The sequence below is a fragment of the Dipteris shenzhenensis genome, chromosome 8, assembly GCF_047967505.1.
Source record: "Dipteris shenzhenensis isolate YYH24624 ecotype China chromosome 8, Dip_SZ_1.0, whole genome shotgun sequence".
Classification (NCBI taxonomy): domain Eukaryota; kingdom Viridiplantae; phylum Streptophyta; class Polypodiopsida; order Gleicheniales; family Dipteridaceae; genus Dipteris; species Dipteris shenzhenensis.
In genome coordinates this window covers 6,164,256-6,308,434 of record NC_141603.1, presented here as the reverse complement: position 1 = coordinate 6,308,434, position 144,179 = coordinate 6,164,256, and the positions used below count along the sequence as shown (strand labels likewise).

The window sequence follows — 144,179 nt, the reverse complement described above, 5'->3', positions numbered from 1 at the left end:
ACCATTAGATGGGTAGAATTGGTACCACTTGCCACTCTTGCATGTTATGAATTTGGTTTCTAGGTACCCAAATGGTGGAAATTTCCAAATAGGCAAAAGGGCATGCTAGCTGGTTTGATGGTGGTCTCCATTTAAAATATACATAAGCCTTATTTCAAGAAAGTGCATGGAAAAAGAAACAATGATATAAATAAGTTAGGCATTATTATGATAACATAGCACATGTGTGAACTTTCTTTATATGTATTGTTTGCTCAATTAGGTGAGAATGTGAACTAAACCAATCAATTTGTAGCAGCATGAAATAGCTAGCTTCTTGTAGAGATAAGGAATTTGGTAACCTTTTAACTGTAGACAAAAGTAGAAAGATATATAGTGTACTAGCACATATGGTTGTGTAATTGGAGTGCTACATTATACATGTCGCCAAGATTTATAGCACCTCTACTTATAAAAACACAACCATAAAAAATGATATCTCATGGTCTTTTCCTTGTATTTCTGAATAGATTTGCTATTGAGCTTTCTAATGAGTACTTAATTGCATATATTTGTTTACAACATTTTGATTCCAATGTCCTTTATAAGATCCAAGTCTTATGTTTCAATGTCAAAATAGTGCTTGGAACTATTTTCACGGGAAATTTTTGAGATTTAGGTCCTAGATTAGGTTTGTGTCAACTTATTTAGATAGAAAGTTGGTTACATTCCACCAATGAATATATACACAAAAGCTTAATTAAAATGGCTATACCCAAGCTCATTTTTACTCAATGGAGAACTAACTTGTCTATACTACTACACATAAATTCATCCTCAATGTCCCCAAGACAATTTTAGGATTTAATGATGCATGAGAAGTATAAGATACAACCACAATTTATAAGTTGTGATTGAAAAAGACATTATCATTGCCATCTATATTTCTTATGCAAAGATCATATTTTGTGCGACCTTTCTAGTTATATGTTTATGATATCGTAACTTATTAGGGTTTTTAATATATTCAATCTACGATTGATACATTTAACCCTTTAGCTCTATTCTCAAATTGGGGTTAAAAGGTGATATATAAAAATTTCTTTCAACTTGGGATTTCAAAGTTTGACTGGAATCTCATTTATTGCCTTTTGATATCACTATTCAAATATATATGAAAAGCTTTGAAATAGAGCCCACATTTTCTTAAAGCTTCATAATGGAGTATGGCTCATTATTCTTAACATGGACAATTCTTTTTGTTTAGCAACAATTGTATCATATAGGACTTTTGAATGATTAAATTATGCTATTCAAGGTTGACTCTACTGGATTAGTGCATGTTTTTGGTTTGATATGGGGCGATCATTGTAGAATTTATACGTTCAATGGTCATACATAAAGATGAAATACTTGAGAATAAATTGATAGGATGTAATTAATGCATAGGTTAAGGGTTTGTCTATGTCAAAACAATTGAGTAAACACCCCGCCGCATCTTTCTTAAGCAAACGTTAGACATGATTTAGTCAATAAGACATTTCACAAGGGTGAGATGATTGACACGCATGTGCAACATAGATTTTGGATGTAGGTTATTAATATTAATAACTTATTTGAGATGCTTCCCTTTTTCATGAGTGGGACTTGCTAAGCATATTTGTGGGTTTTGTTTTGCTTGAATTTGGGTCACTTCATGCATAAAATGTGAGCATTTGAATTAGTCTAATTATTGTTGGAATTGGATTCATCTCAAATTGTGTGCCCCTATATGGATATAAGCACCCCTAAACTATGGAGGGTATGGAAATTCTTAAAATCCTTGCCCGATCCATAAGCCTGTCAATTGTGAGGCTCTTATTTACTTCTAGTGCAAGATCTCGAGAAATACGATTGACGTGTATGACAAAAACACTTAGGTTGATAGAAAATATGTATTATTCAAGATGAAGAAGAGAAAAAGAAGCTATATTCCCATCTTATCTTCATTTTCCTTATCTTACTAGTTGGAAATTCAATGAACTTAAGCCCCATAATGTTAATTTAAGTAACTTTCTTTATATATTTCATATAATTTTCCATATAGGATCCCAGATAATTTATAGATTTTATATAATTTTCCATATAATTTTTCATATAGGATCCCATATAGAAATTCCTATGGTATGTTCACTTGACCTAATGACACCCTTGGTGTATTCATGTATACTTCTAGTCTACCTATTCTAAAGGCTCCTAACCTCAACAAATTATTCCACACATATAACTTGGACTAAGGAGAAACTTAATTGAAAAAGGCCTTTATCTTTCAATGGACAAATTCAAGCGATTTCTAAGGTGAAAATATGGAGATAGACCAATTAATCTAAGCTCAAAGAGATACCTTTCACTGAAAGGGGGACTTGATTCAAGATATTTTTTATCCACTCATAGGTTCTTCCCACTAAGATACATGATCTCATGAAAAACATGTAGCGAAAGGGTTTTAAATTCTTACTCGCATAAATAAGACAAGTTGCATCCCCCCCCATCTACGACAGGTTAGTAACCTGGTTCGCTGGGTCTCAAGGTGGGATCTTAAAATGTCAATAAACAAAAATTCATATAACGCAAGCTACTCAACAAATGCAATTAAATTTATTAGTGGAGCTCTATGCAGATCTATTGTATCTTTTTGAATTTGTTGTCTTTGCTCGATACTCAACCAACACAATTCAACTTATTAGCTGAGCTCTATGTGGATCTATTAGATCTTTCTAAATTTGGCTTTGGAGGCTTTAAGAATTTCTTTTGTATCAGTGTGTTATTTTGGACATCATTGTGATGAGAATCTCTCTCTCTCTCTCTCTCTCTCTCTCTCTCTCTCTCTCTCTCTCTCTCTCTCTCTCTCTCTCTCTCTCTCTCTGTACACACACACAAACACACAACACACACACATATATGTTCATTTCTCTCTTGTAGCATACATATGTGATACAAAAATGTATATATATGTGCTTATACACACATATATGCATATGCATATAGCAAGTGCCCCTGCCCCTCCCCCCCCAAACACACACACACACATATATTACATAGAGAGAGAGAGAGAGGCTCCTTTTAGCACATTTAATCAATTCACCTTGCATACTTGGATTGGCTTTTAAAATTTGGCTACTTCTTAACCCATGGCTCTAAGAACTTCCATCTCCTCCTTTCATTCCATTGACCTTCCATCTCCTCCTTCCTCCCAAAGCTGAACTTCCATCTCCTCCATTCCATTGACCTTTTGTCTCCTTCTTCCTCCCAAAGCTGCCTCTTGTCTTGCCACCTCTTCCCCACTCAAAGCCTGCCTCTTGTCTTTCTACCTCCTCCCCTCTCCAAGCCTCCATCCAAGAGCTCCTTCTTTGTGACACGTGGTAGGCTCTTCTCCTCCAAGCTGCCACGTGTCCTCTCTTTTTTTCCCTGCTATCTGTGGTTAATAAATAAGATGGGAGGAGGCCCCTCCCCTCCTGAATAGGGGGACGTCCACATTAATCACTCTCCTCTCTACCCCCTCCTCTCCCTTGTCTTTCCCACCCCTCCCCACCTCCCTTTTCCAATAAGTAATACATTTTTGAATTATTTTCAATTGTGGGGACCTATTATGGGACGTGATGTTGTACACTATTGGCTTTAACAATGCCTCAAGAGTGCATGCACGGTTTTCACTATTTATCACACGCTTGTGTGTGTGTGTGTGTGTGTGTGTGTGTGTGTGTGTGTGTGTGTGTCCCACTCACCTCCACAGATGGATTTGATGATAGAGACATGCCCAACAATTATCATAATAAAAAATACTTGTCCTTTGGGACCAAGAACAATGGAGAAGAAAATTATTATTGTCCCATCTAGAATATAGACTTGCACACCAAAAAGTTAACATGCATATAGTTTTCCCACAAATCCAACGTGGTAACAAGATGGAAAGGGTATGGATTCATCCCCCCTCCTCTCTCTGCCTTTCTTTCTCTCTCCTTTTCATGATAGAGAGGTGCTCAACAATAATGGTTCTAATGAGCACATAGTTTTCCCACAAATCTAATATGGTAAGGGGATGGATTCACCTCTCTCTCTCTCTCTCTCTCTCTCTCTCTCTCTCTCTCTCTCTCTCTCTCTCTCTCTCTCTCTTTTGACGAGTAGGGTAGTAGCCCATTCAATGTTCTCTAAGTGCTTGCGTGCACATGTCAATGTGGGGTGGGAGGGGGTGCCACGTTAAATTTAAAAGGTCTCCCATTGACATAAATCTCTCTCTCTCTCTCTCTCTCTCTCTCTCTCTAAAGGAAAGAGCAAGCAAGTACTCGTAGAGGGTATTCATGTGAATAATATGAGGATTTGCATTGGTCCACGTCATATATGTGAGAAACCTCTTTTTCCAAAAGAAAGAGCAACGAAGTATTCCTAGAGAGTATAAAGGTCACTTCATGTGGATATTATGAGGACTTGAATTGAACCACATAATATATCTGAGAAATGCTTGTCTTGGAATTTTGAGTTGTCCTTTCTTGCACCTTTTTTAGGATGGAGAGACATGTAGTATCTTTTTGGCTTGTGGGAATGTACATATAGCTTTTACCTTTTGCAAGATGTAAAGCTCAAGATACTTGCAATGACTAGGCTTTGATATCAGAGACGCGCCCAAGCAACTATTTAATTTATGGATTATTTCCCTATGGAACCAAAGGCAATAAGCAATTGAATAATTGTTGTCACTTTCTTTATATACATAAATGTGGCAAATTGGTGGAGCTAGGAGGACATATTTCTCACATACATACATATATTGGTGGTTTCCCTTTCCATTTGAATTTAATAAGAGGGTTGCAAGACATGTCAATTAAAAAAGGTGTCATTAAACTCTCTCTCTCTCTCTCTCTCTCTCTCTCTCTCTCTCTCTCTCTCTCTCTCTCTCCCCATATGCCCATAATTCTTATGTGACAATCCTCTTTTGTAGATGCTTTCATAGATAGAGATAGCATGAGTTGGAAAGTGATAAGTCTTAGTGAGGGTCAACTCAATGCCAATATGAGGAGTCAATTTTTTTCCCATAATGTGCTAATGCTAATGCTAGGTAAAATAATGTGCTAATGCTAATGCTAGATACAATAATGAGGAGTCAATATTTTTCTCCTCATAATGTGCTAATACTAGGTAGCATAATGTTGTGATCACCATGTCTGAGATTCTCAAGCATTCGCCTTGTGGTTGACATGCCATCGTTTTGCATGAGATGGAATGCGCAATGGTGGTAGTTATTCATCCTTGGTCTTGTGGTGTTTTGTGGGCAATGACCTTGTTGCCATTACTATATACATGTGAGCATGAAAGCCTTCATAATGAGAAGGATGCTTGTGTTATTGAGTTGGATTCTCTAGATCCAAGGAGATTCATATGGTTAGAGATGAGTGCGATTTCTATGATGAAGATAAGGTGGAGGGGTTTTGATGGGAAATGGTAATCCATTGTTAACAAAGAATCAAGGAAACAAAGTAAACCACATAACTTGCTCTGCTCTCTACACATCGTGTAAAAAGAGTTTCTCGCGCGAGTGCTAGTAGCACTCGTGGTGGGGTTTAAGTTGGACAATACTAGTTGTGAGGGCTAAGTCAAACAATACTAGTTGTGAGGCATAGCAAGCCTAGGGACAAGAGAGTTGTCTACTAGTAGTGCTAGCGAGTTGAATGGCACAATGTTTCCAGCTTGCATGTTAGCCAAGAGGTGTGATCTCAACCCCCAAGCACCCTATTTTTTCCTGAAGGGCCTCAATCAAGCTCGCTATCCTAGCATTGAGGCCATCATTACAAAGGTGGATGTGGGGGCATCATAATGTCATGTTTAGTGTATCCAATCAATGTTGTAAGGGGGGCTTGTATGTCATGTGTAGTGTAGCCAATCAATGTTGTAAGGGGGTGCATCGCAACATCATGTTTAGTGTAGCCAATCAATGTTGTAAGCAAGTTCCTATGTTGGTGAGAGCTCGCCGACACAAAGAATAAATGTAGTGGAAACAACATTCCTTACCCACATGGGAAGGCTCTCTAATCCACATTAAAAAGGTGGATAAGAGGGGAACATCACAATGTCATGTTTCGTGTAGCCAATCAATGTTGGAAGGGTTAGTGTAGCCTATTAGTGTTGTAAGGGGAGTGTGGGGAAGCAATCTAAGAGCATGTTCCCATGTTGGCAAAATGAAGGTAGTAGAACATGCAAAAACAGAGTAGAAACAACATCCTTCATCCACATGGGAATACTCTCTACCAAAATTCAATTGCATAGCTATCTAACAACTAGTGTCTTGATTGAGGATATCTCTCAGGCATCCCTTTGTACATTCAAGCAATCAATAATGTCTAATGCATGTTCGGTGAGGAGGGAAAGATACACAACAAGACAAGAAGAATATTTGTGTAGAGACTGAAGAGGTTGGCATAATATGGAAGACTAGGAAGCTATCATGAATTCTAAGCCACTAACAGAAACCAAGGTTTCTCATGAGTGCCTCCAATTAGTTTGAAATCACCCATGGGAACCAAGTTTTGCCCACAAACCAAGGTGTTCCCATGGGTACCTCCAAAAGGAACTGGTGCACACACTAGGAATTGGATTGCTGCAATGAAGATACGAGTTTGGGCTCTACTAAGTGAGCATGTTGCTGGTCCTTGCTTTGCAAAGGATGTTGAATTTGTTCTAGCAATAGAGGTGCAAGTTTTTGACTATCAACTTAAAGGTCTAGTTGTAGAGCTGTCAAGAATGTCAAGCCTATTAGGGCTGCGATCTACTAGAGCTCTAGGTAAAATTTGCCTACTCAACCACGAGGTCCTACTTCACCACCATTATGGCCTTCTCACCACTTGTTTAAGTGTTACACCTTGGTGCCTAGAGAAAAGGATAGTCATTCAAGAAGAATTCTCAATAACAAAATTGCCTCATCTACAGTCACTACACCTATGTTCTCTCTCTCTCTCTCTCTCTCTCTCTCTCTCATAATAACAAACTTGCTCACCTGGATATTAGGCAAGATTCACACATGTTCGAACAAGGGGAGGTTGAAGAGACCCTGAATCTGGATGAAAATAAGCTAGTATAAATACTCGTGAGCACTGCCTTAGGTTCTGCTAAATGCAAATGATCGTGAAGATAAATGGATGATTACTTTGCAACATTTGCAATGGAAGCATGTGTGTAGAACCATTGGAAAGCTTGAGTATTATGATGCAACTGCTTGCAAATGCAAGGTGGGGATCCCACTATGGCCCTGCCTTTTGGAGTGTCATTATAAGTCTAAGAGTAAGTAGCGATAGGTGTAAATTGGAAAAGAGAAAAAGCAAGTGAAGGTGAAGGAATATCGAGAAAGGTAGATGAGTGAAAGAGAGGAGAGAAAAGAGGAGAAAAGTTGTATGTGACTTGTGTGTGGTGGATGGGTCATTAAATAAAAGTGGGGACGTGCCTATTTTGGCAAGAGTAATATAAATGTGGTGTTATACAAGAGACAAAGAGAGCCTCCATCTTTACAAAGAAAAGCTTTAGGATAAAAGGCAAAAGCCTAGGACCTCCACTAGCAAACAAAAACCTTAAACCCTAAACACATTAGAAGCCCTTAAACTTCTACTAACCCACATTTAAGCCTCATACTAACCATAATTTGCAAGGTCAAATTGACCAAATGAACAACTTCAAAACTATGGCCCTGATTAGCAACTCACTAGAAGCCCTTAAACTTCTACTAACCCACATTTATGCCTCATACTAACCATAATTTGCAAGGTCAATTTAACCATAATTTGCAAGGTCAAATTGACCAAATGAACTAACTTCAAAACTATGGCCCTGATTAGCAACTCACTAACCAAGTCATCCCTTAGGACCCTTGCAAGGCCAAAAAAGAGAGCACATGATATGCTAGATAGTATTGTCTTAATTATTTCAAATTTTTTAGCTTTTATGGAGCACTGGAGTATATCAATAAAGGAGGATAATGCTCATGAGTTGAGTGGGGGGAGGGTAGAGAGAGAGAGAGAGAGAGAGTTGATTAGGGGAAGGGGAGAGAGAGAGACTAGAATAGAAAGTAGTGAACCAAGGCATGAGGGGTCCCTTAAGACCAATTTGATCATGTTAGCAATCCTATTTCACCCTCCCGAATTCAAAAATCTATACAGAACAAACTACACAAAATCTTCATGTCGGATCAATTGCATCGCACTCCTAATTTTTTAGAGAAAATTATCGTAGGCTCAAATTAGGAGGCTTACAGAGGGAGACGAGAGAGGTAGAAGGACCTCCATGCTCCTTCCCCATCACCTTACCCTCCATGCTCCTTCTCCATCACCTTACCCTTCAGCCCTCGATTCAACCTCGCTCTCCCCCTTCCCTCTCCCTCCGCCTCCCCCTTCCCTCACCCAACAGCCCTGGAGTCCCTTCTCTCTCCCCCTCTCTCCGTTCCTTCTCCCTCCATGTCCCCCTTGTACACTGGATTGCCTTTTTTATACCATGCACGAGGCGGTGCAGAATGGGGACATGTGGCAAAACATCGAGATACCAATCAACCTTACCTAATTTTTTTTCCCTTTTATCCGCGCGTGGATTTTTTGTATCATAGGGTATCACAGGCCTACCTATTGGGAGGACAATTTTTGGAAAAACTCTAGTGCTAACAAATGCACGAACACGAATTTCGGCTCGGCCACACATGAGTTCTTTGCGTGCTGCACAAGGCTCTTTGGAGAGCGATGATGATGATGAGGGTGAGGATGCCGATAGCTCAACGGTCTCCAAGCTACCTTCCTTCTTCCTTCTTGTGACGCTCCACTGCCCTTTGACCCAGTCAGTCCCTTTGTCCAGCCTGAACCGCCGGCAAAGCCTCTAGATCTTCGATATTCCCAAAGGAGATAGAGCGAGAGGCGCGAGTTAGTGAGAGCCAGAGCGAGAGAGAGGTGCAGACCCAGATTCTGAGACAGAGGTCCGCGGAAAGAGGAACCTTGGCTCGATCTGTAGGTAGAAGGGGGAACACCATCATATATAGGAAGACCAAAGCTCACAGAGAGTCTCTGCGCTAGGATTGGATTCTACTTTCTCCTTTGAGGAAAGAAGAAATGTTGCGTTGCTCTTCTGATCTGTGATCCTCGACTGACGGAGAAAGAGAGAGAGGCAGGGACGATCACAGCTAAAAAGGGGGAGAGCGAGGGATAGAGGGCGAGAGGCGTTGGAGTCCGAGGAGAAACTGGTTCCTATGAATCACGCACGCTTCTCCACTCCCGGAGGTGAATTCCAAGTCTACGATCGGTACAGGCCCATCGCCCCCATCGGCACCGGAGCGTATGGGGAGGTTTATGCATTCTCAAACGTGGAGACGGGGGAACGAGTGGCCATCAAGAAGATCCCCAACGCCTTCCTAAACAGTGTCACGGCCAGCCGCACTTTGCGAGAGATCGTGCTTCTCCGACACATGAATCACGAGAATGTTCTTTCTATCAAGGATCTCATCATCCCTGCTCGCAAGGAGGATTTCCAAGATGTATACATTGTGTCAGAGATCATGGACACTGACCTTCAGCAGGTCCTCCGATCCTCCACTCTTGGCGAAAACTACTGTCAGTTCTTCATCTATCAGCTTCTGCGAGGCTTGAAGTACTTGCATTCTGGCAATATCTTGCATAGAGATTTGAAGCCCAGCAATATCCTTGTGAATTGCAACGACTGCATGCTAAAGATCTGCGATTTTGGGTTGGCTCGAGCTTCCTCCGAAGCCGAATTCCTGACAGAGTATGTTGTGACGAGGCCATACAGAGCTCCGGAATTGCTTTTGGGCAGTAGAATGTATACTGCTGCCGTGGATATCTGGTCTGCGGGCTGTGTCTTTGTGGAAATGCTCACCGGGCAGCCGCTTTTTCCTGTTCGCACTCGGCAAGAGCATCCTGTCAATCATCTCAAGCTTATTGCGGAGCTTCTGGGCTCGCCCGATGAGAGCGAGCTGAGCTTCCTGTCTGAGACCACTGCCCGGAGCCAAATCCAAGCGTTTCTCTCTGGGCATTTGCGGCAGCCGTTGGCGACCAAGTTTCCAAGCATCTCCCCTGAAGCATGTGATTTAGCCGAGCGCATGCTGCTTTTCGATCCCGCGAAAAGAATCACGGCTGCCGAGGCACTGGATCATCCTTACGTTTCCAGTTTGCATGATATCACGGATGAACCCACATGCCTAAGTTCTTTTGACTACGATTGTTACAATCCGTCCCTGACAGTGGAACACATCAGGGATATGATTTGGAAGGAGGCTGTGTCAATGAACTCTCTAAGGCTTTTCTAGCAATTTCATCCTAGCGTTGCACTAGAATGGGAAGTTTGTCTTGCCGGGAATCCGATCGTGACCCTGCATCTGGGGCCTTGTGTATATTTCCTCTCTTGTGAGGGGTTTATTATGCCAGTAGTATGTGATGCTTTAAAGGTGCTATTGCCCTTTTGTCACCTTTGCCTCTGTAAGATATGAGATCGAAATCATCTTAGACCGCTTTATTTTTATTGCAGTGTGTTGCATGCTTATGAGATTTGAGATTGGGATAATCCAGCGACCTTGCTCGCGATCACGAGTGGCTGGCATTTTCTTCTATCCACTTGGTGAAATTGGTGCTAGGATTTCAGGTTGAGCCTTATTGATATGCATGTTTCGCTGTGAGACTTTCCTCAAGCTGCACCTTGAGACGTTGCTGCTGCTGGGAGGTCATGGAATGTAATGTAGTGTTAAGCTTCTCTGAACTCGATAAAAATTTATTTGAAAACAAGTACACCAAACAAATCCATTTGCTAGTTCTTCTGAGTTTTGACGGGTTGCTGAGAAAATGTCAGGTGTGACTTGCTTACCGGGGTCACGTGCCTAGGTTTTTCAGCTTATTGAGCGTTTGTACTCACTTATTTCTCTGTACTAAGCATTTCAAAAGCAATTGTAGCTTGAAAGAGAGAATGTGGAATACTTTTTACTAGCCCACTTGCTAATGTAGTGTTCTTCTTCCTCCCTTTGATCTCCAGGGCCCTGACAAATTCTTGGTACAGAGACCCTTGTATGATGCTTATGTGTGTGTATGTGGGCATCTGTGTATGTGCGAGAGCATATTTTTAAATTATGATCTACCCCACCGTTGGGGTTTAATGAAATAGCTTTTATGTATTATCAGCACGATGGATTGTGATCTTGTGGGTGACTATCATGATTGTCTTAAGGAAAAAATGCCTACATTTTCTGCTAGACATGGTGAGTTTTTGCACATTCATCTAGAGGTATGTCTTTACATATATTTTAAGGAAAAAATGCCTACACGCTTTTGGAAGAAGCGCCTTTTTCTCAATGGTTTACTGCAAGATTTGTTTTTCGCTCTGCTTTACACTTGGGACAACTTTTAAATTGTGCAAGATCAGGCTGGAATGGACTCTGCGATTGTATAGATAATGCTAAACAGATCCATTCGTAAATCCTCTAATATATTCTCTGGCATTGACAGAGTGACAGATGGTGCAGCAGTGGAATCTGACATGTTTCATTACCATCAGTGCTAGACACATTTCTGCACTAATGCACGCATATGGTTAAAAATGTATCATGGAGTAAATCTGCTATTTATTATTCACAGCTTACATATTGTTTGCAAAGTAAATATATTTAAAATTGTACACGTGTGCATAGATTGAGTTGCTGGTTGAATCTTCTCGTGCAACATGTGTTCCATGTAACTAGTTCCAAGGCCCTTGTAGTCCTATTTCTACACTAGCTTCCATGTTTAATGTGATGCCATGAATTTGAATTATTTTTACAAGCCTTGGATATTCTCCTTTTCCTGCCATTAATGCAATCACGCATTCTGTAACGCCCATTGGAAGAACAGCAATACACAAGCAGTTAATGGCATGTTATTATTTACAGTGCCATTGAAAAAGACAGCATAAAACACAGAGGACCAACAACTGACATTGCGTATGCAAAAAATGGTACATAATTGGAAATTGAACCCACCAGTGACACCCTCAACATTCAAGATCGGAAAGGTACATCAGACAACCAAATTACATGCCGGAAGCCAAAGTTGAAAGACTATGGACAACATGTAAACGGACTACAAGAGCTCTACATGTATCAAGGGATCAGGTGGCACCTGGGACGACCTTAGCTCATTCGTTGTAAAATGAATGATACGAATCAAATATTACCATCCCCTCTTCCCTTGTGTACTGCTATGAAATGTGCTTTAGACAAATTTGGCAACAAACCGCTCCATCCCCCCTTCCCTTGCCATGAAATGTGCTGTATACTAGTAAAACAAATTTGGCAATCAACTGCTCCAGCAAAATATAATTGAGGGCATAATCAACTCCCTATGGTTTTGAGATCCTCGAAGACAGCATCTCACAAAACGATGGAATGTACAGAAATCCTTCTACAGCTATAGTACTTGACTCATCTAGAGATTGAGATGAAATGAGCTTCATCAATAATCATAGGAATCTCAAACAAGAAAGAGTTGCCTGGCAGCAAAGAAAAATGGAGCATTCTCTTGCTATGTAACTGGAGAGTGTTTGAGACAATCAGTCAAGAAACTGTTTAGGGTACACATTCAAGAACAATGGATAATATTTCCATAGCTAACCATCAAGATTGAACCTCAACAAGTGTAACACACTACTGTTTGAAGTCACCCTGTCGATAAATACATACAAACTTTGTGATTTTTCTCCATTGTTGTCAGCAACAAAGATGAAATGCCTGTTTGTTCTGAAACCTCAATTATTTGTAAAACATCACCTTGCCCTGTATGGGAAATGAACACCACCTTATTGTAGATGCAAGCTGTCGCAAAGAATTATTGGAAAGGTTGGCCCGCACATCCAACAGATCTATTTCATGAGAATTGTGATAGGCAAAAAGTGTCCCAGAGGATCTCACATGTGGAGCAAGCAAAGTTCTTTTTTAACCCAGCGCACAAAAAACAAAATCATTTTTGAAGGTACTTAGCTTTAGCATACTTTAGGGAAGGGTGAACACTTACATTGGATCATTTAGTTAAATATTTGTTCCTCTCTCCTTGCAGCATAAGTGATTGCTTGGGGTGCTTTACCCTTAGTGAAAGGAGATACAGCCAGAATCTGCGAACCAATTGAAGTTCACTCGGTGCTCCACTGCCCAATTTTCGTTTCTACAAAATTGATAGCAAAGATTATATCGTCTAGAGGAATAAAGGCACATCTAATCCAGAAGTGATAAAACAATTAGTCCCTGAGGTGTTGGTATGAATTCGAAGTCCAAGCCTGTGTAAGATAGGCCGTTGCCTGCAAACCAGTGTAGGGTTTCGTTTTTAGGATTGGTGTAAACTTGGGCCCCGTAGTAGAAATGCAATCTAAGTACTTAACAAATCAAGGGAGGCACATTGAAGCTCCATAAGAAGGCATGTTTTCAAACATACTAACCTGCATTTAATTACATATTCTGTCTTTCTCCAGCCCCGGCCACATGTCCATGAAAATTTCATTAGGAAAGAGGTTGTCCCTTGTGTAAAACAAAATTCTATCCTTTCCAAAAAAGGAAGTCAAACGAGTAATGAAAGAGGAATGCAAACCTATATTCACACCAGCCAAGCAATTATGGCTACAAAAGCGGCGAGCACTCACCTCTTGCAAGTGCTGTGAAAACAAAAAAACTCCTTGTCAACGTTTCAAGGCTTATGCTACTCTAAAATGAAGGCATTTTTGCAGCCTTACCCTCCTCCAGAATTTGACTTCAAAATCCAAACAATTATTTTATCCGCCTGCAAGACTCATGGCGAGATTGAAAGGGCCTTTTTCAAATTGTGCTCGTTTGAAAGAGCGATCACAAGCATTGGATAACCTGACCCCTCTGTGAAACCAGAAGAACATACTTCTTCTCCAAAGATTGACTTATGCTTCTATATCTAAACTTTCTAACAGATAGGGAACCTAATATAGAGGGGATCACTGCTGATATTGGACAAGGTGTTGATCTTCTCACTGCAACTCGACTACTGATAAATTAATTGGTGTACACAATTTCAACCATTATTTAGATGAGCTTCAATGCCTTGGATTCTAGACACCAAAAGCTCAGAAAACTGATGTCCGAACACAGAAAACTTTGTACCTTAGGTAGCTTTTCTTGGTTTCCAAGGACATAGACAATGCATTCATGGAGGATGTGGTTTTTTCACCATAGATGAGTTAATCACTAGAGCCAATGTTAGAGAAGGTCTTGTGACTAGCTTGTCACTTGGGTTCTAATTCTTATCCCAATAGCATATCAGGTTCTAATTCTAGTGCCTAGCCTGTCACTTGGCTTCTAGTTCCTATCACAAGCTCTGCTTGTTATTTGGGAGAGAAGCAGCATTCCAAGAATCTAAGGAGAAATCCTCCAAGGGTATTTGCAAATGACTTGGGCAATACTTGTGCACATTTGATGTCAGTCGTATAAAGAATATGACTAATTGTATAGAGGCTAGAAACATTTTCGCATGACATGTTCTGCAACTGCACGAGCACTTTGCAGCTAGGAGACATGCTTGTATTGTTTGAAATTTACCCCTGGAACAATATGTTCCTAACTTCAGAGGGACAAAAAGTATTCTTTAAAAAAAAAGATGTACAACACAATGCACAGTCTTTGCTGAAGTAAAACCCCTATTATACTGAGTCATTTCCAGTAAAGAAAAAACGTTCTAACGCATATTTCCTATACTCGTTTTAAAGGGAAAACTTGCATTTATTTTTCTGTTATGACAAGCTTGCATGGATTTTCTCTGCTTTTTTTTTTTTTTTAAAGCTTGCATGAATTTCCTATCTTTGAATGCACTGCTCTAATACTACGAGCAACAGACCAGCCCCTCCAAATAACGATCTAATATTAACTTTTCTGAGTTTGAACCAGCTACAGAGCAACCAGGATCATACACAAATTATTCTATGACTCGGAGATCTGCTTTCATGAAAAAAAGACCTAGTGCATGCTCAAAATTGATGAAGTGAGTAGATAATGGGATGTTGAATACCCAGGGTAGACCTGTAAAGGAGACGTTTTGTTGAATATGATCCCAATTGTTCATAGTGATGGGCCAGAAAACATAAGCATATAACCACAATCCAAAAGGCATTCCAAAGAGGGAAAAGATGGCCCAAAAGGGTCTCGGGTGCTTGAAAATGTGTCCAAGTTACGAATGATAGTAATTCACAATGATTATTATTAGAATTAGGAGTATCATTGCATTCCGGGCACTCTTGCTCCAGGTTTAAAAGATGCATAGTTGGAGCCTAGTTGGAGTCAGGCCTTCCAAATAATGAGGCAATCAAAGGGTGCCTTGCGTGGTTCTAATTGGGACCAAACTATGCATGGTGGTGATTGACAATCTTGAAAAAATTGTCATTCCATTTGGGCCTTCTTTTTGCCTCTCTCATCTATCATAAGAAAGACTCACATAAGCCTAGGTTTAAGAGGGCTCCAAACGCATTCTAAAGAGGGATTTTTTTCTCAAATAGGGTCCCATGTGCAAGTGGGTGCACTCTGTGCTACATTTTCCCATCTTCCCCTACTTTGCAAAAGACCTAACACCAACATTGCCCCAAATGCACACCTATTAAAGAGAAATCACTTCCATTTGAGTTTAATATTGATGAAACTATTTATGGTGGTACACTCAAAAGGCAACAGATGATCAAAGGGGATTTAAAGTGATTCTACCGAATGTGCATGGAATTGTTTGACTCCAAACATCCACTAAGTTTGATGGCATGTGAGACCTTATCTCCCCTTTCTTTGACTAATTTTCGTCCAAAGTGATTGTGGAGCCTTGGTTCCAAAAGTCTTCTAAAAGTGGGTCCCATTATTGCAAGATGGTTTGTCATATAGTCTTTATGGTGAATGCATGGTAAGGTGGACCACAAAGCAAGTATTTTCCTCGGATTGTTATCGCTTTACCTAGGAATATAGACAACCAAATGGATTCTTAGATAATTAAAAAACAATTTAGCCACAAGTGAAGTTTAACTCACAAGTGGAGTAAGGAGCGAATGAGTGCATGGGTTAAGAAGGGATTCAAGGAGGTATGGGACGATTAATGGGCTTGCTATGTGGGGTGGTTAAAAAGAAAGTGTAAAGGGAAGATTTCACAAGGGTACATAAAAGAATAATTCATAGTTAGGGAAGTAATCATGTGTATGTGTGTCTGTGTGTCTTTGTGTCTGTGTGTAAAGAAATAAGTGTCTGTGTGTTTGAGATACATTTACTAATCAAAAATTTTATTTTATTTATTTATTTTTTTTGTGTTCCTCTATCTAGTGTCTTATATTGAAATCTTCTAATGTTTGTAATTGCACGTTCCCTCTTTGGGGACTACTTCTTGTAATATAGAAAGACATGGATTTCACTTTTTTTTATTTTAAATGTGTGTGTGTGTATATGTATATGTATATGTATATACTTATGCATATGCATATGAATATGTATGTGTATATACGTATATACCTATGTATCCACATATTCAATAATATAAATTTAAAGTATAAATTTAAAAACATAACTCTCTAAACCTATATTTAAAAAATTAGTTGAAATTATATAAATCTATAATTTTAAAGTTATCCAAAATTTGAAATTTGAATTATGAACCCCCCCGCCCCCTCTCTCTCTCTCTCTCTCTCTCTCTCTCTCTCTCTCTCTCACTATCTCTCTCTCTCTCTTTCTCTCTCCTCTCCCTGAGCAAGACCATGTGCTAGCTCACATATGGTCCTCTCCCCTCGAGCCCTGCCCCCCTCCCATTCTCTCTCTCAAACCCCTCTACCTACCCTCTCTACTAGCCCCTCCATTCCCCCCCTCCAACCCCCCAAACCTCCCCCTTGTCCACTCATCCCACCTTCCCCTCCTCCTCCCTGCATGCGAGCTGGTTGTGTCACCCCACAAGCAAGTAGAGGAGGGGAGGGAAAACCTTCCCCCTCTCCACTCATCCCCCTCCCTGCGCATCAGCATGGCCGTGGTGCCATGCAAGGAGGAGGAGGGGACGAAAATCCTCTCCGATCTCCATTGGTGGTGCATAGATGTGGGTAATTTTATGCATGGTATCATTCTTCTTAGCCACAAACTCTCCATTTGGCATCTTATCTTTATGAATGAACCACTCTCCATGATAAGTCATATGATTGGTGGCACTCGAGTCAATAAACCAATAATCACTTTGTGAGGGGGCTAACAAGCTGCCCATAATATGCTCCATGCCTTTTCTCATAATCATACTCTCTTTGGCCAACATAATTGTTATACTGATGTATTCCACCATGGACTCTATGGTTGGAATTTTGCTTGGCATAGCAACCTCTCTCATAATGACCATATTTTCCACAATAATGGCAATTTCTAGCTTGCTGCACATGGGTGGCCCTTCCTCTACCACAGTTTGGGGCTCTCCCCCTTCCTCTTGGCATGTAACCATGGCCTCTCGACACATATTCATCTCTGTCCATAGTGTGTTCATGAGCATATGAGGCTCTCCCAAGGCCTCTTGGGGGTCCACTCCGCCCTCTCAAATCACTTCTACCTCCCCTATGGTAGAATAAAGTGTCTCTTCCACCACTACTTGATCTGTTGAGCCCAAGCTTCACTTCTTTTGTCATCCATTCAAGGTAATAGATACTCAGTCGTCATCCTCCACATTGCAATTGATAGAGGCCAAATCCTTCTTGATTTGCCTAGTTTTTGCAACATATTTTGTAATACTTCTATTACCTTTCCATCTGCCATGAAGCCTTTGCTTAAGCTTGAACTTTTCTTGCTTCAGTGGTTGTATCATACATTTTTTTGAATTACATCCCAAGCTTCCTTTTGAGTGTTGGCCTTCTTGATACGTGGAATAAGTGTGTTTTTGAAATGCATACTGATATCCAATGCAACACCTTTCTTGATTTATTAGCTCGAGTTCTATATGCGAATTTATCCAATGCAACACCTTTCTTGATTTGTCAACCCAAGTTCTATATGCGAATTTATCCTCATCCAATGGCCCTCCCACATCAATTCGGAGCATTCATCTTCTCTTGTAAACAAGCCCCATAGTCCTTTGCCCATAAGAAAACCTTCCTTGTGAGATAAGAGCAAACACTATTATTGTCTTTAGTCAATTTCTCACCCACAATTTGCATAACTTGAGAGGTTTCACCCATGCTTGACTCCCAAAGCTTATGCATACACTTCTTCCAAATCCAAATCAGTAATATCCAAAGTTTAAGCACTTTTTTGAATTTTCTACAACCCAAATCCACTCACTTTGTGTGAGGCATAAAGCATCGAAATATGAGATTTTCCCCTTTGCAACAAGTTGATAAACTTGCTCTATTTTTGGGCAATCAAGAGCCTTAATTTTTGGCATCCACCAAGCCACTTTTGGGCATCCACTCATGCATTTAGCAATGCAACAATACTTTTCAATTTTTATAAATGTGCATGCCAGAGAATCAAATGTCCCTCAAATGCATCTCAAACTTGCACTTGTAATGGCTTACAAATCTGAAATGTATTTCATTGTTTTGGGCATCAAACAATTCCAAGTGTGGGCATTCACACCCTCATATGCATCCTCTGACATTCATTTCAGCATTTGGGCAATATTCACAAGCCAACCAAGCATTCAAGCTTCTGGTATCATACACCCTTTTTGCCCAATGATGTAATTTTTTGATTTTCATGAAGTATTCCTACAACAAGCTTTACTCCCAAGGCAACTTCTTCCACCGTGCTACCCACAGATACTATGCCAATTTTTATAATAAGAGAAATCACAATTTGTGCTCACATAGAAGCAGTACGCACTTACTTGGTCTCCCTCAAAAAAATAACCAGCACGGCTCTATTACCTTCCAATGACAAACAACTCCTCTTTTTGTTATAAGTAGGGATCAACAACACTTTATCTCCCTTGGCACATTGAGTACATCAACTCACCTAATTTTTAAACTATGCATTGTTACAAAGGGTAAAAAATGAGCCATGCATGTGGCACCCAAGAGAAAAATGCTTAGACCTTAATAAAAGAGCCTTTGCAAATCTTTGAGAACTAAGGAAACTTGATGAACCTACTTGTATTTAAGTAGCCACACCCTTAAATAGTGATGACAGATGACTGCAATCCATACACTTAAGAGGATGACAGCAAAGTCTTCATTTTCACTCCTCCACACTCTTAATTCTCACTTCATTTCTTTCTTCAAGATGTTGTTGCCGCAATCATCTTGAAAGTTGCAATAGGACGGCTCTTATACTATGGATTAGATCTCGCTTCAAGGTTTTCACTTTGTTAAGGCTTAATTCAATAGAAGAGACACGACAATTGGTTTCATGTCACACACCATAGTCATTTGAACCCTCAAACACAACACCAAATAAACGAACCACTTGTAGACCTTGGCCTCCTTCACCTAGACCGCCTTACAATATCAAATGGCATCCTCTCTTGCAGAATTATGAAGCAGAGTGAATCACAAACACCCTTGGCCATTTGCACTCTCCTCTCCTTTTCCCTTCTCGTGCACCTCTTCTCTAACTTCATTGCTTTTCTTCTCCCTCACGCTATATGTCATTTGCCCTTCCTTGAATCCAAGTCGTTGGATAGCAATTAAATATTACGAGGCAAAGTGTGTTCCACCAATCAAGGAGGAAGAATGCATCATGCAAAAAATGAACTACCAATGTTATTCACGTAATTGGATCTTGGATGCTTGATTTGCATCTCTAATTTATATAAGCTCATGCCTGATTGTTAAACTATTGTAGCCAAATCTTGATCTAGTCCTATTGCTCCCCCTTCTGTTGACTCTCCTTGTGTTGCTGACTTCAAGATGTTTTCATTGTTACTAATGCGCTTGACTCTGCTACTATTGATTCATCTATGCTCTGTTGCTGTTCATGAGCTCTTCCCAGTTTGATAGCCAGGCCTTATTACTCATCTATAGAGCTCTAATATTGCTTCTTTGTTTCTTATAGCTCCCTTTCTTTGTTCTTATTTGATGCTCACACAGGTCTCTAAAACATTGCAACACACCTCATTTCTACAATGCTATTAACATTTGCTTCTAAGTCACAAATGCACTGCATTTTGTTGGAGCTGGCTGAGCTCTGCAATTATTCCAATAAGCAACTCAAGATTTGAGAGCTTCTGTGCAAAATAGCCATTACTCAATTACCAAGGGGCAAAGATATAAGCATTCCAACTCTGATACTGCTGAAAATGCAAAGGGTAGAGAAAGCTACACACACAAGGCTCGTGAAACCTCCTCCTTCATTACGGGGGAGAGAACATTTCTTCACTTACATCTTCTTACATCTCCTAGACAAGGTGATCTCAAAATTCATTTACATGGTGTCCTTAAATATTCCACATCATCTAAATAGAACCCACACTTTATATCCATGTATGTTCATCCATACAACATTGTAAATATTACATTGTTGTATAAAATTACCATGCATAAATTACCCACATTGTAAATATTCTATTGTTTGATAAAAATGGTGTTGAGACCACTTTGGGGGATGTGTGATATGTTCCCACCATTACTAAGAATCTTGCATCAGTTGATCAAATGGCTGACCAAGATTATCAAGTGAGTTTAAATAAGTTTGGATGCTTTGTGGAGGAGTTTTACAATGGGGGAGTTCGAAAAGTGGTTGTAACAAACTATAAGAGAGGAAGATTCTTTACTTTTGATGACTTTACATCAAGGTATGTTTGCACAAAGTGGCCACAAACAAGATCAAGAAGCTGAACCATGGCACAAACGGCTTTTCCATACCAATTATAGAAGATTGAAGGAGATGCAAATAAAAGAACTAGTGAGAGGGTTGCCTATTTTGGTCATTTGGATTTCAGCCATGTATGCCCAGCATGTCAGTTTGCCAAAAAAACTAGGTTTCTATTTCCAAAGAGAAGGAGGGTAAGCAAATATCGTTTGGAAATAGTGCACTCTGATATTTGGAGTCCTACGGACAATGTAACCCTCAGAGGAGCTAGGTACTATATTACCTCTATTGATGATTTCAACCGCATAATATGGGTATACTTTTTGAAAACAAAGAGTGATGCTTTCAAAGAGTTTTACCATTATTAAAGCATGGTTAAGAAGGATCTTGGGTCTCAAATAAAATACTTTCACTCGGATAATGGCAGAGAGTATATGTCTTATGAGTTTGATGAGTTCATGTATGACCAAGGCATAAAGATATGGGTTACATGTAGTTACACCCCTTAGCAAAATGCCATTGCAGAAAGGAAAAATAAAGTAATTGGAGACATGTCTAGAGCCATGTTGGATGAAATGAATATTTCTTTGCCATATTCTTGGTAGAGCTGATAAAATGCTTGTTCACGCTCATAATCCCAAATGAATTCAACTCCCTTGTTTAGCATCTTTGTCAATGGAAAAGTGTTATCTACATAAGGTTGGATAAATTGTCTATAACAGCCCACATGGCCAAGAATATATTGTAATTCAACCACACTTCGTAGAACTTATAGTGTTAAGATATTAAGGTCTTTCCTAAAATATGCAATTAAACCCTTCCTTGAAACCACATAGACTAGAAACCACCCATATGGCACCACAAACATGCTGTTCTTAGGGTTGAAGGCAATATGGAATTCATGACACCATTCCAAGCATTTTTGTAGATGTTCCAAATGAGTTTGCTTGGAACAATACATGCAAAAATCATCAAGGAACACCTCCATGAATTCCCTCCAATTAATCTTGGTATGCAATTGTGACCACACACTAAAATGTGGTGTAGCATTACTCATCCAAACGGCATGAGCTTACATGCATAGATTCCCCATTCCATGGCAAATGTACTCTTTGGCTAGTCATCTACATGTATACTCACCTGATTGTATTTGATAACCCATACATGAAGAGTATAAGTATTTGTTGGCTACATTATCCAAAACCATATCCATAAATGGCAGCCAAAAATTTATTTCTTGGTAGTAGCATTAAGCTTACAATAGTCAGCAAATCTCCACTATTTTTTTACATAATAACTATGCATGTAACCCACTCACTATACAAAATAGAATATACAAAATCAGTTTTGGCAATAGTTTCTCAATCTCTTACTTGGCTAATAGGGTATATTTTATAGGGCCTCTGACATGCAAGCATGACATTGTCCTCTACATGGATCCTATGTTAACATAGCTCATCGATTGGAATACCCTTTAGATCCTTATAGGACCTAGCTAGCTAACCCATCTTTAAATTCCATGAGCAGTGCTACGTTTCCATCCCTTTCCCTAATACTCAATTGCACACCTAGGTTGACCAATTAATGTTCTTTCTTTGTCCTAAGCTAACAATCATAGGTTTAGAATAATCTTCCTCTAAAGAATCATGCATTAGGGACCCTTGAGCAGAAGCAAGACATTATATTAATTAAGTTTCTCTATAGTATGCTCCAAGAAGAAAGGATGCTAATATTTGGTTCTATTTCTTACCCTGTGCTTCCCTCACAACACTCTATCTTGTCTTTGGAAACCCTGGCTAATAGCCTTAACATTGTTAGGCTTTATACTAGGAAATGACATAACTGCAACTTTATCAACCACTTGAGTTGACCTATTTGCTTACACCAAGCTATGGGAATCCCAATCTTTGACAATTGTTACAGTGCCATCGAAAGTGAAAGGCTTGTGCAAGTTTACTAAATGCCTCAGTCACATCGGCAACCAATTTACAAACCACTAAACTTGTTGTTTTTGCATAAGAAAACTAAATCTTCTATAGCTAATTTATTAAAGATTTGAATATACTCCCTAAGAGACTCTTTGACCCTCATGGTCACATTTAGCAAGTTTGCTAGTGCCTTAGCGTCCTGATCCTCATCAACTAATTCCATGGACTCTAATTCTACAATGTTAACCCTTATGTCCCCTTTTATGGGTATGCGATCAACTCAAGAACCTTCAGCCCTCTATCCTTCCTATATACTACAATAATAGATTTACATATACTCTCTAAGATCTCCACTCTTTTTGGCATGATGACTATGGGTGATGCCCACTCACTATACGGAATAGGATATAAAGACCAGCTAACAATACTTTGTCAATCCTTTGAGTAGGGAATAGTTATGATTCAACTATATGCCTCTAACATATTGGCTTTGGCATTGTCTTCTACATGGATCCTCTGTTAACATAATTTGGTGGAAATACCCTTTAGATCCTTGTAGGTCTAAGCGAACACATCCTTAAATTTCACCAATAGTGCTATATATTCATCCCTTTTTGTAATACTCAATTATGCATCTAGGTTGACCAATGCCATTCTTTTTTATCCATAAATTAACCTCTTCTACAACCATGGGTTTTGAGTAATCTCCCTCTAAAGGACCATGCACGAGCGCCTTAAGCATGAGTCGGTTGTTTAATTAACTTAACTTCCTCTATAATGTGTTCTAAGAAGAGAGAAGAATGACCCTTGGTTCTATTTTCTACACCTTGGTTTCCATCAAAACATCCTTGCTTGTCTTTGGAAACCCTAGCAAGTTCTACTTCTATAGCCACATTATTACTAGTCTTTTTACTAGGCAATGACAAAGCCACAAAGAACCAATCACTTAAGATCAACATGTTTGCTTACATTGATCTATGTGGTAGGCCTAGAATACTGAGTGCAACCTCCTATCCCAAATTGATTACAAGCCTTAGTCAACACATCACAAATGACCTAAACAATCCTATCTACCTAACCATTGCACTTAGGATGATATAGTGTACACTTCTAATACTTAATGCAAGAGGTGGCAGTAAGAATTTGAATTGTCTCATCTAGAAAATTAGTAGCACAATCTAAGACAAAATTACGTTAAAACCCCTCCTTGAAACCACGTAACCTAACAACAACAACCCATAAGGCACCATAAACACACTTCTTAGGGTTCAAAATGATATGGAAATGATGATAGTATTCCAAACATTTTTGTAGATATTCTAGATGAGTTTGCTTGGAACTATGCATGCACAAATCATGAAGGAAAATCTCCGTGGCATCCCTCATATAATCTTGGCATGCAACCTTGACTACACGTTCAAAAATGGATGAGGCATCACTCATCCAAAATGGCATAACCTCACATGTACAGATTTTCTATTTTGTGGCAAATGTACTCTTTGGATGCTCTTTTGGATGTATTCTCACCTAATTGTATCTTTCTATACCATCCATAAAAGAGTACAATTCTTTTTTGCGACATTATCCAAAATTTATCCATAAACTCTAGTGAAAAATGATATTTCTTGATAGTAGCATTAAATTATAATAGTCAACATAGACTAAGATTTCCACTCTTTTTGGGAACAACAATTATGGGTGATACCCACTCACTATATAGAATCGTACAAAATCAACTGCCAATAATTTGTCAATCTCTACCTTCAATAACAGGGAATATTTAGGATTCAACCTATATGGCCTCTTGCATACCAGCTTGGCATTGTCTTCTACATGGATCCTATGCCAATATGATTCAATGGGGATACCCTTTAGATATTAATAGGACTAAGATAACACATCCTTAAATTCCATGAGTAGTGCTATATATTCATTCCTTTTCCTAGTACTCAATTGTGCATTTAAATTAACCAAGTGCAGTTCTTCTTTAGTTCATAATATAACCTCTTGCACTAGCATGGTTTGACCTTCCTTTAAAGGATCATGAATCAGGGATCTTTGAGAATAAGTAGGTCATTTTATTAACTAAATATGTTCTAGGAAGAAAGGAGGATGATCCTTAGTTCTATTTTCTACCTCCTTGCTCCATCAAAACATTTTGGCTTGTCTTTGGAAACCTTGGCTACTCCTTGTCTTTGGAAACTGTGGCTAGTTCTACTTCTATAGCCATAACATTATATTGGTTTGGCAAATAATGAACAAGTCCTCAACCATTAGTGCAATGCCCTATCCTTCATGCAAATAATGTTCTTTTGTATTTCCTTTCAAGTAAGATACCCTTTCAAACTATTTCCTTTTATGCCTTTTTGACCTGCTTCAATTTCTAAATAACCCTTTCATGCTTATAATCATCTTTATTTCATTCCCATGTACATAGGTGTCATTCCCAATCAAAGAGCATCCATCACTTTAGAGTTAAAGGCTTGTAGGGTAGGCATCAGGTTGATTTGGAGTCTATCTGGCTGGTTCAAACAATTATTTGTAGGGCAATCCATTGATTCAAAGTCCTACTTATTTTGTTGGCCTTGAATACTCGGCAAAGGGGTCCAATCTATGTCTCTATCTCAGCCTAGTATCAGGTTATTCAACGGGGTTGAAGGACATGAAAAAAAGATGAGCTTCTGGTTGTTTATGCAAGAATGAAGCCTGTGACCCCCTTAGTATAATCACATCACTCTAACCTCCCATGTAACCCATGAACCTCCTCAGGTTCCATAGTTTCCACTCTTCTAGGTTTGATTTTCTTAAGCTCATACATTTAGATCCATAACTTAGATTGCATTGGTCCAAAAATGACAAACAATACTATATTGCAATACTAGATGCACCCTTACTGACCGAGAGGACCAACTCAAACCACATGGACTGTAGAGCGAGCTATTAGCCTACCTAATAAATTGGCTGAGTGCACCCCCACGAGATGACACCTGATTTATCCATTTTTGTATGGATTGACTCGCAAAGCCATGGTCACACACCCCCTTATACTTCTTGCATCAATGCAATTGCAAACTTTTATTTAACACACCTCCACCTGGTGAATACGCAGACATGACAAGAACACCAAATACAATTAAAACTCATCTTGCCTTTTGTGTATTTGATTAAACTGACTACTCAAAAATTGTTCATGCTTTAGTGACCTTGCTTTCAGCAATTAAATGCGTTACGCAACCAACAAAAAAAGAAACACATTCAAAATGTTGTTCTTAAAGCAACAAATTGAGTAGCATAGTAATTTATCCAACACATAAATGTTCCATGGAGATAAAATTCAAAGTGATAGAAATAGCCAACTCATTGCATAAGATGTTCATGCTTCTAAATGTGTACTTACTAACGCCACCAAAAAAATAATCCAGACTTAATGTCTCTTGAATCAATGCCCTTCTACTCAAAGGAATGCCTTTAGCTACAACCAACACACGCGTTGACCAACTTTTGCTTAGTCTCACCACTAGTAATTGCTCACAACCACTCGATCCAACACGATGATTACAATAGTAAAACGAATGCAATGCACCCAACTCACTCACAAACACTCGAGACTATTATGTCTATTACATAGTACTCACTACTCTTTCGAGATGGCCTTCCTAGCTCAATATGGATTACAATAGTTGGCACCCATCTTATGCAAAGATAAGAATGCAACACAACAGCATACAACCATCTTGTTGTTCATGCAAGAGAGAGCAAGACAAATGAAAATGACAAGAATGGCTAGAGAGATGAATAGTCGAACAAGCCTCCTTCTAATGGTGGGTTGAACCACCTCGCTGCGCTCACCAACATCTTCCCCTTTCCAATTGCATAGAGACTAAAGAGGGTGCAAAAATGTGAGAAGAGATGACCCTTCCAACCAACCAAGAGGTTGCCAATGTAGTCAATTCAATGGACTCACGGATGACTCTTTGCACTTGTACAAAGTTTGAAGATTGAATAAGAAAAAACTTGGTTTGGAGCAGCCAACCATGGCACTGATTGCATCATCACTAATGTAGATAAATCCATGAAGTGCCTTGGATCAAAACCCATTGTAATGTGTTTGACCCAGGCTATCCTACTAACCCAAGGTGACCATAGACAATCGAAACCATAAAAATGGGAAAATGCTCATAATCGCTCACAAGTAGCTCACATTGGGGTGATCTCCATCGATTGGCACATAAAATTTGACTCATTTAGGTGAATAGATTCCCCTTCGCTCATAAACACATGGTTACTAAAATAACCTAATCGATGCCACATCACTTTAAAAGGCAAAAAGGCATCAACAAATCCAAAAACTGGAACTTAAGGCAACAACACCTCCAAACAAAGTGCATGGCCTCTCTCACAAGAGCGTGAGTATAAAAGGTATAAGCGCATGGCTCCATCCCATGAGTGTAAGTATAGGAATGTGCATGGTCTCGCATAAGCGAGTGCATCGACACAAATATTTGATTAGGAGGATTGGGACCCCCATTAGGGTAAATCCCCACGAAAAGCTTCCAACATAGCAAAAATGCTCACAACACACTCATAAGCATGATTTCCACAGATTGTATTTTTGAACTTCACTCTGATAAACCAAAACCCCTCGCTTAGCTTGCTGACAAACATATGCATATGCACCCAATAAAATAACCCATAAAACATGTGCCATAGTGCCCAAATATTGAACAAAAATGTGCTACCACTAGTGCAAAAGCAAATGGGCAATGCAAAGGCCACGTCGATAACTACAAATCAAAGTGAGCACAAGTGAATCTAAACAATGCTAAACCCATCGATGCCCTGTGGATGCACAACTTCTCACTTCCCTATAGGTAGAATAGAGGGCCTTACGGAGAAAAACCCCATACCAATATACTATCTACACCTACAAATCCTTACCCCACATGTATTCCCTATCTCATTAGCAATTGCAGATGAGGGTTAAGGCTATTGAGAGGCTAAGCTTGCTTGTGTGTTTGATATTTCCATGGGTAGCCCATGAGGGTCTAGTTCCACTTGTAAGGGGCTACCATCGTTGTGAGCTCAGTAGGAAGGTTTGCTCACTATATTAAGCACATGCACTGCACTTGTCCTATCACTATATGCTTGGATATTGCTTATCAATTTGCTATGATGCTTAGTGCTAGAACATATGAGACGGTCAATTGTTTTGGGCACCAAGGCAGCTATTTCATTGTTGGGGATGTATTTATGGGAAGCTCAATAAACATAGGTTCACCATTGAGTGCCAAAAGGGTGCTGGGATATTGCATGAGTGATGGTAAGCAGTCCTTGAGAGTAGCTCAACTAAAAAACTCCATTTAATTGCAAACCTCAACAACACCAGCAAGAATCACCACCCACTCACACATTCAAGTGTAATCAATGGAAATCCCAATACCAAAACCCATAAAACAAAGACAAGTACAAAGGGAACACCCTTACTCAAACATATAATTAATATATACTCAAATCCAAAGGGAACACCCTTACTCAAACATATAGTTAATCTTTATCAAGATCCAACTAGAGTCAAGATGATCTAGTGGTGCCATTGTGATAGAAACTAACATAGGAGTGTCTCTATCTACTAGCTTACCACTGAGGCATGAGTACTTAAAAGATCTCCTTACATGAGAGTATATTTTCCAATCTCTTCGTCTTTCTTTTTCTATGTTGGAGTTCTCTCTCAAACTCTTCCTCCAAGCCCAATGCTCACAATGGTGGGTTCATCCGATGGTGCCATGTGTTCTATAAGGGACCTCCTCTTTAGACCTCTCTTAACTTAAGGGCACCCTAAAGTTAATGCCTAGACATAGGGGCTCCCTATGTCTTAGCCCTCAATTTTGCAAACACTATTAGGGCCTTTGGTTTTCTGCCTCACCAGAACCAAGCCATGGGCTTCCATGAATATGGCTTACGTAACATTCCCTTCCAATGAGAATGGTTTACATCCTCAAAAACAAAATTGGGAACCCTCCTCTAGAGATTGCTTACCCTTTCCCATGTTGAACTCTCTTAAGGTCTATCTTTCCACTTAACCATACATTCTTGATATATTGTATGTCTTGTTCATTTTTATTTTCTATTTGAAAATTTCCCTAGTTCAATGAGTTTAACTAGGATTTCATTACCAATTAGATTGTCATCATCACCTAACTTCCTTTTTAGCCTCCTTACATGAAAACCTACTTACACTCTACATACTTTTGCTAAGGCTAATTTGTAATCAATCTCTTTAGTTCTCTTAAGTATTAGGAATGGTCCAGAATACCTAGGAGATAAATTTGGAATTTTTATTGTCTTTAGGGTTTTGGAAGATTCTAGTACACTAAGATACTTTCTCGTTTTCTTCAAACTCCAACTTTCTATGTTGTGGTTTTGCATAACTTCTTACTCTAGCTTGATCTTTCTAATACTATTATTATATCATTTAAGCATTCTTTGGCTACTTGAATCTTCCTTTTTTCGTGTCCCACTGCAAGTGGGGCTTTATATCCATACAACATCATGAATGAACAAAAAATTCTTAAATGTTTGACTCTATTATATGCAAATCTATATAGGCAACTACTTTTCCTAATTAGTTTTCCTTTTACTTACAGATGCTCAAAGCATATCCTTAAAGGCCTGATTGACCCATTTAGCTTGACCATCCCCTTGAGGCACCAACTCCCTTTAGTAAGCAAACCTATTAAAATATTGAGTATGAGATGAATTTAAAAATATGTGTAACATGGTTGCGTTCTATACTAAAAGGGCTTTAAATATGCTTTACTCCTTGAAATTTGGGCAACACATGAAAAAGTTACATTAATTTGAAAGGAGATGGGTTTCCATATTTTAGTGTATTTTTTGTTTTACCCCCCCTCATCCAAAAGACACCCCCCCTTGGGCCTTACATATTATGAAAAATATGTACAAATCTTGAAGTCTTGCATATATTTCAAGGTATAATTCTTATATTTTGTGGGAGGGGGGACATGAAATTTTCATATTTTTCCCTTGCATATTTGAAAATTTTAAAGGAAATCCATGCATCTTCTATATAGACCATGTTCCCCCATATCCTGAATTTTAGATGAGGGTAGTAACATATTACATATTGAGTTGGTGCCCCAGGACCCCCTCTGTGGATGATGCACAATAAGTTAGTTTTCAACTTCACAAATATAACCCTCTAGAAATGGCTATTTGATTTTCTATCCAGGTTAATAATAATAATGGTTGGTAGGCCATACAATCTATAAATACACTCCACATATAACTTTGGTAATTTTGGAGCTATAAGCTCTTCGTTGGTTAGAACTAATTTAACCATCTTGGTCAATCAATCCACAATTACAAACACAGAGTCATGCCCCCTCTATGTCCTAGGTAATCCAATCATAAAATCCATGGAGATACTTTTTGATTTGTCAAATGGATCTTTAAAGGATGTAGTAGGCAAGCTACCTTAAGATGCTTTACTTTATTGATGTGATAGTTTTGGCGTTTTAATACATAATCTTAGACATTCTTATCTTTCAAGGTCAAAAGACATCTTTTCAAAAGTGAACATGTCTTCTAAGTTCCTGAGTGTCTAGCACTAGGGTGATCATGATGCTAAAGAATTGGCACCACCTAATGTCGCTAATATCTAAGACACATCTTTACTTTTGTAGAGTAGGTAGCCATCTTCAATACTATATATTTGGAATCTGCTACCACATCAAAATTTCATTTTCGATATGTCAGTCAATCAAACTATTGTATTAATTCAACCCACCTAGCCTTTCTTTCTTTAAGCTTGGATGTTTGCAAATCCATTTGATAATTCCCTAAACCAAAACAATATGAAACTTAGCACCATACAAATAGCGCCTCCATCCTTAAAGCATAAATTATAGCATACAATTCCTTCTCATATATCGAGCAACATGCATTACTTTTTTCTTTCAAAAGCTAATATTTGACCCTTTTGTAACAGTACCGATGCAACAACAAAATTATTGGAGTCTACTTTAGCCCACAAACGATTCTTGAGGATCCACTACCTTTAAGGCAGGAGATGTAGCTATAGCTACTTTTAATTTCTCAAAACTCTTTTTTTGAGGTTCATCTCATATGAACATACTTCCCTTTTGCTCAGCATACTATTGGATGAACCTCCTATAAAATCCAAACAAACCTCAGTCTATCTATATCTCGACTAGGTTTGTAGGATGTGGCTATTCCAAATTCACCCCTTACATTTTTTGGATCCATATAATTTATTATTGACATCTAATATTTCCCAAGTACTGTACTTCCATTGCAAAGGATTCACACTTAGATTCTATAACAAAAAGAGAGTTATCTCTGAGCAATTGGAACTCTTTTCTCAAATGTTCCATATGCTTTTTTCCTAGTTTTACTATAGATAAGGACATTGTCTAAGAGTACTGTATAATTTTTTTCCCTTAATATGGCTTTAAGACACTGTTCATAAGTGTCATAAATGTTGCTATAGCATTTGCCTTAGGGACATCTCCTTGTCTAATTTGTACTTGGTGATATCCAAATCTTAAATCAATTTTAGTGAAATGTTTATCTCCTTGAAATTGATCAATCAAAGTGCTCATCAATGCAAGGCATATGATACTTATTTTTTATTGTGATTTTATTTAAAGCTCGATAATCTATGCATAAACACAGAGTACCATCCTTTTTTTAAATAAGTAATATTGGTAAAGACCATCATGAGCTACTTGGTTGGATTTGGCCCTTTTTAAGATATTCAACTAGTTGTCTTTCTAGCTCACATTCTTTCACATGTCTTTTAAGGGGGCAAATATATAGGGTTAGATCCAAGAAATATGTCTATCTTTGGATCAACTTCTCTCTTAGGGGCAAAATGTAAGGCAAATCACATGGGAAAACATTTTTAAATTCAACCATTAAATCATGAAAAGAAGCTCTTATCCCCCATACATGACATAATGCTTATCCCATGTAACCATGTTTCCATGCTCATCATACTCTCTATGATCCCTTTTAGACTCCAACTATGGAATAAACCTACCCTTATCTCCTTACCTTGTAGGACAACAAGATGACCAAACTACCACCTTGCTGCAACACTTTAGCTGCTGCAAAGGTTAGGACATAATCCAAAAATTCTACAAGAGGGATGGTTAACGATCAATTGTAACCATGAAACTATACTAATAAACGTCAAAATGAGACAAGTAACAACACAAAAAAACATGATAACCTCAAATGCGATCAAGATATCAACCTATGTACACATGAGATGCAAAAAAATGGAACTACGAGGTAGCTAAACAAACCCTAGCATCTATAGGGAACTCAAAGAATAGTGGGCTAAAGACATGCATAGAAAAGATTCCTCATAGCATAGTTAATCCATGGAATGACACCCATACAAAGATAGACTGGTAAAAAATGCAAGCTACATGGGGCATGATAGTGAAACACAAACTAATTAGTTTTACACTTACAAAACAACACATAAGCCAAGATCTAGTAGTGAATCATGATTCAATATCATCGTCAAAGGTGATGGATGAATAAGAGATCAAAGAGCCACAATTGTGGTGTAGAAGAGAAGCCACAAGACATGTAGAAGTACAATAAAAAGATCCCATGTCGTCGTGATCTCTAGGATGTTTCACAAAAAACCCTCAATACCACATCAGATTATCTAAGTAGAGCTTGGAGTGTCCCCCATGGTTGTAGAGGCCATATTTCTAACCATTTCCTATGTTGAGTGCATTAGAGACATTGAGTGCATTAGAGACATAGGTCTTAGATAGACAACCTCGTCGAGCCTTGGAGTCATCACACAAAGTATTGCTCCCCGTGGCCACACCTATCATGGTATGCCGCAGCCCTTTAAATAGAGATAGGTAGGCTACCACCCTTTATGATGAGGACTTCATTTTCCTCTTTTTACTCTTTGCTTTAACCTAGGATACATTCTCTCTCTCCCTCCCTCTCTCTGTCTCTCTCTCTCTCACACACACACACATACTTTTCCTTTTTTCCTCTTGACCACACTAATTATTTTGTCTGCCCTTTATATTCCTTTGAAATTCCTTTAAAGTTGCCTTTCCCCTTTTCTCTCTCTCTATAATTTATTCCTCACTTACCCTTCTCTCCCCTCTTTTTCTCCTAAATCCCCCCCCCCCCTAAAACATCCCAATTTATCCCACTCTACCACCTCTTTAGTTTTCCTTATTTTTCTCAAATTTTCCTATAATTTTTTAATTATATTTTCTCTTATTTTTCTTCATCTGCCAAAATTGTTCATTTTTTGTTTCTTATTTTCCTAAATTTTCCCTACTACACCTAATTTTTCCTCTTTTTCCCCTTTGCTTTCCACTAAATGTTCCCTTCTCTCTCTCTCTCTCTCTCTCTCTCTCTCTCTCTCTCTCTCTCTCTCCCTCCCTCCCTCCCTCCCTCCCTGCCTCCCTCTCTTTCTCTCTCTCTCTCTTTCTCTCTCATATTTTTTCTTATTTTTCCCCTATCTTCCCTTAATTATTTCCTTCTTTCTTAATTCTAATTTATTTTCTTAATTTCTTATTTTCTTTCCCCTATTTTCTATACTCCCCGACCCTTCTCTTCCTTGATTGACCAACTCCCTTACCTAACTACACTCCCTAACCTAACCTTATTCCTAATCATTCACTCCTCGCCCCTCGCCCCCCTAACTACTTCTAAAACTACTTACTATCTTCCTCCTCTAGCTACCTCATTCCCTAAAATTCCCCTAACTACTATATACCTTAACTTACTCTTAACCCTAACCTACTCTTACCTCTAACGCGACTAGCTCTCTCTGCACACTCACCCACCTTTCCCCCTCCCCTAACTATCTATTTTCTCTATCCTTTCCTAACTTCCTACCCAACTCTCCTGACTTTTCTCACCTCTCCCTATTTAAACTCCCTCTACCAGGTACCCCTCTCACTTCCTCCAAGCCTCTCCCACTACACAGTCTCCAGTGACTCTCCATTCAGCCTCCTAACCGTGTAATCCTTACTCCCCCTACCTGTGCAACCTTCACTCTCTCACCCGTGCGCTCCTTAATGAGTCCTTACACTTCAAAGATCATATCCTCACGAGTCACATCTCCTACTCACCTACAGTCTGCTTGGCAGCGGTACAACCCCCTTGCTCCATACTACGCCATAAACATCCTTCGCGGGCAGCCTCCTCCATGCTGTAGCTGCCAGTATAGTACACTACTTAGACCGCCTTCGATGCACTCTGACTTTGCTCAAACATACGCACAGTCCACTACTACCACCTTTATTGCCTGTACTTTGCCAGCGAGTAATGGATAACCAGGTATGCCTTCTCTTTTGCATGTAGGACTCAGTAGTACCGCACACTCTTGACCTCTCCCTTCCATTTCTTTTTGCCCTTACTTGGGTTCCGGTCTCCCATGAGCCCCATCTACAAGCCCACCACTCTGAATTTATGTGCTTGCACTCCCATCATCCCTACCAGTCCCTAGTGGTCCTCGCACTCACGCTCTCTGTGATGTGCTGCCAAAACAGACCCACTCCCCCCTCTCTTTTCACTAGTCGTTTGTTTAAATTCAATATTTGCAATCTTTATTTCCTTCTTTAATTTGTGAAATTTGAGTTCCTTTTACTAGATCTCCTTTTTAAATTCCCTAAGTCTAACCCCCTCCCCCTCTAAATTTTCCTCTTCCAACCCCGTCGCCACCTCTCTTGTCCCTCCCCATTCTCTATCTATTCTATCCCCCTTACTTTCCCCTTAGATTTTCCCTTTACTTCCTCCCTTTTTAAATCCCCTTTAAAATTTTCCCATATGTTACTCCAGCCTCTTTGTTCTTATTATTGATTATTGTTCTTACACCTCCCCCTCCCCCTCCAATTCTACCTGGTGTTGGTTTAACCCACCATACTTACTTCAAGATGTTTCACCCCATTCCATAGTCTATAAACAACCCCCCCCTCCTAAAAAAAAAAAAAAAAAAAACCCTTTTTTCCTTTGTTTTCTTTCTATTAATTTGTATTAAATTTCCCTCTCAAGTTGTTTAGTTATTCAATAACTATATCTTCTAGCATCACTATTTCTCACCCACACTTCTTCCATAAACCCCTCCCCTTCCACACTCTTCTCATCTACACCCCTTCTACAATGGTTCAATATTCCTCACACACGCACTTGTACACACCCACACACACCCAAAATTTTCTCACACCCTCCTTTTCTCGAGTTCCTTTTATGTGGGAAATATGTATGCTTGAGTTTTCTATCATCTTGGATGGGACTTCACTTCAACTATGCAATGATTAATCAAGTCACATAAATGTGTAGCACCCACCAAGTCTCATTGATGGGGCTTTGCAAAAGCCTATTGCCAAGATTGATACATGAGGTATTGCTTTAAGGTTGGTTCAACATCTAGACCTAACCTAACAAGATGAACTCAATTTCGCAAAGTGTGGTGCTTAATATATGTTGATTGATTTGATAGGGGGAGAGAGATGCATAGGCCTAAGCTTATATATCTGATAATGCTTTGTATGTTCCATGATTGAAAGAGAGAGAGAGAGAGATGAGAGTAGTAGTGCACACACTTTTGCTATAGAGATGCATGAGCGTTAAGGTTTTGGATATGTACATGTGAGAGAAAGGCAAATAGAGAGAGGGGGGGCGAAAAAAAAGGCAAGCAAGCAATTCTTTATATAATTTGTATGTATAGCGTTTGAACCACGCACAAAAACACACGAATACACACACACACAAACAGGGAGAGGGGGCGGGGGAGGAGAGTGTGTTGTGCTAAGACTGACTCGTCGCTCCTACGCGCCACAATCGCACGTCAAGCTTTCAACTTCCATGCCATCGCATCGCCATAGCCACATCCTCCAAGCTTTTTCCAAGAAAGCCTTTTCCCTTTGTCCTTTTCCCTCGCTTTGATCGTCCCGGCGCCCTCCCAGCATCTCCATGGCGGAGAAGCTCCTCGATTTCACCCAGCCTTTCGACGTGCCTCTCCTCGACGCTACCGTCTCTGCTTTCTACGGTACCGGGTCCAAAGATGAGGTTCGTAACCCTTGCTTTTCCTTTTGTACTCTCTTTGCTTCAGCTCGAAAAAATGTGGGAGCTGCCTCAACGGACGAGGGGTAATGGGGAATGGGAGGGGGAGAAAGAAGGGGCAATCTGTTCATCTTGGGATGGGCCGAAAGCTTGAAAATGAGGAAACGAACTCCACTAGTCGTTGTAAAGAGTAAAGTGGAGATTTGGGCATGTGCACTACGATGATCTGTGTTTTTAGACATGCAGCCTTTCTCCTCGAGTCTCCCCGTCCTGTCAGTTGGGAGCTGTCGCGTTGAAACAGAAACTGGCAAAGAAAAACACTTTTCAACCTTGCGCAGAGATGGATTGCATGCAAAAGTGAACGTAGCAACTTGTGGTTGATTCACTTCGATAAGCATGTACTTCTCTTTGATGAAGGTCACTCCATGAGTACCTAAAGATCTTCAAGTTTCAAAGGGCGGCGATTATGTCCACCATCACACGAGGAGAGTCAAACACGTGGAGCAAGGTTTTCTTGGAAAGATGCCTGTCTTGCTCTAACTCTAGGGTTCCTAAAGTAATAGCAGACGACGGTGGCTGCAAAAGTGCGATTCGCTTTTTGCCACATTACAGTTCCTGCCTTAACATCCTATATTGTTTAAAATGGTTTCTGTCGTAGAGTTTCTTCTGGAGCAATGCAAGGGAATTGATTTATCCATGAAAGCAACAAAACTCTGCAGTACATTTCAGCCAGGTATAGAGAATCATTACCCACAGCTGGGTTCATCAGAGGGGAACATTAGGTAGCCGCAGCAGCTTTTCCTGGCACGCTATTATTCAGGATGTCAAGCTCTGCAGCACAGCTGTTTGAATACTTCTGCAGCATTTATTTATCGGTGGGAAACAGATAGAACTGGGACGGCGAGAGAGTGAGATGATGATGGTCACAAGAAAGGCTACCATTCTTGATGAACAATGTCTGGATTTAAGGAAAATGGATTGTTCATTTCAAGTTTCATCGGTGACTATGAGGGAAAAACCATCTTGTCTGTAGGGACGTGTAAATGGTTCCGGGCTGACAATTTTGAATTCTGGATCTGGTTAACCATCTTGTCTGTAGGGACGTGTAAATGGTTCCGGGCTGACAATTTTGAATTCTGGATCTGGTTAGCTCAACACAACGTGAACATCTGGTTTTGTTCCTTGGCCATACACACGAGACTTGTGTTTTTTAATGGGCTCTTTTTGGATCTCTGTTTTGCTCAAAAGGCTATCCAAGGGCCCGTTGATATATCTATGAACTATACTTTGTGTGTGGGTTGTGTGCCAGCAGCAATGAATTCTATGGATGGTGGGTTATTGTTTTGAGGATAGGCTAATGAAGGCAGTCATCAATCATTTAATTACATACTTGTGAAGTTGTTTTGAAGTAAAGATATAATCATTTCTTTTGAGTTGCTCACGTTTCATGCAAAGGTGGCTCAGATAATTTCCTGTATTTTGTGATGCAGAGAGCTGCTGCTGAAAGAGTATTAAGACAGCTTCAGGAACACCCAGATACATGGACTCGAGTAGTGACAATTTTGCAAAACTCTCAGAGTTTGAATACAAAGTTCTATGCACTGCAGGTGAGTATTGAGAGGAATTATTTTGTTGAAGGCTGGTCCCATACTTTGTTTTCTGTAGGATTTGTTGCTTTCTGAGTTAGGTACTCAATCTAGCACGGTTATAGCTACTTGTAGTCTCTTGCATATTTGTCGTTGAAATCCCCAATTTTTTTTAACCCCATTTTTTTTTTGAATCCTATAGAGACCTTAAAAGAAGACTATAATTCTTGGGTGGCTGGCATTTTTGAATTATGTACTCTTTCAGGCTTTTATATGTCTAAGGTCTTCATTTACTCTTCTTGCACGAGGCTTGCTGAAAGTTTTTAAAATGTTTTTAATTCTCAAGCAAGAGAAGTTTCTATTTTGTAAGAAAAAGCGTTGGTGATCACTATGGTCAGACCGCTTAATCTTGGTTCAAGTTCTGTAGATGGCTTGAAGGTATGAATACACTCCCTCATTGCCTGGTATGCGGAACGCAAGTATTCCATATTCAAAAAACAAGTCAAAGCTTGAAGAAGGTGTTCTTTGTATTGTGAAGTCCTCATTCAATAGATAGCAAATAATTGCAAATGAACACATACAGCATCTGCTGGATGGATGCATTCGCTATGCTAGGAATGCATCATGTCCGGAGCCAGCTCATAGGGGCAGTATAAGAAACTACTGGAAGGTCACAGCAAGGCGGCATACAAGGGGCAATTAGAAAAGCATGGAACAGTAATTAGAACCAAAATAGAAATTGGCATAGAAGGTGCATCCAATGGACTTGTATGCTGGTAGTTGTCCCCATCAGCCAATAAGGTTGACTATGGGCTGCTCATAGAAATGTGATTAACTTGGGGCCGTTTACTCAACTAAATTCTCCTTTCCTGGTTGATATTCAATATTTGGTTGCCCAAAGGATAATATATTCAGCCCATTTGATTTGTCTTGAAGAAACAATGGGCTGAGAAAACAAGTGCTTGATACTTTGATGGTCAGTCTTAATCTTGAAAGCAGAACCTATGGATAATGCTTCCATAACTTCAAAGCATGAATGACTGTTAGTAACTCCTTCTCATACGTGATATATTTCAATTCAGACCCTTGAAGCTTTCTACTCTCATAAGCAATGGGATTAGCTCCTTGCATCAACACTGCCTTCGCATCCATACATACAACAAAGAACTCTTTGTCCATATCCAGAAGTGTTAACACTGTGCACTGACCAATGTTCTCTTAAGCTCCTCAAAAGCTACTTGGTGAACCTCTCCCCACTCATACAAGGAATGCTTCTTCAACAAATCTGTTAGTGGAGAAGCAAGACGTGCAAAATTCTTAATGAATCTGCGAGAATAACTACACATCCCTAGGAAGGATCTCAACTCATGTATATTTTTGGGTATTGGCCATTCAATTATGGCCTTGACCTTTTTAGGGTTAACCCGAATTCCCTCAGCAGACACAATGTGTCCCAAACACTCTATTTTTGTCTTGAAGAACTCACTCTTCTTGGTATTTTAGAAACAATTGATCCTTCCTCGGGAGCTCCATCACCTTAGCAAGGTGATCCTTATGCTCTTCCTCAGTCTGGCTGAAAACTAAAATGTTGTCAAAGAAGACTATGACAAAATTTTCCAAGTACCCTTCTTATTAGCGTACTAAAAGTTGCTGGAGCATTTAGGCCAAAAGGCATGACCAAAAACTCATAATGTCCAGTGAGAGTGCGAAAAGCAGTCTTATGTTCATCTCCAGTTTTCATCCAAAGTTGATGATAACTAGATTTCAAATCCAATTTACTAAAACTTTAGCACCTTTAAGCATATCCAATAAAGCGTCCACTCTTGGAATCGAATACCAGTTCTTAATTGTAAGTTTATTCAAAGCACCGTAATCTATACACATACGATATGATCCATCCTCCTTCTTGACCAATAATACAGGTGCTCCAAATGGAGAACTGCTTGGTCGAATCATTCCTTTTTGCAATAGATCTTCAATTTGTTTTTCTACCTCCTCTATTGCTATCTTGTTCATCCTATATGGAGCTCTACATGGAGGAGAAGCTCCTACCTCTAAGTCTATGGCATGATCATCTTCTCTCCTTAGAGGCAATTTGAATGAGTCTTCTCTTGAAAATCCATCCTCATAAGCTCTAAGAAACTCATTTCTCTTTTGGTCTTCTTTCGAGATCTAAAGATGTCGTGAATCCCATATATACACAAGATTACAATCTACTACCAATATTTTTGCTTGAGTAGGAGTAATCCATAGAATTGTATACACGTCTCGATCCCCTATAATCCTTATGTACAAAGCAGCAATGATGAGTATGAGGATGAATAGCAGGGTCGAAATCATACAGTTTACCTTTGGATATATTCTAGTCTTACAAAGGTATAGGCCCTAGTCCTCAGCTAAACTAGCCCTAGAGATAGCACCTAGGAGCAAAAGGACAGACCATCATGTAATCATGAGTATCCAAATCATAATCACAATGAGAGTATGTGGAAACCTGTGGGTATCCATGACTTGTGAGGGGCTGCACAAGCAAAATTCTTGTGATGGGCTGCACAATCTACAAGCTAGGTAGAAGAGTCCTAGGTCAGCTTGGAGCAACTTGCAAGCAGGCTTAGCTGTAAATGCTGTTCATTAGATTGCATTCAAAGTATGAGATGAGTACGAGGTGCAACATGGCCCCTTTTTATAGGTATAGGCTTGGGCAAAATTTTCCACTGTGCTTTTGGGATGCTGCCCTAGGATGCCACATGGCAACATTAGGCCATCCTACTAAAGTACTGCTTATTTACAAAGCCATTGAAAGGATGACCTTTCTTACAGTCCACCCTACCCAAAGTAAATTTGTTCAACGGTGCTGTAACAAGGAATTACAACCACAGAATAAAGTAGAGAAGCTCATATCTGGTCATAGCATGTATGTAACAGTGAGTCCACCTGTCAATAGTCCCCTCCAGCACATGCTAATCTGCAGCAACAGTAATGATGGGGTGATAATGGCCATATCTATCCAAAGCATCAGCTGAGCAAATAAGGATATTGATCCACTATTGAAGATGGCTGCCATGAGGACTCATCATCTAGTAATCCCCTCCAATTGATGTTATACTCAATGTAGGGTTTTTTCTGAGAATATATCTTGCAATCCAATAATCTTCTCGGGTAAATATTGTATATGGCCTTCTTCATCCATGTGAGGAAGCTCTTCCATAATTTGATTTGTAGGTCCCAAGTATTTCTTCAAAAGGGAGACATGGAACACATTATGAATCCTTGGTGAAGGGGGCAACTCCCGCAAATAGGCCACATCCCCAGCTCTGTGTAACACCTCATAATATATGTGTTCCCTTTCAATTACACATATCTAGACTTGTGGAGCTTGAGGAAGACATGATCCCTTCTTCAGATGCAAGTTCCCTCCAATGATCATCTGCATATGCCTTCATGCATGCTTGGGCTTTCACTCTTTTGGACATAAAGCGTGGCCTATGTAGGGCTGTTCTGAAAGCCACGGGCTATCAAATATGCATACGACTTAAGTAAATGAGGCAGCCCACAGCTTGCTGATAAAGGGTGGCATCAAATGGGGTACTCCCATCTTCATATGAGATACGGAAGCCAGGCTTGAATGGTGTAGAAATTAGCTTGCAATCCTCAAACTGGAAGCGGTCTAAGAGCTGTCCAATGTAGTTGGACTGACTCATCATTATACCCCCCTCATCATATTCAAACTGGATGCGCAAGTAATATTGCAATGAGCCCATGTTTGTCATTGCTAATGATTTTTGCATATCAGCCTTGAAATCTGCAATTTTCCCCATATGTGGCCCAGTGACAAGCATGCCATCCACATAAAGAATGAGAATTAAAAATTCTGCGGTCCTTGCATTGCCAAAGTAGGGCTGTCATATATACATCATCAATGGCTTGCTGGTTAGACATAGCTCAATCAAAAACAGTAGTGGGAACATGAACTTTGTACCCATACATGGCCTCAAATGGGCTCATCCCTATAGAGGTGTGCTTGGTGTTTTATAGCAAAACTCAGCCTAGCATTGTGTGATTCTTAGGCAATATTGTTCTGTTGCTGCGGGAGTGTTAGCTACAGCAAGCAACCTCAGTTTGTGGGTAGTTAGTTGTCTTTGGAGTGAGAAGTGTACCCATTGCCTTGAACAATTCTTGCCAAGACTGGCCCATGAATTTGGTATCTGTGTCACTTACTATTTCGTGTGGCAGTTCATGAAGTTTGAACACATTCTTCATGTTTAGCAACCATAGAGGCTGAATATTGTGTCTTAGTGGGTTTTAAGTGTGCTGCCTTAGTGAGCCTATCCACAACAACGAAAAATACTATTCCAGCCCTTATCTGTCACAGGCAGACTAGTTCTGAAGTCCATTGAAATATGAGTCCAATTACTCTTTAAGGCTGAAGCAAACCTGCTGGCCTGAGTTTTGGTCCCTGTTTTGCTGACAGGGGCCCGCAGCTTTGAACATGCTTGTAGACATTTTTTCATAGTCCCCTCCATATGAAAATCTGCTTCACCCTTTCATAGGTCTTAGCCATGGGAGAGGAGTGAGTCGCCTGCAGGACCAGCAACTTGTAGATAGAATTCTCCACAAGAAAAATCATCCCTTTGTGCCAGAACAAGCCATACAGTTCGTAATTAGGATGGTCTTCACAAGAGGGATTTTGCAAGTCTTGGAATCTGACGGCAATCTTAGGATTTTAGAGATACTCCTCTTGGATTCCATGCATCGACTCCTTATATACCTCTGTAATGGAGCTTAAAGTGCAAGCCCACTACTTCCCGCTTTGTAATCAATGTCAAAATCATAGTTTTGTATTATGGCAAGCCACCTTCTTTGCTTGGGAGAAAGTGTAGTCTGAGACAGAAAATACTTTTGAGTGTCCTGTGGTCAGTCCTTACCTTGAAATGGCTTTCGTATACATAGTGATGCCACTTTTTAATGACATGTAGTGCTGCCAACATTTCCTGGTCATATATACGATAGGTAATCTTCTTGGCATCCAACTTTCTACTCATAGGCAATCACTCCATGTGGCTATTTGAGGATTCCTTCAATACCTCTTCGAGTAGCATCTGCTTCAATGATGAAGGGTACGGAGATTTCAGGGCATACCAATATAGGTAGTGCTGCAGCTATCTTGGCAAAGTGCCTAATGAATGAATCTCCTATAGAAGGAAGCAAGGTCAGACTGTGGTCATTCCATGATACATTTCACCTCGTTGGGATACACCCTTATTCCATCCACCTCACTTGCCTCAAAAATCTGCTTCACATGTGAGAGATGATCCTCCTTAGTCTTGCTATAGATGAGTATATCATCAGAGGTAAGGTTGCAGAATTTTATTCATGAGGGCTTGGAAAGTGGCTGGAACATTGGTGAGGCCAATGCCATCAATTTGAATTGGTACAGCCCCCTTTCAGTTCTGAAGGCTGTCTTTGGCTCATCCTCCTCCCTCATCCTATCTATCCAGATCTGAGGTCTATCTTAGTGTGAGTACTTGGCTCCCTTCAATTCTCTAAGAGTACATTGAGTCTCTACTTGTGTGGATGGTGTACATTGAGATTCTACTTCTGGTGCAATCGGGATAGACTTAATCTCTTCCTCCTTTACAAGATGTGATGTTGTAGATGCACATTGAGTCTCCACTTCTTGTGTAGGAAGAATGCATTGAGTCTCTAATTTAAGTGTAGACTGTAATGCTTCTACTTGAGGCTGTGATACAGAAGGAGACTGAATTGTCTCTTGTTTTTCTTTGGCTTCCTCAGGTTCTTCATTGAGTCCATCATGTTGTTTCCCAATGGTAGCAGTTAGATAGTGAACAGTCTTAGCCACAAAATCTTGTAGCTCGAGCTTGGTATATGTTTCTATTGAGACATGTTCAAAAATTTCATTGAGATACAACATGAAGTTGTAGGCAATTCTCCACCCACTACTAAACATGTCTTTCTGCTCCACTGCGAGGCGTGTCTGGAAATTTGGTTGGTCTTGATGCTCCCTGATTTTCATAATCGCAGAAACTAACTTGTTTACAGACCTGTCCATCATGACATATGACAAAGTGAATTTGTGTAGTAAATAATCCTTCTTCTTCACCAATAGGACATGCGAGGCAAAGGGAGATTGGCTGTGGGTGATAAACTCTCTATCCAACAACTCCTTCACTTGCCTAGCTACCTTTTGACAGCTTGTGTCATGAGATGGCACAATGAATAACCACCCAGCCATTCCAGCAAGCTCGTCACACTCTCACGTAAGAAGTACCTGCATGCTGAATACCAAAGCCCACAATTCCCTAGATGGATCTAGTATGCCACATGTCTACATTTTAGGGTACCTCCTAAATGCATCATTTACCCTTCTCTTGGGATATCATTGAAATCATTTGCCCCTTGGCACATTTAATGCATTTAGACCCCTTAGCCTTAGATCCACCTAGTCTAGTGCCATGTCACCCTCAATAAGGGCCTTGACCTTGATTCCTTTTTGATCATTTACGTGAAGCCCAAACAAATGTAATACAAACATTGATCCTTTAAAGGAAAAGGTCTACTGACCCTTTCGAGGTCATGTTGCCTCAACTTGAGCGTAACATTCCTTCCCTCTTCAGGCATGAGCATCCTCGATGATAAAGTGTGGGAACACTCTCTGTAACTGGTATACAGATTCCCAGGTAGCTTCTGATAGAGGTAAACCATGCCATGCAACTAACACCGTGGGTATCTTCCGATTATGTGCTTGCATTGTTCCTCGGTCCAGGATTCTTGTTGGTTTGTGTCCTGCATTATCCTCTATCTCTTGAAACAAAACAACACCCTCGATTAGTGAGTCACTTGTATGTAAAAATTTCTTGAAACGAGAAACATGAAACATGAAACATTGGGTGCATCTTACAACCCTGTGGTAATTCTAATTTATAGGCCACCTTGCCTATTCTTTTTAGAACTAACCACAGTCCACAATATCGGGGTGATAACTTAGTACACTCTCGTGCAGTCAAAGACTTTGAGTGTGAAGGAACTATGAGAAAAACTTTTTCTCCTTCCTTAAATTCTCTAACGGATTTGTTTTCATCCGCATATGTCTTAGCTCTATCCATAGCTTGGCGGATGTTAGCTCTTGCAAGTGCTAGCATCTCCTGCATCTGAACCACAAAGTTCGCGGCACTAGGCACTTTCTGAGGTACTCCAACTGTTGTTCGATTCGCTGGTCTATAACCATAGTTCAGCTCAAACGGACTGAACCCTGTAGAGGAATGTTTTCTATCATTGTAGGCAAATTCTAACAGTGGCAACTACTTGTCCCATGTATGTTGCCTGAATGACACACATGCTCTAAGCATATCCTCTAAAATTTGGTTGATTCTTTTCGTCTGACCATCCGTTTTTGGATGATCCCCACTACTCATTCCCAACTCAGTCCTTAGTGTCTCAAACATTGCAGTCCAAAAATGACTGGTAACTTTAACATCCCTATCTGATACTATGGATTTACAAACGAAATATATGTTTAATAAACAAATCTGCCACTTGCGGGGCACTAACAGACTCTCTAGTTGGAGTGAAGTGAGCCATCTTGGTAAGACGATCAACTACAAAAAGGATATAATCATATCCACCTTGTGTCGTAGGCTGACTTACAATAAAATCATTGTAGGCAAATTCTAACAGTGGCAACTACTTGTCCCATGTATGTTGCCTCTTAGTGTCTCAAACACTGCAGTCCAAAAATGACTAGTAAATTTAACATCCCTATCTGATACTAAGGATTTGGGTAATCCATACAAACGAAATATATGTTTAATAAACAAATCCGCCACTTGCGGGGTACTAACAGACTCTCTAGTTGGAATGAAGTGAGCCATCTTAGTAAGACGATCAACTACCACAAGGATAGAATCATATCCACCTTGTGTCGTAGGCAGACTTACAATAAAATCCATGGAAATGCTCTCCCATCTACCTAGTGGTATTTCCAAAGGCTGTAAAAGTCCGGGTGGCTTCACCCGCTCTGCCTTACTTACCTAACACGAAAAACGACGTGTCATATATTCATGAAGATGTTTTTTCATTTTCGGCCAAAAGAAATCTCGTTTCACGAGATCATACGTTTTCTCGACTCCTGGATGTCCCGCACATGGGCTATCATGGCATTGTTGAATGACTCTCTGCCTGAGATCATTTTGATTAGGTACAACTATCTTGCTATTTCTTTTCAGCATACCATCTCTTATGGTATATCTTGCATAAGTTTGGCCTTTTCTGGATGCCAGGTCACCCTTTTCCCCGGGTTCGAATACATGAGCCTTAGGCCAAAGGCTCTGGACGAACTCGTCCATCTTTTGAGTTTCTCTTATCTCGGTCACTAGAGCACTTTCTAATACCGTGAAACTCATATTATGCATAATGCGTGACAACGCATCAACAACTTTATTATCCTTCCCTCTTCGGTACCGAATCGTCAAGTTAAACTCCTGCATGAGTTCTGCCCACCTAGCTTGGCGACCTCTCAAGTTAGGTGGTTTACAAAAATGTTTCAGAGTATCATGATCAACATCAACATAAAACTTTGACCCATACAAATAATGTCTCCATGTTTTTAGAGCATGGACAACATCATACACCTCTAATTCATGAGTTGGCCAATTTCGTTGAGAGGGAGAAAGCTTCTTGCTTTCAAAGGCTACTGGCCTTTCCTCTTGGAGGAGAACTGCTCCTACCGCAATGCCACTTGCATTGGTTTGAAGGAAAAATAGTTTCTGGGGATCAACTATTTTTAACACCGGTCCTAAGACCACAGCTTGTTTTATGGTGTTAAAACTCTCCTCTTGATTCTGTTCCCATATAAAAGGTACTTTATCTGAGGTCAGATCAGTCAATGGCGATACTATTTCGGAATATCCTTGATATGCCTTCGATAAAATTGGACAAATCCTAAGAATGATCGCAAAGCGGTCAAACTCAGAGGGATTGGCCAAGTCGGTATTGCAGCCACTTTCTTTGGATCCATTTCTACCCCCTCAGGAGTAATAATGAATCCTAAATATTCAAGTCTTACCATACACAGTATAGTTTTTTTTTTATTTACATAAAGACTGGCTTTCCTCAAAGTATTGAACACTGTTCTTAAGTGTTCGTGATGCTCAGCAATACTTTTGCTGAACATAAGAATATCGTCAATAAAATGTACTATAAAGTTTCCGATATATGGAAGTAGTAAATCATTCATAAGCATGACGAATGTAGTTGGAGCATTGGTAAGCCCAAACGGCATTACAAAAAACTCATAATGTTCAAACTTGCTTCTAAAAGCGGTTTTATGCACATCCTTGTCTCTAATACGGTTCTGATGGTAGCCACATTTAAGATCTAGCTTACTGAAAATTACGGCCCCATGTAACGCATCTAGCAAATCATCGATCCGAGCCATCGGATACCTGTGCTTAATAGTGATATTATTCAATTTATCTGTAATCTATATGAAAAGTATCATCTTTCTTTTTTTTAAAATATCACTGGCGAAGCAAAAGGTGAGAAACTGGGTTGAATTTGTCCCAACTTGAGGTATTCTTTCAGTTGTCTTCGCACCTCCGTTTCTTTGGTAAAACTTAACCTATAGGGAGGTCTATTTACAGGTTCTGCCCCCGGGATTAGTTCAATCTTATGCTGAACATTCCTCTCTGGAGGTAACCCATAAGGTAACTCATTCCTAAAACAATAAGAGAACTCCTCTGTTATTTGATGAGCCAACTTAGCCATCTCTTCATTTTGGTTAACATCAGTGCTAGCTGAAGGACCATCAATCGGCTCTACCGATGCTGTACAAAGAAACAGAAACTCTTCTTGAGCTTTTCGAACTTCCATTACAGAAACCAACAGTCCTTAAGGTATATCTTTTTCACCTCATAAGACATACATCACATCATTCATCCTGAATTGATAAATGTGCTTTTTCCAATCTATGGCTGGATTCTTCCTAGAATGCCAAGCCTTACTCAGGGCTATGTCAGCGTGAGCAAGCTTTGTCATTTCAAAATCAAGCTTCTCAGTATAGTCATGAATTCGAAGTTCCAACTGGGTAACCCTTTGGTCCCATACTTCAGTTGAACTTCCGTATGCCATTCTGACTGTATATGCATAGTCAGATGGGCTAGTCTTTAATTTCAGCCTCTTTACAAGCTTGGAGTTAATTACATTGTGCGTTGACGCTGAGTGAAACAACACAATGACATCATGATTGGCTACTCGTCCTTTCATCTTAATTAACTCCGTATCGTTAAAGATTGTATATCCCGTTGCTGCGGGCTTTGATATGACATTATCAGGTGTACTAGTTACTAGCTTAGCAACAGATACACATAACAAAACAGGTACTGACCTTTGAGAAGATCCCGCTAGCTGAATCTGCATTTGTTCTGCTCTGGGACTTCCCTCCATTTCCACGTCGCATTCTGAGATCACCATCTCAGCCATCCGACGATCCTTGTTTCGTGGACAATCTTTCCACTGATGAGGCTGAAGGCATCCAAAACACAAGCCTTCTCTCCTCGCTTTTTTTCTTTGCTCTGGGTTCAAAGAAGACTTCGACTAAGCCCGGGCTGCCATTGGTGTTACTTTTCTTTTCATTCCAATGGTGGTACTTGATTTAGGAGTCTCAACTGGCTTCACCTGCTTGGCTTGATCGCTAAGCTATGAGGTACTCCCTTTGCTAATCCACTTCTTCTTAAACCCAGTTTTCTTCGCGTACTCATACGGAGTCCCAACCTGCACAAACCCACTTGGTCTGTTCCCTTTTCCATCCTCATAGTTTAGGGCTATGGCAATTGCTTCATCTAGTGTGTTCGCATACTTAGCTCGAACTTCTATCTTGATTCGATCATTCAGTCCAAAGATAAAATCTTTTACCTGGATTAACTGAGGTAGAGGTTCATGAACTTTCATTACACTTTCTCTGAACTTATCAGTGTATTCCGCCACTGATAAATTTCTCTGACGAAGGTTTCGATACTGATCCCAAGCTCGAGATGCTTCGTCAAGAGATAAGAAGTGTTTTCTAAATTCTTTTTTAAACCCCTCCCAAGTAGTGCATGCCACTTCATCTTTCTGCTATTTTATCCACCACCTATGCGTTGCCTCATTAAACATATGGGTGGCCTCGCGGATTTTCTTCATATCATTTCCTGATTTCACAAATGGCAAAAGCCTCTTCCCATTTGTGTAACCAGGTTTCTATGATATCGGAACTACGGTCAGACATCCGACCAGAATACTTTTCTGGCCTATAATTGGCAATATTAGGCACCTTAGCCCTCCTAGGCTCGACCGTATGAACACTGGTTTCATGTTCCATTAGAGATTTACCTTTCTTTTCACGAGATGGTCTAGCAGACATACTATGAACCATTTTCCTGAGCTCGGATTGCCCTACATTTGCTTGTAACTGTTGCGCTAAAATATGTTGCAAGGCATTCCAATAAGGTAATCCTACCAGATTTAGATGCTCGTTTGGGAGAGACTAAAATGAAATCGTTTAGACGTCACAAGCAGTTGTAGCTTGAATGAAGAGATTTGGACTACTTTTTGATTAGCCTTCTCCTTTAGTGATAGTCGTCGTCATGGCTGAGTTTGCCCTCTGATATCCAACGCAGCTCCTTTCCACCAAACAAATGGACCTTGGTATCAAACTCCAGGCGCCCTTCAAATAGCACATGCAAGTCCTGTGACGACACAATAGCCCTCTGCTTGCAGTCGTGAACTTCTGCTTCCTTGCCTTCAAATCGTCAACAGCTCGTTAGATTCCCGTCACAAAGCCCACGCACAGCTTTCGTCTTTGACTCCGATCCCGTATGACTTTGTGTGCATTTCTTCTTTGCACTTTGAGTGAAGTATCGCTCCAAACTCCCATAGCCCGATACAATCCCGTGACCAGGGCTCTGATACCAAAATATAACGACTAAAAACTACAGCTCAATCAAGACCTTTAATTGGACGGATACAAATTAATAGGTGATGGCACAATGAATAACCACCCAGCCATTCTCTGGTTCAGCAAGCTCGTCACACTCTCTCACGTAAGAAGTACCTGCATGCTGAATACCAAAGCCCACAATTCCCTAGATGGATCTAGTATGCCACATGTCTACATTTTAGGGTACCTCCTAAATGCATCATTTATCCCTCTCTTGGGATATCATTGAAATCATTTGCCCCTTGGCACATTTAATGCATTTTGACCGCTTAGCCTTGGATCCACCTAGTCTAGTGCCATGTCACCCTCACCAAGGACCTGACCTTGATTCCTTTTTGATCATTTACGTGAAGCCCAAACAAATATAATACAAACATTGATCCTTTAAAGGAAAAGATCTACTGACCCTTCCGAGGTCATGTTGCCTCAACTTGAGTGTAACGTGCATGTTGGCCTGCATGTGGGTAGGACCCTAGGAAAGCAAGGAGCAAGGTCCTAGGTTGCTTGGAATTCTAGAAACCCCTAGCAATTAATGCCTTGGGGGTAAAATGGTGGTTGGGTCCAAGAGGGGGCAAAAAGCCCTAAGGATCCAAGGTTGGGGCATTGGAATGGACCCAAAGAGAGGGCAAGGGGCATTGGTGGGGTTTTTAAAAAGGTCCCACTAGAGGGGGCCTAGGGGCAAATGAAAGCCCTTGGGGGCTAACCAAGACTTGGGCTGCCATGTGGCATGCCCATGCAAACCAAAAAAGAAAGGAAGTCCATGGATCAGCGTGGGGTGGCCGACATGCAAAAGGGAGCCGTGACCTTGGAAAAAGGTAGCGGGAACACACGTGGAGAAGAAAAGGCATCGATAGCTTCTTGAATCCAAGGTACGGCTGTCGTACAGATTGGCAGTGGTGAGCTGTACGGAAGGTACGGGCTGTTGGATACATCTGCTGCGGTACGGACTGTACGGACAGTCCGTACGTGAGCAGTTAATGCGTATGTGCATGCGTATGATCTGATTGAGCTGAGTATGGAAGAGACCAGCCATTAAGTGCGGGCTGTACGGAGGAGTTTCCCTGCTGCGGTGCGGGTTGTGTGACGACCAGGGGCTGCAAGATCTTGCAAAGCTGCACGGGCTGTACAACACCCATTCATTACTTTTGGAACGGGCTGCTGCCAAAGTGGTTGAGTGAGAAGATTCTCATCTTGGCAGGGCGTCCATGGAGTCCATGAATGGTTTGCACTAGCTCATGAATGAGCTTGGCTGAGCTCCGTGCTGGTGAAGAGGACATGCAAGACTTGTTGTGAATGCCTTCAGCTGTGAGCTGTTTTGGAGAAGCTTGGTTGGCAGAGTGGTTCACTGTGAATGCTTGCATTTTGAGTTGTTGCTTCCGAGCATTGTGGGAAGATCAGTCATGCTTTCACCCATTGTTTGGGTATCTCAGTGAGTCAGTGGACATTTGTGATTGCTTGGGAGGTGTGTGGTCCTGCATGGGCTGCTGGTAACAGCTACCAGGAGGTTTTATGCAGGTGTTTGCACTGATGGATGCCTATGGTCATTCGGGTATGAGAGCAGGGCCCACCAGCAGAGCTAATGTTTGAAAGTCAGATGCCTACTAAGAGTGGGAAGAGCACTGAATGCAAGTGGGATCGAATTCATTGTGTATCCTATTTGCTAGCTTTGGTAGGTAGCATTTTTCGTGTGGGAATATGTTTTTGGTTTCTCTAGGAGATAAATCACATGCAGGCAGTAGTTGCTAGGTAGACGGCACATCTTTGGTACAGCCTCGTTGCTGAGTAGGCAGGGGTTGGGAATCCAGGCTTGGAATGTGAAGTATCCCTAGAACCCCGAGAGGGATGGTATAGGTGTGATTGCCATAGTGTTTGCGGTGTTGTGATGCTAGTTCTCTTATGGGAAGCAAGTTGATGTATTGGGATATGTGCGACCCATAGGGTGAGAGACTATTGGTCATGACAGTCTTGGACAGTGCAGAAAGCTCCTGTATGCTTCCTTCTATGCTTTGAGCAGATGGATGACTGATTCGGCACTAGTGACGGCTGTGGGGAACTGAGTGCCTGAGTGGGCTGCTAGTAACAGTTTCAGGTTGAGTGCTAGTCCCTGCTATGCGTGATGGAGTTTATGGTTTTCAATCTTATGAGTAACTCTCGTGAGATTGAAACTGCACTATGTTGTGTTTTTAGAGGATGAGTTTGGGAATGTTCCTGGATTCATCTAGGTATATGCTTCTGCTGTATTAGCGGACATGCAAATTTCACCTTGTGAAGTTTTCATCCAAGTTGCGGCCTGCTGGTATTGCGATAATTCTTTCTATCTTAAATGGTGCGTTGCCCTATTAGCTAGATTTAGATTTAGATGCTTGTTTGGGAGAGACTAAAATGAAATCGTTTAGACTTCACAAGGAGTTGTAGCTTGAATGAAGAGATTTGGACTACTTTTTGATTAGCTTTCTCCTTTAGTGCTAGCCTTCGTCATGGCTGAGTTTGCCCTTCACCTCTGGAGTGCCGACAGAAACTCAGTACGAAGACTTTGTATAAATGGATGCACAAGTATGTGTGGGTGTGTGGATTTGTATGTCTACACCCACTGTTGGGCGCTGATGACGTCAGTGGGGATGTCATAGTAGCTAGTCCTTGCTATGCGTGATGGAGTTTATGGTTTTCAATCTTATGAGTGACTCTTGTGAGATTGAAACTGCACTATGTTGTGTTTTTAGAGGATGAGTTTGGGTGTTGTTGTAGTGTTCTTAGATGACATCTTGGTATATAGCAGAACACTTGAGGATCACATAGGACACCTCCGGATTGTCTTAGTTATTCTAAGACAACATAAGCTCTATGCCAAGATGAGTAAATGTGACTTCTTTATGAAGGAGATCATTTACTTAGGACACAAGATTTCTTTTGAAGGTATTAGCATTGATCTGGATCGTATCCAGAAGGTTTTAGAATGGCCTATCCCTCAGACTGTAAAACAACTTCGTTCTTTCCTAGGATTTATGGTATTTCTACGGAAGTGTGTGCGTGATTATTCACATATCACGGTACACTTGACAAACATATTGAAAGGTCGTGGACGCAGGTCTACCCAGCCGATCTCTTGGAATGATGCAATGAACAAGGCTTTTGAAACCTTGAAGTTTTCTATCAAGGAAGCACCCGTTCTTGCATTACCCGATCCTACCCGGCCTTATGTTTTAGAGGCCGATGCGAGTGATTATGCGATTGGGGCAGCTCTATTCCAAGAGAGCAGACCTGTAGCTTTCGAGAGTAAGAAGCTAGACGACACTTAATATCGTTGGCCCACACTCGAGAAGAAACTTTATGCTGTAGTGTATGCTCTTAAGGTTTGGAGACACTACTTGTATGGTTCAAAGTTCCTTGTATTGACTGATCATCAGTCAATTAAGTATGTGTGTGATGGATCTGAATTGAGGGGACGGAAAGCTAGATGGGCAGAATTAATGCAGGATTTTGATTTTGAAATACGTTATCGTAAGGGTTCGTTGAATAGTGTTGCGGATGCCTTAAGTCGAGTTAAGTTTGTAAATGCTTTGTCATTTACGGAAATATCCTCAGACCTATTTCAATCCTTGAGAGGGCTATACGCAACTGATAGTTATTTCAGTTCTTATTGGTAGAGAGTCCAGGATGGGAGCTCCATGGTTGACCAGGACTCAGGGATTGTGCCACCTACAGTATAGGCGGCGCGAGGTCAGTGGATGATTAGGAACGGCTTGCTGTTCCGGAATGAAAAGATTTGTGTGCCAGATGTTTCGGACCTTAAATCCAAGATTCTTTGGGAGTGTCATGATGCTCCTAGTGCTGGACATCCGGGTATACATAGGACTCTGTCTCTTGTGAAGCATACCTTTTATTGGCCTAAGATGCGTGCATTTATTGAGAACTATGTAGTAGGTTGTCGGGTTTGTCAGGTTACTAAGGCAGAACGCCTTAGAAGCACGGGTTTATTACAGCCATTACCGATTCCAAGTAATAAATGGGAAAGCATTTTCATGGATTTTATTACTGGTTTGTCTCGAATGCGCAAGGGTCATGACTCCATTTGGGTCATAGTCGACCGTTTGACAAAAATGGCTAGATTCCTACCTACTAGAACAACTATTTCAGCTGTTCAGCTGGCTCACGAGTTTGTGGACCACTTGTTTAAGGTGTATGGTTTGCCATCTGACATAGTCAGTGACAGGGACTCAAAGTTTACAAGTAACTTTTGGACACTTGTTTTTGAGAAGTTAGAAACTACTCTAAGTATGAGTTCCTCGGATCATGCACAATCCGATGGCAGTACAGAGAAGGTCAACCAGTTGGTTGAAGACATGCTTTGGGCATATGTATCTAAGAGACAGTCTTCATGGGAAGATTATCTACCTATGATTGAATTTGCTTACAACAGTGCAAAGCATTCTAGTACTGGTTACAGTCCTTTTATGCTTATGTACGGGTTTCAACCTAAGTCACCAGTTATGGTTGGATTAAAAGGGATTCAAAATGATTCTGCTAAGAACTTCTTGCAAGACATGCATGAAATGTTGCAGTTTGCCAAGGAGTCTATTAGAAGTGCCCAAGATCGGGACATATTTTATGCTAATAGACATCGTTCACCCAGAGAGTTCTCTGAAGGAACGATGGTATATTTGCGAATTCCTAAGGAATCCAAGAGCCTAAGTACTGGTTTGGTTCCGAAATTATCCCCCAGATACTGTGGTCCGTTCAAGGTCATTAAAAGAATTGGACCAGTTGCATATTGACTAGAATTGCCTCCTGATGTTAAGGTACATCCAGTCTTTCATGTCAGTAGACTGAAAGAAGTATTGGGTGCAGATGATCAACTTGTTTCTTCTCACGAGATAATAGAAGTTACAGATTTGACTTTTATTCCACACGAACCTGAGTGTATTCTTGAATTTCGTGAAAGGCAGATTCGAAATAGAACTATCACGGAATACAAGATCAAGTGGAAGGATCGTGTTGAGGAGGATGCAACATGGGAGACATTACAAAACCTCCAAAAAACATTTTCGGGTTTTTTAGCGAACTCAGGAGTGAGTTCTTAGAGGAGGGGGAGTATGTCATGTGCACGGATTGGTATCTGACGTGTACTAGGTACACAGGACTAGCTCAGGTTAGCCTGGGGAGGCTTAGAGCTAGGCAGGCTTGATTCTCGGGTTGAGTGGCAAGGGTACGAACTATTTATAAGTCTTCGCTATTTTTGGCGCTCGGGGCCCGAGTCTATAAAAGGGGCCCAGGGGGTTCAGTTCTCAGTGTGCAGTTGGGAGCAAGTTTCGTTCCCAGGTGCCAGGTCTGTTCCTGGATTGAGTCGCGGACGCGCGCCTGCATCTTAGTGTTGCCCAAGGCCCAGTGGCAGATCCAGGGCTTCACAGCGCCACCTGGTGGTATGGGACACCAGGCTGGTTTGGATCTGATTGAAAGTTCGTGCCAGTAGCTCAGCTCATGGCTCGGAGGGGGCATCTCCTGATTCGGGATCACATCCCGTAGATGTCATGGTTGGGTGGTGAGCAGCCTGCTCAGTTCTCACGTGGTGTGTGTTTGTTTTGCAGATCAGGGGTTTCAGGAGTGCTGGGATGTGTCACGTAGTCCTTCAATACTATCTCTGGCATAGATTGCACAAACACTTTTTAGGTCTCTTGCCAATTTTCGTGAAGAAATGATAGTCAATTGAGGTGCTTTATAGGCCTTTAATAGCATCTTTGGTATAGATTGCACAAACACTTTTTAGGTCTCTTGCCAACTTTCTTGAAGAAATGATAGTCAATTGAAGTGCCTCATGGCCCTTCAATAGTATCTCGTTACCTTTATGCAGGAATCTCATATACACGTGATTACCATGGTGATCTCACCAAGGGTCCTCAGCCAATCATAGCCTAGAACAATAAATGGGTCCCATGTCCACAGCAAATAGATCTCCCTGGAGAGTGTCATCTGATGATAGCAATAGTACCTACTGAGAGAATGCGCCGCTCGTACTTGAGCCATGATTATTTACTGTAGGGTGTAACCTTACTCCTCGGACAGATTTATAATTAATGAAGGTGTGGGTGCTCCCACTATCAACCAGGATATGAACGTGTCTACCATTGATTGCCCCTTTAAGTCTAAGTGTTTGGGTTAAACCTTGTGAACTGTTGCCGGGACTTTCGTCTCGCGGAGGGACAGCCCGAAAGCGTGCCGACCGTACTAGCTTCAAATGCAAGATCAAGCAACGGTGGTAACTCGTTAGGCTTGTCGTAATGCAGGTTCAAGACAGGTTAAAAGCCCAATGCTCTACCAACTGAGCTATACACCCGAGTATCATTGTTATTATTAGTATGGGCACTTTGAGCACCCATAAATGCCTCTGGAGAGATGCTGTACAAGACAGACTGAGTGTCCCAAAACAGATCATTATCATCAACACAAGGGTTCCCATCTGAATCTCTGCCAACATCTATGTATTCATCAATAATCTCAACTCCTCATGGTTGGCATCTCCTTGGGAAATTGGGCTGGCAGTTACCATTAAACATGGTGTTACATAAGGTAGACCCACCTGGGTCAAATGGAAAAGAGAAATTTCTTTTGGATCCATGAGTAGACTCAACATCACCCTGGCCTTCACCCTCCCAGTCATGAAATCCTGGCTTTTGTGGGGTCATCAGAAATGGGGTTATCTTCAATTTCAATGATCATACTCTGCTTCACACTTGCCTTGGCTTTGCACACATTCCTATGCTCAGGTGTCCACTTTTCACCACATAGATAACATAGATCTTCTTCTTTTCATCCTCAATGATGGCCTGAGATAAAATTTTCACCACTTTATCCTTATCATTTGGCTCCTCCTTAGGGCTGGGCCTGATTGAAGCCTTTGCATCCTCAGCCCTTAGGGTTTGTTTCCCACCTTGCTGCGATAAACAGAGGGATACCTGGGAATGGGAGTGGTGGTTGTAGAAGGCACCACTTGCTGGAGGGCTAGGTTTATTGGCAGGCCTGCTGTCCAAGTGACCAATATCCACACCCTTCTCCTTCATATTATACTTCGGTTCATATAATTCAGCAAGTCTCATAGCCTCTTTAAGGGTGATGGGGCTTTGATCTGATTTGTTAGCAGCTATGTTGGGATGGAGACCAGGTATAGGCCTGAGCAGCTTGCTCCTATCATCGATGTCATGGAAAAACAGGGATAGCTTCCAGAATTTCTTGATGTAGTTTTTCACTGGAGTCAACTCATACCATTCACACACAAGCTTGTCTCTACCAAGGGGAGAGACAAAAGTTTGAAGCATCTTCTGCTTAAAGTCATCCCATGTGATGCTAGGGGTCCCCTCTTGTTGGGGGTGCCTCCCCCTAGTATGTGCATGGGCGAGGCAGTGGCAAGTGTCTCGGACTTAGGGATTGGCTATAATGAAGAGAGAAAAGCATGCAAGTTGTGTGATCCCATCGATCGACTCTCAATTGAAAGGCTATAACGTCTAGAGATGTAGTGTTGATGAAGAATCAAAGTGGAAAACATAAAATATGCAAGAGATATTCACACTGACTACTCAGGCACATGCAAAAGGTTGATGAAGAAGAGCAGGTGCAACACAACAAACCTGACTTTACTTGGATCACTATAGCATGAAATAATCTTCCATTTTACTCGGCCTCTCTTCAAGCTCAATAGGTCCCCACAATAAGTTTTATTCATTTATTAGTAGCCTCGAGCTGCGAGTAGAAAAATTAACCTACGCGCGAGCTGATTAATGGGTGCATCAAGCTGATTCCAGAACCTTCCTCGTGCGATCTTGTCAAGAACCTTCTGTTGGAGATATCATAGCCAAAAAGTGTGAGATGTGTTGTGTTGGTGTGTTGTACTAGAGATCTAGTAGTGGTTTGATGTGCGAGTGCCACATATCCCATATGCACTTGGTGCTAGTATGCGTGTATGTAGCCTTTAAAGGCTTGTACTTCACTATTTGGTAATAAAATCACCAACTCCATGGTCTTTTTGAAGCTCGTTTTATGATTTGAAAATGGAAGAGAGTGATGAGTTGAGTGATCATCTAGCAAGGTTTCGATCTCTTGTTCAATAGCTCTCAAGTTTGAAAAGTGGGTCTGATGATGAAGATAAGATGGTTGTTCTTATGAAGAGTATGCACGGGATATCACACTTTGAGCAGAATCTTGAAATACTATGCCTTGCCACTACCACGTTTGATATGGTGGCTCTACTCATTGAGAAGGACCGTCCTAACAAAGAAGCCATTCTTGCCTCTCTTGGTGATCACAAGGAAATGGAAGACCAACAAGAATATTATTTGCAGGTTTTGCAAGAGAAAACAACATATTGAGGCTCATTGCTTCAAGAAGAAGGAACATGAACAAGAAAAGCACCATGCCAATCTTCTTTCTGAAGAACATGCCGAACTTGAAGAGCCCCCTGAGGAGATACATGCAGCCAGAGCCGAGGTTCACGACCTCTCTCTAGAGGAGTCATATGACTTGGATTGGGCTTTCTAGGCCCTATATGCTATGTGTTTTTGTGTTGAGTCAATAAAGGTTCTCAACCTTGAGTTGTCCCTCTAAAATAAATGTATTTGTAGTCAATACGAGGTACACTTCCATGAGTTGTTCCCCATAAAATGAGTGTATTGTCTTTTACTTTGGTATGATGGTATCGACCACCCAGTTTAGAGTAAGGGGGGGTGACGAGTGATGGTTTGCCCTTGCTGGTCGCAGGCTGACTGAGAAGTGACTATCACATGGGAGCTGTTGGATAGTTGGACTTGCTACTCCTTGCATGTTGGGTTGCTTTGAAGGGGGGTGTTGGAGATATCATAGCCAAAGAGTGTGAGATGTGTTGTGTTAGAGATCTAGTAGTGGTTTGATGTGTGAGTGCACCACGTGTCACCGTGGGACTTATCCCATATGCACTTGGTGCTAGTATGTGTGTGTGTAGCCTATAAAGGCTTGTATTTCACTTGTCTCATTTGATGACGATGAATGAATGAAAGCTTTCTATGTTGTCTACATTTGAGTTTCATTTTATCACTCCCTAGCCTCTCTCTCTTTCTCTCTCTCTCTCTCTCTCTCTCTCTCTCTCTCTCTCTCTCTCACGATGTTTCTAACACCTTCCTCACGCGCGAGTATATAGAGGGGAGGCGCGGTGAGTAGGGAGAGAGAGACAGAGAAGGAGAGATGAAGGGAGCGAAGGAGGGAGAGGTGAAGGGAGAGAGAAAGAAAGAAAGATGTATTAACGTCTTCAAGAGACCTCCGGGGTCTATGAGACAAGGTACAAATATATGTTACCCATACAAGCCACTGTGGGCTGAAGCAAAGGGCTCACTAAGGCCCTTGCGCAGAGAGAGAGAGAGAGAGAGAGAGAGAGAGAGAGAGAGAGAGAGCTGTGGGCTGAAGCAAAGGGCTCACTAAGGCCCTTGCGCGCACAAAGAGAGAGAGAGAGAGAGAGAGAGAGAGAGAGGGAGGGAGGGGAGGGAGGTGGAGGGTGGAGCAAGGCAGGGAGGGGGGTGGGAGGTAGAGGTGGAGGGTCGAGGAAGGAGGAGGAGAGCAAGGTAGGGACAAGCAAGGCGGCAGGGAGAGCCGCGAGGTGGCAGGGGGGTGGGAGGCGAGAGGAGGCGGAGGGGTGATGAGTGGGAGGAGAGGCGAGGTGAGGATCAAAGAAGAGATTAATTAGGCACTTACGGACTTGGGTTAATTGGTGAAATAGGAGAGTAGAGCATAGTAAATCAATAGGTTGAGTGAATAGGAGAGTAGAACATAGTAAATTAGTAGGTTGGGTGATTAGGGGTACAAGATTCACCCTTAAATTTGGACAAAACAATCTTATCCTTAGCATCCTTGTCCCGAGGGTCCTTTGGGTTCAACAGATTTAACAGTTTGTATATATTGATGGAAGGGCATAACTGATTTGAGATCGGTTGGTAGAGTTTTGTACTCATTGACCCTTTGGCAAAAAGACCATCCACTTCAGGACTGACACCCTTGGAAGCATTGCCCCGTGGTTCCCTGCTTCTATGAGCTGTCACACCACTAGAATGCTTAAAACCAGTAGGGTTAGCTTGAGGTTCATCATGAAAATTAGCATCTGAATGTGATCCTCATCGGGGCTATTCCATGGGCTTTTACCCTTCATAGACTTGGTTTCTTTTGAGCTGGTCAAGCCTTCTGTTCATAGATGCAAAGGAATTCTGCATCCCTAGTCCATTGATCTTAATCCCCATGGCCATCTCTTAAAGCACTTGCAACCCGCATTCTGCCCGAACAGCTCCTGTATAGCCCGTACATTTTCGCACAGTCTTCCATCGCCTGCCCGTCCGTACAAGCTGACCGTACAGCTATCGCCGTATATCTGCTGCAAGTGTGCCGCGCCGAACTGTTGCAGGTCATTCCGTACTGCAGGCGCCATCTGTACCAACTCGTCGTATATTTGCAGCTGACAGTTTCGTATTGACGTACTAGCTCTACCTGTCGTCCGTACCTTGTATGGATTCCGTACGTAGACTGCGCTTCAGATCCGCACATCTGCGCGGTACATTTGCGTACGGATGTACGGGGGAAATCGGTACAGGTCGTACAATTGCACTTGGCCGTAATGCAATTTCGTACAGTTTGAAGGCGTTCGTACTTCGAGCGGGTTTTCTTTGCAGGTGATTTTAGGAAGGCGCATTCTTGCAGACAGCCATTGTTTGGCTTAGTTTTTGGGGAGCACATTTGGGGCATCTTGTTTGTTGCAGGCATTGCAGTCAGGTTGCAGAACCTGCTTCAGAAATTTGGGGCTTTTTGGTTCTGCTTGCAATCTTGCAGACAAAATTTGGGGCTTTTGCAGATAATGGCAAAATTTGGGGCTTTTGGTTGATTTGCCCACTTTCAGGTGCAATTTCTCGCAAGAATTTGGAGCTTTTGCATTTTGGATACAATTTGGCAGTTGAAAGATCATTTGGGAGCTTTGCAAGCAGTTTTGGACTTAGTTTGAGACATTGTAGACATTTGTCACTTTTTGCAGATTTCTGGGCATTTGCAGAGCATTTTGGTGCATTTCAAGCCTTTGATAGGTTGTGACAGCAATTGTCATTGTGGACGGACTTTTTTGGCAGACTTTGGTTGTGGATTTTACATCCCAAGAAGGGATTTTACTTGTCTAGTTTGCTGCATTTTTGAGTTTTTTGGCAGAAATGGCTCAGAACAACCCCAATGAGGTGTTTGGAGTCCTCACACAGGAGGATAAGTTGGATGGCACCAACTACTCCTTGCGGAGTTTTATGGTTCGCAACATCTTGGTTGGCAGACATCTCTGGGATTATGTCAATGGAGATGAGGCAAGGCCAGAAACTGTGGCTACACTTGTCACTCCTACAATTGGAGGCAAGGGTAGAGGTCAAAATGCAGGACAAGTGATTGGAGCAGGAGCTGCTACTCCAGTGGCTCCCACGACAAAATAGAAAAGGTGGGATTCTAGGGATGCACAAGCTCTTTCAGTTATTTCTCTTTCTGTCAAGAGCTTTATTATTCCTCATATTCGGTCATGCAAGACCTTGCAGCTTATGAGATTTTAGACAGCATGTTTGCAGCAAGAAATGATGCCAGAGTTTCCTTTATGAAGAGAGAGCTATCTCATACACATATGGATGAGGGAGATTCCATGAATGCTCACCTCACAAAGCTTCAGGATTTGATGGAACAGTTGTTGAATATAGATGAGGTTATTCCAGATTCATAGATAATTCTCTTGCTGAGTCTTATGTTGGTTTCCATACCTCGCTGAATTTGTTATTGAGGGGGGACATCAATCCTCTCTCTTTTCACGAGTTGGTAGGACTCTTGTTGCAGGAAGAGCATACAAGAAAGAACATGGCAACAAGGGCTGGCGAGCATGCCATGCTTTTTAAGTTCAAGCCCAAAGGGAAAGGGCAGCGAAAGCAACATGGAAATCAGCCCACACATCAGCATAAAGCTGATTCAGGACAACCCTCTTAGACAAGCCTAAGAGGAAAGGCATTTGTCTTTACTGCAAGAAGCGAGGTCATTACATTGGTGAATGCAAGAAGCGAATAGCTAAGGAGAAGAAAAGGGATTCGGGTATGGTTGTTTCAGATACATCAGCTCCTAATGCACATGATGGAGGGGATGTTACAGCCAACTTTGTGGAAGAGCACTATGTCTTTTTGTCTTGCATTTCAGATTTTCCAGTGGCTAGCCTAGATACTACAGCCACTCTTGAGGATGACCCGTATGCTTTCTTGACTTGCAGTTATGACCCTTCAAAGTATGCATTATTTTTCAGTGTCAATGATACAATGAACACTTGGTATTTTGATAGTGGTGCTTTCAAGCACATCACTTCAGGTAAGAGTCTTTTTGCATCTCTGCATGTACTCGCTAAAAAGAAGGTGACATGTGCAAACAATTCTTCTTATTCAATGTGTGGAGTGGGTGACATCATACTCACATCCACGGATGGCACATATTTCAGAATTACGGATGTTCTTTATGTGCGAGGTATAAAGAAGAATTTACTTTCAGTGTCCTCTCTCAATCGAGGAAGGTTTCAGGTCATATTTGATGATGCTAAGTGTGCAGTCCGAGACAAAGAGAGTGACTATGCTTTGATGTTGTCTGGCACTTTGTATCGGGGTCTTTTTCAGCTTGACATTTATGAGAAAAGATCCGATCTTGCACTTTCAGTGAGCACTCCCACTGTTGCGATGCAGAATGCAGAGTTATGGCATGCCAGATATGGGCACATGAGCTATGGCAACTTGATGACACTTCACAGCTTGATGACACTTCAGAAGCATGCTATGGTCGATGCATTGCCTCCTTTGGAGTCACCCCCTCCTCATGCATTTGAGAAATGCATTCTTGGCAAAATGCGTGGATTTCCTTTTAAGAAGGATGGTGCAGTAAGAGCTACTCGTAAATTACAGCTCATACACAGTGATGTCTGCGGTCCCATGAAGACACCTGCTTTTGGTGGTTATCTCTATTATGTTACGTTCATAGATGACTATACCAATTATACTTGGGTCTATGGTCTGAAGAAAAAATCAGATGTTTTTATGCATTTCAAACACTTTGTGGCCATGTGTTATGTGCACGGATTGGTATTTGACGTGTACTGGGTACACAAGACTAGCTCAGGTAGCTTGGGGAGGCTTAGAGCTAGGCAGGCTTGATTCTCGGGTTGAGTGGCAAGGGTACGAACTAGTTTGAGGTCTTCGCTATTTTTGGTGCTGGGGGCCGAGTCTATAAAAGGGGCCCAGGGGTTCAGTTCTCAGAGAGCCGATGGGAGCAAGTTTCGTTCCCAGGTGCTAGGTCTGATCCTGGATTGAGTCGCGGACGCGCACCTGCATCTTAGCGTAGCCCAAGGCCCAGTAGCAGATCCCAGGCTTCACAGCGCCACCTGGTGGTATGGGACACCAGGCTGGTTTGGATCTGATTGGGAGTTCGTGCCAGTAGCTCAGCTGGTGGCTCGGGGGGGACATCTCCTGATTCGTGATCATATCCCGTAGATGTCATGGTTGGGTGGTGAGCAGCCTGCTCAGTTTCTCACGTTGTGTGTGTTTGTTTGCAGATCAGAGGTTTCAGGAGTGCTGGGATGTGTCAGTTGGTATCAGAGCCAACTCTTGAGGTAGGAAATTTTGATGCGAAAACTTTGGACGATTTCTTCCTCCAGGTATGCCCTAATTTCGAAATTTGTTGTTGCAAGATCTTGTTGGTTCATGGGTTATCGGAGGTGGTCAGGATGTAGGGAAAAGGTAGGAGAAGGAGAGTCATGATTTCGGAATTGCTGAAGGGAATAGTGAGAGAGGGTTGAGGCGTAGCTAGGAGAGAGTGGAGATGCAGGTAGGAGAGGCGTGAGGAGAGCTGAGTGGCAGGCGAGGAGTTTCCGTTTGCTGGTCAGGGCTGCGTAGAGGTAGGTGACGCAGGTCCGAGGGGCTGAGAGGTGCGCCATGGGCTGGAAGGGAATTCGGCCAGGCAGGGAGGTGCGCAGGGGCTGGAGCAGGGTGCGGCCACATTGTTGGAGGAGCTGCTTTTTTCGAAAAAAGCACCACCCTCCAAGTTTGGGAGGGTGAGCTTTTCTGGGAAGCATAGCTTCCTAGATTAGCTGCACCATCTCCTATATAGTCTGGCAGGGTCCCAAGCTCAGCCATAGCCTCAGCTAGAGTGCGCAAGACGACCTTCTTACACACCTGCCAGGATTTCGCCCTTTACAAACGGCCATAGCCTGCGTCAGGTTCGGTACAGCATGCGACAGGCTACGGTACAGCCTGCGTCAGATTCGGTACAGCCTGTGACAGGCTACCGTACAGCTTGCGTCAGCTTCCGTACAAGCTTGCGTCAGAATCCGTACAGCCAGCGGGAGGATTTCTGTACAGTACGGTCTGCAGCAGACTTCAGTACACTGCAGCCTGCACGGAAACCAGCAAGGAGAGAGACCACGGGATCACCTACGCCAGCTGATCGACAGCTTCCAGCATCTTCTTTCGGCCAGCTCCTCTTCTTTCGTCACATCCTTTTGGGACGGTTTTTCTCTGCTCCACTCTCCTTCCAGCTTCGATTCCCCCAGTTATTTCTCTCAGTTTTATACTCTTTTCAGATCGGATTTCAGACATGGCTGATTCTGTAAATCACGAGTTTGCCATGGGAGATCAGGATTTGGATTACCCTGCTGAGGAAGACCAGGGTCTTTACGACGATCTGATTACGAAGAAAGCCTTCAGTGAATTCACCACTGCTGTGGATGGAAAATTCGAGCAGGTTAATGCGAATCAAACGGGGTTGACATAGCAACTCCAAGGGATTCAGACGACTCTCACCCTTCTGACTAGCACTGTGCAGGCACTCACGCATGTGGATGCCATGGCTTCAGTGCTAGGTCCGAACATAACTCTAGACCCTTTTCCCGGAGATCAGAAGTCTCGAACTAAGGAAGTTGTTGACACTTGGTTGCACAAGTGGCAGGTACACTTCCACCTCCACCCGTACCCAGATGAAAAGAAAATACAGCTTGCAGCCGGTTTCATGTCAGGAAAGGCTTTGTTATGGTGGAAGGAACTCCAACCTAAGCCGGTTACATGGATAGATTTCTAAGGGGTCTTCAGGAAGGAGTTCTTGAAGAAGGAGGACGACTATGATATCGTTGGCAAGCTTAAAGCCCTCGATATGTCTAAGCTGAACTTGTCGTTTGAAGTTTATCTTTAAAGGTTTCGAGATCAGCAGACCAGGGCCACAAAGATGGATCCAGTGACCTTGTTAGGTTTCTTTGTGGATGGTTTGCCAGATTCGTACAAGTTGCAAATCAAGAAGAACAAATGTACAACGTTGCAAGAGGCCATGAATTACGCGCGTATTTATGATGATACCATGGCCGGTGCAAAGGCAACTACAGTTCTCGACACGAGTGGGAAGAACAAACGTAAGTTCTTCCAGTCTACGACTAGTACTGGGGAGACGAAGTCTATAGACAACGCCTCCAAGAAACACTTGACTCAGGCAAAGAATGGTCGAGCCCGTTTCCTTCGTATCTTGAAGCTTAAGAAGGAAGGACGTTGCTTCTACTGCGAGGAGCGGGGCCACACCAAGAATGAATGTCCAAAGTGCAAGAATCAAAAGTCAGCGCTCGGACCGAAGCTCCAGGCGGGTCCAGGTATCAAAGCCAAGGGAGCGAACCAAGTTTCGATGACAGGTATTTCTGTAAATGTCATTACCTGCCCACTTTCTTGTAATTGCACTTTCAATACTTCGTTATTTGGTTCCCATGATCTTTTTCGAGTTTATGGAGAAGTTAGGGATCAAAGGGTTCACATTCTCTTTGACCCGGGCAGCTCTCACAACTTTGTTATTTACAAATTTGTGCAGAAGATGGGCCTAGCGATCACACCTATGAGGTGCAGCTTTCAGCTTGGAAGCAGTTTTGGGATCGCAAGATTGAAGCGCTTCCTTTCCGGATTCAAGCATACACAGGGGCTCTTACGTGCTATGTTATGCACTTAGAGTATGCACTTAGAGCATGTAGACTTGTTAATCGGAATAGAGTGGTTTAAAACCCACAATATTCGGATTGGATGGACGCAGCATATCCTTTCTTTTGTGGATTAGGACACCCAATTTTGTATTCAGTGTGATAATATTTCCTCTTTTCAGGGGCCTCTTGTATCTGCGATGCAGCTTCGGAATATATTAAACACTTCTCATTATGATGTCTATCAGTGTGTTTTGATTCCGCTTTCTTTATTTGTTGTCTCTGTAAATAACAAGAATGATTTAAGCGTGTTTGAACACCGTGAATTGAGAATGTTGTTAGATAGTTTTAAGGATGTATTCCCTGCTCAACTGCCGGAAGGTTTACCTCCACAACGGGCAGTAGATCATCGCATAGACTTAGTCCCAGGGGCTCAACCTATTAGTGTATCACCTTATAGGATGAGCCAGCTTGAGGAGGATGAGTTAGCTACATAGCTACAGGATTACTTGAATATGGGCTATATTCGCCCAAGTAAATCACCTTGGGGTGCACCTGTCCTCTTAAGGAAGAAGAAAGATTCTACATGGAGAATGTGTATAGATTATAAACGATTAAATAAAGTGACAATTAATAATCGATACCCTCTACCTCGTTCCGATGATCTGATAGACCGTTTGGTGGGAGCGAAGTATTTCACTAAGATTGATTTGCGTACGGGTTATCACCAAATCCGTATCTATGCTAAACACATAGATAGAACCGCATTCCGAACTAGGTATGGTCACTACGAGTTTCTTGTATTACCTTTTGGTTTGACCAATGCTCCTGCCTCCTTCTAGCAAATGATGAACGATTTGTTTCGAGATTTTCTGGGCAAATTCGTTGTAGTGTTCTTAGATGACATCTTGGTATATAGCCGAACGCTTGAGGATCACATAGGACACCTCCGGATTGTCTTAGTTATTCTAAGACAGCATAAGCTTTATGCCAAGATGAGTAAATGTGACTTCTTTATGAAGGAGATCATTTACTTAGGACACAAGATTTCTTCTGAAGGTATTAGCATTGATCTGGATCGTATCCAGAAGGTTTTAGAATGGCCTATTCCTCAGACTGTGAAACAGTTTCGTGGGTTTATGGTATTTCTACGGAAGTGTGTGCGTGATTATTCACATATCACGGCACCCCTGACAAACATATTGAAAGGTCGTGGACGCAGGTCTACCCAGCCGATCTCTTGGAATGATGCAATGAACAAGGCTTTTGAAACCTTGAAGTTTTCTATCAAGGAAGCACCCGTTCTTGCATTACCCGATCCTACCCGGCCTTATGTTCTAGAGGCCGATGCCAGTGATTTTGCGATTGGGGCAGCTCTATTCCAAGAGAGTAGACCTCTAGCTTTCGAGAGTAAGAAGCTAGATGACACCCAATATCGTTGGCTCACACTAGAAAAGAAACTTTATGCTGTAGTGTATGCCCTTAAGGTTTTGAGACACTACTTGTATGGTTCGAAGTTCCTTGTATTGACTGATCATCAGTCAATTAAGTATGTGTGTGACGGCTCTGAATTGAGGGGACGGAAAGCGAGATGGGCAGAATTAATACAAGATTTTGATTTTGAAATACGTTATCGTAAGGGTTCGTTGAATAGTGTGGCGGATGCCTTAAGTCGTGTCAAGTTTGTAAATGCTGTGTCATTTACGGAAATATCCTCAGACCTATTTCAATCCTTGAGAGGGCTTTACGCAACTGATAGTCAGTTCAGTTCTTATTGGCAGAGAGTCCAGGATGGGAGCTCCATGGTTGACCAGGACTCAGGGATTGTGCCACCTACGGTACATGCGGCGGGAGGTTAGTGGATGATTAGGAACGGCTTGCTGTTCCGGAATGGAAAGATTTGTGTACCAGATGTTCTGAAACTTAGATCCAAGATTCTCTGGGAGTGTCATGATGCTCCTAGTGCTGGACATCCGGGTATACATCGGACTCTCTCTCTTGTGAAGCATACCTTTTATTGGCCTAAGATGCGTGCATTTATTGAGAACTATGTAGTAGGTTGCCGGGTTTGTCAGGTTACTAAGGCAGAACGCCTTAGAAGCGCGGGTTTATTACAGCCATTACAGATTCCAGGTAATAAATGGGAAAGTATTTCCATGGATTTTATTACTGGTTTGCCTCGAACGCGCAAGGGTCATGACTCCATTTGGGTCATAGTCGTCCGTTAGAGAAAAATGGCTAGATTCTTACCTACTAGAACAACTATTTCAGCTGTTCAGCTGGCGCACGAGTTTGTGGACCACTTGTTTAAGCTGTATGGTTTGCCATTTGACATAGTCAGTGACAGGGACTCAAAGTTTACAAGTAACTTTTGGACACTTGAAGACATGCTTCGGGCATATGTATCTAAGAGACAGTCTTCATGGGAAGATTATCTACCTATGATAGAATTTGCTTACAACAGTGCAAAGCATTCTAGTACCTGTTACAGTCCTTTTATGCTTATGTACGGGTTTCAACCTAAGTCACCAGTTATGGTTGGGTTAAAAGGGATTCAAAATGATGCTGCTAAGAACTTCTTGCTAGACATGCAGGAAATGTTGCAGTTTGCCAAGGAGTCTATTAGAAGTGCCCAAGATCGGGACAGATTTTATGCTAATAGACATCGTTCACCTAGAGAGTTCTTTGAAGGAACGATGGTATATTTGTGAATTTCCAAGGAATCCAAGAGCCTAAGTATTGGTTTGGTTCCGAAATTATCCCCCAGATACTGTGGTCTGTTCAAGGTCATTAAAAGAATTAGACCAGTTGCATATCGACTAAAATTGCCTCTTGATGTTAAAGTACATCCAGTCTTTCATGTCAGTAGACTGAAAGAAGTCTTGGGTGCGGATGATCAACTTGTTTCTCCTCACAAGATAATAGAAGTTACAGATTAAGATGATGCTTGCAGACTGTTTTAGAAACACTATTTAGAAGACCGTTTAGAACAATGTTTTTGACCTCGAAACAATATTTGGGTAGCTCTGCCAGAAGAATATAATGCCAATTGCCAGGACAACAGATGTGGCAGATGCACAGTTGCACAGTTTACTGATTTAGGGCTCCAATTGCAATAAATGCTCCAAAGTTAGGCTTGAGCAGGATATAACAGAGTAGAATAAAATTTATGGAGGTCTTTAAGTTGTCATTGACATCTGATACCACTGTGTCATCTGGAAACACATTTCGAGGTAGATGAGAGGGCAATAAATGAGCTTTGTACAGTGCTTGCTGCAGCTGAGGCGACTCCTTGGGTGCAGTCAATAGATCATTTGGTGCAGTAGATTTGCAGAAAAGTATAACTGTCTGCATCACATATACGGGAGCAATTTTGGCCCTAATGAGGGAATTTCGTATCAGTAGCTTAGGGCTTGTGATCAGAAGGGCCCAATCACAATGATGTGTGAATCATTCACTTCTAAGCAGGTTGGAATTTCAAGGTGATCTGAGGCTGACACATGTCACCTGGAGATAGAAACACCTGGCCACGAGATTTCTGCAGAGAGGTAGGCCCAAGGCTTTAGTGCTCCAATTTTCAGAATCAAATGATAAAGATTTGATCTGATACCAATGTAGCAAAGCCAGCTAACAGCCTAGCTATTTAGGCCCTAATCCTCAGCTAAACTAGCACAAAAGGACAGAACAACATGTAATTATGAGTATCCAAATGCATACACAATGAGAGTACATGGAAACCCACGGGCATCCATGACTTATGATGGGCTGCACAAGCAACAATCTTATGATGGGCTGCACAAGCAACATTCTACGTAGAAGAGTCTTAGTTCAGCTTAGAGCAAGCAGGCTGAGTTGTAAATGCTGTTTACTAGATCGCATTCAAAGTATGAGATGAGTACAAGGTACAACAGGGCCTCCTTTTATAGGTGTAGGCTTGGACAAAATTGACCGTTGTGCTTATGGGATGGCTGCCCTAGGATGCCATGTGACAACATTAGGCCATCCTACTAAAGTACTACTTATTTACAAAGCCATTGAAAGGCTGATTAAACTAGAAATTGACTAAGTAAATTCGACCTTTGTTACACTTGGGGTTTAGATCCTTTCTTATTGTCACCTTCCATACCTTCCTTGTGACCATGTGGCTTTGCAGGTTTGGACAATAGACAGCCATGTAGATATTAGAGTGTGGCATCTCATAGTGAGCGAGGGCTTCTGTGTTGGTGTGACCGCCTGGAGAGGATACGACTAGGTAGGCTTGGATAGGCTATAGTTAGGGCCAGGTTGGGTGCCAAAATTGGGACCCAATCTGGTCGGTTCAACCCGACCGTAACCCGTGGTTGGGTCAACCAATTGGTTTGGTCGGGTCAATCGACCTGGCTGGTAGCTTTATTGGAGGCTGATTGGCCCCCCGCCCCCTCCACTCTCCACTCAGTGTCTAATATTGGAGGGCATTTCTTGGAGTATTCTCTCACCTTGTCTAGCCCCCTTGGCTGTGGAGTGGACGTGGATATACACTTGCTATTACCTATCTACTGTGTCCATCTCTCTCTCTCTCTCTCTCTCTCTTTCTCCCCTCGCGCTTCCACACGTGCACCACTCTCACAGGGTATCATTTGCCATCATTGATGAGGGACCTAGAGAGGGATGAGCTGACACATTCTTGAGGGCCTTGCCATGTAGAAGACACCTCGAGAAATCTGATCATGCGCTGTTGCTGCGAGCTTTGGAGCTGCGTACAACGGGTTATCTGAGGTGGTAGGTGCAGTCTGCACACACAGTGGACAGCACACAGGGTGGGCCACAAGTCCTTCAGGTCATGTGGAGCAGCTAGCGCACGGCGTGGACAAGAAAAGGGGTTGGCAGCAAGGTGGCGTGGGGTTTTGTTTCGGCCCATATCCTACCCACCCTTACTGCATCGGGCATGGATGAAGCCATCACATGTGTCTTGTCCAACATCATATAGATATAGGTGAATTGTTTTTTTAATAAAAAAAACATTCGCCAGGATCAGCTCCAAGGTGTGGAGTTTGGAATAGTTCCATGGGACCCCCCATTGGCAGCTCAACATGAAGCTATGGTTCATCCATAAGGTTTTGTGGGAGCTTGTTTAGGGCTATGAACGAAAGCCTGAGCGTCCCAAGAGTTCTATCCACTGGGATGCTGATCGAGAGGATGAGTTTTTGGAGGAGCTCAAGGATTGGAAGGATCGGGATTCAAAGGCACATTCATGTTGGAATATGGAAGCAAGAACTAGAAACTAGAAATGAAATAACAAGATTGAAAGACAAGAAATACCTTGAGAAGAGTGTAGACAAGACACAAGCTAGACTGATAGATTGCAATGATGTGACCCATGAATATATGGGCCAAAGTACAAGACATAAAGCAAGAGTGCTTATGGGATAATTGTAGAAGTGCCACATGGCACACACTCAAGACATAAAGACTAGACTAGACTTAGACAAATGTAGACTAGGAAATAGTACACTTAGTGTGCACTTATCTCCAACACCCTCCTTAAGTGGACACTAGGAGTAAGACAGAAAGACAAGACTAGAAGACAGACACAAAGACTGATAGATTGAGAGACAAGATAGAAGACATGACATACAAAGATCTTGAGACACCCCTCCTCAAGTGATATCCTCATATGGGTCCACAAGGGTAGGGACAAGATGGATCTAAAACAAAACATAGTCAGATTAAAAGACAGATAGATTGATAAGACTAGATAGACAGAAGACTGACTGTAGTCAAACAGAAAGACCAAGACACTAGAACCCCTTGACCTACATCATCGGTGGTCAAGGTGGTAGACAAGACATAGAAGTAATCAGAAAGCCCACTTCTCATCATATGAGGAAGGAACAGCATGATCTATTGATGGAGATGCTGCAGCAACATGGGCTGAGGTAGATGCAGGGGTTGATGTAGAGGGTTTGGAGTAGCAGTCTCTCTCCCGGTGATTATCACGGCCACAAATGGTGCATGCATGAGCCTTGAAACAGTCCTTCTCCATATGATTAGTTTTGCCACAATGGGTGCAAGGCTTTCTTACCTTAGAACTTCCTTTCTTTGCTAAAAATGCAGTGTCAGTTACCTTTCGTTGTTGAGTTCTTTCTTCCTCTTGGAGAGCATTGATGATACCCTCAAGAGAAGGATTATTATGATACTTGAAGGTAGTGACAAGAGTAGCATAGGTGTCAGGTAAGCTTTTGAGAAGCACAGCAATAGCAATATCTTCGGAGATGGGAGACTTGACTGACGCAAGCTGAACCATAAGACTGCGAAGATAATTGACATGAGAGGCTATAGTAGCTCCTTCCTACATATGTAGATCAAAGAATGAGATCATAAGTGCAATCTTAGAGTTTTTAGATCTGGGTCCAAAAAGGGTATCCAAAGTGATCCATGCTTGAGAAGCAGACTGTATGTCGGAGATGTGATGAATGTAATCATCTCCAAGACCGAGCAAGATGATAGCATAGGCTTTGTCGTTTTTGGCATTGGGAACATAAGTGACAACTTGCTCAATGTCGGACTCTTCGGGAGCAGCACGGTGAACAATGTCCCAAAGACCTTCTTTCATAAGATGGCACTTGATTTTGATTTGCCAAGTATGAAAGTTGGACCCATTGAATTTGTCGATAGATATGAGAGAATGAGAGGAAGATGCCATGTGGGAAGGTCTTACCTCTTGCTAGGATGCAAGGGCAGTGTCTATTCCCTTACAATATTGCATAAATAAATGAAAGGAGAGATCCAAGAAGCCAGTTCTCTCACCACTTTGTCAAGGCCATAGCATATGACAGCCCATCGAAGCAGGAGGAACCAGCAAAAAAGAGAGACTGCTCAGTAAACTGAAAGAGGCAAAACACAGTACCTTAATCCCAGGCAGAGGCAGAGGTGCAAAAAGGGGCGCAGTCCAGGAGGTCGAACAGATGGCGCAGATCTCCGTGAAGATGGAGCAGATCTCGAATAGCAGCTGGAGAAGTGCGGCTTGTGCAGGTACGGATTTCGTACAGTCGTACGGACTGTACGGACAGCGGAGTACGGAGTACGGACGGCGTACGGACGACAAGGTATGGAGTACGGAGTACGGACGGCGCTGATCTGTACGGACAGCAGGTACGGATTCGTACAGTCGTACGGACCGTACGGACACTCTCGTACGTTGATGCAGGAGCAACAGCAGGAGCAGGTGCAGGAGCGACAGCAGGAGCGGGAGCTGATGGGCGCAGAGCTCAACTGCGCAGATCTGGCGCTCAGATCTGGCAGAAATGGTGCGCAGATTTGGAGCGGAGATCTGGCGCAGATCTGGAGCGGAGATACACAGATCTGGCGCGCAATGGCGGGGCAGAAAGAGGCGGGCAGATCTGCAGCGGGGGAGAAATCTGAGAAGAGGGGCAGATCTGCAGCGGGGGAGAGATATGAGAAGAGGCAGACTGAGGGGAGAGAAGAGGGATCAACCTAGCTTTGATACCATGTTGGAATATGGAAGCAAGAACTAGAAACTAGAAATGAAATAACAAGATTGAAAGACAAGAAATACCTTGAGAAGAGTGTAGACAAGACACAAGCTAGACTGATAGATTGCAATGATGTGACCCATGAATATATGGGCCAAAGTACAAGACATAAAGCAAGAGTGCTTATGGGATAATTGTAGAAGTGCCACATGGCACACACTCAAGACATAAAGACTAGACTAGACTTAGACAAATGTAGACTAGGAAATAGTACACTTAGTGTGCACTTATCTCCAACAATTCAGCCTTGGTCAAGACAATCATAGAGGCAGTTTCTTTGGCTGTCCAGACCCTCATAGTGCATTTGATTTATGGTCTAAGCTAGAGGACCTCTATGCCAAGGATTCAACAATGCGTGCTATCACCTTGTAGGGACAGTTGTACAATCTCGAGTTCCCCAAAGGGAGTTTCATGCAACCATTCTTGATGCAAGCAAAAGTTCTCCACGGTTAGTTGCGCACCCTCATGATCAATCATCTGGCGTCGCTCGTTCTCAATAAGCTTCCTTAGATTACGACATGGTTGCTTGAGTGTTGAAGTGCCAGGTCACAACGAGTCATCTAGACTGTTGATGATCTTTGTTCCCTTTTCCTTGGGGAGAAATCGGTCTTAGTCTTCCAAGTGAAGCTCAGGATCACTCCAGGTGGAGGTGAAGCACTTCGACAATACACATGAAAAAGCGAAACAAGTGTTATAAATGCGGGACAAGAGGGCACTTGGCAAGAGATTGTTGGTCCAAAGCCACAATTAAGGATCAAGACTCAGAGTCGGACCCTAATCTGGTGGTTCCAAGACTGTTGTCACTAAGAATATCTAGATTGCCCTAGCCGTCTAGCACTAGTTCCGGGTCCCCCCATGGGTCACAACCAGAGAGGGCATGTGGGAGGGACTGCGGGTTGATAACGGCCCTGATCATCTGGAAGTTTGGTAGGCAAAGCAGGTTTGTGGAGCTAGGGACTAGACGAGTTCAATGTTCATTGCTTGGCACAGAGACTAGGGACATTGTGTGTACTAGGTTCTTGTTCGTGATGTGTTGATTGGAGAATAGAGGTCGTGGTGTGTTCCACAGATCATTATACCCCACTGGGAACCCAATGGAGACTAATATGGGAAATTACAGCTGAGGACATCTCATTTGCTGTTTGAGGTGGCATTGTGGATCCAGGATCCATGCTATTCGGTGCTCTCTCCGAATAGACATGCTGTTGGAGAGTCCAATGTTGTATCTTCATCGGCTTGCTTCTTCAGCTCACCATGAGCTGCAGAGAGGGTATTAGAGTATGGCATCTCATATATTGAGAGATGGCTTCTTGCCCACCGGAGAGGATGGGATTAGGTAGGCCTGGACATGTTACATTAGGTAGTAGTCAGGGCTGGGTTGGGTGCCCAAACTGGGCCCCAACCTGGTCGCTCAAGCGATGTGTATAGTTGGTTCTAACCCAACCCAACCCAACCAGGGTCGGGTCAGCCAACAGGCCTGGTCAGGTCAACCGACCTTGGCTGGTCGGCTCATTGGCCAGCCCACCAGGCTGGCTGGAGCCTGTAAACCTGTAAAAGCCCCCCTCCACTCTCCACTCGGTGGCACATTGGAGGGCATTGGAGGATTCTCTCACATTGTCCAGCCCCCTCGGCTGGGGATTGTACCTGGATATACAGTTGCTATTGTCTACACCTGTGTCTATCTCTCTCTGTCTCTTTCCTCACGCTTCTGCATGTGCACCACTCTCATAGTAGACAACCAAATAGAGTATTTCTTATGCTCTCGTGAGAGAGAACCATATACAAAATAACCTCCTCAAAGCTTGCCGTGTGGACAGCAGTTGGGCCGACACACAGACAGCATATATGGCTGACTGTATCAGTAAATGGGGCTGTAACGTGGCAGGAGGAAGGATGCCACATGGGTAGCAAAGGCTGGATGAACAGGAGCTCGCAGATTTGCAGAAAGGGGGGGGGGGTATTGTATTGATGAAGAGGAAGCAGCCACTTGGGCTGTGGATCTAGGCCAGCAGAGGGCAAGGTGAAGGGCCCATGTGCAGGCTGCAATAGCCCAGCATGGAGGCCCTAGAATGGTGTGACTAGGAGACATTTATAGCCCCAGCCTGTGGTCATTGGTGAGCTGTTTGGACAGACCTGGTCAGCCGGGCTGGAAGGGGCTCACCTATAAATAGGGCACTTGGTGCCCTTGCCAAGCCATTCAACTGAAAGCCCCTGAAACTCATGACATACAAGATCATTAGTTAGGAATTAGAGTTCCAAACGTTGCCTGTTACGAAAGCATCCAATTGAAGTTAATTTTTTCTCTGAGCCAGCTTTAGCGTCTTCGGATAAGTGCCTTTGAGTATGTTGTGTTCGCAAAGTATATCACTTCTTTCTATATTGTTGTCTACATTAAACTGTCAAATTGTGCTGATAGTAACACTGAAGGATCATTTCACGAGCTCTATCATATTTCTCGGATAGAATGGAAAGGAATGTTTGCATGTATTGTGATTGCATTTTTGTACACATGCCAACATTCGAAGTCATTCTGAGTCCTGACATGTATTCATGCCAAATGGAGTAGATTCATTGGCTTCTTTTTTGATCCAAGACTTATTATGGGTCTGTGTTTATTTGTCTTTTAAAACTAACATGTTAGGTGCTGGAGGGGGTAATCAAGTATCGGTGGAATGCCTTACCAGTGGAGCAATGTGAAGGAATAAAAAACTACATTTCAGATCTCATAGTACAGGTTTGGATGACTTGAATGTTTGGTCTTTGAGATTGGGTCGTTCTTCATTTTTTCAGATCTGCATGAGTAAGGTTGGAACATTTTCCCCAGCTTGACATTCTCTTTTTTTTTGACTTCAGCTTTCGAGTGATGAAGTCTCTTTCCGAAGAGAACGTCTATATGTGAATAAACTAAATGTGATCCTCGTCCAGGTATGCAACTGCTTAAGTTGCTGTTCCTTTTCAGGAAATTGGTGAATGGGCTTTCAAGGTTTTATATGACTGTTTTTTGTTCTTAGTACTAGAAAGGCCCCCCACAGGAAAAGTGTGAAACTGTTTTTTTTTTCACTTTACCTTTTGGTTTTTCTTTGGTGGATTGTGGAAGGGTACTGCCAGCAAAATTAGGGTGCTTCTGCTTCTGAATCTTGTGGATTTGATTTGGGTGTCATTTGCTCGCCAAGAACATAGACTCAAGTTGTGATCTGAATCCTATTAGGCACTGCCAATGAGATTTTTTGTGGTTATAACAATTGCCAGAGATTGCATTTTTCATTGTTACCATGGGAGCATCATCTTTTTTCAGAGAATTGAAATGTCTACTTTCATTTGCTCTGGAGTATCATCCTAATTTGCTTCAAGAGGGGATACAATTTTGCAAGCTGGTCTATGAGTAAGTTCATGGAGAGAAATCATACATGCATATAACCATACATGGAGTGTCATCCTAATTTGCTCTGGAGTATCATCCTAATTTGCTTCAAGAGGGGATACAATTTTGCAAGCTGGTCTATGAGTAAGTTCATGGAGAGAAATCATACATGCATATAACCATACATGACAATGCAAAAATGCATGCATTGCATTCAGTTGTTCTGTACACATTTAGATACGTCTGCATAAGATTTTGTAAAAAGAAATGCACGTGTTTGAGGTTGAAGTCCACAAATCAATTGCTCCTAGCTTTTGCCATACGATTTTGAGGCAGCATGATCTGTCTTAACTAATCCTACCATATTCTTGAAGATACTCAATTATAATGATTTACACACGATGCACACATATGCCTGCATTAAAATCGTAAAAAATTAGAATTTTGGCTTGCTTTTTCAGTGGCAAAGGACTGTACTCTTCTTTGAACTACTTTCTAAGATAAGGCTGAACCAGTGACATACACATCTTCTGAGATTTTACAGGATGGCAATTTATGTCAGAGAACAACTATGCATGTACCAACCACAGATTGTGATATCATGACATAGAAAAGAGAGCTTGCTTGCTACAGCTTGACCAGGTCTGGAATCAGCCTGATCAGATGTCTGCTAGCCGACTGCTCTGCTGACGCCTACTCTGCCCCATCCGACTGGGCCCCAGCAATCTGGCCGATCAGCCCTGCTGGCTGATGTGTGTTGTGGCCTATCTAGTTCCTTTTGCAGGCTGTCTTTGCTGCGCCCTGTTGCAGGGCTGTCCAGCTGTAGGCTGGCCTGAGACAGCCCATGTGGCAACTCATATGGCTGCCCACACAGCTCTTCTCCTGCAGCATTAAGGGTGTCCTTTATCAGCAGCCCCTCCTACCGCCTCCTCTGGATCCATGTGCTGTCCTTGTGTTGGCTTTACATGCTACTCACATGGTAGCCACACACTCCTCCATGACTTTCTCAGATCTGGCTTGCAGGTGAGCCAACACCCCCTCTTCCCTACCCGTTGTGACCAACGCTCACCCTTCGCTCTCTTTGAGACCATTTGAGGACGTGCCCTGTCTTAAATTCTCGAACCCGAACTATTGCTTCTCTAGGTCCAGCTCTGTACAAGTAAGCCACCATAGAACACCAGGGACCACATGTGAAACCCAATCATGAATGTGCCAGGCCTCTTGAACAATCTTGGTACTTGTAATAGATTCATCCACGAAGTCACCTTCTTGTCAACTTTGCAAATGTCAAAGCTATCCTCCATTTGGCAGATGACTATCTAGTTAGAACAGCTTGGATTGTGCCAAGCATGTGTCAACAAAGTGGCACCACCATCTGACACTTTGTCAATGAAACCTTGCACAATGAGCTTGTGGCTGTCCACATGGATCCCCATTGTTGGGAATTGCCAACTGTCCATAGAGCTTAAACCTCGTGACCTGATCTCCCACGTGCATAAGGATACTTATTCAGTATTTGGACTCCCAGTCTTCACGTGAAAGGCTTCAACTGGATCACCGTGTGATTCTTTTAGCATATTGCAAGTGGGCCACCATGGTGCAGCTTCTCTATCACATGATCTTTAGCAACTCAAAACTCCTTAAAGTCTTCATTAGCAACCTCAACAACAGTCTTGCAGGCCTCGGCAATAAGAACTCCCTATTTGTCTATACAAAAGGTCCTTTCTCTGAACACCTGAGAAAACCTATACAAAATAAGATCCCCAAAGTAATCTATTGAAGTCTTCTATAAATTAATATAACGGCAAACCTCGAAAACTAAGCTTGAATGTTGCTTGCTGTTGCAGCAAGTTAGGTATCTCTCAAAAGTACTGTCCAATGTAGCGCAATTGTGTAATTTTGAACTCATGCTCTCGCTGGTGACTTTAAGCTCATCATCCTTTACCTCTGAATGCCCACTTCTTCATCCCTTTCGGTAGTACTCACCGTCCGTTAACTAAAACAACTGCCATCCTCCACTGCAAAGTCAAGACTGTGAACTATTCCATGAACATTGTCACTTGTGGGTTTGCAAACTTTACCTTAGGGATGTTTGGAGCAACACCAAGAGAAGCTCTTTAACTACCATGCAACTGCTGTGGCACATTTTGTTGTCTTTGATTGGTCCTCATCCTATGCTTGGTTAGCCTTCTTCTTGTATTGCTTAGCAAAACGTCTAGGCTTGTCGTAGTAAAAGCATTTTTTTTTCTTGCTTTTACCCCTCGTTGTAATCCTTGGCGATTGTTACCAGCCTTGTGTAACTCCTTGAAGCTCACTAACCAAAAGCATGGCCAACTGGTTGTTGTCCACCTTGTGACCAAGTGTTGCCAATTGATCCTTAAGAACCTCCAATTTTACAAGGAAGTCATGTGCAACCCTCCCTGGCTCATCATTGTGGTGAACAATTGATTTTGGAGTGTGATGATTCTCCTTGTATTTTTTGGTTTCATCGAGGTCCTTCAATGCCTCGCTTCATGTGCCGTCTACAACAACTCTGTTCCTTTAGTGACCTCCAAAATTGTGCTAGCCACCAAATGTATATGAACCTTGACTATCTACATCGGATCGTTGATTGTCCAACTTCCCGGCCTCATTGAGCTAGACGCCATGGCAAGGTGTAATTGACCTGAAATCTTGATCCTTCATATCTACAATTCAAAACTAACTTGCCACACTTTGGAAGCTCCTTCCTTCTTGGCAAGGCCAAATTAGAGTATAGCATCCCATGGGCTTCTGCGTAAGGAAGATGGGGGGTGTACGACGTACGTCAAACATGCGTACAACACAGAGGGAGAGGCATACGACAGAGCAAGAGAGGCATACGCTAGAGAGAGAGAGAGAGAGAGAGAGAGAGAGAGAGAGAGAGAGGTGTATTAACGGCTTCGGGGGACCTCGCGGGTCTATCAGACAAAGTACATAATATATGTAACCCATACAAGCCACTGTGGGCTGCAAGCAAAAGGCACACTAAGGCCCTTGTTGAGTACTAAGTGCTAAGAATGCAAAAAGCTAGTACAAAATAGTAGGAAAAAGAGCAATTAAGTACTGCTCAGAGTCAGAGCCCCAAGTACATGTGCATGCTCCATATAACCCGGCTCCCTGATGGCCCTCTGATGTGATGCAAAGAGCTCACGTATCTGTGCCTGTTGGGATGTCTTCCGTGGTGGCAGGGGGTGCATTGTCCTGGATCTCATGGGCTACATCGAGAGTAATGCCTCATCTTTGGCAGTCCCCTCTGAGGAGGGCTGAGATAGGTAGGACCCCAATCGTGCGTGCTCTGGCGGCCCTACGTGTCGTGTGTGGTCTTAGTGTCTCTCGTCGTATTCTGGTGATGAATCTCACTGCTTATCCATAGTGTTGTTGTCTCCTTGAGCTCCTCCTCCTTGATCTCATCTGGTGTTGGCCTTGATGCGTAAAAATCAGTGACGTGTGTCTGTGCTCGGTCTAGCTTGGTGTCCTGAGGCATCAACTGTAGCCGATCTCTGGCCTGCCGCACAAGGGAATCCCTATGTCTCCGCATCTCAATCAAGTAGAGCCCAATGCAAACTTGGTCGGGGAAATGTATCAGCTGTCTGAGCCCCCCTCACCCGCTTAGCCTCTCCGCGTCTCTCCCTCTCCCTCCCTCTCTCTCTCTCTCTCCCTCCCGCTAGCCCACAACGTCGCCTAGTTGCCGCAGCAAGTCTCGCAACAGCAAGGGGGTCGTCTTTCAACCCAGCCTCAGGCTGAGTTGAGGCCCTAGATCAGTCTGGGGTGTTAGCTTCAACAAAGGGGTCCCGGATCGCACAGGTCTTTCCCAGCATGGAGTTCCCGAAGACGAAGCTTTTTCCATCAACTCTAGCTAACAAGAAGCCATCCTACGCTGCCATGGCATCGACACCTTCTTCTTATGCCTTGACTTTTCATAGATTTCAAATCCATATGAGCGGATCTACTTCCTACAACAAGAACTCAGAGATGCAAAGCTCCACATTGCTTCCCTAGAGAAGACAGTTTCATGAATGAAGAATGAAGGCAGACACAGCAATGCAATACTGCAACTCCTACACCATAGCTTGTAGCCAAGGTCCAAGAAATGGTCACCACTCAGCTCAAATCTATGGGACAGGGAATCGCAGTGACAGAACATAACAAGATCGACAAATGTGATGTTTATACAGAGGCAAGAGAGCAGCAAGCCATAGCAAGTAACAATAAGATTTTATGCATTGGGGGATTGCAAGATAGTTGCCTTAGCTATTTTGAAATGAAAGAGGAAGAGGAATGCATTGATGAGGAAAAGATTATCCAACTCAAGAAGGCAGTGCCACAAATCCGTTGGGATGAAAATGACATAAGCCTTATCACTCGAAAGGGAAACCAAGCACATATTTATTTCAAAGAAAGGATTTTAAGAACTAAGATCCTTAGACAAACCAACAAGCTCAAGGGTACTAGGATTTGGATAACTGAAGAGTTGACTCCGACCCAACTCAAACAAAGGGCAAATGAAAGAAGCAAGGAAAGAAGGTAAATGGGCGGTTTATTGAGATGGTCGAGGGTCTCCGGTGATAATTTCCCCTCTCCGTAGGGTCTCCAGCTTTGTGTACCAGAATGATAGTTGTGGTGCTCCAAGTAGGTGTGAAGCTGTGACACAGCCCGGTTGAACTTTTGTGTTAGGATTAGAGCCAAGATCTCTTGTCCATGTCCAAAGTGCTCAGTCTGTAGGCCCTCATGGTCCTGCGCTCTCCGATTGTGTAATCGACGAAGTGCAGCTCGTACGTTCCGTGTGGTGAACAAGTGACAGGTGGTGGGCTTGGGCATAGAGGACATATCCGGTGGTGTCTGCATCTGGGCATCATAGAGGGAACATGCATATGTGTGCAATATATCTGGGTCAGTGATGGGAATAGGTGGCTTCCCTTCCAATAGAAACCCCCATCCAGTGGTCGGGTCTTCTTCTTGAAAATATCTGACAATCTCATCCATCCTATGTGTGAGGAAAGCCCGCCTCTTACGACGTGTCAATCGTTGAAAGATCCTATGTGCCTCAGGTGACATTAGGTGGCCCAAAGCCCTCGCATGTGTGAGGTAGGCTCTCGTCTCTCTGCACTCGTCGTCAAACCAAGGGTTTTGAGGCATCTTCCCATGTCGGATCCGCATAGATCGGGTCGTGGGAAAGGATTTGATGGCGGCGTCATGTACAACTGAGATCGGGGTGTCAGAGGCGTTGGTGAGGTCTGTATCATCTCCAAGTAGGGCTAGGAGCTCCCTAGCGAGGTGACTCACGTACATTGGATCAAGGGCACAGTCAAAGTGGACTTGAATGCATGTGGGCGTGGGAGGCGCTCTCTTTGTGGCTGGCATGGTGGCAGAGATATGAAAGGCCAAGTATGAGTGGTCAGCTCCGAGTGTGGGGGGTGGTGGTTATGGTGAAGAAGTGTATCTGTGAGATAGAGTCTTTGGGCCTAGCAGATATCTATTGTACTAGACCCTCTGACATGCAGAAAGCAAGTGAGTCTTCCAGAGGATGGCCATCTAGGGAGACCATTATAGATGATAAGGTCATGGATAGTGCCTAGCTCAAGTAGATGTCGTCCATGTCTTGTCACCTGTGGGGTATCCGTAGAGTGCCTAAGTATCCCGAGCTCAGTTGCATCAACTCTGGCACGATGTGTAGATCTCTGTCATTTGTGAAGTTCAACAAGCCCACCTGTCCATTTTTTGTCCGTGAATTGAAGCCCCCAGTACAAGGATGTCTCCCAGTCTGGAGAGCTCCTTGATGTCATCATGGATTGTCTCATACGGTCTATGTCCATCTGTAGTGACCTCTCGTGCATAGGATGATGTGTCTGGAGGGAAATAGCACACCGCATGAAGATAGGTCTAGCATCTGGAAGCTGAGTTTGTATCCACATGTGTCGTGCATGCTCCTCTCTTCGAACCATAGATACGAAAGAGAGAGAGAGAGGCATGAGCGGGAAGGCTGCTAGAGGGAAGGAGCTAGAGAGAGTGAGGGGAGCGAGAGGGGAGGGAGAGAGCATGTCGGGGAGCTGTTTGATTACCATCTAAGGCCTCTGTGCATGTGGATCTCCAAATATGCCATGCTGATATGCTTGCTAGAATCTCCCATGAAGTATCCATAAAGGCATGTGCAGTTAGAGGGCTGAGATGACGCATTCTTGATGACAATACCACATAGAGGACACCTTGAGGGAGCTGATCATGTGTTGCTGCTGTGAGCTTTGGAGCTGCGAACAAAGGGCACTCTCAGGCGGCACTGGCAGGCGGCTGTTTTGCGGAATCTGCACACACAGTGGACAGCACACTTGGTGGGCCACAAGTCCTTTAGGCTTGGAGCAGCCAGCACACGGCATGGACAGGAAAAGGGGTCGGTAGCAAGCTGGTGCGGGGAATTCTTTCGGCCCATATCCCACCCACGCTTATTGATCAGCTGCTGCTGTGAAGCTTTGGAGTTGTGAACAAAGGGCGATCTGAGGTGGCACTGGTGCGGGGAATTCTTTCGGCCCATATCCCACCCACCCTTATTGATCAGCTGCTGCTGCGAAGCTTTGGAGTTGTGAACAAAGGGCGATCTGAGGTGGCACTGGTGCGGGGAATTCTTTCGGCCCATATCCCACCCACCCTTATTGATCAGCTGCTGCAAAGCTTTGGAGTTGCGAACAAAGGGCGATCTGAGGTGGCACTGGCAGGCGGCTGTTTGGTGCAGCCTGCACACACAGTGAACAGCACATAGTGTCGGTTGCAAGTCCTTCAGGCGACCTAGCGTGGACAAGAAAAGGGGTTGGTAGCAACATGGCGCAGGGTATTGTTATGATCCCACCCACCCTTATTGCATCACGCATGGATGAAACCATCGCCTATCTCTTGTACAAGGTCATGTAGATCCAAGTGAGCTTGTGGGGGGGTGGGGGTGTTGCCAGGATCAGTTGTTGCAGGTTGTGGAGTTTGGAATAGTTCCATGGGACTCCTGTATATGAATCTTTAAGAGGATAAGCTCGACGGTACCATTGGAAGCTCAACATTCATCCATAAGGGTTTGTGGGAGCTTGTTCAGGGCTATGAATGGAAGCCTTATTGTTCCAAGAGTTCTGTCAACTGGGATGACGAGCTAGTTGTTATGGAGTCCTCCATTAGGGCTGTGAAAATGCCCACCTTTAGGGCTTGCTGCTGGGCTGAAAGATGCCCAGCCATTGGCCCATATAGAGGGCAAAAGAGTTAGTACAGAGCTAGCAAAAGGGCGTTTACATGGCAGCTCCCTTACATGTTCTAGGATGGACTTGACAGGTAGGCAGTAGCCTAGAATCAGGTCAGCTATAGTATGGTTGCAGTGCTGCAGCAAGGTTGGACCAGTGGCACATCGCAGGTTCAGCCAGTAGAAGTAGTCAACATACATAGACTGGGTCGGCCCAATCTGTGGTAGGTTAGCAGGCCCTGTAGCTAGTCGGCTAGATCATTAGTCTGGTTGACTAGATTGGAAGGTTGCTTGGCCTATAATCGGCCCCATTGAGGGGGCATTCATCAGTTCAGTGTAGCAGCAGCCCTCACGTCGGTATTGGGATCCACAGGGTAACATACCAGGAGAGTTACATGTGGTCACTTAGTCCTGGTATGGCCTTGTAGGCTAGTTAGGACCAGTTAGTCTTAGTTAGGCTACTTAGGCCACTTAGTCCTAAGTTGTTTCGGCCATATAGTGGCCACTATTGTACTTTCTTATTATCCATTTTGCAAGTACGCTCCATTGCTTTCAGGTGGTTGTGTACTCCCTTGCATTCCATTTCTCCTCGCATCCAACTGTGTATCAGTGCGGGTTGCGTGATCCAATCTGCCTTCTCCCCTTATGCTTAGATCACTCTAGCTCAAAGCAGCTTCAGCTTGCAGCTTGCAGCACAGACAGTTTGTCGCGATTGATTGAAGCTGCCTCTCCCGAGACCACCTGTAGTTCCTGTGACCTTCCAGATTTGTCTCATGACCTTCCAGATTCGCCCTCAACTTGCCTAGCTCTGACTCTGTCCTGCGACCTACCCCTCGAGTTCTTGCTGTTGTCTCTCAGCTCCCCGACTGACATTGCAGCTCCCAAGGTCTCATTGTAGCTTCTGCATGTGCGGTGCCAGTCCCATGACTGCCATTGCAGCTTTTTGTGCCAGTCTTAGGTCGCAGCTCCCATGATCCTTCAGTTGCTCCATTGAGGGGTTGCCAAGCTAGCCTTGAATCATAACAACTTCTTGGACATTTCCACTTGCAATTGGCTATTCGTACAGCTACCAAAACAGGCGTAATAGCCATCTGCTTCATTTCAACAGCCTCTATTCAAGTCGATAATTGTACAGACATCCGTACATTTGTCAGATTAGTCAACTCTGTTGACTTTTTGGTTGTTAGCACATTCCGAAATTGGAACTTTGGGCTCATTTGTAGTGACATTGCATTGACATTTGTCTGTTACAGAGTTTTGTTGCCCAGATTTCTGTATGCAGGTTTTGGGGACAGATTTTTGCATTTGGTTCAGTTGAGCAGCCAGTTGAAATTCACATTTGCAGAGACTTTGTCTTTTTTGGCCTGAATTTGCAGCGCACTTTTCTTTTTGGGGATTTGCAATGGCCAGGAGTGATTTGCTCGGAATGTTCAGCTAAGGACAAGTTTGATGGCACCAACGATGCCATGTGGTCGTACATGGTGCGCTCCTTGTTGGTTGCCAGGCACAGGCACCTGTTGCCACCACCACCACCACCACCACCACCACCACCACCACCATCACAGGTGGTCCTATTACTCTCACCCATCATGAGCCATGTTTACTAGTCATTTATCACTGCAAGACCTTGCTGTGCTTCTTTTTCTCCAACACTCGAAGATGTCCTCCGGTCCTCTTGCAATAGTTGCAGTGATTTTTCTTTTGTCCATCAGCTGGGGTAGAAGAGGTACTAGAAGAGTGTTTGGGCTTGCTGGAATTTGCGGCCCCCTTTCCTTTGCCTTCGTGACCCATGGCAAAGGCTTGGTTTGCAGCCCTATTTGAGCGGCTCTACTCCTCCTATGTAACATGTTGATTGAAAGTGTACTAATTGGGGTTACCCAAGGCCACCAACCTCAACGCCTAGCGAAGACTTCATCCAATGTCGTGGAAACCACCTAAGAATCTGGCACAATCTCATCAACACGGATGAGATGCTCTCTAAAGTCCCTGAATTTTGTGTGATACGCATCCATGCTGTCCCCTTCATTCACAATGTCCAACTTCTTCCGCAAAAAGGCAACCTTGGCCTCATTTTGGGAATAATAAAGATTAGACAAAGTATCCCATGCGACCTTGGCTGTCCTGCAAGGGATGTGCGTGGACATCCCTTTGATCCCATTGAATGTGATCCTGCATGGGAGGAGTGAGAGGCATTGCAGTCGAGTGGTAACCAAAAGTGGCCATTTTCTGTCACTTCTGTCAAAGCATGATGCAGCTTTGTCAGTTTCAGATTCTATGTCTGATTGGGATAGTGGTGATTCCAAGCTAATTTCATCCTGCAAAAAGTTATTTGAGTCCTTGAAAGATGCACCTAAGGGGGGAATTGTTGTATGTGCCATGAATGCATCTTATCCTGTGAGAGGTTTTGGTCAAGTGCTACTTCAGTTTTGGGAGATACAGTTAACTCTTTTTGGAAGTGTTGTATGTTTCAGGTATAACAAGAAAAAAGGTTTCTATCTCAGGCACATTTCTACAAATGGCTTCAGAGTTATTTTTGACGGTTATTGCTGTGCCATGTATGACAATCGGCATGATTACTACATAGTACTTAGTGGCACACCTTTGAGAGGGCTGTATCATCTTGATGCCTATGGAAAAGCGGTTGTTACAAAAGCAAATGCAATAGCTGAATCTGCAATTTTAGACACACATTTATGACATGAGAGATTGAGACATCTCAAATTATGGTAGTTTGGTGAAAATGTATTCTAAGGACATGGTAGTGGACCTGTCTGTGAGGGCTGCTTTTTGGGAAAAATGCAACGGATCTTATTTCGAAAGGTTCATCTTGGAAGTTGCATGTAGGACATAGTGATGTATGCGGGCAGCATCACTTGGGGGGTACTCATACTTTGTCACCTTTGTGAATGACTTTACTAGACACACTTGGTTTATCCCTTGAAATCCTAACTCGATATCTTTGCTTGTTTCAAGCTTTTCCTTGTCACCATGGCTGAAAATGGGAGTGGAAACAAGCTCTTGACCTTCTGCACTGATAGGAGAGGGGAGTACACGTCTTGTGAATTTTTCGATTGTAGCAGCCCAGGGCATTATATATCAGTGCAAAGTGCCATACACTCCGTAGCAGAATGGAGTTGCAAGCGAAAGAATCTGACATTGATGGAAATGGCCAAATTCATGCTTAAGGGGAAGTCTTTGATGGATAGAGAGAATGAGTGAGAGCAAGAGAGATTGAGAGAGTAGGAAGCTTGGAAGCTGAAGACGTAGTTGCAATAGAATAGAGTAAGTGAGCACAACTCAAAGTGAGAAAGATAAGGTTTTGTCCTAGTGACAAAACCTTAGTAGTCACTAACCATAGTTAGTGAACTAACTGCGGTTAGGGGGAAAAACCTCTTAAAGAGGGAAAAGTGCCCCTAACTAGCTTATTATATTACATTGGTCACTGCTGAATTATATCTATAATTCTAACACCCCCTGCAGTGCCAATGTCATGTACAAGGCTGATCAATCACCAAATGGATATAAGTTCAGGGCACTGCGAAATGCCTCAAACTTCTCACGTGGTAGCGCTTTGGTGAAAATATCTGCAACGTTGTCATGTGTGGACACAAAGATCATACTGATCTCTCCTGCATGCAACTTCTCTCTGACGTAGTGATAGTGAACCTCAATGTGCTTCGTGCGAGCATGAAACACTGGATTCTTTGCCACTGCAATGGCACTCTGACTATCAGTGAGAATTGGAGAAGGACCCTCCAAAGACAGATGAAGATCAGCAAATAAACGTCTCAGCCAGACACATTCAACTGTTGTTGTGAAAGCTGCCCTGTACTCAGCTTCACATGATGAGGTAACCACTGTAGATTGTTTCTTGCTCAGCCATGAAATGCAAGATTTACCCAAAAAGAAACAATTGCCACTAGTGGACTGCCTAGTGTCATAATCACCAGCCCAATCTGAATCACTGTAGGCATGCATCTGCAAGTCACCCCCCCTGGGAAATAGTAAGCCAAAAGACTTGGTGCCCTGCAAATAACGGAAGATGCGCTTAACTGCTTGCCAATGCATAGTTTTGGGGCTGTGCATGTACCTGCTCACCTGAGATACTGCAAACTGAATATCAGGCCTAGTATTGCAGAGATATATGAGGCATCCAACAGCTTGACTGTAAAGTGTGGCATCAACTGATTCTCCTGCATCATGCATTGTGAGTTTCAGCCCCGGTTCCATAGGAGTGGATATGGGCTTACACTCTTGCATGTTAAATCTGTCCAAGAGTTTTTGAACATACTTGGACTGAGACATAACAGTGCCACGTCTCTCATGAGAGAACTGGATCCCCAAATAAAAGTGAAGCAGCCCCAAATCTGACATGTCAAAGTTGGTCTGCAAATCAGCTTTGAAATCTGCAATTTTTTCTTCATTGGACCCTGTGAGCAGTAAGTCATCAACATAAAGAAGGATGACTAAGATTTCCCCCCCATCCATCTTGATGTAGAGGGTGCTCTCAGTAGGACTATTGTGCAGCCCCTTGCTGGTCAAAAAGGCATGTATCTTGGCATACCATGCACGAGGGGCCTGTTTCAGCCCATATAAAGCTTTATTGAGCTTACATACTTGAAGTGCATTTGCTGTAATTTCAAAGCGTGGAGGCGGTTTGACATACACCTCTTCCAGCAAGTCCCCATTTAAGAAGGCTGTTTTTATGTCCAACTGATGAACATTCCACTCAAAATGTGCAGCCATTGCAATTACTGATCGGATGGTGGTCATCCGGGATGTAGGAGCAAAAGTCTCCTCATAATCTATGCCCTTTTTCTGAGCATAGCCCTTAGCAACCAGCCTGGCTTTATATCTGTCAATGGAGCCATCGGGCTTCCGTTTGACTTTAAATACCCATCGTGTGCCAATAGCATGTTTACCTTGTGGCAAGTCCACAACATCCCAAGTCTGATTTTAGCAATGGACTGCAACTCATCGTGCATGGCATTCATCCAATGCACATTACCTTTTGCCTCTTCAAATGTGGCAGGCTCCTCTTCATCAAGGAGAGTACCTGCATATGCTGATTCCACTGAATTAGCACCTTCCATGTGCCTTGCTGCACTGCGAGTCCTGCCAGGTAATGGAGCATCAAGTTTACTTTCCCTGAGAGTCTGTAACAGCCAGTTTGGGACTGTTTTTGCTGCATGTATGTCTGCAATTTCTTGCTGCACCACCTGTTCCACTGCCTGTGGAGGAGGCAAGACATCCTGTGGCGGAACTGAAGCATTTGAAGGTTGCTGTAAATTCTGATTTGGATCAGAAAAATCAGCAGAGGAACCCAAAGCAATGGGTAGCAACCCTTGAAAGACATCCTCTGAAGATGAAGGCATTTGAAATTCAGCCTGAGTGTGAGCTGAATTTTCAGAAAATATTACATCTCTACTTATGCGTGTAGCAGGATTGTAGAGACGATACCCCTTGCTTTCTGTACTGTATCCAACAAATATGCATTTGATGGCTTTATCTGACAATTTGTGCCTAAATTCAACTGGCACATGTGCATAGGCAAGGCATCCAAAGACTCGGAAGTGATCCACTGAAGGCTTCTTGTCATTCCAGACCTCAAAAGGAGTTTTAGTTTTTAAAGCCTTAGTGGGAGCCCTGTTCAAAACGTAATTGGCACACATTAAACCCTCTAGCCAGAATTTATGAGGCATGTGTTTGCTTTTCAGCATACATCTGTCCATCTCCATGAGAGTTCTATTTTTCCTCTCAGCTTTGCCATTTTGCTGAGGGGTCAGCCTGACTGTGAGCTGATGCACAATACCCTTTTGCTTGAGAAAAGCATCAAATTCTGCTGATAGGTATTCCCCACCTCTATCCGTGCGTAATGTCTGTATCTTGAGTCCGGTTTCATTTTCAACCATGGCTGAAAAGTGTTTAAACACTGTGAACACTTCAGATTTCTTTTTCAGCCCATAAACCCAAGTAAAATTGGAGTAGTCATCAATAAATGTGACAAAGTAGAGATGACCACCCAATGACGGAGTCCTCATGGGACCACAGACATCACTATGTATTAGCTGCAATTTGCGAACAGCTTTAACTGAACCATCCTTTTTGAAGGGGAATCTATGCATTTTACCTAAAATGCACCCTTCACAGGCATGTGGAGGAGGTATCTCAAGAGGTGGCAATGCATCAACCATTGAAAATTTCTGAAGTGTCATTAAGCTGTTATAATGCATGTGGCCATATCTAGCATGCCATAGTGCTGCATTTTGCATGGCAGTTGTAGGGGTAGAAACTGCCAGAGCATGGGCTGCTCTTTTCTCAAAAATATCAAGCTGAAAAAGCCCACGCAGCAAAGTACCAAATAACTTTAAGGCATAGTTAGCTGAAATGTCTCGGACAGCACATTTGTCATCCTCAAAGATGACCTGAAATCCCCCTCTGTTAAGAGTGGACACTGAAAGGAGATTTTTGGTTATGCCAGGCACATATAAGACATCTGAAAGTCTGAAAATTGAGCCATCAATTGCAGTGAGCTCAACTTCTCCTGTGCCACGTACTGAATATGAGGAATTGTTGGCACAAGTGACTTTCTTACCAACAGGAGGTGGATGCAAGGAAGCAAAAAGACACTTCCTAGAAGTGATGTGCTTGGATGCACCGCTGTCAAAATACCATGTGTTCAGTGTTTCATTAACACTGAAAGCAGATGCATCTTTAGAAGAGTCAAAGCTGCAAGTCAAAAATGCATATGTATCATCACTGCAAGAGGCTGTACTATCCCGAGCATCTGGAACAGCCAACCTAGAATCTGAAATGCAAGAGAAAAAGGCATAATCTTGACCAACAAAGTTGGCTGTAGCATCCCCACTGTCAGATGCACAAGGGGCTGAATCTGAAACAGCCATTCCTGTGCTGTTTTTCTTTTCTTTTGCAATCCTTTTCCTGCATTCTGCTATGTGATGACCTGGCTTTTTGCAGTAGTGACAAAAACCCTTCTTTTTGGGCTTACTTGCATCACTTTTAGCCTTTTGTGAAGGCTGTCCTGACCCACTGGAAGGCTGATTTACTGCTGTCTTTGCCTGTCCCTTTGTTTTTGATTTAAATTTTGAGAGCATGGCTTGTTCACCTGCACGTGAAGCCAAATTTTTCCTGGTCTGCTCTTCCTGAAGCAGAAGTCCTATCAACTCATGAAAAGTGAGAGGATTTGCACCCCCCCTCAATGATGAATTCAGCGAAGTGTGAAAGCTGAGATAAGACTCAGGAAGAGAATTCAGAGTGGTTGTGATCATCTCTGAATCAGGAATAATTTCATCTATGTTTAACAATTGCTCTCTGAGATCCTGTAGCTTTGTGAGGTGGACTGACATGGAGTCACCCTCCTCCATATGTGTATTGCTCAACTCTCCTTTTAAGAAAGATACCCTGGCATCATTCCGTGCTGCATACATGCTTTCCAAAATATCCCACGCTGCCCTGGAGGTCTTACACGACCGGATATGCGGAATGATTGATCTTTTCACTGAAAGAGAGATGCATGACAAGGCTAAGGCATCTCGTGAATCCCATCTCTTCTGCTCTGGAGTATTGACTGTGGCTGCACCAACAACTTGTCCTGCCGCTGCACCCTGTGCACGACCTCTTCCACCTCCTTGCTGAGGAGGGGTAGCAGGTGCAATATCTGTTGGTCGGATTTCATCCCCATTGACATAATCCCATAAATTGCGAGAAATCAGAATATTACATGCCATGAAACTCCAGAGGGAGTAGTTGGTACCATCCAACTTGTCTTCCTGTGAAAGACCACCGAACTGGAACTCATTCTGATTTTGATGGGCCATATCAGAGAAAGAGATTGAAGCAGATATAAAGCTGAATTCCCTTATTGGGAATAAAATGCACAACTCCCAAAAACACAGCCAAGCACGGGCTGTATATGCAACTTAGATTTCTGTACTTGAGCTGTCAGAAATCTGTCCAAGCATCTAAAACTCTCCAAAATCTACCAAAAGTGTTCCAAACACTCCAAGAAAGGCAGTATGTACTGAATACTCCCAAAAAATGCTCTCTCAACACAAAAGCCCCAATTTGTGGCTAGAAATTGCAGCCAGAAAGGGGCAAAAATGCTAAAAGCCCCAAATCTGCAATTTTTAAACAAAAGCCCCAAATTTCAGACTAGATCTGCAATTTTGCTCCAGATGTAGCTCCAAACTTGCACAATGATTGCAATGTCTGCAATTTACAAAATGCCCCAAATGTACTCGCAGAATACTGAGCCAAACAATGGCTGTCTGCACAATTTGTCTGTCAAAAACACCTGCTGGTTCTTTTCGAAACAAAGCAGCTACCTGTTGTACTGAAGCGGATTCAGTACGGACAGTGAGAACAGTACGGAAATGCCGTACAGTTTGTACGGCACTGTACGGCTGGTACTGTACGACAGGTACTGTACGGCTGCGATGTACGGAACTTGACGGAACTGTACGGCGGCGATGTACGGCGATCGATGTACGGTGAGCAGGTACAGTACGGGATTCTTGCGCAGGTACGGCTAGCAGGTACAGTACAGGACTGTACGGTAAACCGTATAGCGGCGATGTGATGTACGGAACTGTACGGAAGCAGACGGCGACACGTACGGAGGCAGACGGCGAATACTGTACGGACAAGTTGGAGCAGGGGGAGTACGTTGAGGGAGCAGGGAGCCAGAGACTCTTGAACCTGCTCTGATACCAAATGATGGATAGAGAGAATGAGTGAGAGCAAGAGAGATTGAGAGAGTAGGAAGCTTGGAAGCTGAAGACGTAGTTGCAATAGAATAGAGTGAGTACAACTCAAAGTGAGAAAGATAAGGTTTTGTCCTAGTGACAAAACCTTAGTAGTCACTAACCATAGTTAGTGAACTAACTGCGGTTAGGGGGAAAAACCTCTTAAAGAGGGAAAAGTGCCCCTAACTAGCTTATTATATTACATTGGTCACTGCTGAATTATATCTATAATTCTAACAGTCTTTGCCCAATAAGTTTTGGTTGGATGCAATTGTGTGCGCCAACTATGTGCTCAGTTCCGCACCCACACGGGCATTGAAGACCATCACTCCTTATGAAGCATGGATAGGTTGGAAGCTTGTCATATCACACATGCGGGTTTTGGGGTGCTTGGCATTTGCACATGCTCTTAGTTGAGGCATATGTTGAAGATAAGGCAGTCAAATGCACATTTATTGGCTACAGCTCACAAAGCAAAGGCTAGATGTTGTGTCAGCCTAGCAAGGGGGAGTTTATTATCGGCAGGGATTTGCATTTGCTGAACATGCAGCTTTACCTTGGCTGGACTGTTAAAAACAGCCTATTATAGATGCCTTTGGTTTGTTTGATTTCTTGTCGACCCTTGACATATTAGATCAGCAATACAGGATTCAAATCCTCAAGCTTCTAGCAGTCCTCAGCCTCTTGAGATTGATGCCCATGTTCAGCCTGATTTGCAGCAGCTTGATGATCATGCTATTGTACAGGTTAGCTGCAGAGGAGACGGCTGTCATTAGATTTGACAGCAGAAAATAGTCCCCCCTTTGCTTTTGGATACTCTTAGGGATGTCAAAGAACATTTCACCATGTACAAAGATGTTTTTACTTGGAATTACACTGATCTTCAGGGAGTCCGTGAAATGTGTCTTCTGATACTTCAAAGACATGCAGCATTTGGGACTGTTGTATGATGATAAGTCTTCCCTGGTTATGCATGCATTTATGGAGAGTGACTGGATTGGTTGTTATGACACGTGGAGGTCTCAGAGTTGCATCTAGTTGTGGAGCTGTTCTCCATAGTTGGCTCGCTGAATGATGCAACCGTATATACATTCACTATTCTTCACATCCAGATTCCAACCATTGAAACTAATTGTATTGCAATGTCTCAGTTAATGTGTTTGGCATCGACCAATAGCAAATCCTCATGTTAAGTACACAGTTGCTGAGGATATAAAATACATGGGTGGGATTTGATCATGGGACCTAGCTTGTGTATGGCATTTTGGCATCATACTTTCCATAAATTTTAAGTGTGCGTTTGTCATAGGTCATGCAGGGCTTTCTAATTTATTTGCAATATTTGGATAACAATGCCTCTTTTTGTGTACTGTTATGAATGCAGGTTTTGAAGCATGAGTGGCCTGCAAAGTGGCCGAGATTCATTCCGGATCTTGTATCTGCTGCCAAAACCAACGAAACACTATGTGAAAATTGCATGGTCATTCTGAAGGTGTGATGTTGCATCTTTGGATGAGGCTTCTTTCCTTTATTAAGAGGTTGAAGAGAGGATGAATGTAGTTAATATCGTCAGAGGAACATAAATTTGTGAAGTGTGTGGAAGTTCTTACCAGTGAAGCAGTCTGGTTGTCTACTCAGGATGAAGAGAGGAGGTTTGTGGTCAATATCGTTAGAGGAACAGAAATTTGTGAAGTGTGAATGGAAGTTCGGGCCTATTCGTAACTTATTTCTAATGGCTTCTGACTTTAAGCTTTCTAACGTCAGCCAGCTGAGTATGTAGTTTATTCTTTGTAGCTTGGGGGGTCCTTAAATGCTATATGCAGTACATGATTAAGTAGATGATCACAGATGCATTGTCCTTCACACCTTCTGTAGGGTAGCTAAGTAAAGTGTGATTTAGTTATAAACTGTCACCACTTTCTGCAGGTAGCTATGTGATTAGCAGTTTGTCATCCAGTTCACAAACTATTGTCAGATTAGGGCTGCTAATATAGGAGAGACAATATACTTGTTGCCTATCTTGCCAGTGATTAATCTTTGTGCATTGTTAGTACATGTATCCTTAAGTCCTGTGATGATTTGTTTGTTCTTTGCGTTACCATTTTCTGACAATTGCTGACAGCTTGCCACATTACTACGGGTGAAAAGGTTGTTGCAAGTTTTAAAGCTGGAGAATGTCTAGAGTTCTATCTTGCTTGTGGATCTTCAGGCAGAGCCCTGTTACAATTATTTGTGTTCAGGAGGTTTAGTTTACCAAGGCTATAAGCAGTCGGTTTTTTGTAGTATTGGACCCAAAGGCTGCTAAAACATTTGCAAACATGAGTCTTCATTTTTAAGTTTGTTGTCGTCTACCTTAATGGTAGCTGCATCCTGTATTGTGGACATGGTGACTGAAGTTTGCTGTCTTTACCTTAATGATAGTTGCATCCATTGTTGTGGACATGGCGATATGCTTAACAATAAAGCTTTTGTAGATTATGCTGATAACTAAGGCTGTTGCCTTTTATCAATTGCGGTCACACTATTTGCTCAGTGAACGTTTCTAGGCTGTTCTGCATCCTGAGAATACTTTTGTTTTTCTTAGGTTTGCTCTTCTTAATTCGTGATGCATCCCTTGTTAAGCAATTAGAAGATCTATGGCTTAGAAGCCGTACATAGGAGATCGTTCTATCTTTGCTGGTGCTTGCTTCAATAATCCTTGAATCCTGTGTGATGCCTAGTATTTTTCAAGGTTTAACTCAGGATATTCTATCTTAATCTGTGGTGACACGTAGGATTTTCTAACTGTCCAGTCTAGTGGTCTGTGGTCTAGATTTGTGCACTTAGTTTTATTGCAGGAGGTATTCTTCAATCATCGCAAACTATTCTGGCTGTCCCCTTTTTATACGACATTCATTTGCTGGAGAGGAATGGTCTCTTTGTTGTGCAAATGTTGCCTATTAAGCATGTGTCTAAGACTTTCCAAGCCATGTATTTGCTTGAGAGCTATTTCTTGCAAGGGATAATGAAGATGATGGTTGGTAACGTGCTGTGTAGCTTTATGAGGTCAAAACTGCAGTTTGTGTCATCATTAGGCAAGACACTTTTGGAGCTCCATTGTGTATATCTCATAGTTCCTCCTCTTTGAATCCATGGCAGCTTCTCAGTGAGGAGGTTTTTGACTTTTCCCGTGGAGAATTGACACAGAGCAAAATCAAAGAGCTTAAAGAATCTTTGAACAGGTACGCCCTTCTTCTCCCCCCCTGTGTCCTGCTCTTTTTCCATATTGTGATTAAGTTACTTCTACTTGATCATAATTTTAAAGTTCTTGTTATCCATGACCTTTATAAGTTTGTGTGTCATGAGATTATTTTTGGCTATACATGCATGTAGTGGTGCCTGTGTGCGCCTGCATGTTTGCGTGCGGGTAGCAGAGAGTCTCCACTTTTTTTATTTTCTTAATTACTTTTTTTCCTTTGTGACTTTTCTCTTTTTCTCTTTTGGTCCTTCTAGGATCAAAAGGCTCTTACAGTGGCCTTACGGCACTGGCTAACCCTAACTGTAGTCGTGAGTTTAGGGGGTATATTGGCTTCGTGATTCACATTATGGTGAATTAGCCTTGTGAAAACCAACAGGGCAATCTCCTGGGACGTCATCTGGCTCCTGTGATGCAAGGGAGGAGTTACCTTGGGATGAGAAACGATTGTGAAGCAACCCCCCCCATCTGTTAGGGATATAGTAAGCAGAAATTGCCTCGGGATGGGCAGGGAGAGTGCAAACAAGTTCCCAGTGTTGGATTGCTTGACCTCACCGAACAACATTGGAAATGCTAGTGATGGTCATGTCTCTTTGATAGGTGATTTAGTTTGGTCTAGCTCGATAAATCAAAACTAAAAAGTAGGAAGAAACATATACAGAGAAAGGTCTAACTTTTTAGCTAGGTCAACATGAATAATCTTCATGATTTTGGGGAGGGTAACATTAAATAGTCTACATGAATAATCTTCATGATTTTGGGGAGGGTAACATTAAATAGTCTAAGTTTAAGGCTTTATTTGTCATGACGAGAAATCACTAATCCGTGATTAGTAGACATTAAAATATTATTTTATATTATACGCCAATGGTGTAACATGTATATGTATTTATGATGGACACTGACCGATTTGTTATGGCAGTGGATTATCTCAGTAGATAGGACTAGTCGAGTTGGAGCCACCGCTTCAGACATCATCGAATTTGGACATGTGATACTTATTCTATTAATAAAAATGTGTACACACGTGTCTAGGTCCTAGGGGCAATAGGAAGGGAAGGGTGCATTGAATGGTAGATGCATGGGTCATAGGATAAGGGTAGGTGTAAATGGTAAGATGGAACTTGAGTGATCTCAAGGGACATTAATGAAAGGGTATCACCCTTTCATTGTGAATCTCACGTAGCATTCTTCATTCACCTTGTATTCATCCGCCATCTCTCGCACACTTTGTATGTAAGGTCAAATAGAAACAAGCACTCTCACGAGGACGCTCTTCCCCATTGGAGGGCCGATCGGCATTCAAATTCTGCATGCATTGCACACATTTGCATTCTTGAGAAGGCTGGTTCTTCACATTATTAGTTATCACTCATTATACAAATAATAACATAAGAATTCTTAATAAACTAAGACGACTTAGAAACAAGCATCTTAAGACTTCCGCTCCTATTAGTCCTATTCATATCACAGTCTATAACATACATAGTAGTAACATACTTTATGTAGGACAAACCTGTCGAACGGCTTTTATTCTATTTCAAGAACATATTAGGGAAGCGAGAAAACTTCATAGGAAGAGAATATAAAACCCTTATATGCGGCAATGGAAAAATCTGGTTTTGTATTTGTTTGCTGCTTTCTACGAGCATATAGAGGGTGATTTAATAATGTGAAGGATTTTATTACGGTTGCTCGATCTCGTGAATTGTTTTGGATGAGAACTTTACACACTTTCTTCCCAAGAGGGAAGGAAAATCAACTCTTCGTAAGAATAAAAGAACCTATAAAAAGAAGCCTATGATATGGAGAACTCATAAAGCCCTTTAACAACATAGTCATATACCTACCCTTTAACCAAAAGTTATGTTGCGGGATTGTCCTAGCTCTCTCGCAATCTCACATGTTGATCATGATTTGCTTCCCTCGATTTCAGTTCTTCATCTTCCTCCTCTTTCAATTCCTTTAACTTCTTCATTTCCAAGAGTTTACAATCCAAGTATCCCTTTTCTTTGTGTTGCTTGGAAGTTTCACAAAATTCCAAAAAAGCCTAGATTTATTGTAGCTGCTTGTATGACTATTTTGATAGATGTCTCTAAATGGCTATATGTTTACCTTTGGTTATTGTTTTATTTTTATTATTTGTTTATTTTTGGTTAGCTCATTTTTCTTCTCTTTCTTTTTCTCTTTTATTTTCATTGTAGAATTTTGGACTTTAAAATCTGATTTTGTTCGATTGGATATATTCTAGTCTTACAAAGGTATATTGCGGATGTGGCATGTGCACATGCATGGGTATGCTTGGGGGTGTGTGTGTGTGTGTGGAAAAAATAGTGTGTGTATGTGCGTGCGTGTGCACTTTCGGAAGGGTTGTATAAGAATGTGCATGGGCTAGTGTGCACACTCTCATGTTGGCCTGTCTCTAGTTATGCAAGGTTGCATCCTTAACTTAGTGAAATCAACATTGTGAGTCCAAAGCATACTTACTCTCTATGCTTTTTAGGTCACAGCAAGCTTTTTCTTCTCTCTCCAAATTGTAGTTTAGGTGTTAAGAGTATCTAGTTCAAGCTAAGCATGGTTTAGAAAGAAATCAGATGCTCCAGTTATAAATACTTTGGTTTGTTGGTTTTGCAGTGAATTCCAGCTCATCCATGAGTTGTGCTTGTTTGTCCTGTCCTTTTCGCAACGTCCAGAGCTTATCCGAGCCACTTTAGGAACCCTGCATGCTTTTTTATCGTGGATACCATTGGGCTACATTTTTGAATCCCTTCTGGTACATTAGTGAAGCTTTCTTGAAAGTGCATTTTTATCTCTTCTGTTTTTTTAAATATTGAAACAATTTTTAAGTGCATTTACTGTCAGATGTCTCACTCTATTGACTAGTCTGTTTTGATCTCTTTTTGTGGGCTTTTTCTTATTGGATGGTGTGGTTTACTCTGTGTAACTGCAGCTTGAGACTTTGCTGAAACTCTTTCCGATGGTGGCATACAGAAATCTTGCAATTCAGTGCTTGACAGAGGTATGGTTTGTTGGCTGCTACTTGATTCAAGATCATAATTATGTTCATGAAAATTCTTAATTGCAATGAATTTTGAATAGGGCTAGCATAGCTATACCCCTAGACCTTAGTATCGGGGTGTTTGAGAAACTCAGACTTACTTCCTGCACAGTCAGGTTTGACTCGTGACAATCTGGGTAATTAGTGATTGGAATACTTATATCCTTTCCAAGCAATGCAAGAATAATCCATCTTATTTTACTCTCTGTACTTTTAGATGCAGTTTGGATGCTCTACCTCCAAGGGGCTACGAATGTGGTTGCCAGGAGCATGCACAGGCAAGCAGCAGGACAGGGCAGGCGCTTATGGCTACCATGCATTAGAACAGCCACAGATAGATGCGTGGGTGGCTGCCACACATCAGCACAGGAGTAGTGTAGGGAAGCAGCAGGACCCATGAGAGAGAGAGAGAGAGAGAGAGAGAGAGAGAGAGAGAAGAAAGAAAGTTTATTACAAGTTTTTGAAAGACTGAAGGGTCTATGAGACTGAAAAATTCCAGATACAATGAGCTGAATGGCTGGAGCCTCTAAACGTGCATCCACACCCAAGACAAATACACAATCATAGAAACTAGTACATAAAACAGCTGAGCCAATGGAGAGGATCGAAGTTGTGGTGTGGCATCACGAGGGGTCCTTTGGGAGCTGGGGCATCGCATGGTGAAGTCTCAATCTCCTCTCGTAAGTCTTGAGCGAAGTGTGAGGTCTCAAGGGGGAAGCAGCAGACTGCGATGAATAGGTCCTCTTGAAAAGGGTGTCGTTCCTAACCCCCTGATACCTGCATGTGTATCTTGGCTCTGAATGGAGATCACCCCGATAAGAGATGACCTGTATAGTATTGCCACTCCTCTCGATCCCCGGTCTCCTTCCTGTCTCTTGCATCTCATCTCAAAATGCTACCTCCCACGCGTATCCACCGACTACCGGCAAAGGGTGCATTGGACTCTGATGTCTCTCTGTATAGAAAGCTATGTCTCGGATGTAAGACTCCGAGAAGTTCCTTGGATTTGACCATAAGGTATCATTACAGTTTCAAACATTCCATGTCAGGGTCTCGGTGCTCTGAATCTCATAGAACTCACCCCCCTATGTAGGGAGCCGTCAGATGCCCTCGGGAACCTGTCAAGAGAAGGGTGGCAGAAAAGAGGCTGACTATGGTGAGGCATAGAGAGTTGGGCTAAGAGGGCACGTCGGGGTTGCCCCCGATCCTAACAATGATGATAATGATACTGCAAACTACGGGGCTGGTGCTGTCACATTAGAAGATAGTGGTGCTGTCACCTCCAAGGGCCGTGTAGTGGACTGCGGTGATGATGAGGCTGATTTCGATGTTGAAGCTGCTTGGGCAGTTTCTCTTTCTCCTTCTCCCCTTTATTACCTTTTTGGCTGCTGCACCAGTCCTGCCTCCTTTCAGGCCCTCTCCAGCCCCATACAGCCTTGTACCCTGCTCTGTATACCTCGTTCTCCTATTTCTTTTTCTCCCTTTTACTGTGCAAAAATATTCTTTGCTGAAATTTATGGAGGGGGGAAGGGTTCACTACCCTTCATACCTTCCATTGTCTGAAGGGGAGCAAACATTGAAGGGAGCTCGCGCCCACCATAAGCCAGAAGAGGTTGCTGAGTTCTGATGGTATGGAATTTCTGGGGAACCCTGGTACCAGCATTAACAAATGGCTAAAACTTTAACTATCCTAGTCCTGGATACCTGGAACTGATGGCACAGACAATCCCGACCTGTTCTTGAAGCTGGAGCAGGATGCACGGGTCTAGAAGTGATTTGGGGGGGCAGTTCTTGAGGTTCTTGAAATTCGAACAGGTGTTCTAGAGTTTGCTGGTGTCAAATATAGGTCCCTATCAGTGTCTCCTTACGTTGTAGCCTGCCTGGAGCAGCGTGGTAGCAAGTATTACTCCCCCGTGAGGGCCTGGAGGAGCAATGCAACAACCTTACCAGGTTTGGAGAGAGAGAGAGAGAGAGAGAGAGAGAGAGAGAGAGAGAGAGAGAACAACAGGGGCGATAAAGCACAAATAACCAGCCAATACGCTCACTGTACTTATTCAACAAATAAACAACCAATTGATTCGGAGCTAGAATACTCCTACTAAAAAAGAAAGACACAGATTGGCCCTAAGCCTTGGCGCCCTTTCAGTATTTCTTTATTAATCGGAGGTCCTTGGTATCGAGATTACATATGGGCAACCCATTAGGCAACACTGCCCCATGCATAGTCTTTGTTGTTCACTGCGTCCATTTCCATCCAATAGTTGGCACACAGCCCGAAACTGTTACTAGCAGCCACACCTGGCTACGCAGTCCACCATAATTGCTACCAGTGCCCACAAGGCCATTTATCTGCTCAGAACAGAGAGAGAAAGCATATATACACAGCCGCATCGAGAATAAAACTGCCAATTGTGAGCCTTTCTGCAGAACAAAGGCCCTCCATTCAGTTTATGGTGTATAGAAACTTTCTCATCTCTCAATTCCTTCCTGCATTTAGTTTGGAATATATATAAGTCCTTCAAACCCCCTAGAATCCTCTTTTCCAAGCATGCGTTCCACTTGTAGTTGTCGGTGAAATCCAGTCCTAGATATTTATATGTGTTGACTGCTAGCCTCGGTAATCTCCACTGGGGTAAGGCCCAGAGAGAGAGAGAGAGAGAGAGAGAGAGAGAGAGAGAGAGAGAGTCTATTAATGTCCACTCGAGACCAAAAGGTCTATGGGACAGCAAGAAACCCTCTAGTACATTTGCTTTAGGGAGGGCACATGGCAGCTCCCAAGGAGTGCAAAAAGCAACCCACATTATTTTAGAGTACCTACATAATAGTCTGAAAGAGTAAACATCAATACATCAGTTTAAGACTGAGAGTCTTTTGGTTTTGATTTAAACTCTTTGATTAGGGCTACGTCTTCACGGTAAACTGCCCATTTTCCATCCTTTGTGGCAGCCTTGACTTTAGCTAATTCAGCTGCCTTATTCTTGAGTTGAGCCTGTGTAAGCTCCTCTGCTATCCATACTTTGGTACCCTTCAGCTTGTAAGATAATCAGAGCATGATCCACATATTTTTTGACTTTAGTGTAAGGATGGCATGACCTTTATAGTGCATAATAGAAGTTGGCCTGGAGTCGTCATCATCCTGCTCATCATCATCCACCCATTCAATGTTGGGCAAGCTTGCTTTGATCTTTGTCAATGTTTCACTATATGTGTCCTTCTCTTTGTACCAATCTTCTGGGAGTCTCCCTATTCTAATCTTCCGCACATTATCACTTCTAGCTTCGTGTTCTTGCATCTCTGCTTGAATATCAGACTTACTTGCATTGGTGTCCACTTCCACAATCACTTCCTTCTTAGCAGTTTGTACTTCAATGCGTGAAGAAGATCTTTGACTGTAGAGACTAGTTGCGTGAACAAAGGCCCTCCATTCAGTTTATGGTGTATAGAAACTTTCTCATCTCTCAATTCCTTCCTGCATTTAGTTTGGAATATATATAAGTCCTTCAAACCCCCTAGAATCCTCTTTTCCAAGCATGCGTTCCACTTGTAGTTGTCGGTGAAATCCAGTCCTAGATATTTATATGTGTTGACTGCTAGCCTCGGTAATCTCCACTGGGGTAAGGCCCAGAGAGAGAGAGAGAGAGAGAGAGAGAGAGAGAGAGAGAGAGAGAGAGAGAGTCTATTAATGTCCACTCGAGACCAAAAGGTCTATGGGACAGCAAGAAACCCTCTAGTACATTTGCTTTAGGGAGGGCACATGGCAGCTCCCAAGGAGTGCAAAAAGCAACCCACATTATTTTAGAGTACCTACATAATAGTCTGAAAGAGTAAACATCAATACATCAGTTTAAGACTGAGAGTCTTTTGGTTTTGATTTAAACTCTTTGATTAGGGCTACGTCTTCACGGTAAACTGCCCATTTTCCATCCTTTGTGGCAGCCTTGACTTTAGCTAATTCAGCTGCCTTATTCTTGAGTTGAGCCTGTGTAAGCTCCTCTGCTATCCATACTTTGGTACCCTTCAGCTTGTAAGATAATCAGAGCATGATCCACATATTTTTTGACTTTAGTGTAAGGATGGCATGACCTTTATAGTGCATAATAGAAGTTGGCCTGGAGTCGTCATCATCCTGCTCATCATCATCCACCCATTCAATGTTGGGCAAGCTTGCTTTGATCTTTGTCAATGTTTCACTATATGTGTCCTTCTCTTTGTACCAATCTTCTGGGAGTCTCCCTATTCTAATCTTCCGCACATTATCACTTCTAGCTTCGTGTTCTTGCATCTCTGCTTGAATATCAGACTTACTTGCATTGGTGTCCACTTCCACAATCACTTCCTTCTTAGCAGTTTGTACTTCAATGCGTGAAGAAGATCTTTGACTGTAGAGACTAGTTGCGGGGTAGGGGGGGAATCCTTGCAAGATTTTATAGCGTCATCCAGTCCTTCCAGAATGTGAAGTCGAGCCTTTACTTTTGCCAATTCCAATCGTAGCTCTCTCATTGCCTGCTGCAGATAAAAAATCTGATCCTATTGCCCAAGGATGGGTCGTTTTGAGCCTTCTTGTTGGTAATTCCGTGCATAAGGAGAGGGTGTCATGGCTGCAACTGTGGAGTACCAAGTCCTGATGGAGGTTGAAGGAGTTGAGGGGGACTTGGAGGAGAGGGTAAGCCAGTCCATAATTGGCTGTGTGTTGAACCCTCTAGCTGAACGTAACCCCGGGGTTGGGTTGGGGGTTTAGGCCAACTTGGGGTTAGGGTTAGTATGTTTGCTGCTGACGGGCTGCTAATGGGCGACGGGGCTGTACGGACGGAGGGGTACGGACGGGACTGTATGGGGGGGGGGGAGTGAGAGAGAGAGAGAGAGAGAGAGAGAGAGAGAGAGGCGGAGAGGCGGAGGCTGAGCGGGTGAGGGGGGGCTGAGGCGAAGAGGCTGAGCGGAGGGGAGGCGGAGTGGGTGAGGGGGTGGCTGAGCGAAGGGGCTGAGGTGGAGAGAGAGAGAGAGAGAGAGAGAGAGAGAGAGATTGGGTTGTTAACAGTAGGTGCACTAGCTCACTTGATTTTTTGATTGTGCAGGTTGCTGCTCTTAGTTTTGGTGAGATGTATGACCCACAGTTTGTAAAGCTTTACACCATATTTATGGCTCAATTGCAGGTAATTAAACTCCCGTAATGTGATTTGCCACTTTCTAGCTGCCTTTCAAAACATGTGGTTGATAGACAGACATGTACAAACGATTAAGAATTCTCAGTTGGAGTTATAATGTAATGTATATGATGTTTATATAGCTGTTTTACCTCTGTATTTTCAGCTTATTCTACCACCAGGAACAAATATTCCAGAGGCTTATGCAAGTGGATCCGATGAAGATCAGGCAAGAATCAGGCCATAGCTTTCCTCTCTGTTATATTCTTGTAATTTGTGTCAGGGTTTTTGACGACATACCAAATGATCTTAGATGAAAAGAGCCAACTGCAGGTGGGTTATCATATTTTTTTATGTTTTACTCTAGTGTGGCCCACAGTCTGAGCATTGTTTGTCAAATGTTGCAGGCCTTTTTACAAAATCTGGCACTTTTCTTCACATCTTTTTTCAAGGTAAATCACGTTTTCGATATACCTGTCAACCTGTCAACTATATTTGTTGTTCATTCACTTATCCAACTTACAGTTGATTCGGGTGGGTTGTGATCGGGTGGGTTGTGATATGCCAAGAGTTTCGAATTTCTTTGATACACGTATTATGTGCTCTGCTTTTACCTTCTTGCTGATGTCAAAGCAAAGTGATTTTCATAACTTTTGGTCCTTGGAAGAGACATCTTGCAGGAAATGGCTTAGTCTTTCTCATTGAATTTGTTTTCCCCCCCCAAACTGTAGCATTATTGCACAGAGAGAAGATTACAAGACTCTGTTATCTGATCCAGGCACACATAGCTGTACTGGAAGGAACACAGGACAACCAAACAGGTCTTCTACTTGGATTGGAATACCTGATTGGCATCTCGTATGTTGATGATACAGAGGTGTTTAAGGTAAAAGCGCTCTTACGCTAATCTGCTAAAAGCAGAGCGCGTGATTTCTTTGAAATATAAAGCCAGTTTGAGGTTGAAATGGCTCTGTTTGCTGGAATGGTATTACTTCTTTTTCTGGGTGTGCTGCTACTTGTACAACTTTCGAATAAGTTGGCTAGCTGGGTTCTCGAGTGTGGTAATTGCTGGCTTACCATACTTTATTTGAGTGTTGAAGGTCTGTCTGGATTATTGGAATTCCCTCGTTTGCGATCTCTATCAGTCGGAATGCAATGCAGAGAACCCTACAACTGCGGCTGCCATAGGTCTTCAGGTCTACTCTCTCTCTCTCTCTCTCTCTCTCTCTTCTTTTTGTTTTGTCATAATTAGTATGTGTACGTATGTGTTGAGGAGCAATGCGAGGGGCAGCAGTGGATTCCTGTCGACCAGGCTGTTGTTTATACTAATATAAGCTATTTTTCAACTTACTCGGATTTAAAACTGTTTCATATATAATTGCCTGAGATTCTTGACTGATGACTTATTGCAGGTACCCATGGTTGCTGGGTTAGTAGATGGGCTTGGATCACAGTTATCACATCGGAAGCAGCTTTACGTTATCCCAATGTCAAAGTTGAGGCTACTTATGGTCAGTCGTATGGCTAAACCTGAAGAGGTTTTGATTGTAGAGGATGAAAATGGGAATATTGTCCGGGAGACAATGAAGGATAATGATGTCCTTGTCCAGTACAAAGTGAGCTTTCATTTTCTTCTCCCTGGCTTATGAATTGGAGATATACATAAATGCATCAGATGTCACAATGATTAATAATATGTCAATTGTGGTGTGACTGAGCCTTTCATGTGATGCTTTTGAAAGAGGGAATCGGAAACTTATATAAGCTGATCATGGATTTGGAATAGCTTAATGCTTTATGAAGGTAGGATGGAGTACTGGTAGCTTTAATCTTGTTTCACGATCTTAATGTGTTTCAGATGGTGTGGTCTGGTTCAAGTTTTCTTTGTGTGGTATCCTGTTCTACTGGTCCTTTACTAGAACTTTCTCATGTGAATTTACAGATTATGAGGGAGACTCTTATTTACTTGTCTCACCTGGATCATGAAGATACTGAACAACAGGTGGTTATCACGTTCATGTTTAGGGCTACATGATTGGGAGTGGGACTTTCTGGTTTTGTGTATAACTGGTATAATTTGTGTTTTGCAAGATGCTCAAAAAATTGAGCAAGCAATTAAATGGGGAAGAATGGTCGTGGAACAATTTGAATACGCTTTGTTGGGCAATTGGTTCAATTTCTGGGTCGATGGTTGAGGATCAGGTAGTGTATTGATTTCACTCATGCATTTTCCTTGGTCGTCAGCTGAATTGATGCTTTGGTTTAATAAGCGAATAGCTTTTAGGAGGAAGTCTTTGTTGAAGTGTTATAGACATCTTAATTAATTCTTGTCTCATGCGGGTTTTCCAACTTTTGGTGTTGTGAAAATCAGGAAAATCGCTTTTTAGTCACGGTGATTCGTGACCTTTTGAATTTATGCGAAATCACCAAGGGCAAGGACAACAAGGCTATCATTGCAAGCAATATAATGTAAGCATGGAACATGGTCTGACACAGTTTGATCTGCGTGAGAAGGCTGACCTCCTCTAATGGGATATAATGTTGTCATGCTTGACTTTCTTTAAGATCCCCTTCCCTTTATTTCCTAACTTTGAAGTACACATAATCATAGATATTAGTACATAAAACATCTAAGACCATGAAGAGGATGGAAGTTGTGGCGTGGCATCATTAGATGGTCCACTGGGAGATGGACGGTTCACCGGTGATGTATGAGGCTGCGGTGGCATATAAAGCGTTGGCGACGGTGGTCTCCAGCGGTGTCCTGCCATTGTTACACCAGTTGGCCAAGTCTTTGGTTTGGTGAATGTGGAGGGGAGATCCGTTGTCGCCAAGCATCTCTGAACCAGGTAAGACAAATTGAAGAGGGGAGTGAATACACCCTTGAAGAGACATTGGTAGTGACAACGGACCTTGTAGTACACATGGCATCTCTAAGTGAATTGCTTCTTTGATTTGATTTGATGCGACTCTCTTTAGGTATGCCCTTGACTCGTCCACTCTCAATGTGTAGCCGGTGCGATGAGACAAGGAATTGCCCAATTGATATCGTTTGGGAATGGGAAAGGTGCATCCGTGTATAGCCTGGTGGGTTGATGAAGCCTTGCTCTTAAATGCATAAGCAATGGTCCTTGTAGAAGCTGAGCCTCATAGGAAGCTCGCTGGCGCCAACCCCAAGTCCTAAATGTGTGTAGTTGTAAGGGATCCTCCTGGATAAGCTAGTTGACCTCGTAGTAGGGTGAGTGGAATAGAAGGGGCTCAATGCTATATTGAAAGGGGTAAGTCTGTCCATATGGAGCCCTAGACTTTCAAGTCGCTTGCGTGTGCAATCATACCTCCTAGTAATGCTGTTTTGCAAGGTCCAAAATAGGACGGCGTTTTGGAGCCGTTTTTGAAACATGGAATGGCGTTTCGGATAGGCTCTTGTTCTTCCAATAAATTTTCATGCACGGCACCCAATGGACCATGTTCCTGCGTCGACGAATTGTGATTTTTTGCACCTGCTCTCTCTCCTTTACTTCCCGCTCGCTCTCCTTTGGTTCTTTCTCCTTTGCTTGTCCTTTTCCTTCACCCGCACCACTTCAGGCTTGTCTCTCTGTCCTTTCCCTTCACCTACATCAATTTTGAATCTCCACCTTCCTTCCAAGTTCTTGTTCTTCCTAAATCCTTTATCAAAGATCTTCCCCTTCCTCTTCCTCGCCACGATTTCCCTCTTTGTAGTTGATGAAAGATATATCTTTCAAGCTTTGGTAATGTTTTCATTTATGTATAGCATATAATGTATATATACATTATCAACCTTAAAAACTAAGACTCCGTTTCCACCTTTTCTTCCGGTGGCCAAAACTTCGAAACACCGTTCCCGCCCTACTTCGTATCACCGTTTCGTAAACTTCTGGGAACTAAGGTATCAATGCCTTTGATTTCCTTCAGTTGCCAAAGTCATTGATTAAGATAGGGCTAGCCATGGTGAGTAACGTTGGCGTGAGGTAGAAGAGATAATAATCTTTGACATAGTAGAGGTACATGATAACTTGGAAATGTTGCGTCAAGCTATAGTGGAGATGCTGTTGTTGGAGGTCAGCATCTCCTAATGTACAATGGTCAGGTTAAGTCATGAATGAGGGCCTTGTTGTGGGTGTGCCTGCCTCCGTGAGGTTATTATAGTGAAGAGTAGGGAAAATCTGCGTATGTGGAGGTGGCTCGGGGCCCGATGGGCATGTAGGCAGGTTGCTATGGTGGCACACTGTTTTGAGGGTTCCCAGGAGGTTATGGGCTGGATATGCTTTTGTTTAGGGCTGCGTTGTGGCCGCCCTTTTTGAGGTGCCTAGGTCAGACCAGTGTGTGGGGCCCGTGCGGTCACCCTTGTAGCTATAGACCCGCCCCTTTGAGGCCTTTTATAGGCAGAGGTGGACCGACTTGCTGGTCAACTCATTAGCCTAGCCTAGTCTGCCTACTAGCCTAGCTTGGTCGGCCTATAGGTAGGGGCTGACCGGTCAGCCCCCTATATGGCTGCATGGCAGCTTGTAATAGCGCAGGAGGGGGTCGCCCATTGGTGCCCTCAGTCGGCCTGTCTGAGGTAGGTGGTGGTCGGCCCTATCAAGCAGGTGGGTCGGGGGGGGGATATATATAGGCCCCCTCCCCTCATTTGTTGAGCATCTCATTTTGTAGTGGTTTTCCCTAGCAGTTTAGGGGTTTTGCCTAAGATCCCTTGCAGTCTCTCTTGTCTGTTTCTCTCTTCTGAGTTTGTGCTTCTCTCTCTCTCTCTCTCTCGCTCTCTCTCTCTCTCTCTCTCTCTCCCCCCCCCCCCCCCCCCCCTTTTTGTTCAGTTCCGTTGCTCTTCTCACAGATGTTTCAAACTCAGCCAAAACTACGTGGAACTGAAAGCTTTCTATGTATCATCCGTGATAGTAACATAACTTGGAGCCTCTCGAGTCCAATCAGGTTTTTGCTTTGATCAACCTCTGCCCTGTGCTTAGTCTTTTGTGTTTGGCTACACAATGCTGTGTTGTCTTTTCTCGTTGATCCTAGCTCCTCCCACAATCCACTGTGTCCTAGGGTTGCCTCGAATGTGTAGACGTGTTGTGACATGCCGTTGTGTCAAACTAGCTGTCACTTCAAAGAGCTTTTTGTCCCACTCAACTTCTTTAGCTGCAACTCCATCTTTGAATAAGGAGGAGTGACACGACCCCAGCACTCCTGAAACCTTTGATAACACAAGAACTCACCAAGGTGAGGAATCTGAGCAGGCTGCTCACAACCCAACCATGACATCTACGGGATGCGATCCCGAATCGGAAGATGTCCCCTTCGAGCCACGAGCTGAGCTACTGGCATGAACTCCCAACCACATCCTAACCAGCCTGGTGTTCCATACCACCAGGTGGCGCTGTGAAGCTTGGGAGCTGCAGCTGGGCCTTGGGCTACGCTATGATGCAGGCGCGCGTCTGCGACTCAATCCAAGATCAGACCTAGCACCTGGGAACGAGACTTGCTCCCATCGGCTCCCTTACCTCTGGGCCCCTTATATAGCCTCGGGTCCCAACTGCTAAAAATAGCGAAGACCTCTAACTGGTTTGTACCCTTGCCACTCAACCCGAGAATTAAGCTTGCCTAGCTCTAAGCCTCCCCATGCTACCTGAGCTAGTCTTGTGTACCCAGTACACGTCAGATACCAATCCGTGCACATGACATACTTCCTGAGCCTTCTACCAATGCTTGCTCAAACTAGCATGCTAGGTTGTCTATGTAACTACTTGAAAAGGTGCATCTCGTCCTATGGTCTAATTAAAATTTAAACACTTATCTATAGTTCCACCATATCACACAAACTTTGCCCTCCTTTGCCCAAAGTGGGTTTCTTAATATCAAAGGCTCTTAATGCAAATATGACTAGTTAGATGACAACAATCACATCTTTCACTCCTTCCAAAACATTCATGTGCTTGTAATAAGTGCCTTCACATCTCTTTCTTTCTTTCTTTCTCTTGTTCTTTAATAAAGGTGGCCTAGAAATCTTGAGATTGTACACCCAATCTCTATTATAGCATCCTAATTTTGGAGAATAGAACTCATTCCTGAGTTTGCTAAAAAACCCGTGAACGTCCTTTGGAGGTTTTGTAATGTCTCCCATGTTGCATCCTCCTCAACACGATCCTTCCACTTGATCTTGTATTTCGTGATAGTTCTATTACGAATCTGATTATCACGAAAGTCAAGAAGACTCTTCGGTTCGTGTGGAATAAAAGTCAAATCTGTAAGTTCTATTATTTCTTGAGGAGAAACAATTCGATCATCTGCACCTAGTAACTCTTTCTGTCTACTGACATGAAATACTGGATGTACTTTAACATCAGAAGGCAATTCTATTCTATATGCAACTGGTCTAATTCTTTTAATAACTTTGAACGGACCACAGTATCTGGGGGATAACTTCGGAACCAAACCAATACTTAGGCTCTTGGATTCCTTGGGAATTCGCAAATATACCATCGTTCCTTCGGAGAACTCTCTAGGTGAACGATGTCTATTAGCATAAAATCTATCCCGATCTTGGGCACTTCTAATAGACTCCTTGGCAAACTGCAACATTTCTTGCATGTCTTGCAAGGATGTCTTTGCAGCATCATTTTGGATTCCCTTTAACCCAATTATAATCGGTGACTTAGGTTGAAACCCGTACATAAGCATAAAAGGACTGTAACCTGCACTGTTATAAGCAAATTCTATCATAGGTAGATAATCTTCCCATGAAGCTTGTCTCTTAGAAACATATGCCCGAAGCATATCTTCAACCAATTGGTTGACCTTCTCTATACTGCCATCAGATTGTGCATGATCTGAGGAACTCATACTAAGAGTAGTTTCTAACTTCTCAAAAACAAGTGTCCAAAAGTTACTTGTAAACTTCGAGTCCCTGTCACTGACTATGTCAGAGGGCAAACCATACATCTTAAACAAGTGGTCCACAAACTCGTGAGCCAGCGGAACAGCTGAAATAGTTGTTCTAGTAGGTAAGAATCTAGCCATTTTTGTCAGACGGTCCACTATGACCCAAATGGAGTCATGACCCGTGCGCGTTCTAGGCAAACCAGTAATAAAATCCATGGAAACACTTTCCCATTTATTACCCGGGATTTGCAATGGCTGTAATAAACCCGTGCTTCTAAGGCGTTCTGCCTTAGTAACTTGACAATCCCGGCAACCTACCACATAGTTTTCTATAAATGCACGTATCTTAGGCCAATAAAAGGTATGCTTCACCAGAGACAGAGTCCGATGTATACCTGGATGCCTAGCACTGGGAGCATCATGACACTCCCAGAGAATCTTGGATCGAAGATGCAAAACATCTGACACACATATCTTTCCATTCCGGAACAGCAAGCTGTTCCTAATCATCCATTGACCTCTCGCTGCCTGTACCGTAGGTGGCACAATCCCTGAGTCCTGGTCAACCATGGAGCTCCCATCCTAGACTTTCTGCCAATAAGAACTGAAATGACTATCAGTTGTGCAAAGCCCTCTCAAGGATTGAAATAGGTCTGAGGATATTTTCGTAAATGACATAGCATTTACAAACTTGACTTGACTTAAGGCATCTGCCACACTATTCAATGAATCCTTTTGATAACGTATTTCAAAATCAAAATCTTGCATTAACTCTGCCCATCTAGCCTTTCGTCCTCTCAATTTAGACTCAGGTGCCGACAAAGCCTTTTCTCCCTCAACAAACTGCCATGAATATCAAGAACAGACCTCGTGTTGGCTTGGAATAAAGATGCCCCAATCGCAAAATCACTCGCATCGGCCTCCAAAACATAAGGTCGGGTAGGATCGGGTAGTGCAAGAACGGGTGCTTTCTTGATAATTAACTTCAAGGTTTCAAAAGCCTTGTTCAATGCATCATTCCAAGAGATCGGCTAGGTAGACCTGCATCCACGACCTTTCAATATGTTGGTCAAGGGTGTTGTGATGTGTGAATAATCACACACAGACTTCCGTAGGAATACCGTGAATCCTAGGAAAGAACGAAGTTGTTTCACAGTCTGAGGGATAGGCCATTCCAAAACCTTGTGGATACGATCTAGATCAATGCTAATACCTTCTGAAGAAATCTTGTGTCCTAAGTAAATGATCTCCTTCATAAAGAAGTCACATTTACTCATCTTGGCATAGAGCTTATGCTGTCTTAGAATAAGTAAGACAATCCGGAGGTGTCCTATGTGATCCTCTAGCATTCGGCTATATATCAAGATGTCATCTAAGAACACGATAACGAATTTGCTCAAAAAATCTGTGAATAAATCGTTCATCATTTTCTGGAAAGTAGCAGAAGCCTTGGTCAAACCAAAAGGATACGAGAAACGTGGCCATACCTCGTTTGAAATGTGGTTCTATCTATGTGTTTAGCATAGATACGGATTTGGTGATAACTCCTACGCAAATCAATCTTAGTGAAATTCTTTGCTCCAGCCAAATGGTCTATCAAATCTTCGGAACGAGGAAGCGGATTCTTAATTGTCACTTTATTCAATCGTTTATAATCTATACACATTCCCCCTCTCAGCCCTCCACCCCCATTCCCTGCCCCCTTCCCTCCACCCACCCCCCTCCCTGCCCCCGAGCTGGCGGCCGCGGCCGCCAATCCCCCAGCCCGCCCCCCTCTCAGCCCTTCCCCCAGCCCCTCCCCCCCGCTTTTCCCCACCCCTCCTCCCCCCCTTCCCCCGAGCTGGCGGCCGCGGCCGCCAGCCCCTCTCACCCCCTTCCCTTCCCCCCCCCTTCACCCCCGCCCCCCCCTTCCCCACTCCCCCCTTCCCTCCTCCCCCCTTTCCCCCCGCCAGTCCCCCCCCCCTCCTCCCCTTCTTCCCACCCCCTTCCCTTTCCCCCCCTTCACCCCTGCCCCCCCCTTCCCCACTCCCCCCTTCCCTCCCCTCCCCCCTTTCCCCCCCCGCCAGTCCCCCCCCCCTCCTCCCCTCCACAAAGTATCTTTCTTCCTTCTTAAGAGGACATGTGCTCCCCAAGGTGATTTACTTGGGCGGATATAGCCCATATTCAGATAATCTTGTAGCTATGAAGCTAACTCATCTTCCTCAAGCTGGCTCATCCTATGAGGTGGAGCACTAATAGGTTGAGCCCCAGGTACTAAATCTATGCGATGGTCTAGTGCCCGTTCTGGAGGTAAAGCTTCCGGCAGTTGAGCAAGGAATACATCCATGAAATCATCTAATAAGGTTTTCAATTCACGGTGTTCAAACACACTTAAATCATTCTTGTTATTAACAGAGAGAACAAATGAAGAAAGCGGAATCAAAACACACTGATACACATTATAATGAGAAGTGTTTAATATATTCTGAAGCTGCATCGCAGATACAATAGGTGCCTGAGAAGAGGGAATATTATTACACTGAGTAGAAAATTGGGTGTCCTTATCCAAAAAAGAAAGAGTATGTTCCTTCCATCCAATCCGAATATCGTGGGTTTTAAACCACTCTATTCCGATTAACAAGTCCACATGCTCCAAGTGCATGACATAGCACGTAAGAGCAGCTGTGTAGTCTTGAATCCGGATAGAAAGCGGTTCAATCTTGCGATCCGAAAACTGCTTCCCAGCTGGAAGCTGCACCTCGTAGGTGTGATCGCTAGGTATCGTGGACAGCCCATCTTTTGCACAAGTTTGTAATTAACAAAGTTGTGAGAGCTGCGCGGGTCAAAGAGAATGTGAACTCTTTGGTCCCTAACTTCTCCATAAACTCGGAAAAGATGATGGGAACCAAATAACGAATTATTAAAGGTGCAATTACAAGAAAGTGGGCATGTAATAACATTTATAGAAATACCTGTCATCGAAACTTGATTAGCTCCCTTAGCTTTGGTACCTGGACCGGCATGGAGCTCCGGTCCTGGCGCTTGCTTCTGATTCTTGCGCTTAGGACAATCATTCCTAGTGTGGCCCTGCTCGTCGCATATGAAGCAACGCCGCTCTTTCTTTAGCTTCAACGTACGAAGGAAACGGGCACGACCATTCTTCGCCTGAGTTGAATGTTTCTTGGTGGCGTTGTCTAAAGACTTCGACTCCCCGGTACCAGTGGTAGAGACTGGAAGAACTTCCTCTTGTTCTTCCCACCTGTCGGCAACTGTGGTTCCCTTTGCGCTGGCCATAGTATCTTCATAGATGCCCGCGTAATTCATGGCCTCTTGCAAAGTGGTACACTTGTTGTTCTTGATTTGTAACTTGTACGAGTTAGGCAAACCATCCACAAAGAAACCTAACAAGGTCACTGGATCCATCTTTGTAGCTCTGGTTTGCAAATCCCGAAACCTCTGAAGGTAAACCTCAAAAGTCAGATTCAGCTTGGACATATTGAGGGCGTTAAGCTTGCCTACGATATCGTAATCTTTCTCCTTCTTCAGAAACTCTTTCTTGAAGACCCCTTCGAATTCTATCCATGTTGCAGGCTTGGGTCGGAGTTCCTTCCACCATAATAAAGCCTTTCCTGACATAAACCTTGCTGCAAGCTGTATTTTCTCGTCATTCGGGTAAGGGTGAAACTGGAAGTGTACTTGCCACTTGTGCAACGAAGTGTCCACAACCTCCTTGGTACGAGACTTCTAATCTCCGGAAAAAGGATTTGGAGTGATGTTCGTACCTAACACTGAGGCCATGGCATCCACATGCGTGAGCGCCTGAACAGTGCTAGTCAAAAGTGTGAGTGTAGTCTGAATCCCTTGGAGTTGCTGTGTCAACCCCGTCTGATTCGTGTTAATTAGCCCGAGTCAGTGAAAACAGATACTCCCGCTGTTGGCTGTGCCATATGGAAGTCTGCTGCAAGCCGTACCCAGGTGACGAAATCTGCAAGGGGTGTGGAGAGGTCTTCTCGTGTGAACAAGCATGAGCTGAGGCAGAACTGTGGTTTCGCCAGGCTATAACGTGGAAGGTACTACTTTTAGAAAGCTAAGCTTTCTAAGAAAGCCCACCCTCCTAAACTTGGAGGGGTGGTGCTTTTCTTAGCATCCAGCCTTCTCGAAACAGCAGCCTGGGCGCGATCCTGCTCCAGCCTATGGCGCACCCCTCTACACACTCCTGCATGGCGTCACCTATCCTCTGCGCAGCCCCGACTGTACATGGGATCCCCCTCCGGTTTCCCTCAGCCCATCGGCTTGCCTAGCGACTCCTCTCACGCCTCTCCTACAATTCTCTCCACTCTCTCCAAGCTACACCTCTCACGCTCTCTCACCCAACCCCATTTATCAGCCTCGAATTCACCCTCTCTCTTCCTCCATCCTTCTTTCCCAATCCTAAACTTCGAGCCTTAACGATGAACCCATCAATCACTTGCAGGGCAATGAACATGAATTTCAAAATTAGGGCATACTTTTGTATGACCTCTGCAATGATTTCTTGCTTACCATTCCTGCCATTTGCTTCAATTTCCTGTCAAGAGTTGCAACCATAAGTCTGAGCATACTTCTTGTTGAAGAAAGTATATTTGCTCCTGTGGATAAGATCCAATCCTCCTTTTGTAATGCCATGCATAGGGACCGGGTGTCGATGCCAAGGTTGCAATGTCTGAGTAGGAGTGCTTTCTAATCGTTGTAGCAAAAGTCTTTATCTTCCAGAATTCTATGGTGGCTTGTGCAGATTTTAATAATCCATTTTGCTGAAGGCGACCCCTCAAGCTGAGCCAAGGGCTTAGCTCAGCCTAGGGTGACCTTGAACCTCGGGTTCTGTTGCGCTGTACAGACGAGGTAAGTATAAACTGTAAGAGAGACAGTACTTATGATTGGTTGTACGGAGCTATGACAATTAGATGTATGCACGACAGTTGTATGGCGACGATTGTGCAGTGTGCGGAGGTACGAACAACGATTGTACGGAGGTACGGAGAGAGAGAGAGATGTATTGCCATCTTCAAGAGGCCTCATGAGCAAATGAGACAGAGTACAAACACAAAATTGACTCATACAAGCCAGTGGGGCTGAAGCAGAGGGCTCGCTAAGGCCCTTTGTTGAGTACTATGCTAAACTAAACTCAAAATACAAGAGTAAAAGCTAGTACTCAAATCTACGATTCAAAATATATAACCTAGTGCTAGGGTGGCTCTCCTATGAGCTGCGAAAATGTCTCGTTTTTGTGTTTGCCAGCTGTCTTTGTCTACGGCGAGGGGCATGCTCTGTGTGATCTTTGTATTGAGGGCGGGGGGGGGGGGGCATGTCGATAGTGACATTGCCGGTCGAGCAATCCCCTTCGAATGAAGCTGTGAGGGGCTGAATCTCCATCGTGCGTGCCCTAGTCTGTCTCTGCATGGTGTGTAGCTCTTTGGCTGCATCTCTCCTTGTCTTCGTCTCATCCCATTGACCCCCTCAGAGCTCATATCATCTATCTCCTCTTCTACTCGGCTATGTCCAGGGGCATACTCAAATGTGTAAAGTCTGTGACATTCGCTAGCGCGATCTATCTCCGTCTCATGTGTCATTGTCTCCTCCTGCTCTCTGATCTGGCGCAATAAGGTCACTCTATGCCGTTGCATCTCCTGGTCTTGGAAGTGAATCAGCCGGGAGAGCGGCCCAAAACTTTGCCCCTCTTGAAATAGGCGAAGATATTATCCTTGGATCTCATTGTAAATAGAAAGTAAACGACAATGATCTCGTCCTTGGATCTCAAGTACACAGGAAGTGCTCATCTATTTCCACCTCCTCCAATGTGGATATCTACAGATTTGTTGCTCTCTACGTGTATATAGCTATGGCTCTCTCAGCCTCAATTTTGAGCAGATGGGACAAGACCCATATCTGTTTGATGGTGATTCTCAAGGAGGCAATCAATAGAGCGAGCGAGTCCAAAAAAGCGAGCGACAATTAGTTGAAGTGGTTGGAAAATCAAGCAAGCAAAGAAAGAATCTAAGTTTTTTATAAAATAATTGCTTGAAGTACAAAGTATTCAAAAAGGTGGTTATCTGTCACAGAATTTATATTCTGATGCACACAAGTTTTTTAGATGGTGCAAAAAGGCATGATATTCATCTAAATCATGCCTTATCATTTGATTTGATATGTAACATTATGCCATTTATATTTGATAATCAAAAGATGTAGGGATGTTAAAAACTCATCAGCAAAAACAATCAAATGTTGACATCTTGCCAAAATATAGGGATGTGAAAATGTTCTCTTTTGGGCCAAAACAGGGAGCGTGTTAATGCGCTCCCTGTTTTGGCCCAAAAGAGGACATTTTGATTTATAAGTCCAAATGGGGTCTTAATGCACCAAAACATGAATTTGTGGCCAATTTGCTGCATTGGTAAGATTAGTGGGAGGTAAGAATAAATCATTAGGGAAGGATATTTTTGCTGTAACAAAGAAACATGGGTTTTGTTCCAAGAGTGAACAAGCATTTACATATGCATGGAATTTAGACTAATCCATGCAAGGAGTCCTTGGAAAGATGATCTCAATTACTCTAGTGGAAAGAGAGAACTTGATTGCAGTAGGGTTTATCTTTGATACAAACAATGACTTGGAAGTTAAACATACAAACTGTCTCATGGATGATGTGAAATTAGTGTTAATGGCTTTAAAGTTATATGCATGTTTAACCTTCTGGCATTGAGGGAATATATGCACTTTTGAATAAGTTATTATTTTTTGCTACTAAAATGGGGGATTTATAAATCTTTTATTGTTTTTAATCGCTCGCTTTTTTTGGCTTGCTCGCTTTTTGGTAATCCTCATTCTCAAGGGGTTTGAGACTCGTTTGTCTTCTAGGATTGGGATCTGATAATCACTTCAACCTCCGATACTTTGAAGGAGTAATCATGGTAGAATCGGATCTTGGTGGGAAACTCTTGCATGCTCCCCCCCGGTCCGTGATGTATAGAGCGGGAGGAACGGTATAATTCTATTGATCTCGTCCCACGGGATTAAACGATCAGGGATATCTAGGTTTTACTGAAATGGGGGGAGACGGTTCATCTGAATGCCATGGATGCGAAACCATTTGGATATGTGTACATAACAAGTTATGCTCACCTCACTTTTAGCTAGTCGTATAGTCAGCTCTAGTGGCAATCTCGGTAATCTCCTTCTTAGATAAGGTCTAGACCTTGTGAAGATAAGTGAGCATCTGGAAGATGGCATTAACTTGGAGCAGTGTTATGCCGAATTTTGCCTATATGATGTGGTGGGGGACAGAGGGCTTGCTCCAAATCATCCTGGATCTCATAGTTACCCGCAGCCTCTTGAAGCATTGCCACTCAGTCATTGATAAATCACCTCCCGAGAAGGGTGTTGCATACATGGCTATCGGTTTCACTAATGTGTTGAATAGCCATCCCCATCGTCGGTGGGTCTTGCAGATGTGTTTGAAAGCATAGTTTCTCTAGGCGAGTCAGAGCTCCCCTTGGCTGCGAGGTCATCGTGAAGACTGGATCTGCAAAGACTACTCTTGGGTAAGTGTACCTTGTACAATCTCCACTCGCTTCCCTCGATAAGTGAAGTTGTGTCAGTGAAGTACTGTGCGTGACGTGTTCACGATCATAACCTTGGTCTTGCAAAGGTTAATAGTCAAGTCTCTTCGTGTGTAAAACACCTCTACGGCCTCCATGTGTTTTTGGAGAGAGAGAGAGAGAGAGAGAGAGAGAGAGAGAGAGAGTGCGGGAGGCCTCGCGGGCCAATGAGATAAAGATAACGTACAAATCAAAAGTAACTCATGCAAGCCGCTATCGGTTGAAGCAAAGCGCTCACTAGGGTCCTTGTTGAAAGCTAAAGTGCTAAAGTAGTGAACAAAATAGCATCAGGTGCTTAGAGCTAATGGTCCAAGTATACGCACGGGCTCCATGTATCCATGCATCCTGGTGGCTCTTCGATGGGAAGTAAGGAGCTCTCGTATCTATGTTTGTCGAGCTGTCTCTCGGGGTTGCGTAAGAGAGAGAGAGAGAGAGAGAGAGAGAGAGAGAGAGAGAGAGAGAGAGATGTCTCGGAGCCCTAATGGGGCTATGAGATAGTACACATAAGAAAGGAGACACCCTTACATCTTTGAGTGTTAACTATGGGGTGCTTTGTGGGCGGCGCGGGACTAGAGACCTTGCACCCCGGCTTACATCCGGGTGCGACGTGGTATGCTTTGCGTGCTAATGTTATTGGTTTGGGTTTGTCTAATGAAGTTATTCATAACTTAGATTTTGATTACACTACTCAAAAATTGTGGGAAAAGCTAGTACGCCTATTTGGTAACAAAATTATCAACTCCAAAGTGTTTCTCAGATAGGCATTCTTTAAGCTTCAAATGAAGCATGGAGACTCTTTCAATGCACATTTGAATCAAATGGAATCTCTCATCTTCTAACTTGGTGCATTGAAGGCCCTTATCGGGGAGGTTGCTATCCTCCTTTCGAGCATTGAGGATATTCCTAAATATCGTGATAGTATTCCAGCACTTTGTGTGGCATGGGATATGAAATTTGATGAGATGGTTGCAATGCTCATTGATCATGATAGAAGACATAAGGATGACCATACCCGTAAGGAAGTGGCATTATATTCTAAGGGTAAAAACGAATTCAAGCCTCTCAAGTGTATGTATTAAGAAGCTTGGCCATACAGAGGATCGTTGTTTTCAGAAGCTTGCCAAGCAACAATCTAAGGACGATGCTAACTTGGTTGTAGCTGCCACTAGTGAAGAAGAAGAAAAGGACATTCCGAGACCAACTCATGCTCATACTGTTGAAATTCGACATTTCTCTTCCTCAAGAGGTAGATGAGAATGATGATTTTGTTTTCTAACTCTGTCCATGAGTCATGGGTTCTCTGCCCTGGTTATTTTTTCAAAAATGATGGTAATAATCTCTTTATATTGGTCTATGATGGGTCTTTTTTTTAGGCTTGGCCGAGTTTCAGGATGTTGGTGTAGCCCCTAGACCTATGAGCTGGTCATGTAGCGATGCTAAAACATGAGCCTCAGAGTCATGTTGAGTCTCAAGCCATGAGAGTGCTTGGATCAACCTTTGAACATGCTTAGACTTTTGCCTCTGAGTTACATGGGGTGCACAGATTAGTAGATCCCAGCTTTATTCTTGGTTCCATTCCAATAGTCCCTCACCTTTCCTCCATGGGGGGGTGTTAGGAAAGAGAGTCAAGTTGAGTGAGTTTTGTGTGTGTTTTAGTCTAGTGTGTCCTATAGATGCCACGTTTCCTATTGGGAGATATTCCATATACACTTTGGTATTCTATTGTCTAGTGTCTAGATTATATGAGGGTGTACTTGTGTTGTGTGTCACCTCATAGGAGTCAACATCAAGCTTCCTCAATGTAAGTCTTAGTTCTTCCATTTCTCTTTCAGTTCTTTCCATTTGCATTTCCATTAGTTGCATTCTTTGCTTTCCTCTTCCTACCCTTTCTCCTCTCCCTACTCCTCTATGCTCCAACACTTGCTCCATCATTTGTGAGCCTTTTTGTATTTTTTCAAGTTTTAACGCAATCACCAACAGTTTAACCCATTAAAGGTTAGCGGAATGCATGCATTCCTAGTTCTTGGACTAATCCTAGTTTCTTGTGTGCGTGCACACAGTTCTCTTTTACCAGTGCAAACCAAAAGTCAACTTTCTTTGACCATAGTCAGACCCCTCTTTTTTTCTTCGGAGAAATACCAATTGGTGACATCCCCTCGGCTTTTAATCACTTGTCCTCAATTGAAGAGCTTCTTGTGACAATTGTAAAACATGAGGATACCTCCTCTCTTGGCATCAATTGCCTAATAGTTCAGGTACTTGGTAAGATAAACTTGCCTATGGGTGCTTTTCTTCTCAGTGCGGTACGTAGCTTCTCGTTGGAGGATCTCCTCCATCTCTTCCACCTTGGGAACGCTTGGAACAGCCGGATCGTTGCTAGGTAGTGCGTTACCAAGGAATGCCGTGCCGGCCCAAATCTGGCATTCTGGGTCTACGGTTGCATGCAGCCTGGTAACAGTCCCCAATTGTGGCTGCTTTTGGCCATTTTGTAAAGCGGGTTTTTGCTTGAGCTGCTCCATCGCTCCCACCCTACCCTAGTGCAGCTCCCATACTACTCCAGCCCCCTTCAAGGCCCCTCTCTTCTCAGTACCTTCTCTCCACTCCCTCTCTTCTACTCTCTCAGCCGCTTCTCTCCACTCTTGGATACTCTCTCAACCCGCTTCTCTCCACTCTCCCCCCCTCCTGTTAAGCTTCAGCCCCCTTTCTAAATTTGTACATTTTGGTTTTGAGTTTTCTGAGAGTGTTTTTAAAAGTTTAAAGCTGAAATTTAAAGCTAGAGATGCTAAAAGTGGTGTTCTTTTCATAATTTCGTATATTTTAATATAAATTGATGACGTGTATGGGATAAAACCTTTGAAGGAAAAAGTGTCCCTAACCCTCCTAGCTACTTATTACATTAGCCACTGCCTGTGGTATTACAATATTTCCAACACCCATGCAATGAAAATCTTCTGGTGTACAAGGAGTGATCTCAATCACCAAATGGAAGTAAGCCCAAATGTGGAGCAAAATAAATCAAACTAGTTCCTCCTGCATGCAATCTCTCTCTAACATAATAATAATGGACTATCACCAGGACGTGAATTCTTAGATCTTAGGAATTCACATTTGACTATCCTAGGCCTTTTATTGTTTTTAATTGAGAAAGGGCCAACTCAGTGCATTAATTCCATGGGATTGAATGGCAATAGAGGGGTTAAAAACCCATTGTTAAAAATAGTTCCATGGGCCACGTTTGGCAAGCCAGCTTGGGAAGTAAGCAAAAAAGTAGAAACTTGCTTGGAGGCAGTTTTCTGGACCAGAGGAAGGTAGAGAGAGGCAGGTCACAGGCCGGGAAAGTGCCCCAAGGCTGTTCTAACAAATTGCCTTGCTGATTTTTGACTACCACAGCAGTCCGTGTGCTGTTTGAGAGTTGCTAGGGCTGCTAGAAGCTTCTTAATGAATTCATTCTTTGACATCTGCAGAGAGCCTCGAGAAGAATTCCGTTTTGTGCTGGGAGCCTCTAGAAGAATTCGTTTTTGATAGAGAAAGTCCCGAAGAAATCGTTTTCAGCCAGGGAGCCTCCATAAGAAATTATTTTTCAGCCTGGAAGCCTTCAGATTGCATCATCTACTACCTGGGAGTCTCCAAATTGAATCACCTACTGCTAGAGGCCTTCAAAATTGCGTCGCCTACCACCAGAGATTGATTTCTTTTCATCTAGGGCCAATTGTTGCGTCTAGTGTTACATGCCAGCTCTGGACAGCAGAGAGAGTTGCTTCCAGAATTATCTATCTGATAATTTGCATGGAGAGCTGCCTTCTTTTCTATGTCAGCTATAGTATCCCCAGGAGGGCAGCAAAGTTTTGGCACTTGTGTGGCTGAGTCGGGCTGCTAGTAACAGTTTTAGGTTGTGTGCAAAGCTTGTGTGTCTGAGGATCAGCATTTAGACTCAGTACTTTGGGCACTAAGGATAGCACACAAGGTAGCCAAAAGATTGGACACCCAGGAGGAGGGTGATTGTGCCTTGTAGGTGTTGATGGGATTTTTAGAACCGTTGGCCATTGATTTTGGTTTTTTCCTCTAGTTTCCATACAATGAAGGGCCCTTAAGGCGGTGCTTGATTTGCACTTTAAAAAAGGAGTAGAGATGAGGGTGTAGGCACAAGAAAGGCTTGATGATGCAATTAGTGAATTAGGATATGTGCAGAAAAGAATAAAATGTTTTTGTATGAATTTCTTCCATCTAGTTCATGCTCTCCTACAAGGAGTAGCATCATTGCATCAGGCTCAATGGTTCCAAATAGATCTGCATCCTCACTACACCTTCAATGGTGCATGTTATGTTGTATGCGCTGGGTTTCGGATGCCTTTATAAGCCACGAAATCGCTAGTGTTGCAGATTGTTCAGTACTTGCCAGTTGGATGCCAGTTTACCAGGAATAGTGCCTTGGAATTTGGAATGTTATCTACCAGGAATTGTGCCCTAGAGATTGGATGCTTTTTGCCAAGAATGGCCATAGTAGCAGGATGTCAAGTGCCTAGCTGGTTTTGGTTGGCTAGATGGGTGCAAGGGAGTTGTCCTTGCTAAAATTTTTGACTGAATAAAGAAATAAAGAAATACCAAAAGGGGCGCCAAGGGTTTGGGGCCAATCGGGTGTTTGGTTTCCGAGCAGAAGCAATCTAGCTCCCCGTTGTGGATTCTGTGTTCTCTTTGTGTCGCTGATTTTTTTAAAATAAATGTGGCTTAAATAATGGTACTTGCTGGTTAATAATTATTTACCGCCCTTTAGTTTATCTGAAGGCTGGTTTCAGTGGTTTCATTGCTGGGATATCACCATTCTTCTCAAGAGGTGAGGCTGTGGTTGTTGTTGGGGCAAGTACCAGTTGCTGGAAATTAATTACAGTCAAGAGAATTCAGCCAAGATGTTGTGGAGTGAATGTGCCAGAGGATATGCCATACGAGGAAGAGCGAGAGGCTGAAGATTTGGAGGAATAGGATGAGATTTTGGTTCCAAAACAGGTATTGGCAATAGGAAAAGAAAAGTTAAGAGGTAGAGTTTCCTGTCGCTATCTGGTGATATTGGATGTGAAGCGGATGGAGGAGGTTGAACTGCCAGATTCACCTTAGTGTTACAGCTCTACTTTTAAGTTTGAGCCAACTATAGTTGGGCTCTTTCAGGCTCAGCAGAGCAAAGGGGTCTGGAGGGGGGTAGGATCTCCACCACCCGAGTACAGACAGCTCAGTTATCTAGAATTTGCATTGGTGACACTATATGTCCCACCCGAGGTACCGCTTGCGGACAGCATATCTGCCATGGGACTTCTATGAGCAGTGTACTAGGATTGTTTATGCATTGGCATATGGTTTGTATCTCGATCTTTACAGAATCATATATGCAATGTTGCATTGCTCGTTTTGCAATGTTGGTTAAGCCTTGCTCGTTTTGCAATGTTAGTTATGCATCGCTCGTTTTGCAATGTTGGTTATGCATTGCTCGTTTTGCAATGCTATTTATACAATACATGTTTTTGTAATGGCACTTTATGCGAGCATTATTCTTTCTTTTGTTCATGTACTGCAGTTTTTGTGGTGGCCTATGATTTGCTATCCTAGGCCCTGCAAATGTTATATGCAACACGAGTTTTGCAGTGCATGTTGGAGCATACTTGTGATGGCAGTAGATGCCAAAGTTAATGGTTCACTTTCTGTGGTATTCTTGTGAATAGTTGGGGTTTGGATTGTGAATCTGTGTGGTTTTGATACATCAAGTACTTTTATGTTCATGATGTACCACAAGTTGTGGGTCCTATGGGATGGCCATAGGTGGGTAAAGCATCGAGAGGAACATATGTGAAAAGTACACGAGGAATGTATGTTTGCATGCATTTAGTGTTTTTTATGTGCTCATGATGTACCACAAGTTGTGGGTCCTTTGGGATGGCCATAAGAGAAGTGGGTAAAGCATTCGAGAAGTGTTTGTTTGCATTTGCATATGCTCTTGATGTACCTGTGGGTCTTGTGGGATGGCCATATGAGGACATGGTAAAGCATCTAGTAAGGAGTATATGTGTATTGTAAGAGGAAAGATCCCTGATTGTGCTGTTGACTAATTGAGGCTCTAATGTTAGATGAACTTTTTAAGAAAATAACATTTGCCTTTCACATTTGTTGACTTACATGGAGACTTGCATCTACATTCGTGTATGTCTTTGTTATGAGGCTTCTATAGGTCTGTAGATTTCTTTTTGTATGTTGCTTTGTATGCATGCCGTGTACTTAAGAATGATGATTGAATGCTCAGGTATGTGGTTGGGCAATATCCAAGATTCTTGAGGGCACATTGGAAGTTCTTAAAGACTGTTGTCAATAAGCTGTTTGAATTCATGCACGAAACCCACCCTGGAGTGCAGGTAAAAACCCATATTGGTAATAGTTGGGTATGTTGTATCTCTATTAAGTCCATCGGTTGTCCTCTAATTGTGCTTTATTCTTGCTGCTGTGATTTTTTGTCAGGACATGGCATGTGACACGTTTTTGAAAATTGTCCAGAAGTGCAAACGAAAGTTTGTTATACTCCAGGTTGGATGGTCTAGCTTTGCTATCACTTTTTTCTAATATGGTTTGTGAGTTGTGCTCGTATGTGGAATGACAAACGAAGCTGTTTACATGGCATTAATGAAGTTTATTATGCTTTTGGTTAAACTTCTAAACTGCTAGCGTTCATTATGATGGAGTTTGTCTTCCTTGTTAGTAGGTTAATATGACGGCCTTGATATAAACGATGCTCAAGTTGTGGGTGTGTGCATGTGTTTATGGAGCTAAACATATTGTCATATTACTTTGTGCACTTATTATTAGGTGCTAACAATGCGTGAAGATGGCGTATATGATTTGAAGTTACATATGAATCACAAATTGAATCTTTTATATCAGGTTATCGGAATTACATACGTAATTGTACTTAGATGCACATCCATATAAATATAAGTATCAGCTGTTTGTTACATCATTCACAAATACAGAAGAGCCTGGGAAAAATACGGCACTTGTGTGCCATAAGATCCACTGTGAGCCTTCTTGGGAGTTGTGGTGACATTCACTAGCTTCAAGACTAAAGGCCTAGTGAGAATGGCCCATTTATCGTTGATGGTCATGAAGTGGAAGCTTTATGGAATCTTATAGAAAATAACCAAACCTCCAAGAAAAACATGTGAACAAGTTTCACTGTTAATATCTTTTTCAAACCAGTCTTAACATCAAACACAATGCAGTGGAGAATGAAAAGCACTCCCAGAATGTCTAAGCTTTGAGTATTATCATGTATGTAAAGCCATGAAGTAGAAGGGTTTGCAGTATTTCTGTGTATTTTTGCAATGCACACCCAACCTAATCCATTCTCTGATTTTCATTTTTATTTTATTTACGTGAAGTATGGAAAATAGTCCAATGTATAAAAGAGTTGTTAGTAATCAAAAAGAGGTGTATGTGTGTGTGTGTGTGTGTGTGAGAGAGAGAGAGAGAGAGAGAGAGATTTTGTACCACCCTTTGACTTGCGTAGTTTTTTGCCTCGTGTGGTATCCTATTGGCATCCATCTTCTTAACTTTGTTGAGGTAAGACATGAAGGGGCATAATGCTTCCCCTTCTAGAGGTATGATCCTGTTTCAGCCAGTAGGATGGGGTAAAGTGTATGTGCCTTTACACCTAGCTTCCCTATCACGAAACATTTGTGAGAGAGCAGCCATGGCGAATACCTGCAGCCAGCCCCTCTAGGGTTTTTTTCCTCACATGTGCTCCCCCCTTGGGGTGCCTTGAGCCCTCCAGGATCTAGCCGCCTGCCCTTCTTGCAGATCCGCCTCCTGTTTGAGCCCTAACTGTCGCGATCTTCTGTACGCCCTTTCCTCAGTCGTTTGAGACTTGTGCAGCCCTTTTGGAGCTGCCATCCTTGCTCGCTGCCCTTTCACCGCCTCCTTTTTGGGTCTTTCCTCAGTTTTTTCCCACGGTGTGAGTGCGTTGAGTTTGGGTGTTGTGCGTGTTGGCTTTCCCCCTGTCTGCCTTTGGGTTCTCTGCTGTCTGAAATCACATCTATAAGCCCCTTTCTTTCAGTCCTGCTTCTCTCTTTCATTCCATATCTAGATAGCCCCCTTTACTCTCTACCTTGTTTGCTGTCCTATCCTTCTTTGCTCAACTGAGTTAAAGCTCCATGGAATCAGTTCAATGCCAAAGGAATGACCTCTAGCGTCGGCGGATCTTGGTTGCAGAAGATGCAAAATTGTGCACCAATCCAGAGCTGCACACTTTGCAGGAGGGTTTTTCAAAGATAAATCATGCTTGGGGTGATGAACCGGTCCCTGAGTTTGAAGTTTCTGTCCCTGGGCAGGTTTTGTATGCACTGTTTGTGAGCTTGGCCCAGAGAGTTCTGTTCTTCCTGGTCGTATGCCTGATACAGCAGATGTTGCACAATGGTTAAAATACTTGCTTAAAGGATGTTTTGTTGAGGGCTGCTATAAGGAAGACATAGGTTTTTATGAGGTTATTTTCACGGATGCCCAGTACAAGCAACAACTTTTGCAAAAAATTCCCTCTCTTTTTTTGTCAATCAATTGGTTCATGTCTATTTGTGGATGCCTACAAAGGACTATCGGAGTCTTATCCAACATAGATGTCCCGTATGGCTTGAGGTGGTTGACCTCCCTTTATGTTGCAGGCCTGCATCATTGCCTTACTTGGATGAAGCATTGGGAAGGTGGTTTTCCCTCCTGGTCCTTTTGGAAATGTAAATTGTTTTTGTGTGTTGTGGAATTTAAATGGGGCAAATTTGCAGGTTCTTGTTTGAGTGTGGCAAATTCTAATATCTGCAATCCGATTGTCCACACGTTTAATTGAAGCCTTCTCCTACTTCTGCCCAAGGATGCTTCCTTGGCAAAGCTTGCACTAGTGCCATGCAGTCGTAGTTCAGGCAAAGCTAAATGTAGGGCTCAAATTCCAAGGCAGTGGATAAAATGTCAGTTGGAGATAAAATGGCAGTGGATAAAATGTCAGTTGGAGATAAAATGGCAGTGGGTAAAATGTAGGCTTTGGTCCGCGGTGGTTTGGTTTGATCCATTATGTTTACCACTTATGGCAGCTATACGTTTGGATAATCCTATCTCCTCTCCTGGTCATATTTAATGATGAGCAAGGTATTGCATATCAGGAATATGCTCGTCCGTCCTGGCCTAGTGCGGCCATGTAGGAATAGCTTTGAAGCTATGCTATGTCTACCTGGTTGTAAATATGTATATACCAATCAAGTGCTTTACTTACAATGTATAGGGCCTCTGCAATGCAAATAAATGGAGGCTCCTTTGGGATTACATAACAGCTCACAAGTTACATATTTTTTGTTTGCAAGAGCACAATCAACACTCCTTTGCGAGCAGTGAAAGTTTCTTTGCAGGTTTTCACATCTTTTATACTAGTCAGGCTTCGCAAGCAGGAATGGCTTTGTGCTATGTCTATCGGGTTGTAAATATAAATATAAATCTATAAACAAATATCTATATATACCGATCAAGTGCTTTGCTTACAATGTACAGGATCTCTGCCATGTAAGTAAATGGAGGCTCCTTTGGGATTACATAACAGCTCACAACTAAGATATTTTTTGTTTGTGAGAGCACAATCAACACTCCTTTGTGAGACATCTGTTATACTAGTCAGGCTTCCCTTGCCGGAGTTGCTATGCTCATGCATCATGATTTACAGCCACACACATAACAATTTACTTCAATCTATGCTGCTTCTATTTCTGCAGTTTGGGCTGACGTTTGGCACTGTCTGGCAGAATATTCATTTTGGGGGGGGGGGGGACTTTAATAATTCACCTGACACTGAGGACAGTAGCATTATCGATCTCATGTGATGCATAGAGAAAGGGATGCGTCGACATTTATGCATGCTTGTGATTCATGGCAGCATCTTATGCCTGATACAGTTGTTCATCATAATACATTCACTCAGTATTGTGCTTGTTTGGATTGATGGTACATCTTTCATACCGCACAGTTTGATGATTTTACTTTGTGAGATGGCCTTGGATTGTACTTTGCGCCTATTTGATCACTTTTCAGTCTATACGACTTTGCATTCGCTATGCGAGTGTGCGATACACAGCCACTTTGCAAAAGGCTTTTATTGGTTAACAATTCTTACTTGAAGGTCCATGCCTAGTTTTGGTTCGGGCTCTTAGTAGCTCGTCTTGCATGCTTCAATCTCGATGCTGGCTGGGCATGGGATTGCTTCTCGTCGGACATGTAGGATTTGATATGGTAATGCTATCTACGTGACTGGTGTCACAAAGTGGCACATTCTAAGGCATTGATTCAGCATTTTAGATGCATTGCACAGCAATGCCAACTATCTCTGGATGATTTATCTGCTTTCAAGGCAGCTCTTTCTTGCCTGGCTGAAATGATAAAAAAAGGGGGAGCTTAGTTCTTGTTAAAAAGCCACGCTTACATGTTGCTCTTCCTAGGCCTTTTTCAAAAGTTTTCACACTCCCTGTTGTATGCATGCTTTGCATTGGGTGTTGTGCCAGGGCCCAGGATGGCTCATGGTCAACAATTAGGCAATAGCTTAATGTCAAAGTGCAGAAATATTTTCCTGATATGTTTGCTGCCCCTCTTCCGACTTTGCATTTAGAGGTGGATGCTCAGAATATTTTTCTTTGCAATGTTTGTCCCATTCTATCGCAGGAGGAAGCACATGATTTGGAATTGCCTTTCACTGATCAAGAATTTAAAGTGGTCTTGTCTAAGTTGGGCCACTCCAAATGCCTAGGATGGCCTCACGGTTGAGTTTTTTGCTGATTTTGGGATCAGCTTAGCCCGGTTCTGTTACACATGATCAATCATACTTGGATTGTTGACTCTATGCCTTCATCATGGAAAAGGGATCGGCTGCGTTTGATTCCCAAAGAGCCTTTATGCCAACATTTATCAGATTGGTGGCCCATCACACCGATGCCTCTGTTGTATAAGCTCATTTCTAAAATGCTTGTCTTGCGCATATCATATCTCTTATTCATGGGCTTGCACCTTGCCCAATATGGTTTTGTGCCATGAAGACAGATAATGGACAACATTGCAAATGCATATATTGTCATTGAATATGCCAAAAACACCCAATAGGATGTCTTGATCATGCAGCTGGATATTGAAAAAGCCTTTGATACTGTCAGATGGGATTTTACTGCAGATGTCACGAGATGGTTGGGCTTTGGTTCTAAGATGCAAAATTTTGGTTACTGGCTTTAAGAAGACGACACAGCTTCATGTTTATTGTGAAATGCCTTCTCTTCCTCTTGGTCACTGGACATCTCTGTTTGTCAAGGCGGTCCTCTTAGTGCATTGTTTTTTGCGATTGCTACACATCCATTGTTGATGCTGATGGATGCTTTAGTTTCGCAGGGATGCTTGCATGGTATTGACTTTGCTGGAGGCACATCACAAGGATTATGCAGATGATTCCTTTTTGTTTGTACAGAACTTGGGAGCAGATGTTTGATATCTTATTCATGCCTTGGATCTTTTTGGGCTTGCAGCTGGGCTGAAAGTCAAATTTACTAAATTGAAACTTTTACCTTTGCATGAGTGTGATTGTCATCGTCTGTTGTGGCCGGGTGTCTTGCTTCCTCTGATTAGGTGGTGCGTCATTTGGTCTACCCTGTTGGCTGGCACATCTTCCCACCCCAAGAGAGGCTTTGGGTGCTGCATAAGCTTTTCTATAAGCTAGGACTATTGGAAATTATGAGGCCATTGCTTGTGCCTCCAGATTTTGCAATTTTATCTGCCACTGATTCCTTGGTCATCCTTGACATTCAAAAGTTTATCACCAAGACTATGTAATGTCTTTGGTGCACCCAGCATGATCGTGGTGCTTCGCCTTCTTAAATACACTTTCACTTTTGTCTATTCGCCTAGGATGCATGTTCATTTGAACATTCTTAACATTCACATTCATACGTTGGCTTGTAAGGCCACCCTCTTGCTCTCTTTTTTGGAACAATGTCAGCCATGGGCTGTTATGCTATCTTGTCTGGTCAGCTCTCTTTCTACGGATGTTTTTGGTCATTGGATTGCAGCTGTTTTTGATATTATATTTGGGCAGATGCATGGTCGTATTCTTGGCTGCCCTACAAATGATTGGCAGCAGATTTTTGTACTAGTCAGGTTCTCCTCCAGATCTAGACAATACCCTCTGATTGCAAAGTATTCATTGGAGCAAGGTGTTTGATCCTCCTTTGGCTCGTCTTCAGCCCAGAAAGGCGTATTTCCTGCATGGTTTGGGTGTTTCTACAGTGAAGGATGTGGTGGATGATCGGGTCTGTACGGAGGTAGTATTGTCTGCGTATGTGTATGCATCACAGATCTATTTGGCACACTTTTACAGCTATGTTGCAGCCTTTTCACCCTGTTCCCTGTCTGTTTACCACTTCTTGATGGGGACTCTCTTGGGCTATACCTCCTTTTCTTTTGCAGCTCTCTCTACTTAGAAAGCATATCATCTTTTGCTTCCACAGCCTTGGATTCAACAGCATCGGAATCTCTTTTGTTGTCTTTACAAGCCTAAATAATGAAAGAGGTACACACAATCTTAGAGATGAAGTCTTTTATCTATAGTGTATTGGCCTTAGGTTTGTTTATAATGATTGAACATAAGCTGAAAACAAAAAGTGGGGAGCTGAACAGCTCGTCTCTCCTTTAGTTTCAAAATAGAGTCAGATTGAGTATACATATGCTTTCTTAAGTTAGGAATGTAATTTTGCATCTTTTTAGCGGTACACAAGTGTGAGAGGTTCATTTAGTTCTTCATGCTTTACATAATTCATTCATTCTGTAAATTCTTTCTTTCATTCCTACATGTGAGAGAGAGAGAGAGAGAGAGAGAGAGAGAGAGAGAGAGAGATTTATTCCTGTTTTTTGGTGGATTTTGTTTCTTGATTTGTTTGTTTATTTTTGCTTAGTCAGCTTCTTTCATTCTTCTTTATTTCTTGTTATCTTTCTCTTTTGGTTGTATGACGTATTTTAGTAAGCACTGGGCTTGCCCAAGAGACTCCGCAGGTCTTTAGAAACCCAATATAGCTGCTTATGCTTGGGCACTGACGATGATTTAAGTGTTGCTTTTCTTGCTATGTATAGACCTTTTGTTTTTCAAAAGATTTTGTCCCCTCTTTTTCCTTCTCTTGCATTTTTTGTATTATTTTCTTTGTGGAATTTTGGACTTTAGATCAACAAAAGTTCTAAATTTGTATGATTGGATATATTCTAGTCATACAAAGGTATATCTTTACAAGGCTTTTCCTTGGTGGAAGGCTCGTTTTCAACGCATTCTCAAACAGCGGGTCTTTTTTGTGACACTATGTGGTAGATGCCTTGCTGGTGGGTTCATTATTAGCTGCTCGGTGTATTGTTTCCTTGGTCTGTCGTACTTGTTCACATCCGAGGGACACTGTGCTACATCTCTTCTGACCTGTCCTATTGCTGAAGACTTTTTTCCCAGGATGAGGATGGATCTTCATGCTCATTTTCATGTGATTACTTTTGGGAGAGAATTCTAGTTGTTTGGTCGGTATGTTTCTAGACTAGACTATGCTGATTTCTTTTCTTGGTGTTGCTTCCGGGCTCCATGATCATTATATCATACCCATAGCATTTGATTGTACAAGCATAGTACTGTTTATTTTTTTTATTTCTTTTGTTCATCCTTGCTTAGGTCTCTCTAGGATGCACATTTCTTGGAGACCTACCTTTGGCCAATTTCGAAGTTTACTATTAGTGCTTGTAGTCTGTGAGTAGTATTTGTTCGACTTTGGGACAGCTATGAATGTACATTCTTCTTAATGAAGTGGTTTTCTTACAAAAAGTGTGTGTGTGTCTGTGTGCATCTACATCTATCTCTATATTTGTATTTATAGATGTAGATATAGATACACACGCGCACGCACATGCGCATGTGCATACACTTTTTTGTGGAATCTTTGAGTCATTATATTACAAAACAAGCTATCCCAGAAAGGGAGAGCTATAATACATTAAGAGAAAATTTCACTGTAGGACAAATATACATCATGATCAAAGACACGCACGCGCACATACAGACACACACACACATACACACACACACACGTAATATAACCTTCAATGGATTTCACCACAGAAAAGAAAGTGTGTGTGTGTGTGTGTGTGTTTGTTTTCTCCCAGTTTGTGCTCTTTTCTCTTGTATTAATCCTTGCCTTTTGGCATACAAGTGGTGTGATTTATGTTGTGTTGCCTTGCCACATGTCTTATGCTCCAATCTGACTATATAAATAGTTTCATAATTCGCCATGCTTGAAGTGAACTACAAAACAATAGAGGATAATCTCTTATACATCGTAAACCTTAATTTTTAATTGTGGTGTAAGGTTCCATGTGCCGTCACCATTTGTCTTATTACTTCCATGCACGTGTCCCATTATCATAGATAGCATTCTATAAGCCTAAGATAAGGTCATAAAAGCTCAAAACTATGAAATCTAGTTTGATTCATGAGTTTCCTCAACATTGTTAGCACTGGTTTTCTTTGTAATGGTGATTGTTTGTACCAGACCGAGTACAACCGAATTGAGCTTGCATGCATGTCACATGCAGACTTTGCAAGGATCACTAAATGCTCTAACTGAGCTAAAAAATAAGAGTGAAGGGAAGTTATGGACAAGCATTAAATAATTATATTATTAGTGCTACGTCCGTGCCGTGAAAAGGGGTAAAAGATATATTAAATTGCAGCAAATGTTATGCCTCATGTTGCATGCCTAGTTCGGCATGGTTTAAAGCTCTAGCCCATTTGTTTGAATGCTTGCATATATGTCCAAACTGCAAAATATGCAGTGTTTTCAAAACAAAGAAGTAAAATGCAAGCCTCCTTACATTGGGATGTGTGTTGGAGCAAATGATTCATTGTAAAGGTTGGTTGTGACATGCCCAATCATGACAATCATTAATTGGAGTAGTTTATAGGGTTACCAAACATGTGGATGGGTTGAATCATGCTACTAGAGCATGAAGGGGGGAATTCTACCATGACTGCCTGCTTAGAAAGATGGAGTCCACGCACGGTGTGTTAGAGATTACTGACCCCTTGTGAGCCCACTTGTGAGGAGAAGGGATCAGTAGATCTTGGGGGTTGGAGTGGATAGGTAGAGGGATTTATACCTGCAACATGCTTCATTCTGAGCCTATTTGCAGAAGATTAGGGCTTCACAAGCCACCCAAATGCTGGATTATTTGATGTAGGGTTAGGCGAGATGCATGTGCAAGGGATAGGCCTAGTCACCAGGCAACAAAGTTCCAACATCCGGATGCCTGGAACGCCATGCCGGGATGCAAGGCGGAACCAGAACTGCCCCGGAACGTCCAAAAAAAAAAAAACTTTTTTGGGGCTCTTTGAAAGTTTCAAATGGGTATTTTAGAGCTGATATGGAAAGCTTAAAGCTGTAAAATGTTAGTTTCTTTCATTTTTCTAGCATAGTTTTATGTCATATGATGATGTGCCATGTATGACTTGGCATTCCCGTTCCCTTTCCCAGAGCGCTCCCGTTCCGACACCCAAATTTCCGAAACGTTCCCATTCCCTGGTGACTGACCTTGATCTCTGCCCTAATTAGGTTTCAGGTTGGTATGAACTCTGGCTCCTCCAGTCCTATTAAAAGGCCCATATTCATCCCACTGAAGCCTCTTGACGGATGCAGCAGCCCATATCTCAGCCTCAGTCTAACCTTCCATACTTGTTTGTATGACAGCCATCCTTGGATGTTTTTTGCCCATCGTCTGCTGGAAGTCTTGTGCTCATCCTGGTCTGCTTTTGTCCACGTTTGTGAATTAATAGATCGAGGGTTTATGGCATTCTTTGAAGTGTTGTACCTTCTGCACATCTACTGTTTTGTGGGTTCTTCTACAGTGTAAAGCTTGAGTGAAGTTCAGAGAGAGTTTCGCTGCTCATTCCCGCTATGTACAAAGCACTTCTATCTCTCACCGTGTTCAGAGCTTACCTTTTATCGAGTCAGGGCATATGGGGATACCTCTGGACGTATCAGGTTGCCATGGCTAGCGTTGTCTTCCTTTATGGCTCTATTAGATGCAGGTGACCAGCGGTGCTAGTTTGCACACACAGTGAGATGGCTTAAGTGACTTCGGCTTCACATGGATAGGCTTCCCTCTTTCCAGTACAACATTGATGCGCTGTTCTTCCCACTACGATATCATGAGGTCAACCAGGTCATACATGAGGATCTTCTTCAGCTACACATATTCGGAACGTGGTTGGAACCGAATCAATGAAACTCAGCTTCTATAGAGATCATTGCCTACATTTCCTAGATAAGGGGTTTATTGTCCCACTGGGATATACACAGATTCATTTATCCTATTCGTTGAGGATCTCTATTGGGCAGTTTCGAGTCTTGTCACATTATGCGGAGCAAACGGTTTACCTAGGAGAGATGTATATGCACATTATGTGGTCTACAGGAGATTGAGTCCGAGGAGCATTTCATTTTCAGGTGTCTAGTGTACTATGAGATCCTAGGGCGCTTCTATTGCCTATTCAGAGACAGCTTCGGGTTGTTATCTCAGTTCCTCTCTTTCCGAGATCAGAGATGCTTGGCTAGTTTATTCATGAGGCAGTGGGACTTCGTGTGCACCTACTTCGATCACAGAGAGAGAAGGAGCATACCCAATGTAGATTGGAGCAATGAACATTGCTTTGACAATAAAAGAGAAGCAACATGGAGAAGCAAGAGCGAAAGGTGTCCAAGAGAAATTAAGGGATTGTGGCTTGTGATGGCATGATGATTATCATGTCATAGCAAGTCACAGCATTAGCACCAAGCACAAGAGATATCTTAGCTTATTTGAAATCAGAAAGAAAAATGACTTATAGGCCTGTAGGGGCATTGTCACAAGTAAACACAGTCTTCCCTTTGGAATGCTGGAGCATTGTTTCTTGCACGTAGCTGCTACTTGAATGTTGCCCAAATGACAAGATGACTGTCTCGGGGAAACACTTTTGAAACACTAGAACACTCGTTTGTAACATTTGCTACTATTGTCCAGGGTTCATCACAAGATTTGGGATCTTAAATTCATGAAGATTTTTCTTTAAGAATTAACCAAAATATAACTAAATTGCCTAAAAGTTTATGAATTTTATAAAATTGAGAAAATATTTCTACAGGTAAAAATAAAAAACGTTGTACGTTAATTGTATAGTTTACAGATTTTTGGTGAATACTGGTATGGTTAGCACCAGGGGTTTACAAAGTAGAGTACAATCCAGATGGAAGCATTGACAGGTACAAAGCCAGATTAGTTGCAAAATGATTTGCACAGGAATATGGTGAAGATTGTGATGAGACTTGTGCTTCAATAGTAAATATGGATTCTGTAAGATTTTTGATATTACTAGTGATACTTAGCAGATGAAATGTGTACCAGCTAGATATCAAAATTTCTTTTCTCAATGGTTACCTAGACAAGGAAGTCTATATGTAGCGACCTGCAGTGTATGTTGAACTAGGAAAAGTGCATCAGGTTTGCCATCTCAAGAAATGTCTCTATGGTTTAAAGCAAGCACCTAAAAGTTGGTATAGCAGAATCGATAAGTATTTTGCTAATCTGGGATACATGAAGTCTAATGCAGATCATACCCTCTACTATAAAGCTCAAGGGGAAGACATTACTCTTGTACTTTTATACGTAGATGATCTGATTGTGAAGGAAGCAATGAAGCTTTATCAAGGAGTTGAAACAAGACTTATTTGCAGAGTTCGACATGAAAGATCTTGGACTTATGCATTATTGTCTTGGTATTGAGTTCTGGAGAGACTCAGACATCGCCTTTATAGCCATTAAAAATATGTGGATAGTCTCCTGAAGGTGCTTCATATGGTAGATTATAAGATTGCAGCGAGTCCCATGGAACAAAGTTTGAAACTCACCAAAGATCCAAAAAAGCCTACAGTCAAGGACAAGTACTATCGGCAGGTCATCGGATCTTCTATATATTTGACTATCATGAGGTCAGATATTTCTTGTGCAGTGAGCTCACTTGCATAGTTAATGGCAAATCCAAAATGGTCTCACTGAAATGCAGCTAAGAGAGTCTTGAGATACATCAAAGGTACAAGACAGTTTGGAATAGAATAGAATATAGATGAAGCCATCCAAGTTCCGTTGATACTGTGATAGTGACTATACAGGAGATCATGAGACCATAAGATCTATACAAAGATATGCATTTTGTCTTGGTAAAGATATTGTATCATGGTTGTCAAACAAGCAGTCAGCTGTTTCTTTGTCTTCAAATATAGGACACTCACAACAGGTGCATGTGAGGCTATATGGCTAAGAAGACTATTGTCAGAACCAGATTACTTTGATGAGTCAAAGCAACAATAATATACTATGATAATCAATCGGCTCAAGCATTAGCCAAGAATCCCTGTAGGACAAAGCACATTGATGTTAGAGAGCACTTCATTGGAGAAAGAGTGTTACTTGGTGTCATCACATTGCAATTGTGACAGCATAGAGAATGTTGCAGATCTCTTTACCAAATGTTGTGGGAAAGAGCTTTTTGAGAAACACTGATAAGCTCTTGGTTTGACGCAGAGAAAGGACATTCCCAATAAAAGGGTTTTGTCACCGGCCTTGGGAATCCCCAAAGGGTGGTAGATACAATTATTGAGCCATTAACAGAAACTACAACCACTTAGAAAATTGAGATTTGCAAGAAAGAAACTTTGAATAAGAATCTCGGAGCTAGATTGCCCTAGGGTCACACATGACACCGTATTGGTCCCAAAACGTTGTGCCCGTTGCGGTATTTCTTTAATATTATCAGAGAGATCAATTTTACAACAGAGCCATAGCTTAGCCAATATCTGATAGATCAATCACTGACTACTGATAATAGAAACTTTGTGCAAAACCCTAGCAATCCAAGGTAGGACCTCAGAGCAAGCTCAAACAGATGAAAGGCATCAAGAACAAGCACTGACAACTGCCTAGATAATTTGTGAACTGAAGGACAGCAAACCCTAACTGTCCCTGGGCATTTGGCAAGATCTTGGACAAAGCAATAACTGAAAAACTGCAATAACATCGCCTGGCTGAAAATTGCGATTGCAAAGGTTGGCTCTTCTGATCAAGGAAAACACTGTTTGCTACCCCTAGCGGTCTAGGCTAGTAACAGGATGCTGAAATTCTCAGAAAAACAGTCCCAAACTGATGCGAACTAGTGGCAAACTCCTTCTGACAGGTGCGGCTGCTAACTGAAGCTCTCTAATGCAACATAAGTGTTGCTTTGCTTGCTAAGTATGTCTTCGTTTTGTTTTTCAAAAAGTTTTTGTTACCTCTTTTTTCTTCTCTTTCGTTTTCTCTTTGATCTTCTGTGTAGATTTTTGGACGTTAGAACAACAAATAATCTAAATTTGTATGATTGGATATATTCTAATCTTACAAAGCTATATCCTTTATGTTATTGATGCTTGTCTTTGGATTGAAATTATTGTTTTTGTGACTTTCTTGGTTTATATCTGTAGGTTGGGGAGACCGAGCCTTTTGTGTCGGAGCTTCTTAAAGGACTACCATCAACTATAATGGACCTGGAGAACCATCAAATACACTCTTTTTATGAAGCTGTAGGTCAAACATGTTGTAATCTCAATGTCAATGCAAGAAGTCACATTTGTTTTGCAGGGTGGTTGCAGTCATTTTAAGTATGTCCATACATTTGGTGCTATACTTTAAGTTATGGTAATCATGTTGCTGGCTGAGGCACTAGCTGAATATTTTTAACTGAAAGGATTATGTACAATCGTTAAATGCAGGTAGGATTCATGATTCAGGCTGAAGGAGACCCTCACAAACGGGATGAATATTTGCAGAAACTTATGGAGCTACCCAATCAGGTTTTATCTGCTCAGAATAATCATGGCATAGAATGATCCTGCATCTTTAGTCTCTGTCCATTGCTTTATGTTCATCCTTGCTGTGCAAATCAGGCTTGTACAGACTTTCTTTGTGCTTCTAATTGCCATGCATTCATCTGATTGCAGAGATGGGTAGAGATTATAGGCCAAGCTCGTCAGAGCGTTGAATATTTGAAAGATCAAGAGGTCATCAGAACAGTACTAAATATATTACAGGTACATGGATGTCACTTGTGTCTTCCTGCGATGTCTTTTGTAGAATACTTTTGTCCTCTCACTATGAGCTGATCCGAGCATGCATGAGTGGGGATTCTGTTTGTTGAGGACAGATGCCATCTGTCAGAGAATAAGTGATTTATTTTGTACAGACCAATACAAGTGTTGCGAGTTCGCTTGGGCAGCCCTTCCTTTCACAGATCTCACTCATATACTTGGATATGCTGAATGTCTACAGGTATTTTCCAGAACTTCTTGCACATGCATTGTACATACTTTTAGCTGTATAGAAGTCCATATGTGCGGGCATTGCATGTTCATGCAGATAGGAAGCACCCTCCCATGCATACCTAGATACCCTGTAGAAAATGTGTATAATAATTACATAGTAGTAGCTGTTCCATTCTGGGACAGCTATGAATGTGCTTTCTTCTTAATGAAAAGAAAAAAAAGTGTGCGCGCACACACGTGCGATTTCACCCAAAAAAAAGCGTGCACGGTGCGTGGTGCGTCTGTTTGTTTTGGCGGGAGGGGTGAAAGAGCATTGTATTAAAGAAAGCATGGCAAAGCACAGGTAACAATGCTAAGCTGCGTAATAATTATTCCTTTTGTCTATTGTAAGCCTCGTCTCACAACTGCACTCACAGCTGCTTCTTTTTGCACTGAGATTTGTGCTACGTTTGATGCTTGAAGTGCAGGCAAGCAAGAAATTTGTCTGCATGTTCTTAGGATCCTTTGAAATCCAAAATTGTGCAGAATGTACAGTGAGCTTATATCTGGTAGCATAGCAGCAGGGGGTCCATTTGCCTCACGCACTTCATACGTGAAACTGTTGAGGTAAGTTATGAGTCATGATTGGTATCGTATGTGCTAGGTTCTTGTTTCCTTTATTACTGCCCACTTTCTTGTTTGCTTTGTTGCTGCCCACTTTCTAGGCTTGGATGTGCAAATATACACTTGTCTTACTCTTTTATCTCCACCATTTTACTAAATATGTCAGGTCTGTGAAGAGGGAGACATTGAAATTGATAGAGACATTTGTAGATAAATCGGAGGATCAAGAGCTGATTGCAAAGCAGTTTGTCCCTGCAATGATGGATCCTATTCTTGGGGATTATGCGCGGAATGTGTCTGATGCCAGGGAATCAGAAGTGCTATCATTGTTTGCAACCATTATTAACAAGTCTGTTTCTATTCTAAGTTTTATTTGCATATATTTATTTAAGCAGGCTCTTGGGGTAGGCAGGGGACATCACAATTTTCCCAAATCAAGGAGGTTTATCTTTATAATTTGTGCTAATTCATATTTGGTCAATATGATTCTTTTAGACCTTATTTTTTGACGTACTTTGAATCTTGATGTATGTATGCAGACTTAAAAGTGCTATGCTTGATGATGTAATTCACATTTTTGAAGCAGTGTTTGCATGCACGTTGGAGGTAAAAGATTGGATGATGAACCTGTGCTAATTTTTTAAATGCAGGTGGCTAAATTAATGATCTGTGCAAGAAGCTTGTGATCTCACATAGCTTTTGTTCATATTAACAGATGATTACCAAGAACTTTGAGGACTATCCCGAGCACAGGTTGAAGTTTTTTTCTCTACTCAGAGCGATAGCTAGTCATTGCTTCCGGGCACTTTTCAAGTTATCCAGTCAGGTATTTGGTGTTGTGTTTTCCCAGATGCATGGGTCTGCTTTTATCATCATTTTAAAGGAAACTTCACTTTTTCTATGGTGTGCATTAGCTTTTGCGATTATTTCTTGAGTCTCTCTTGAGTCCATCAATGCATGCATCACTTCTGTTTGGACTGCATAACGTTTTTATTTGGTTGTTGGAATTTCCCAGCAATTGAAGCTTGTAATGGACTCCATAATATGGGCCTTCCGGCACACAGAGCGAAATGTTGCAGAGACTGGACTCAATCTACTTCTTGAGATGCTTACCAACTTTCAGGTGCCGATTTCGAATGTCTGGTAGAATCGATTGAGCTTCAAGAAGCTGAAACGGGTGCTAGGTTTCCATCTTATATTTGCAGGCTTGAAATCATCGTGTAGTCTGGTCTAGAACCAGCCAATTAAAAGTGTTTTTTGCCAAGTTGCCTTCCTTTTTACGTGTACTTATTTAGCAATTATGGTCATAGATGGAGTAGGGGAAAATAAGGAGAAATACTCCAGTAACATTTCACTCCTCACTGGTCATTGGTCACTCAAGTAAATTTAATGAATGTGATGCTACTTTTTATGTGGAATGTACGTCTGAGAGTTATTTGCGGTCATCTTGTTTGAAATTTCGCTTGCAATTTGGGGTGTAGCCGTCAAATGTCATGAAGTCATAAAGGAATGCTAAGAATTACATTTGATAGCACATAACAATTTGGAGTTTGCCTTTATCTGTCTTTGTGGCTGGCAGGTGTCGGAGTTTTGTAACCAGTTTCATCAGAGCTATTTCCTCACTATTGAGCAGGAGATTTTTGCAGTGCTAACAGATACATTCCACAAGCCAGGGTTTAAGCTTCATGTCCTCATTTTACAACATCTATTCTGCTTGGTACAGCTCAAAAACCTTAAGCCTACCATTTTCTTTCGGCAAAAGCATGCAGGTTAGGAAGAGTCAGCTGAATTGGTTATAACAATGTGAGTCCCTATCTGTTTGGTTACTGCAGGTAGATTCTGGAGCATTGACTGAACCTTTGTGGGATGTTACTTCCCTTGGCTTGACGGCTTATCCAAATAACATGATGTTTGTCCATGACTACACAATCAAGCTCTTAGCTTCATCTTTTCCTAACATCAAGCCTTCAGAGGTAAATTCTGGAGGGAGTTGTCTCTGGTGTCCATCTTCCTCCTCTCGTTCTTGGTTTTTTTTTGGGGGGGGGGTGGGGGGTTGGAACAGTCATAGAGCTCACATTTTTGTTTCAAAAGATGTGGGATCAAGTGTTGTATGGCGATGCAGGTGAAAGGATTCGTTGACCGGCTTTTTGAGACGAGGCATGATCTAGGAACTTTCAAGACTCATCTACGCGATTTCTTAATTCAGTCCAAGGAGTTTTCTGTTCAGGTAAAGCATTGATCTCGTGAAAGCAGATAACTTTTGAGTTAATCCAAGATCTATCAAAGATCTACTCATCCTGGTTCTCTGTTTTGGCAGGACAATAAGGATCTGTATGCTGAAGAAGCTGCTGCTCAGAGGGAACTTGAACGGCAACGGATGTTAAGTATACCAGGATTGATAGCTCCCAGCGAGCTGCATGATGAAATGGGGGACACATAAGATTTTGTCTCTAAACAGAACACAGATTCACTTAGGTCTCGGCTATTCTTTTTCTTTATTTTGAAAATTGAAGTCGAAGCTGGAAGCAAGTTGTTAATGGGTTTGCTCTCTTGTAGCATTCAGAGTCCTTTGGCTGGGCCAACTAATGGAGCCAACCAAAACTACTAGTGATACTTCTGGACAGGTTAGAGGAGTCTTCTGATGAGGTTCAGGTGCTTGACCTGGTAAAATGCCCTTTCATTGAAGACATCGTTGTCTGTCTTCAGTAGTTGAAGTAGGGAAAACTCTGATGCACGCAGATTTGCTGCGGAAAATCTGAAGCCTTGTAGCTTTAGCTGAGGCTGCTAAGTCTTGATGCAAACCTTCTTTGTATGATGTTTCGAGAAAGGATTCGGAAGATAACGAATGGCATTATCGCCTTATTTCTGAGAATGCCATGAGGAAAGAATTCAAGATTGATTGAGTAGGTAAGCAGGCAAAGTACTCTTCTATGGGAACTTTGAGATTTTCATGGATGTGGTTTTTTTGATACAATAATAACCATTTAATTGAACTGCAAGGGTATATTCTGTTCTACAGCTTGAGCTTGTATAAATAATGGATGACCAAACAAATGGCCATCAGAAGTGACATCCATACAGGACCTTTTGCAAGGTTTCGCTTTTGCTTGTCTTCTACACCAACACATTTTTTCAAGCCTGTGCCAGCTATGCTGGATACGAAAAATACTTGAAGGCTAAGAGTATGATAGGGCAATTTTCATGGACACTGCGCTCTAGGACCTGTGAAAGCCTTTTGATTGTTTGATGGCACCTATCACGATTAAGGCGTGCTGGATGATTCTTTCACTAGGCAGACAGACAAGAAGAGTGGGCTGCCTCAAGGGCTGTTATACTATCAAGCTACTCACATGCATCTGAATTGAAAAAGTGAAAGGGGTTTCTGGTGTCAACTTGAGAACTTTTGAATGTTAATAATGCTCGGTTATTTAATGACCATGTCATCAGGGGTATACTGGCACTCCTGCTGTATATCTGCAAGCAGTGATTGCTTGAATATAATTGTGGCTCTTTGACATTGTGGTACAAGAATTTCCCCATTTTAGCACTTCGTATGAACCTGTTTGATTTCTTATATGTTGAACTAAGGATATGTGAAAACCCTGTTGCGATTTTGGTTTGTAATGATCTATGGGATGAAAACTTAATTACCCTTAAATATAGATTTATAGCCTCCTTTTTCCAACATGATGCTAGCCTAATGAGCGATGCATGTGCACTGTCAACAGTTCAGGCTCATCTTCTGTGCGTGTAATATAATTGAACAAGGATTGGCTTGTTACTTGAATATTGTGGTTTTGTTCTTGGCTTATGCCAGTGAGAAATTTGGTTCCAACATCCAAGAAGTCTACGCTATGCCACTCGCATTACAGGTACACAAGGAAAATATGATCTTGAATAAAAGCATTCAAGTTTGATTCTGTCCCATTAAAGGTTGCAAAAGAATAGTCCTACTTGACAGGTGACCTGTTTGTGTAATTAAAGACGAGTTTTGGTGTGCAGGCTGTTTTCTTTAATCCTGCCTATATTTTTCTGAAAAGGATGTAGTGGCTGAAGGCTTGAATGCTAGCATTAAGGATATTTCTATAAAAAAAGACACTGCTTGTCCTTAACTACTCTTTTACAATTTAAGAATTGCTAATCAAGGTGAACCTTGCTCAAGTTTGTTGATCTTACTTCATTTGCTAATACTACTTGATGTCTATATACAGGCTATACCCAATCTACTATTTAACTTGCTTGTACTCATTTGATATGGATGTTGGTGAAGCCTTAAGATCTTTGTGGTTTGTTAGCACTGCCCTGCAGACAGTGCTCTCCTCACACTTTTGTTAAAAAGTGTCCCTCCATTTATTTTAGGCCACTTGTTACTATTTCTATTTTGAGTGACATCTCTCTCTCTCTCTCTCTCTCTCTCTCTCTCTCTCTCTCTCTCTCTCTCTTTCTCTCTCTCTTCCCCCCCCTTACCAAATCAACTCCCCCCCCCCCCCTCTTCTCTCTCTCTCTCTCTCTCTCTTGCCCCCGCCCCCCCCTTCCCAAATCAACTTCTCTCTCTCTCTCTCTCTCTCTCTCTCTTCCCAAATCAACTCGTTCTTGGAAGGGCAGCACTCACGAGCACTCACGAGATCTTGTACTCGCTTGTTGTACTAAGATTTTTTAAATGGTGTAAATGGCTAATATGCTTACATGAACACAAGCTATGTTTGCACCATGGGTGATTTTTTGGTGTTAGCTTTGTGAAGAATCAAACCTTTTTCCCTAGCTTAGAAGTTTGTATTTGTTATTAAAAGTAAGGTGGCAAATCCACTTTACCTTGTAAGGAGTAATATATAGTAGCTCAAAGAAATATGATTAAAGGGCGAAAGGAAGAGGCATGCAATGGGAGAGTAGATTAAAATTTGGGGGAGTTAGTAACCATGTAGTTCTTCATTAGTAGTTTGCGTTAACCATGTGGT

The 144,179-nt window shown here is 42.5% G+C and overlaps 1 protein-coding gene and 1 pseudogene across 2 annotated transcripts; both read left to right on the top strand.

Annotated features, from left to right (window-relative positions):
- Positions 1-8,676: 8,676 nt before the first annotated feature.
- On the top strand, positions 8,677-10,458 carry LOC147899025 (mitogen-activated protein kinase 4b pseudogene; annotated as a pseudogene).
- Positions 10,459-35,459: 25,001 nt separating this feature from the next.
- On the top strand, positions 35,460-142,821 carry LOC147899024 (protein EXPORTIN 1A-like). Of its 2 annotated transcripts, XM_087378563.1 has the most exons (33): positions 35,460-35,793; positions 37,278-37,394; positions 75,524-75,616; positions 75,736-75,807; positions 93,624-93,731; positions 95,378-95,460; positions 98,109-98,247; positions 98,425-98,493; positions 103,605-103,682; positions 103,840-103,902; positions 104,081-104,125; positions 104,452-104,559; positions 104,774-104,869; positions 105,086-105,289; positions 105,616-105,675; positions 105,765-105,875; positions 106,045-106,142; positions 124,464-124,572; positions 124,676-124,741; positions 137,785-137,887; positions 138,077-138,153; positions 138,301-138,390; positions 138,543-138,628; positions 139,147-139,227; positions 139,391-139,573; positions 139,764-139,830; positions 139,940-140,050; positions 140,240-140,347; positions 140,804-140,941; positions 141,057-141,197; positions 141,347-141,451; positions 141,542-141,699; positions 141,781-142,821. In XM_087378563.1, the coding sequence occupies exons 1-32, from the start codon at positions 35,698-35,700 to the stop codon at positions 141,662-141,664; spliced, it is 3,228 nt and encodes a 1,075-aa protein (XP_087234689.1). In that variant the 5' UTR covers positions 35,460-35,697; the 3' UTR covers positions 141,665-141,699; positions 141,781-142,821. The 2 variants fall into 2 exon arrangements, with proteins under 2 accessions (XP_087234689.1, XP_087234688.1); XM_087378562.1 differs by having other exon boundaries at positions 141,542-142,820.
- The last annotated feature ends 1,358 nt before the right edge of the window (positions 142,822-144,179 follow it).

What these genes read in the sequence shown, in the direction of transcription:
- LOC147899024 (XM_087378563.1), top strand. Translation starts at nt 35,698, where the DNA reads ATGGCGGAGAAGCTCCTCGATTTCACCCAGCCTTTCGACGTGCCTCTC. An exon ending in CGGCTGCCATAGGTCTTCAG is followed by an intron (nt 104,870 to 105,085) that starts GTCTACTCTCTC and finishes GACTTATTGCAG; the next exon opens with GTACCCATGGTTGCTGGGTT. An exon ending in ATGTCCTTGTCCAGTACAAA is followed by an intron (nt 105,290 to 105,615) that starts GTGAGCTTTCAT and finishes GTGAATTTACAG; the next exon opens with ATTATGAGGGAGACTCTTAT.